Source organism: Impatiens glandulifera, chromosome 2 (assembly GCF_907164915.1).
Source record: "Impatiens glandulifera chromosome 2, dImpGla2.1, whole genome shotgun sequence".
Taxonomy (NCBI): Eukaryota; Viridiplantae; Streptophyta; class Magnoliopsida; order Ericales; family Balsaminaceae; genus Impatiens; species Impatiens glandulifera.
Window position 1 is genome coordinate 51,578,867 of NC_061863.1, and position 142,840 is coordinate 51,721,706.

Genomic DNA, 142,840 nt, shown 5'->3' on the forward strand with positions numbered 1-142,840 from the left:
AAGAATGGCTTAAAGCATTGGAATTGCCTCCAGCTTTGAAAACCCCATATTTCAATAAAATGTTTAGGGATGTAAAACAAATGACAAACATTCAGAAGATTTTTGTGGGTTTCATATTTGCTGGAGGACTTGATCCAAGGTAATGTTTCCTGCAAATGCTTAATTATTCCTAAAAAATATGATTTGTACACCATTTGGAACATGTTTTGCTATTTTCATGCAGTGAAATGTTATTTATTGCGGATAACCTATGTCTACACGTGACGCGCGGGGACATGCTTACAATGGCTGATCAAACCTGGGTAGACAGTATAATTATTGACGTTTGGTCATACATTTTGCACGACCTTTCTAGGAAAAATGTAAAACGTCGTTACAAGAAGATTTTCTACACAACCGTGCTCACCGTAAGTTGTACTAGCACTGTTATTTATCAATTATGTTATTCTTGTGAGACTAAAGTCTGCTGTAAACAGATTTTTCGTGAAGGTGGGATAACTACCCGAGACAAATTCAATGAAAGGTTCTGTCGAGAAGCTCGGGATTTCCAAATTTCGAAAAGGGACCTCTTCGAAGTGGACCTCGTAAGTACATCTCTGGCTGTGGTACCTTATAATAGCATGTACAACTCAGTTCAAATCTAATTTTTTTTAATTCTATCCACAGTTGTTTTTCCCAATCATTGATGACAGACATTTCTACTTGGTTTGCTATAACTTCATACAAAGGCAATTTCAAGTAATTGACAACCGACAGTCACCTATGCAATCGCCCTTCGAAAGAAGATATAAGAATGCACAAATCTTGGTATGACACTACAATTAAAATTTGAAATAGTTCAATTTTGGGATTCTAGTAGCACTAAAATACAGTACATCGTGTTGTTTTTAATGATGTATCAGGATGACTACATTCAACAATATATGAACGACGTAGACCCCGTTCTTGCTGAAAAGTATGGCGGTTTGGAAAAGATATGTTTGAAATTGCCATGGCAGGATTCCAAGAATTACACTAACTGCGGCATTTTTTGCATGGGACACATGGAGACGTATGAAGGTGAGGTGAAGAGTTGGAAAACTGACTTTGGCGTTAAAAGAAATGTAAGGAACCAAATAAAGACATTGAGGATGGAATATTGTTGGCGTGTCATTGGCTCGGAGCTCAACAATGCCAGGAGCAAGGTCTACAATTCCTGCCGTAAATGGATAAGTCCATGAATTAGGAACTGTATACATATTGTGTAATTAAATTTTACAAAGAATTTTAGTTGACATGAGTACAATAATGTAGATGCAGACAGATGGGGTAATTAAACTATTCCTATAATTTTAATGATTTATTGTTACAATAAAGAATATGTTGTGTAATTTCAATTCTCAAAAAATGTTACTTCACATCTTGACAATAATGAACATGTATACATGCAGATTGTTTTTTATGAAATTTGATTTTCAAATACTTATTCAATTATGTGTTAAATGAATAAATTAAGTGAAAGAAACATGAGGCGCATAAATATTCGCTTCAAAGACTTTTTCTTCATTTAATAAACCCTTATAAAATTTATATGTGAAGACTCGAATTTCATGAAAGAAATATGAAGAGAATAAATATTCGCCTCAAATACTTATTTTCTATGAAGCGAATACATATTCGCCTCAAATTATTGTTCATGTAAAACCCCCACCTCATCCATGAGAAGCGGGATGACTTGTCATGTCAGTACACTTACCCCGACATGTAAATACAAAATTTAACATAAATATCAATTTCAGCAAAGAAATATGAGGAGAATAAATATTCGCCCCAGATACTGGGTGAGGTTGAAGCGAACACATATTCGCCTCAGTTTCATGTTTCATATTCTCAATTTGTAACTAAAAGGATACTTAATATTAGTTGACTGGGGGAGAATAAACATTCGATTGATTTAAGTGTTTTTATTTTTTTAGAAATGAATTAGTGTGGTCATTCATTTGGTATTGCATAAAACTTCGCATGCATACATTCGACCTTATTCTTGGTTTCAAATCCAACATACATACAATACTATATACATATCAGATTTCACATGAAACTGGAATTCGATAGTTGAGATGACAAAAGAACAGTAAACGGAGTATTGGCGTCCATGCTGAAACTTTCGTCCCATTGTTGAGGAGTTGAGAACTGAGGAGTTGTCGTTGGCATTGCATTTGATGGCTGGAAAGGAATATCAAATTTATTTAAAAGTATGTTATTATATGAATATTAATAACCCAATTATTAGTAAAGAAGGTAAGTCAACAAATTCATACCGGAATTTGTGATTCTCTAGTTATTCTTGTTGATTTTCTTTTTCTTGAGTTCTTCTCCAGTCCACCTTTCCTTCTCTTACCAGACTTTGTTGGCTTCTTAGTTTTGATTCCTTTCGCTTGAACAGGGGCACCCGCGGCAGAACATGATACACCGGTTGGTGGAGTTTGCATATTTATACTCTCCTGTAATTTTTTATCCACAAATGTACACTGGCTAAGCATAATTTCCCTGACATGCTTATAAGTGTCATCTCTTTCGGCTGCCTTGGTAAATAAATGCATGGACAAGCCACACAAATATCTGTATCTTATGTTATGAAGTTCACTCGGATCAACATTACTACTGTCCACGATGGGATCAGTTCCAAATATTCCATCTTTGGCTGTTCTTGTCCACCTCTTCAATATCAACGCCGGAGGAATCTTCAACACGTCAATCGTTGTGAAAATCTTTAGGATGTGAGCACACAAAATCCCTCCAAATTCAAATTTACAGCAGCTACACTCGATATTCTTATCATCATTCTTATGAACTGTAACTGTATGAGAGCATCTCCTAGTGTGGGGTGTTACCTTGTATTTTCTGTGTGTGTCGTCATCCTCTAACATTTCTACACCACAATCATGCGACATAAACCATTGTTGTTCAAAGGACTTAAAGACCTCTAGGGTGTAAACTTTGCAGGCATCCTTTAAGATCAAAACTGGATAGTTAAGACTTGGTTGGCTGGTAATTGATTTGAAATCAGCCTTCAACACATCATATCTTCTTTCATCGAGTAGTCTTTCAAAGTGTTTGAAAAATTCTAAAAACTTGTGTTTGTAGGAGCAGTACCTTTTCAACATACTGTTCATACTCTCACTTCTCTGTGTTGTCGTCATATCAGCACAAAACATTTGTCGTCCATAGACTAATGCCCACTTTCTCCTGATGCTAAACATGCGTTTCAACTAGTCGTTGTTTTCAAGCCCGTAGTTTGTCAACATTTGATTCCAAGCTTCAACAAACTCTATCTCTTCTTTAAAATCATATATACACGAAGAAAAATCCTTAGAAAAATCTCTGAAATTATGGAACACCGAGCTAAGATGTATGGCTGCATTTTGAAATATGTGCCAAATACAGAGACGATGATTTGTTTCGGGCCATGTAGACGCCAAGGCCTTAGCCATGGCCGCGTCTTGATCTGTAAGAATGGTTTTTGGTTTTTTCCCACGCATAGCTTTGGTGAAAGTCTCAAACAACCAATCAAAAGTCATCGCAGTTTCATCGTATAATAGAGCTGCCCCAAAAATAATTGATTGTTTGTGATGATTGACACCTACAAAAAGCGCAACTGGACGACCTTCATTATTCTTCTTGTATGTGGTGTCAAAACTGACCACGTCTCCGAAGTATGAATAGTCGGACCGCATGTTGGAATCACACCAAAAAATATTCGTTATCAAGTCGTCCGCATCAAGTTGAAAAGCATTATAAAAACCAGGATCATTGGATTGTTTTTTCTGCAAATACTCTAATACACCCCCTGTTTCCCCAAAACTACACTCTCTGGTTCTTTTCGTGCGCAGGTAATTTTTGTAATCCTCAGGAAGAAAACCCAGATTCTCCCTTCCACCGATTTGTTTAGACATTAGAGCATGTGATGACTTAGGAGGAATTCCAACGTTAGTGGCCATCTCGATATGTAAGCCTGCAACTGTAGAAATATTCCTATGGCATCTATACAGGTGAGTTTTCTTTGGACTTGCAAGAAGATGACTATGATCACTAATAAAATTTACCACTTGGAACTTTCCATTGTCTGCCCTCTTTATCCTCAATTTCGCTTCACAACAGAACCTCGTCACAGAACGTCTACGTTTCACATAGACATCACGTTTGTCCTTTCCCCGTTCACCCTGTGCACTACAACAAAAAACTCTATCCAGTATTTTACCCTCGTTGTCTACATGTTTTGAACTGCGCCTTATACCAAATCCTATTAGTTTAGCGTATGCTAGGTAGAATATGTAGCCTTCTTCTTCACTCTCAAATTCCCTACCTAAAAGTGGAATTAAGTTGGCTTCGATGTCCTCCAAAGGTTGGCCGTTTCCATCGAAATTCAATTGACGACGACAAGTAGCAGATTCGCTGTTCAATTTGAACACGTGGAAAATAAAGGTTCAACTAACCAGAACTTGTAGATTATTGTAAAATGAAAACAATATAAGCGAATAGAGCTTCACTTCAACATTAATAACATTGTAATATTAGGCGAATATAGTTTCGCTTTAAAACTTATTATCAAAAAAGCTATTAGGGAGGAGATCTTCGCTTACATATGAACGAAAAAAATTAGAGAAGTTAAACCATGTTACCTTAAATCATTAATATCATTCTCGTTCATATCATTCTCGCTCAAATGTGTTCCTTCCTGATAATCAACCAGAACAGAACATTTCATGTCGAGTATTCGAAAAACATAAAAAAGGTTGGGATGAAAAGTAAAGAAGGTATAGATGACATTCAAAAACATACCATTTTCTAATTTAGGAAGATGGATTGATATTATAATGCAGTCTCCGGCGAAGGAGAGGTCGATGGTAGACAATGGAGTATCACTCCGGCGAAGAAATGGTCGTACAAGTGAGAGAGAGAACAGTACAAACTTTGTCTAGCTTAGCAGCATGGCTTGCTGCATGCAGCATTTAATGAAAAGGTGGTAGGTGTTAGGTGGCGGTGAGGTGACTTAATAAAAAATTATTTCATTTTAATAATTAAATGAATAAAATTATTATGAATTAATATTAATAAATCAATCAATCAGTAAGCGAAGATTTCTTCACATTATTATTTTGACAATTGTTTTAGAAAGATTATTTTGACAGTTCTTTTAAAACATATTAATTATTTATCACATTAGGGGCGATTAACTTACATAGATGGCTATGTATTAATAAATGAATTTAAATTTATACTTCAAGTTATACATTATTTCTTCATGTTTCAAGATTTAGTTTAATATAAGGCCAGTGTTTTAAAAAAAAATATTTCGAAGAACCAAAAAGAGAAATCTGAAATCAAATATGACATTAACAAATTGAAGAATGCAAAATATTCAAATATTCGGTAACAAATTCAACCAACACATGTCTATTACAACAACAAAGGCTGCAAATCACAAGCAGCAATGGATTCTAGCAAGCTTGTGTGAGGAACACCAAACACATCCAAATATGTCTTCAAAGGATTCTCTGCCTTAAATACCCAAACAAGTTCATTAACATCGTGCCGAGACTTGTCGAATACAACTATAGTTTTGTCGTCCTCGGGCTCGACAAACGGATTCTCCATTTCTTTAGTTGTACCTCCTCCAGCAATTACAAACCCCATAAGATCCAGTTTGTAAGCAGGGATGAATTCCCCTGCAAATATGAAGGTGTAACTGTCGAACAGTTTCGGCAGCTGAAAGAAAATACAAAACATTTTTAGTAATCATGGAGAATTGAATATCATATGGAGGAGTAGTAGGAATAAGACAAAACTTACATTGTTCAAATAACGCATTCTGCCAGCTCTTGGACCGCCCACAGTCCCATGATTATCTCGCTGCACCTCGTATGGTTCCTCGTCCACGTAACAGTTCAATCTGATTGATGATTTTATCCCTGTACAAAAGCAATAGGTGTTTTTAGTTTCATATATGTGAAAATGAATATTCAGTTAAGAGTAAAGGGTTAATAATAACAGAGTCTCACAATCAATGGTAATGACCCAACTACCGTTCAATATTGCCTTCAATACTTTGATAGTGCGACCGCATCCACCATTAGAATCGGTGGATGCTATGACGTGGGTCACATCGTCTCGCCACCTCATTGTCACCGTGGCACCACATGTGTTAGCATATTGTTGCATCAAGTGCTGTTTAAGAACAATCATAAATATTTCAGATAAACAGGATGAAAACTTAAACAATATGGAAAAAAGGGAGATATGTCAAGAATAGTACTATCTCTTCACTTGTTAATTGATTTGGGCATAAAATCCAGTCCTTGCCAAAGTTTTGGACGGATGCTGTGGCGGTTGCCTGCACGTGCATGAAAAAAACGGTCTTTGTTAGTATGTACTAGGGTTTCATTGAAATAATATCCCAAAACCTAATACTAGGTAAGTTTTCCTAAATACGATGGATTTACATTTAAGGTGACATTTGGAGAGTAGGGTTTCCTAAAGATTAACGAGACAACAACATCACATAACAGAATCTAGTTTAGTAGTTCCATAATCCTAAATATGAAAAGTTACTATTCAGGAATACGTACCATTGTGGAGTCGTGAAGATGTTGATTCTCGTTTGGTCGACGGGTAGCCGGTTGCGAATCGCCGTGAAAGGAGGCAGGAAGAGAGAGAGAGATGAATCGGGCGGAAATGATTATAAAATAATCATATTAAGGGGTATATATATTCATGTAACCGGGGCGAACATGTCTTCTTTCGAAAAGCGACTATTCATTCCATGTCAAATGACACACGAACCAGGGGCGAATAAGTGTTCTCTCGAGAAGCGACTATTCAATCCATTTTACATGGAACATGGTCTAGGCGAAAAAATATTATCTTCCAGCAAAAAAAATTAAAATAAAAAAAACAAAAAAATTGAATGAATTAATTGAAGCGAATATTATATCGCTGCATGTCATTTTAAATTAATTAAATTAACATTTATTAATAAACGGAAATAAAAAAAACAAGAAAAAAACTAGCCAGTAATTGAGGCGAAGATTTGTTCGGTTGCTGCATGTCATCTTCAATTAATTGAATTAATATTTAATAAACGGAAATATAAAATCCATGTCATTTTGGTCTTTACATAGACGGGTAAGTGTCTTTACATGGTAGGCAAGCGGTCTTCTCATGGGTGGGTATGGGGGTTTTACATGAGGTTTTTATTAAAATAAATTGAAGCAAATATATCTTCGCTCATGAGGGTCTCCAGCCAAAAAAAATGAAATAAAAAAAAAACACAAAAAATAGACAAGGAATTGAAGCGAAGATTTGTTCGGTTGCTTCATGTGATTTCCAATAAATTAAATTAATATTTAATAAACGGAAATATAAAATCCATGTCAATTTGGTCTTCACATAGACGCGTAAGTGTCTTTCCATGGCAGGCAGGCGGTCTTCTCATGGGTGGGTTGGGGGGTTTACATGAGGTTACTATAAAAATTAAATGAAGCAAATATATCTTCGCTCCTGAGGGCCTCCAGGAAAAAAAAATTAAATAACAAAATTAAATAAAATTAATAAAAAAAATATGAATTAATTGAATTAATATTTAATAAACGGAAATATAATTATTAAAATTAATTGAAGCAAATATATCTTCGCTCCTGAGTGTCTCCAAGCCCAAAAAATGAAATAAAAAATTAAATAAAATTCCTAGAAAAAGAATGAATGAATTAATTGAAGCGAATATTATATCGCTGCATGTGATTTGCAATAAATTAAATTAATATTAAATAAACGTAAATATAAAATCCCTGTCAATTTGGTCTTTACATAGACGGGTAATTGTATTTTCATGGAAGGCAAACGGTCTTCGCATGGGTGGGTACGGGGGGTTTACATGAGGGTCAGGGCAACGGGCGTGTAGATCTTCGCTCCCATCGCATCTCACCCTTCCCTCTGACACGGTACCCTGAGCGAAGATATCTCATCTGGGTATCATATGAATATTAAATAATTTTCTGGCGTTAACAGGCGCTGCCGTTAACGGCGTCTTGTGTGAACCCAGGCCGAAACCCGGATTCCGAATTCTCCCTCCCTCCGTCTCCTCCCCAGATTGATTTATTATTAAAATAATAATGCTGCAATCTGATTGGTCCGCCACAGGGGAACACAACAATCGGTAGTAGAAGATCTTATTTGAATATCAATCTTTATTCTTTGCAGGTATTTATATATCTTTAATATATAGTTAGATTTTACCATATACATTGCTAATAACGAACAAACGGGTAAACCCAACCCAAAATAAATTTATTCAATCCATAATTCAACCCATATTATTCACTAATATAAATTTGGTCAAAACGGGTAAACCTAACCTAAAATAAATTTATTCAATTCATAATTCAACTATTATTCAATTTTACAAAAATTTGTTTCCGAAACTATTTTGGGCTAGACCAAGGAGGTGAAAACGATAATACTGGATTGTGGTAGTGATAAGTCCTTCGAGAGCGACGGTCTTACTCTGTTTTTTTAAAAAAATGTTTGGTAGTTCCTTAAGGCTGATATTATGGCGACTATGAATCACTTCTACCGATTATCATATTTTGAGAAAAGTTGGAGGCAACCGGAACTATCGACGTGAAAAATTTCCAACTAATCAGTTTGGTTACATCATTTTATAAGATTATCTCGAAATATATGACACATAGAATGCATGGAATTTTAGGTACGACTATCTCTAACAATCAGATGACTTTCATCAAAGGTCGTCAAATTTTTGATGCAGCACTAATCACCCATGAGTGTATTCATTCAACTAAATCTAGAGGCGATAAATGTGTTTTTGACAAACTCGACATTGAGAAAGCATATGATCATGTTAATTGAGAGTTTTTTTTTGATATTATGGGTAAAATGGGTATGAGGGAGAAATGGATTGGATGTATTAAATTTTGTGTATCGACGACGGAATTCTCTATTATCGTGAATGAGAGCTCTAATGGTTTTTTGAAAGTTCAAGGGTTTAAGACAATGACCCTCTTTCCCTTTCTTATTTGTTATTGTCATGGAAGGCTTTTCTAGAATGATGCCGTTTGCTAAGAATGCGTGTTTATTTTGTGGGGTGGAGTGCGGTGCGAGACGATCTCCTTTCTCTATGTCCCATTTATTATTTGCAGACGACACTCTTTGCATGATTCTGACTATTTAGAGAAATGTCAATACCTTGGTGATATTTTTTGGTTATTTGGAGTGTGTTTAGGACTGCGTGTTAATTTGGGTAAGTCAGATATCTTCTTCTCTAATTTAGTTTCGTCTAGAAGAAAGATTATATTGACATGTATTCTGGGATTTAAATTTGAAATTTTTTTGTCTACGTATATTGGGCTCCCTCTAGGGGACCCGATCATCAGTAAGATGGAGATGAAGCTTTTCATATAGAAAAGTAAGATGATTTTCTAATTAGGAAGATTGTTTAGTTCTTATCAAGAGCGCTCTTTCTTCAATGCCAACTTATATGATGTCTCTATTTGTCATCCCAAACTCTGTGGCCGTGAAGATGGAGAGAATTATGTGTAAATTTTTATGGGGATCACCTGATTCCTCATTTTTTCATTTAGTGAGTTGGATAAGGTTAAATTAATAAAAGAGTAGGAGGATTGAGAATCTGCGATCTTGTTTCTTTTAATAAAGCCTTATTATCCAAATGGTGTAGTAGATTTGTATTTGAGAAATATAGTATTTGAGCTAAATTGATTAAATATAAATATTATTAGGATAAGTCTAGTTAGTTCACCAAAAATTCTTATAGACCCATGAGATGTAAGCATGTAACATATTGGGTGATATTTATATCACGTGGAAGGTTTATCAGGAACATTCGATTTTTATGGTGGGTGATTGAAGTTCAATTAGTTTTTGGGACGACACTTGGTGTGGTGGTAAATATTTTGTGAAAGTTTTCCCCGAGCTTACTTCCATTTCCATTTGCAGATTCATCGGTGAAAGATATGTTTGACATTCGGTCTAGTGGTTTTGCTGACTGTATTAGATATAAAAGAAGATTGAACATTAAGGAAAGCATGTCCAATGATAGACTTTTGTTCATGGTTAGAAATAAGAGTTTAAACCCGTCTTCTGGAGATTCTATGTGGTGGTGTGATCTGAATAACTTTCATGTGAGACATTGTTACACTTTGTTCAATAAAGTTATCCCGATTGATCTTTATGGGAAAATTTATGAGAATCTAAGATGCCTACCAAGATCTCCTTTTTTTTGGTTGAAGTGTTATTCACAACGGAATTCTTACTAACGATATATGTATGAAAAATGCGTGATTATTGTGAGTCATTGTCGTATGTGTTACAAAGAAGTTGAGACAAATTCTCATCTACTTTACATTGTCACGTTGTTGCAAATATATGAAGTCTTTTGTGAAATTTGACTGGAATACAATGGGTTATGCCAGAAACCCATTAGTGGCTATTGGGAGGCATAAATTGGGGCGACTAAAATTGCGAGACTTAGAAGATGAATCTTTATCCCTATAATTTTATGGTGGATTATCTGATTGTAAAGAAATCGAAGAACTTTTAACAACGAAAGTAGACCGTTAAAGATTATTCACAATGCCATTATCATGACGATGACGGAGATTAAATCTAGAAAATCTGTGGATTCGTGTGGAGATCTTATTGCTCTTTTTGAAGATATTCAAAGTTAATTAATATTTTTAATGTATTAAATTTGTTGAAAACGTTTTTCATGTCGTGATTTTATCGTTGTGCTTACACGATTTTTTTATTAAATATATTATTTAAAAAAAAGAGAGACTTTTTTAACAGATTTTGTGGTTGTTACTTTTGATTTGACAATGATTTTTTAACTCGGTTGTGTATTATGCTATAGATTTAGCATAAGAAAGTTTGATCTAACATTAAGAATCATATTTAATTGCATAATGTGGTATTATATATATATATATATATATATATATATATATATATATATATATATATATATATATATATATATATATATATATATATATATATATATGGTGTTTAGCCTAACGGGTAACAAGATGTGAATATTAACCCTAAGTTCCCGAGTTTGAGTCTGTCAGGCGACAAGTTCTGTGCATGGTTAAGTGTGTTTGCGTGTTACATACTTAATTCGTTGTCACATTTTTCTGTCCTATTTTTTTATATATATATATGGTGTTAGATTTCTTTATCTTATCTTTTAGTTTTCTTTGCCATTAACTATAATCTTAAATGCTATATTAGTGCCTATCTAGACAAAACAAGATCTTGATTCTCTATATCAATAAGTCGAGATGATTTACTAAGCGGAAACGTACCTGAATCTATTGACGAAGGTTCCGAGTTTATAGTAGGTTGACTCTTCCAATTCTATAGATCGTCTTTTTTGTTTCTCTCGATAGAAGTTATGAGAAATAGAACTGTCTATATATAAATCGAGGACCACAACCTTATTTATATTGTCTTTTATTTATTATTTAATTCATTATAAATAATAAATAAATATTCCATTTTCACCCATAATAAACAATATCATACTAATAACGAAATATAATCACTTAACCCAATAATAAAATACCAAATACCAAATATGATGACTATAATAAAATACTTTAGTAAATTATTCTTTTATTTGGATTATAAATAAACCATAGGACAAACACATTATTTACCTATACTAGTCCAATAAATTAACATACATATTGATGTTAGATGTTTTTATTTAAACAAATGTTACTATGTTTATTGAACATTAGGATGATCCAAATGTTTACAAAGTTTCTATTAAAACAAAGCGCCTAAAGGCTGCAGAAAATTATTGAACATTGGTTTGTTCTTGGAATTGCAATATGGTAATATCATTATTCTTTGTAGGCAATTAATTATATATCTTTAACAATTTTTTTTTTACCATATATATGTAAAGTGATGATTACAAAGTTATTACTTTTATTTTCTTAGTTGTTGCAAAAGTATTAAAAAGGCAGCTGAGGAGAAGGGGTTTGGAGATAGAGTAGAAAGGTATGATAACATTATGCTCATCTTGAAACTACATGTTTTTTTAATTCATTACCAACTGGCCTGTTCTCTGTTGGTATTGAGCAATGATAACCGGGTCTGTAACCCTAATCTAGCATATAAGAATGGTTAAAAGACGAGCTTTAATTTTTGGGAATGGGAAGTCATATTTAATTACAAAGTTGGTTAAATGTTTCATATTTGTCAAATTAACGAAAAAATAATTAGGATATTAATTTTTTTTCATGGGTATGATTAGAATATAAGATAAAATATATGTAAGATATTATCATAACATTATATAAATTGTAATAATATCATTAATATATTATATTATATCATTATTATACTATATGATATTAATTTCCTTATAAGTTTAATGTAATGTCTATATAAGACATAATCTATGTAATTCAATATATAATATTTTAATACAATTTCTCTATTCTCTTTATTTCTAATATGATATCAGAGCCAAAATTTTTTCCTTGAGCTACAAATTTAGTCTTTCGCTGCCCCCATCAATGGTTACCTTAACCATTAATGAATGACTCTAATAATGCTTTATTAATTATTATTATTATTATTATTATCTTGTAATAATATTTATTTTTTTTCAAATAATTATGTTGATGTTCTTTGGCAATCATATTCTTTGAGTTTATTTTTCAGTTGTTACCTTATCCGAGTAGTTAAATGCCATATTTTTGTTGGTGTTAATCCAATCATATGTGTGCTTCTTTACTGGTTATTTAGTCAACACATTGCCATTCTCTCGTTAGAATGAGTTTTACAGGTATTGTTTCACCCCAACATTCTATTTCTATGGGATTCTACCTATTCACTAGTTTTCTTTTATGCAACACACTGCCATCCCGTAGTTGCATGGAACTCGAGACTCACGAGTAATTTTGGAGTTCATTCAGTTGTTGTTTCACCCGAACATTCTATTCTCATAGGATTCTACCTCTTTGTTGGTTTATCTGTCAACACACTGACATCCTTTAATTGGATGGAGCTCACAAGTTTTTGAAACTTGAAGAATACATCAACATTTCATCATCTCATCTTCAATCTCAAGTTGTTTAAGCGTTTTCCATCTTGAGTTTGAGGAGGGATGTTAGAATATAAGATAAAATATATGTGAGATATTATAACAATGTTATGTAAATTGTGATAATATCATTAATATATTATATCATTATTATACTATATTATATTAATTTCCTTATAAGCTTAATGTAATGCCTATATAAGACACAATCTATGTATTCAATATATAACATTCTAATACAATTTCTCTATTCTCTATATACCTAACATGTATTTTGTGTAAGTCTTGCATGTTTGATGATCAAAACAATGTCATTGAGGTTTGACTTCATCATTTGATTACGTCGTCATGTGTTATTTAACTTATTTGCGATAGCTATACGATGATCGTGACTAGAGGTGTCCATCGATTCGGTTGTCGGGTTATTCGAATTTTCGGTTTGATTTCTTTGAATTTTTATTCTTTTTAAACAAATTCAAAAACCAAACCGATCTGAATAAATTTAAATTCGGTGAATTCAAATTCGATTAGATATTCGGTTCAGACCAAATATTAAACATTACCTACCCATAAGATGAAAGAAATTTCTTAAAAGAGTTAAAAAAATAAAAAAGTTGTTAAAGAGATCTTATCTTTAACAAATTTAATTAGACGGGCTCAAACCCAAGACCTCGGATAAGCTTGGGACCTGGGTATGCACCTCCTTTTGCCATTATGATATAAGAGAAGAGCTTAGAATGTATTTATCTTTATCGTTATGTTGTTTTAGCCCATCTTATTTTGGGTGTTTGTAAAATAAATTATGTCAATTTTTATTTCATTGTTTCTTTAATTTCTTTTTATTACAATATTGAAGTTTAATGCTTTTTGGAAAAGAAAAAAGAATCATTCTATAGAAATTATTATTTTATAAAGACTTAAGAGTTGTCTATACTCTATAACAAAGACTAATTTAACAAATAAAAAATAAAAAAAAGCTTTAATTTAAGAGATGAAGTGCGGGAGAAACAAATTAAAATAAGAGAAAATTAAAAAAGACCAAAGAATATAATAGCAAAACCTATCTATTTTTCAAGGAAATACACATAATTAGAATTATGTAACCAGAAAATGTAACTTTAAATATATTGAATTAACATTAATAAATTAAATTAAATGATAAGTCAAAATTTATAACTTAGAAGTATGATAATCTATAAGTATGGTTATAATAAAGGAAGAAGTCACAAAGAACTCATCAAGGAGAGGGAGGCCACTCAATTTGAACCAGCTAATATATAAATTAATAAAAGAACATAATCTTCTTCTTCTCCAAGTATATCTGATCTGATCTCTCTATTCATTCTATCTGTCTGCCGAAATGGACCTCCTTGAAGCAATTAGTAATCAGACGGACGTCTCGTTGTCACTGGCGAAGCAGGTGATGCTGAGACATGCCAAGCACTCCAACTCGGTGTTTTCTCCGTTTTCCATTAACGTCCTTCTCAGCCTCATAGCTTCCGGCGCCAAAGGCCCTACCCTCGATCAGCTCCTCTCCTACCTTAACTCTAACTCAAGTGAAGATCTCAACTCTCTTTCTTCCCAGGTAATCGCCCTCGTCTTCGCCGTTGACGATCACCTTGGTGGCCCTAAATTGTCATTTCCTAATGCTGCCTGGATCGATCAGTCTCTCTCTCTCAAGTCTTCTTTCAAACACGTCGTGGAAGATGTTTATAAGGCTTCTTGTAATCAAGTTGACTTTCAAACTAAGGTCAGTCAGTAGTAACCCCCACCTTCCTTTGATATTGTTTTCTGGGGACTTAATTATTATTGTATGATCGATCTTCTGTGAAGGCTGTTGAAATAACTGGGAAAGTAAATGCATGGGCTGCGAAGGAGACCAAAGGCCTTATCAAAGAACTTCTTCCCCCCGGTTCAGTCGACAGCTCGAGTAAGCTAATCCTCACAAATGCTCTGTATTTCAAAGGTTCCTGGACAGAGAAGTTTGATGCATCTGAAACAGAGGACCGTGACTTTTACCTTGTTAATGGGAACTCAGTTAAAGTGCCTTTCATGACCAGCTACGAGAATCAATTTGTTTCGGCCTTTGACGACTTTAAAGTTTTAGGCCTTCCATATGAACAGGATCAAGACAAGCGTAGCTTCTCCATGTACATTTTCCTTCCGAATTCAAAGGAGGAAGGGGGTTTGACAGCCTTGGTAGAAAAACTTAACTCCCAACCTCCTGGTTTCTTAGATCGACACTTGCCTTATAAGAGCGCAAGAGTGGGAGAGTTTCTGATACCAAGGTTTAAGATTTCTTTTGGGTTCGAAGCTTCAGAAGTTCTGAAGGAACTGGGATTGATTTCTCCTTTTACTGAGGGTGGTGGACTCACAGAAATGGTGGACGATGCATCAATTGGCCAGCAGTTGTATGTCTCAAAAATTTTCCACAAGTCTTTTGTTCAAGTCAATGAAGAAGGGACTGAGGCTGCAGCTGCTTCTGCTGTTTGTTTTGAGTATACAAGCCTCACAATTAGTGATGTTGAGGATGATCCCATAGATTTTGTGGCAGATCACCCATTTCTCTTTATCATAAGAGAAGATCAAACTACTGGAGTGATTCTCTTCATTGGGCAAGTGTTTAATCCACTTGAAGATTAATAATAATAACAGGTTTTAGAAGGGTAGACTATGCATATATTGCTTCTTCTGTTGGTAGAGAAAGCAAGCTAAGCTCTCTTCTTTCTTGTCAATATGTTTCTTGTTGTTGTATTTGAATCCTTGTCCACTGTCTGTCTTTCTTTGTGTGTGTTTGTATTTCCCTAATCTAACTTAATTAAAATGTTTTACATATTTTCATGTTCATGTTTCCATCATCAGATTTTGTTGCTGTTACTTTTGATTTGGACAATGATTTTTTACTTCTGTTATCTATTATGCTATAGATTTAGCATAAAAAGTTTGATGAATATTTAAGAATCATATTTACTTAAATAGAGTGGTATTAGATGGATGTTAAATGTTACTTATGTTTATTAAACATTAGGATAATCCAAAAATTTATTGTTTCTATTTAAACAAAGTGCATAAACTATGACAATGTGTTAATGTTTGAATTATAACTTAGTTTTATGAGTTCTTTATTTCAAGAATCGAGTTCTTGATTGCTGGGACCGAGTGGGGAAATTCTATAATCAAAGCGTAACGGAAGTAATATGATAAGAGAATTCAAGGTTAAAGGAAAGAAAAAATAAAAATGAGAAGAAAATACTGCTAGAATATACCTAACAGTCCAAGATAGAGGTTCAAGACAGAAAATATAATTAAGAGTAAGAACTTTCACAAAGATTTCATTCATACCTAAAAGGGAGGTGGACATCAGCATATATAGCTGCTGAATTACCCAAGAGTAGTCGATTATAATTCTGTTACAACATCTTTTATGGACTTAATCAACAATCAATTTTGTGGGAAATAGAAAAAAAGCAGAATTAAAATTTTGTTATGCTACGAAAACAGAATTCCCGACCGAGTCTTTAGCCCAAGTGTTCCCTAGGACCGTGGAGGGTGTTTTTTTTTATTCGTGGATCGTAACATCATCTCCCCCATCAGAAGTTCGTCGACCCCGACGAAGAGACTTTTGTCTTGTTTGCCTCCTTGTTGCCAGCATCTTCGGGCATTGAATGCTTATCACTTCAGCATCTTCCCAAGTTTGGTCTTCTGTTTGGGCCCCATCTCAATTGATCAACATCTATCTTTTCATTTTCAATGCACCATGATGTCTTGTTCACCCACAATTTTGTCGGTCCTGTTTGGTTGTGCACTAATTTGGGTAATATTTTCAATAGTAGCAGGGGTTCCTTGGAATGATTTTAATTGCGAGACATGGAAGACATTGTGTATCCTAGTGTCGGTCCCGAGTTCCATCTTGTAAGCAACTTCCCCAATCCTTTTCAGCACTTGAAATGACCCAAAATACTTTGGTGAGAGCTTGTGGAATAACTTCTGGACCGAGCGTTGTCTATATGGCTATAACTTCACCAATGCCCAACTACCCTCTTGCAACGTGACATTTTTTCTCTTTTTGTCATACTGCTGTTTCATACAATTCTGGACTCTTTTCAAACGAAATTTTATGAGTTAGAGTGTGGCTTCCTTGACTGTTAATGATACGTCCACCTCTTCCACCCTCGAGTCTCCTCTACATACGGTGTGTGGACTGGGGGGGGGGGGGAAGTATTCATATATTGCTTCGAAAGGTGTTGTTTGTATTGTTGTATGGAAATTAGTGTTATACCACCATTCAGACAAGGGCAACCAATGTACCCAATCTTTCGAAGTTTGGCAGGCCATGCAACGTAGATAAGTGACTAAGAATTTGTTGACTATCTCGGTCTGGCCATCCGTCTGGGGGTGTAGGCTGTGGATAAAGCTTGCTTTACTCCTTGTATCCTTAAGAATTCCCGCCAGAAGGTGCTTAAGAACACTTTGTCCAGATCGCTGATGATGGTTGTTGGCATTCCGTGGAGCTTGGAAACGTTGTTCACAAATAATTCAGCTACGGTCTAGACAGAAAAATGGTGTTGCAAACTCATAAAGTGGGCCATTTTCGATAGTCTGTCAACTACCACATGTATAAAACTTTTACCTTTTGACTTAGGCAAGTTTTGAATGAAATCCATGGAGACCGATTCCCAAAGTCGATTGAGAATTGCTAAGGGCTGAAGCAGACCCTTATACGCTGAGTTATCAGATTTATTCTTTTGGCAAACTTCACAGCTTCGAACAAATTCTCTAATATCTTTAACCATCCCTTGGTAGGAGTAAACTAGCTGCATTTTCTTCTGGGTGACCATCGTCTCCGAATGTCCCCCTTCTGCTCTCAAATGCATGACTGCAATTAAGGTATTTCTGAGATCGTTATTCTTTCCCACCACCAGCCGGTCCTTTTTTATTAACATCCCTTGATCATATGAGCATTCAGGGTGAGAATCATTATTAGCACGAATTTCACAAATGACTTTGGCTAAGTTGTGATCTTCTTTATAGTTTTCCTGAATTTATTTTTGGATGGCAGTGTGATAGACCGAAATTCCTACATATTGGACCCCTACTACCCGCCTAGACAAAGCATCTGCCACCAGGTTTTCTTTTCCCCTTTTATATTGAACAACAAAATCGTATCCCACCAATTTGTAGAGCCACTTTTCTTGTACCGGGGTTTGAACTTTTTGTTCATCAAGTATTTGAGAGCTTCATGATCAGTCTTCACAATGAATTGCTTGTATCTAAGGTAGGATCTCAAATTCTCCACCGCAAAGGTCAAGGCCATCAGCTCCTTTTCATACGTGGATGATGGTAACTTCTCTGGTTCAATTGCCTTGCTTATGAATGAAATGGGTCGTTCTTCTTGCATTAATACTGCCACTATACCAACTCCACTTCCATCAGTCTCTACTATAAAGGGAATATTGAAGTTTGGAAGCGCCAAGACCGGCCGAGAAATCATACGCTGTTTCAATAACAGAAATGCATCTTCAACTTCTTTATTCCATGAAAATTGACATTTTTTCAACAGGGCAGTGAGGGGTCGTGCTATAGAGCCATAGCGTTTTATAAATCTTCTATAGTATCCGGTCAGACCAAGGAACCCTTTCAATTGCTTAGTAGATTCTGGAACTGGCCATGTGCTCATTGCTTCTAATTTTGCTGGACGAGTGGCTACACCATTATCGTTAAGAATATGACTTAGATAGGAAATTTGCTTGCACCCTAAATTGCATTTTCCCTTGTTAAGGAATAACTTGTTATGTTGCAATATTGAAAGTACATTATGTAAGTGGTGGATATGTTCCTTCCAGCTCAGGCTGTATACTAGGATGTCATCAAAAAATATTAGCAGAAACTTCCTTAGGAATGGTTTCAAGGTTGCGTTCATTAAGCTTTGGAAGGAGGATGGAGCATTTGTTAGGCCGAAGGGCATCACCAAAAACTCATATAGGCCTTCGTGAGTTCAGAATGCTGTTTATGGTAGTCACCTGGGTGCATCCTTATCTGGTGCAACCCTGAACACAAATCCAGCTTGGAAAAGAACCTAGACCCATGCAATTCTTCCATTAATTCTTCAATGACCGGGATAAGAAACTTATCTTTGATGATTGGTGAGTTTAGCCGCCTTTAATCAATACACATTCTCCAGGATAAGTCTTTGTTTAGGACCAGTACCATAAGGGCGACAAAAGAGTTGTGGCTTCTCCTTATGACTCCTCTGTCTAGTATATCGTTGACCAAATGTTCAAATTTCTGTCTTCTGTAGGGCAGGATACCGGTAAGGACACAGGCATACAACTTCCGTGCCTTCCTTTAATGGGATGCGATGATCCTGTTCTCTGGCTGGTGGTAAGTCTTCAGGTTGCTGAAATATTGGGCTGAAGTCATCAAGCATTTGCTGAAGGTCTTTAGGAATATCTTCTAGAGCCATTGTAGTGAGTGAGAAAAATTGTGCTTCGTTTTGCACTTCTTATTTGGACCATAGAAACAACATTGTCTTTCTTTAATAACTTCTCTAGGTGGTCACCCTGCATTAGATTGATCTGTGTATGGGGTATGCCTTGTAAGAACGTGGTTATCCCTTCCTTTTAATAAGAAATGGTTAGTTTTTCAAAGTCCCACTTGGAAGGACCTAGAGTAATCAGTCACTCGATGCCTAACACAATATCGTACCATGTCATGGTTAGCACTTTCATGTTTGTTTGATAAAATTTACCTTCCATAGACCATTTCAGATCTTGGCAAAAGCTAGAGCATTGAATGTTAGAGCCGTCTTCCACTCGAACTGATAGCACCTGGGTGGGAAGGATGTTATGGATAATGTTCTTCATTATCCTGCTATTAATGAAGTTATGAGTGTTGCCTGTATCAATTAAAATCACAACTGGCAGGTTCCCGATCTTGCCAAGAATCTAGAGTCTTTGGAAATGTTTTGAACCGTTTAATGCATGTAGCGAAATGGCAGACTCTTCCCCTACTTCAAGCTGCAAAGGGGAGTCATCAAAGATTATCTCTGAAGTAGGTTCTTGGAAACTTGGGACGCTTTCTTGGTCATTGGCCGAGACCATGAATAACTTTGATTTACACTTGTGGTTGGGTTGCCATTTTTCATCGCAAGTGTAGCATAGGCCCTTCTTTCTCTTTTTCATCCATTGAGATGGGGTCTAATTGCTTAATATGGCCCTGGTTTGCACTTGAAGAGGATCCATAAGATGAGCTCGTCTTGATGTATGGAGTTATGTTCGTGCTTTGCCAACTTGGTTTAACATTGATTGGATTGAGAAATATATGCGGTTCAGCGCTGTATAAGTGTCCGCTGCTCATTAGGGATCTATATGTTGCTTCTTGGACCTTGGCCATGGACATGACTTCATTTAAAGATTCAGAAAAATGCAACCTGATGTAGTTTGCAATATCCTCCTTCAGACCAGACAAGTAGCAATCTATAACGTATTCCCTTAGCATGCTGTAGAGTTTTTGAGAGATCGACATGTATTGCAATATGTATTTGTGAACAAAACCAACCTATTTCAAATTCATTAATTGTCTCATTAGAGTATCATGTATAGAGGGCCCGAATTGCGTCATAAGGAATCTCTCTTGAACACGTCCCATAATATGGCTTTCATATGGTTGCAGCTTTGGAGATAAGACCCATACCACATTTTTGCTTCGCCAGAAAAGTGAATGGGAGCAATTTCTAGTTTAGTGGCATCCCTAGTCTTGTCCACCCTGAAGAATTGCTCGGCAGATATTAGTCAGTCCTCCACATCGGACCCATCAAATCGAGGAAAGTTGACCTTGGTTAGTTGGGTTGGAGGAACATAGTGTGTGTCGCGATTCTGGCCAGGTGTTGGGGTCTAAACGGGGAGGAACTGTGGCAAGAGGATCATCATAGGGTCTGTTGCGGGGATCTTGGCCATTTTCAGACGCCCATTTTCAAAGGCTATCATTCTTTCTTCAGCAACATCAAATCTTCGATCCATTACAACTTGCATATAAGCTATTTGTCGGGACAAACATTCAATTAGGATTTTAAGAGCATCCATTTCTGCATGCTGACGGGTTTCTACCATTTGGAGAATCGTCAAGCTTTGATACCAATATGTTAAGGCTTGAATTATAACTTAACTTTCTGAGTTTTTTATTTCAAGAATCGAGTTCTTGATCGCTGGGACCGAGTGGGGAAATTCTATAATCAAAGTGCAGCGGAAGTAATAGGAGAAGAGAATTCAAGGTTAAAGGAAAAAAGAAACAAAGATGAGAAGAGAATACTATTAGAATATACATAATAGTCCAAGATAGAGGCTCAAGACAGAGAATATAATTAAGTGTAAGAACTTTCACAAAGCTTTCATTCATACCCAAAAGGGAGGTGGGCATCAACATATATAGCGGCTGAATTACCCAAGAGTACTCGGTTATAATTCTGTCACAATAGTTTTTAGGGACTTAATCAACAATTAGTTTTGTGGGAAATAGAAAAACAGAATTAAAATATTGTTATGCTACGAAAACAGAATTCGCGACCGAGTGTCTAGCCCAAGTGTTCCCTAGGACCGTGGAGGGTGCTATTTTTTTATTCGTGGACCGTAACACAATGTTTCAATATTGAGCTCTAAAAAGGCGGTGCATAAAATGAATGAACAAGATTGGCTTGTTCTGGGAATGGATGATCATCTTATAGAGTTCTCAGTCTTCATAGAGTCCTTGGAAGGTATGGCAATATCTTTATTCTTTGTAGGCACTTATATATCTCTAACATAAATTAGTTTTTACCACATACATTGCTAAGGCCAGGTAAACCAATCCATACTTAACTTAAAATAAATTTATTCAACTTATAATTACACATATTATTCACTAATATGAGTTAGACATGAGATGAGTCAACTAAAATTTAAGTAACTCAAACTAATTTTTTTTATTTTTTGTTTTGTTTAACAAATTTTGTCTTAATTATCACGTTTTAACCCATTTAACAAGCATTCGACTCGTCATACACCGTTTAACACGTTTTCGCTTGTTTATCACATTTTGACTCATTTAATATATTTTTAGCCCGTTTAACCGTATTTCACTCGTTTTTGTTATATTTAACACTCTTTTGAGTTGTTTAACACATTTTTAACTCATTTAACATATTTAATAAATATTTGATCATTTAATATCGTTAATACATTTTAAATATTCACATTTTTTTATTCATTTAACTTGATCTTATTTGACTTTTTAATACAAAATTAATAATATATTTGTGAAAGAGAGAAAACCAATAAAATTAATACTAAAGTGGGCGGAAGAAGTTTGAGGGGGTGCTTGGTTAAAATAAATGAATGAGAATAGGATTGAAATTGATAGATGTATGGAATTAGAATGAGTATGATTGATAGAAGTGTAGTGTTTGGTTAAGAGTTTTAATCATTCTTATTCTCATTCTCATGGATAATGTTTGGATTTAGAAGAAAAAAATTATAAATATAATTTTGTTATTAAAACTATGATTAATATTTTAATTTTTTTTTGTATTAAATTAAAAATATTATTATTATTATAACAAAATTTTTTAAAATATATAAAATATTTAAGTGATATAATTTAATAAAATATAAACATCTAATATTTTATCATGTTAATTATATTTTTTTCAAAATATATAATATAAAATTCACATGCGAATATTTTAATTTTTTACTAATTATAAATAAATAATTATCTATTAAATATAAATAATATAAGACATAAAGTCTTTCAAATATTATATATTAGATAAATACATTTAAATTAAATATAATATAATATTTTATTTAATAATATATTATAACATGGTATAATTTTTTTAATAATAACTTTTGTTGAAATATTTAATATTTAATTTTTTTAATATTTTTTTTATATAAAATTGTTATTTTATTTTTAGTTTTATATTTTTATATTTTAATTAATTTATTTTAATTTTATTATTAATATACAATATTTAAAATTAATTATATAAAATTAATTATATTATTATTAGTTATTGTAATTATTATTAAAATTTTATTTTAAATGTTTCCTTAATATTATTTAAATAATTGAAATTTTTTATTTCATAAATAAATAAAAAATTATTATTATGTTAATTATAAAATAAGTATAATATAATTATAAAATATATATATAATATTATAATTATAATTATAATTATGAAAGAGAAAACAGGAGAGTGGAGATAATGAGAGAGAAAGTGTATATTCATTCCTTCAAATTTAGAGAGGATTGGATTGGATGATTTCTGAGTATCTGAGAATCAAATCAATATCCTATAATCAAAACCACCAACCAAACATCTCATGAAGGTTAGAAAGTTGAACGAATTCCCAAATACTTAGTTTCCATTAAATTTCCTAAATTAATTTATTTGAATCATTTATTTCTAAACTGATATATTTTATTATTTAAACTCATTATTATTTTATTTTTTATTATTTTATTTTTTTATTTTTTAATTAATTAATATATTTATATATTTAAACTCATTATTATATATATTTAAATTATTATTATTTTATAAATTTGATATATATTTAAATTATTATTTTTATAAATTAGATTATTTATATTTTGATATATATTTTAAATTATTGTTTATATAAATTTGATTATTTATATTTTAATATATATATATATATATATTTACATTTAAATTATTAGTTTATATAACTTTTTTTTTAAGTTTCATCCAATATTATATAAATGAAAATCGTTTAAACATAGTTATGAAAAACATTACAAAAATACAAAAATACGATAGTTCAAAATTTAATAAGTCTCAAAACAGAACGAAATTAACCATTAAAGAAAATAATAATAAAAATATAATTAAAAAATGTTCATCAACTAATAAGTCTAATATAAAATTTAGAGTTAACAATTTTAGAGATATTCAAGAAAATAATAAGTTCACTAATCACTGTTACCAACTTTCTAGAAATGACATTATCTGTAGCCCTACTAATATATTAAAATTGTAACTTTTCATAAATATTTACTCAATATAATTTTTATCTATTCTTAATAAATTTATTATGGTATTCTAGATAACTTTTTCAATGTATTGTATCTTCACAGTCAAACCGAAGTATATTATACGTTTCCAATAACACATGATTGAGAGAAATATGTTAATCTTGTTCTCAATTTTTAAGATGAAAATCAATTAGGTCAAAGGTAACTTAATTAAAATATAAATAATCAAATTTATAAAAATAATAACTAAAAATTATAAGCATGAAAATCTGACAACCTTAATTTACAAATAATATTATTATTTATAATAATATTAAGTTAATATTTTGAATTTTTAAATTTAAAATAACTTAAAAAAATATTAAAAGTAAAATTAGGGTTAATTATTGTGATAATTAAACCCTGATTAGAAAAATTAAATAGAAAATCCAAAAATAATTTGAGATTAAAATATTGTATTTATTTTACCCAAATTAAACCCAAAAGAGGTTGAAATTATTTAATTATGATTTTAACATAAACTATGTATAATTTATGGGTTAAAAAAATTAAATAAATACTCCAAACTTCCCAAAATATCCAAAAATAAAAATAATAAACATAATTTTTATTATGTTTTTAAAAATATTTTGTGGATTTTTGGTGAAGAAAATGCAAGAAATGGATTAAAATTCGATTTCAAATAACTCTTTTATTAAAATTATAAATTGATAATCCCGTGTGGCAGAATTTATATTTAAACTTTGCAGTAGAGTTCAGAGCCATCGGATCAGCGCTAGATTTTCATCCAGCGCCCAAGAGGACTCCACACATCCGGATGTAACAAAACACGCACGCGCCCGGGCCACACTTGATCAACTAATAGGACGTCAAGCTCGTTAGCCGAAATGCCCAAACGCGGACGGATCTCCAACGCACCTCCAATTGCGTGTTTTGTTTTTAAACAAAACGACGTCGTTTTGACCCTTCTTCTTTGCTACTATAGGGGAATGCCAGAAACACGATCGATGGCCGACGACTCTTCTTGAAGGGTTATCTCCTTCGTCAACCATCCTTATCCTTTCGTTTTTCTTCTTATGTGCTCGCCGTATCTTCTCCATCAATAGCCCTATACCTAGGATCACCACCTTAGCTTAGAACTAGGCTGCCAAAGATAAGATCAGTATTGGGGATAAGAACTCCGGTGATCAAATTAAACTTGAATTCGACCTCCTCAACCGACCTAGAGTAGTATAAATAGTCTATAGGCCCTTCTCTACTAAACCATCAAACAATTATCACATATTACATCATAAATCAAAGATTCAAAGATTCTGGCCAAACTGGTTTTTGTGAAAACCATCTTCGGCGATCAAAGCTTCTGGAAAGCTTCTAATACATCCATGGAGTGTTCTTCAATTGTTTGTAAGCATCTAGAACCTTTGTAATTCGATATGTGATTGAAAATTAGATTTTTCTAAGTTTACCAGTTTGATCTGTTCTATGATTTAATTATGGATTTTTTTAAATTCATGGTCTTGAGCTTTAAACTTGAATTATTGATTTAAATAGTTACTAAACATGTTTGTAAACATGTTAGGATGATTTCCAGACCATTAAAACAACATCCAGATCATGTTTGATACAAGTCTTTAATATATTAAATTAAACTTAATATATTTTTCAAATTTATAACTTTTTTGAAGTATGATAATAAGTATGGTTATAAATTATAATAAGGGAAAGAAGTCACAAATAACTCCTCAAGTAGAGGGAGGCCACTCAACTTGCACCAGCTAATATAAAATTTAATTAAAGAACATTTTAAAGTATATGTATATAAGCACGAATTTGATCAAATGTAGTTATTTTATTATTATTTTTAAGATTAGATAGGAGTAACTTATTATAATCTATTCTCAAGGAGAATTTGAATTTATAATCCTTAGACAATAATGAACAACTCCAGATCTCATTTTCTGTATTCTTCTTCTTCTTCTGATCTCTCTGTCTGCCGAAATGAACCTCCTTGAAGCAATTAGTAATCAGACGGACGTCTCGTTGTCACTGGCGAAGCAGGTGTTGCTGAGACATGCCAAGCACTCCAACTCGGTGTTTTCTCCCTTGTCAATTCACGTCGTTCTCAGCCTCATAGCTTCCGGCGCCAAAGGCTCTACCCTCGATGAGCTCCTCTCCTACCTTAACTCCAACTCAAGTGAAGATCTCAACTCTCTTTCTTCCCAGGTAATCGCCCTCGTCTTCGCCGTTGACGATCACCTTGGTGGCCCTAAATTGTCATTTGCTAATGCTGCCTGGATCGATCAGTCTCTATCTCTCAAGTCTTCTTTCAAACACGTCGTGGAAGATGTTTATAAGGCTTCATGTAATCAAGTTGACTTTCAAACTAAGGTCAGTCAGTAGTAACCCCCACCCTCCTTTGATATTGTTTTCTGGGGCCTTAATTATTATTGTATGATCGATCTTCTGTGAAGGCTGTTGAAATAACTGGGAAAGTAAATGCATGGGCTGAGAAGGAGACCAAAGGCCTTATCAAAGAACTTCTTCCCCCCGGTTCAGTCGACAGCTCGAGTAAGCTAATCCTCACAAATGCTCTGTATTTCAAAGGTTCCTGGACAGAGAAGTTTGATGCATCTGAAACAGAGGACCGTGACTTTTACCTTGTTAATGGGAACTCAGTTAAAGTGCCTTTCATGACCAGCTACGAGAATCAATTTGTTTCGGCCTTTGACGACTTTAAAGTTTTAGGACTTCCATATGAACAGGGTCATGACAAACGTAGCTTCTCCATGTACATTTTCCTTCCGAATTCAAAGGAGGAAGGGGGTTTGACAGCCTTGGTAGAAAAACTTAACTCCCAACCTCCCGGTTTCTTAGATCGACACTTGCCTTATAAGAGCGCAAGAATGGGAGAGTTTCTGATACCAAAGTTTAAGATTTCTTTTGGGTTCGAAGCTTCAGAAGTTCTGATGCAACTGGGATTGATTTCTCCTTTTACTGAGGGTGGTGGACTCACAGAAATGGTGGACGATTCATCAATTGGCCAGCAGTTGTATGTCTCAAAAATTTTCCACAAGTCTTTTGTTCAAGTCAATGAAGAAGGGACTGAGGCTGCAGCTGCTTCTGCTGTTTGTTTTGAGTATACAAGCCTCACAATTAGTGATGTTGAGGATGATCCCATAGATTTTGTGGCAGATCACCCATTTCTCTTTATCATAAGAGAAGATCAAACTACTGGAGTGATTCTCTTTATTGGGCAAGTGTTTAATCCACTTGAAGATTAATAATAATAGTAACAGGTTTTAGAAGGGTAGACTATGCATATATTGCTTCTTCTGTTGGTAGAGAAAGCAAGCTAAGCTCTCTTCTTTCTTGTCCATATGTTTCTTGTTCTTGTATTTGAATCCTTGTCGAGTGCCTTTCTTGTTGTTGTATTTGAATCCTTGTCCACTGTCTGTCTGTCTTTCTTGGTGTGTGTTTGTATTTCCCTAATCTAACTTAATTAAAATGTTTTACATATTTTCATGTTCTTGTTTCCATCATCAGATTTTGTTGCTGTTACTTTTGATTTGGACAGTGATTTTTTGACTTCTGTTGTGTATTATGGTATAGATTTAGCCTAAAAAGTTTGATGAACATTTAAGAATCATATTTACTTATATAGATTATCATATTTGTCCAATTAAAAAAAAAAACTGCGTAAACAAAAATAATATTTTGAATTTTTAAATTCAAAATAACTTAAAGGAAGAACTAAAAGCAAATTAAAGATTAATTAATGTGATAATTAAGTCTTAATTAAAAAATTTAAACAAAAATTTAAAAATAATTTGAAATTAAAATATTGTATTTATTTTACCCAAATTAAACCTAAAAAGGATTAAAATTATTTAATTAGAATTCAATCATGAATTATGTGTAGTTTATGACTTAAAAACATTTAAATAAATACCCTAAAATTCCCAAAAATTTCAAAAAAATAAAATATGAACACAATTTTTATTATGTTTCTAAATTTTTTGTGAATTTTTTGGTGATAAAAAACGTAATAAAAGGATTAAAATTCAATTTCAAACAACTACTTTATTAAAAATTAAACTGATAATATAGGGATAATATAGTGTAGCCGAAATTATGTTTAATAGGTTGTAGTATGATTCTTAGCCATCAGATCAGCCTAAATTTTCATCCAGCGCCAAAACTCGCCACACAACCCGCTGTAACGAAGCCAACACGCGCCTGTTCCACTAGATCAACTAACGGGATAGATTAACCATGTTAGCTGAAATCGCTAAACGCGGACAGAACGCCTAACGACGGCACGAAACGACGCCATTCTGGGTCGTCTTCTTCGCCGATGTAGGACGCTCGCCGACGCGATTCTTCTAGAAGGTCTAACGCCTTCATTTTTCATCTTTATCCCTCCATTTTTCTTCCACGTGCTCGCCTTATCTCCGCCAACAATAACCCTATACCTAGGATGACCACCTTTCCCTAGATCAAGACTTCCACGATCGAAGATAAGATTAGGGATTGAATTTCCGATCGTCAATTTGAAGTTGAATTCTTCTTTCTCGATTGACCTAGCTCGACTACAAATAGTGTTTAGGAATCTCTCTACCAAATCATCGAACAATCACAACCTGTTACATATTGAATCAAGGAATTCAAATTCTGGCCAAGAATAATTTTTTGTAAAAAAAATTTCCGGCCATTACAGTTCCGTTCTAGGCTTCTGGAAAGTTTACAACACATTCAAGGAGTGTTCTTCAGCTCTTGGTATGAATTCAGAACCTCTGTAATTTAGTTTGTGATTCAAGATTTGAATTTTTTTCAAAATTTTCAAGTTTGATCGCTATGATCTGTTTTAGGCTTAGTTTTGTGATTTCTTTGTTTAGAATAATTACATATATCATGTATGAATTTTCTCTTAAAAGAGAATTGATCAAATCAACCTGAATCAAAAATTTTGAAAAATTATTTTTAAAAATTGGATTTGTAAAAATTCATGTTCTTGAGTTTTAATCTTGATTTTTTGGTTCAAATAGCTGCTAAACATGTTTGTAAACATGTTGAGATGAATTCTCAATGACTGTAACATCATTTTGATTATGTTTGATCAAACCGTATTTTTGAAAATTTTGAATTTTGATTTCATCTTAAAAAAATTTTGTAATAATGTTCTTATTTTGGTTGTATTCATCTATATTCTTCATTTCAAAGCTAATGGAATAAAAATCAGACCTTGAAATGTCATAATTTGAAAGATCTCAAAATTCGACACAAAAATAGTTTTTAAAAATTAATTTTTGTAAAGATCCAATGATCGTGATTTAGGTTAGGGCTTTTGTTCTTCATAATCATATGAATCATCTACAACTTACATATCATGATTCCATGATATGTATCAAATGAAGAACACTTTGTCCTAGGACCTAGGACCGAGTCCTGTAGGACCGGGACCGAGGAACAAGATCGAGAATCTTTGGTCCGGACCGAGACCAAGGACCGATGTTATTGTGTCAAGACCGAGACTGGGGACCAATGTTCTTGAGCTAGGACTGAGACTCAAGAACGGTGTTCTTGAGCAAGGACCGATACATCCGACTGAGGTTTCTAACCTCGGACCAAGGAGTCTAGCCTGGGACTGATCCTCCTAGGTCCACGACTGAATAAAACCTAGACTTGGGATCGAGCCTCCCATACCTAGTTCCGAGCCCTCCAGTCCCTCGATGGAGCAATCCGAGTTCGGAACTAAGCCTCCCGAACCTAGGACCGAGCCTTCTAGTCCTTTGACCCATGCTCTCAAGCCCTAGTCCAGACTACATTGGTCCATACCGAGCCCATCCGAGCCCAGATCACCAAAACCGACCCAGACTCTAGGACTCGGGTCCTAAGGACTTGGTTCCACTTTTCAAAATCCAAAATTATTTTTGTAATTTTGGAACCTGAATCTATTTTCAAAAAATTCCGAAAGGTTAATAAATGATATTTGAATATTTTCGAGATATTTCCTAAACTAATATATTGGCTAAGGCTATGTTTTGAATTTATTTTTAAATTCTAACACTTTTCTAATATTTTTCAGAATTTTTTACTTAGTATTACGTCAACGCAATCGCGGGTACGCCCTTCTAATTAATTTTTGTACAATTATTTACGCAATCTAAACTTAGCATTGTTTAGGGCCCTTTGACAAATAATTAAAGAAAAATAAATGTTATAAATAAATTTTAATATCCAGCCTTTGCTTATTTTAAATTTTTTTAAAACTATCATTAATTTGACGGGCGCAAAAGACATTGTGCGAAAGCCCTTTTCCGAGCGTAATCAAAGTCCAAACCCCTTACAGTAATTCTGGTATAAATACGTTTATACACGTATCATTTTATTGATTTTCATAAAATTATTTGGCGATTCTGATTTCAAATAAATAATCTTTAAATTAATTATGTTTAATTAATTCAAATAGGATATTGGCCAAATTGTTATTTGCCCCAGATTATTAAAATTTGAAAAAATTAATTATTTTTAATTAATTTCAAAGCTCTTAGGTATTATTTTTAAAATTCTTTTAAATAATGTTTTCTTTTAAAAGAAGTCAATCATACAAACCAAAGTGGAAACACATCAAACCTCGAGTCATTCCGCGATATTCACATGTATTGCCACGTGTCCGAGACACGTGCTAAGCTACGGAGGAGAGCGATTCCTGAGGTTTACAATAACGATATTAATTTTTCCATGGGTGTTTTGGTAAACGAGACTCGAATCCAAAACTGACTTTAATTAAGTGATAGTGTAATTTAATAAAAGAACATAAAGAATGTATTTAAGTACTGAATTTGATCATGAGTTATTTTATTATTTTTATTAAAATTAATAGGTCACGTAACATTTTAATCATTCAAAAAAACAAAACAAAATTATTTTATTTTTAAATAAGAAATGATATTTTAAGAAACAATCTTAAATATATCTTTGACAATGTGATGGGAGTAACTTATTATAATCTATTCTTAAAAAATGGAGCATGGTTTTATAAAATACTCTAAAAAATATTATTTTCTATGATAACATTATTTTTATATATTATATAGATTAATATATTAAAATTTTATATTATTATTAAAAATAAATTTAAATATTTATAATATATAATTACACAAATATTGATTTTTTATGTCCCCGAATTGGAAGGATTTATAAATAAGAGAAATGATTTAGACAACGAAAGCATCAAATGCATCGAATCCATCGTGACATGACACGTTGATTTATTATGTCCCCGAAATTTTGTTTACAGAGATTGAATGAATCGAATCCGACGTGACATGACACATCGGATGGATAGAGAAAAATAAATAATAATAAAAAGGTTTCTTTTTCGTTCCCCTATAAAAAAAATAAGGTATCCCTTTCCAGTATGTTTCCCTTTTCAGTAAATCTTCAGAAAATCATCCCCGTCCTCAAATTCTTCTCTCTAAACGCAAGAAGGGTTCACTCATTATGACTCTTCTTAACTCTTTCGAACCAAAGCACTAATAAATCACTCTCATGTCTATACCTTCGAGCCCCGATCCAAATATCGCGAAGCAAACAAAGCTCTTGTTGTCGTCGGAAAAAGATATGTTATTAAGGACGAAAACCTAGTTTGTTCTTAGTATTGTAGTTTGTTTATTTCATATTATTTAAATCATTATATGAATAAAGAAATCGATAACAGGTATGAAATGAATGCTTTGTTTTTAATTTTAGTGGTTTTTAATATGAACATGTTTATAAAAATGGGAGATAATAGAGTCAACTACAGATTTTTAATATTGTAGTTAGTTTATATGAACACGTTGATTTGCTTTTAGGTTAAAAGTTGTTATAATCATTTAAAATGTTCAAATACGACATATAATGCTTAAAATTTGAAATATATACATAATATGCGACTTTTAAAGCTTAAAAATTAAAATGTATACACCAAATTGTCATGCAAAACGATTTAGATGAAGGTGTAAAACGATTTACACCTTCATGTAAACCATTTTACACACCATATTAATGCGATTTAATGAAGTGCCTTAAAAATAAAATATTATAACAAAACTTGTTAAAATCATTTAGAATGATTGGTCTAATGTTCAAATATGACTTATAATGCTTGAAAATTGAAATATATATTGAAAATTTTCAAGTTGCATGTAAGTCAACCGTGTAAATCCATACTTAAGTTGAAATCCTTATAAGATGTTTAATGTAAATCAACCATCAACATTCCTAGTCGAGGTCTAATTTCCCAATGTTGCTGATGTTCAACTACCAAATATTATGGAGGTCAAAATTCTGACAATTAGAATGATGTTTTCGTCTGAAACTGAATTGCATGAATATTATAATGCTTATTCCCAAACTACTGGTTTGGGAATTTACAAACTATGAGCCAAAATGAAAAAGACATGAAGCAAAATTACTTCACCATTGTATGTGTTAAAAGTGAGTTTAAAGCATTGAGAGCCAAAAATGTTTTACAACCTCGACCTTCCACTAAGACAAGATGTAAGGCCAAAATTAACGTTGTTGTTTAGAATAAAAGTGAATTTGTGATAACTAGTGTCTTTCTTGAACATAATCATCTATTGAGCCCGAGAAAGTCACAATATCTTAGATCTCACATTATTTTAGATTTAATGCCAAAAAGAAAATTGTAATTAAATGATGAACCTAGGATAACTTTGGTTAAGAGTTTACAATTATTTGTAGTGGAGGCTAGAGGTTATGAAAAATTGTCATTTAAGAGATCTTATAGAAATTTTATTTCAGAAGCTAAAAGGTTGAGGTTAGGGGATGAATATTTTGAAGCGTTAAATAATTATTTCTCGCAAATGCAAATTATGTGCTTACCTGTTTACTACATATTGGACTTGGATGAGAAATCTTGGAAAAAAAATGTGTTTTGAGTAGATGGAAGATGTCAGACAACTTATGAATAATTCTTTGATGTCATCACTTTTGATACAATATATTTGACCAACCGCTACGACATGCCTTTTACTCAATTTGTCGGGGTCAATCATCATGGCTTATTATCAAGTGAAGATTCAGAGTCGTTCACTTGGTTGTTAAGTCACTTTAGTCAACGCACAAGATGAGGCTTTACCACCAAAACATGGTTGACATGTATGCATAGACTTGCAACAAACGCCATAATAACTGACCAATGTTTATCAATGTCAATTGCAATTGAAAATATATTTCTGAACGTCCATCAACATTATTGTCTCTAGCATATTATGATGAAACTCCCTATAAAATTAGTTATTCATGTTGTATATAAAATGATAAAGAAAATAATGAAAGACATTTCTTATAACTCCATTACAATTGAGCAGTGTGAAGACATTTGGTTCAAAATGATAATAGAGTTTAAATTAGACTTGAATGATTAGTTGAATGTGTTGTATGTGAAACGAAGGAAATGAATTCATGTGTATGTTAAAATGAAAGTATGAATGGTTTTTTTTATGACTTTGTTCATTCAAAAACATCACTAAAACAATTTGTTGAGCACTATGATAGAGCTTTGAAGAATAACATTGAGAATGAAATAAAATTAGATTTTTAGTCTTGTAATTCGTTCATACCAATTGTTAGTGATTATTCATTGAAAAGGCAATTTCAGAGTGTCTATACTAATGACATATTTAAGTTGTTTCAGACTAAAATGAGAGGGTTAATGTTTAGTGATATCTCCTTATTCAAAAAAGAATGGACAACTTCCATATTTCAGAGTTCATTTGGGGGATTAATGGTGAATAAATGACATATTTTCATACAAAGTATATTATATACCGAATTAGACTATTATGTAAGGTGTCAATGTCGGATGTTTGAGTTCGGAGACATTTTATGTAGGCATATCGTTGTAGTGTTGAGAAGAATGAAGGTTAATGAAGTATCAATGTATTATATTATAGACCGGTGGCATAAATATATTAAATGTGGGTATAAAAGTATCACTAATATTTACGATTGAAATGTGTGTGATAGTGAAAGAAATCGGTATAATATTATCACTCCATTGGTGCAAGAGGTTTAATACCTTACTGCAAAATGTGAAGACAATTATTCTCTTTTGATTGAAGTCTAGAAAGACATGAATGAGAAATTTCAGATTGGAAGGACTAATAATCATGATAAATCTAAGGAAGCTTCTACATCAACTGAGAAATTAATACAATCTCCTTTGAAAGTAAGGGCTTGACGTCGACCACTAACTAAACAGAAACAATCAACCCTACAAAAAATGAGAACAAATCGACCTAGAACGCTTGCTTTAATGTTTCAAATACGACTTATAATGCTTTAAAAATGAAATATATTTAGGAAAATACGATCAATAATGTTTGGAAACTGAAATATATATAGTAAAATGTCATGTAAATTAGTAAAATGATTAACACCTTCATGCTCCATGTAAATCATTTTACACACTTGTAATGTAATTCACTAAAATGTTTGCTTAAAATAAAAGATGATAATAATAGGTTGTTATGATTATTTAGAAGACTTGCTTTTAATGTTCAAACATGACTTATAATGATTGAAAATTGAAATATATATCTATAAAATACGATTTATAATGCTCAAAAACTAAAATATATACAGAAAATTGTTATGTAAAACGATTTACATGAAGGTGTAAAATGATCCTCAATTGAGTGCTAATTTCCTAACCATACTTCATGTAAAACGAATTGCATATTCATGTAAACCGTTTATACACCTGTAATGCGATTAACTTGAAGTGTTTGCTTAAAAAATAAAAGATGATAAAAAAATGTTGTTATAATTATTTAGAATGTTTGTTTTAATGTTCATACGACTTATAATGATTGAAATTTAAAAATATATACAAAAAATACGATTTATAATGTTTGAAAACTGAAATATATACAATAAATTATCATATACATCTAAAATTGTATTATACATTTTGAGAAGTGTTAAGTTTTTAATATTTTCTAAAAACTCTCTTTCATCTTTTTCCTCAACTTGTTTATGTCTGAGTAATTTAATATAAGCGTCTTTATTTTTTTCCTGATTTTTAAGTGTGATATCAGAGCTTCACTTCTTGTTGTCTCATATATATGTCGTCATATGCCTAATGTAGTACATACCACAATCATTAACATTTTTATTATCATGTCATTGCATTTTCAAGACATTTATTTTGAATTTGAAGACCCTATCAACAGAAGAGGAGAATATGCTTTTCAAAAATGTGAGAAACTTAGCATTTTGCTTACAATGATAAAAAAAAAAATGATGTCAAATATAGTGTTTCATTAGGATATGATAAAAAAGAAGATTAGAGTATTATCAATTCTATTACCAACATATATTTATTCTCATATATATTTATTCTCATATGGTACTTCTAATTTTCTAATGTCAATTACTTGTATTTCCTATTCTGGCGTGTTGTAGTATATTATGTAGAAATGATTAATGTAATATACAACGAAAAAATCTGCAGAAAACAAAATAGTGAATAGAGCTTTACATGTTGTTAATTTTTTTATATGAAGTAATGAATCATTTACATGGCATTTTCAAATAATTTATATGATTATTTGAATGAGAGATTTACTTACTAGGTCTGTATTATCAATGTTCTGATTGGAAATTTCGAGTTGCCTCATTTCTTCAATGAGCGTTGACTCAAATTGACCATCAACACTGATTGATGTCTATATATTTACATTAGAAAGTGTATTATACACTAATACAAAATGTATAAATAATATAGTGTTAGTAGAGCTTACACGAGACCAAGTGGTGAAGTAAATCTTATATTTTTCAGGTCTTGTATGTTGTCTAAAATTCACATTCAACAAAACTACCCAAGCATCAATTATAACACTGTCGACCCATTTATCGTTCTCTAGACTAAGGAAGTCTTCGCGCGTCAACTTCGCGTATGCAGTCTCAAATAATATTTCCCTACAAAACACAATAACATAATATATTGGTAAACTTTTCATTTTTTTTATAAGAAAGTGTTAATAGAAAACATTACTTTGGGATATGTCCTTCTAGAAAGATCAACCCCGACATAAGCTTATGCTTCGTAGTGAATCTTTCTACATCCGTAAAAAGACGGAGAAGAAGGGGGTTTCAATGTCATAGAAAATCTTATCACCCTCTTTTTGGACTATGAGGGTGGAGGAGTCGCCATTACTTCTTTTGGAATTCCCAAGACTTGAATCGATGAAGGAGGAACTTCTACTAGTACAATTTAGAGGCAATGTGTGGATGTTACTTCAATCATTTCAGTATTTATGTCTGGTTGAAGAGGATTGTTGATGTCTTCGTGATGAGGAACTTTCATTGGTATAATTAAGAGGCATTTTGTGGGTCACTTCAGTATTTACGTCTTTTTGAGGAGGATTGTTATGGTTTTTAACTCCTTGGTAATTTGTGTCTTCATTAAGGTATTTAGGAAGACTTTTCTAATCAATGGAGTATGGTTTATGAGTTTAGTAAGAGGGGTAATACTTGGTTCTATAATATTAAGTGCATTGATATTGACACCCTAGTCAAAAATATGTATTGCAGCTTTAATGAACCTTCTTTTAATAGTTATGTAGCCTCTAAAATTGTTTTGAATGTATCGACAAAAGTTGATGACAATCCTCTATCAATAGGGATGGAAATGGAGAGGTTTAGGGAGGTAAATACATTACCATCCTTGCACCGTTTTTATTTCGGGAAATTTTTTAATATCATCCACATCCCGTTTAGTTTCAGAGAATCTCCGCGGGGCACCCATTTATAAAATATTAAAAAAAATTATACAATAAAATTATATGAACGGATTTTTTAATATAGTATATATTGTAATATATTGAAATTTTATATTATTATAAAGAAATAAACTTACCACTCTTATCAAATATAATGAATAAATTAATATATTGGTGATTTTATATATTTAAAAGTGTTTATACTGTTTGGGGAAAATCGGGGTGAGATTGGTGCGGGTCGGGGAACACAAATACCATCTCTACCCATCCACATTCGGTTTTGTGGAAAAAACTATCTCAAATGGGGCAATTTAGTTCGGTTACTGCTGAACGGTTTCAAATTATCATCATTATCTATAAGGCATCATAGTCTCACACTACTCTTTCTCGGAAATGTGCTTCTTAGGTATGTCATTCCACTAGTAAAAATTGATTTTTAAGGAGAGTAAAAACCCTCGGAGAAAGATAAAATGCCTTCGGTGATAGTGCTCACCGAGGGCGATAAATGCTCTCGTAGCGTCTCGATGATATAGCTGTCGGTGAAAGTAAAAACAATATTCGCGAGGGCATATGTAGCTCTCTCTCGGAGATATTTAATTTCTTTTACCGAGGGCTATTGGCTCTCGATGATAATAAACATTTCTAAAAATATATATATAATCTGAAATCTGAATAATCCAACAAATTACAGATATGAGGTATTATTGATAAATTTGTCGGATACACACTTTTAAAAAATGCTTAGTAGAACATGTTCGCTCGCGGCGGAAGATCTGAAGGTATTATTGATAAATTCGCCAGATCTAGGTGACGCCTAAAGCATCATATGTAAAAGTAATTGAGAACAAACAAAACACAAAATCCACATAGATAGACGAATCCAAGTCAATATATTACAGGCAACGATTAACTTTTTTAATAAATGGAGAAAAAGATACGAGTATTCAGAATATCAGACATTGTGAGAACACAACATGCAATATAGTGGAGAGAAAAAAGAGGGGTTTTGTTTTGTTAAAACTTTTGCAGAATGCGCCTCTAATAAGAAGAGGAAGAAAATAGAAAAGGAATCTTTAGATGTAAAAGTAGATAACGATGAATCGTACAAGTGGGTTTTTTACTTGGAGGAAATCTGGTGCGATCTCATCTTGATATATCTGTCTTAGAATAGTATTAGAATAGCAGTAACAAGTGGGTTTGTAGATTTGAGGTAACTGGTTTTTCTTTTTGCAGATCTAAGGTGAAGCCTCGACAACTTTCCTTGACGACGAACATTACGGACTATGTGATTCTTTGATGTTGCCGCTAATCTCGTTGGAACAGACTGGATTCTTCTAATCTATTCAAATTAGAGATATAAAAATATAATACATAAATTAAGAAGAGAGGAAAAAGAAAGAATAAGAGATGACAAAATGTAAAGGAAAAAGATTTTCAGATGAAAGAAGAGAGAATAAGAGATAACAGAATGTAGAGCAAGAAGATTTGCAGATGAAGAGGAAGAAGAGAGAGAATAAGAGACGAAGAAAGATTGTTTTGGGCGACTATAGTTAATTAGGGGGAAAAAATACCTTTACCGAGAGCAACTCTCTACTCGGTTATATTCATAATTTTTATCAACAATTTTTTCTCGGTGATATTAATATTACCGAGAGCATTCTTTCTCTCTCGACGATCATTCTCAATAATTGTATATTTTTTACTAGTGTTCTCAAGCAGGTCATTCTCAGACACGTCCTTCACATGTAGATCATTCTTAAGCATGTCCTTCACATGCAGATCATTCAATGGTTGATCATCTTCTTGAATTATTGGAATGCGTGCAATGGCTCTACTTTGTCTAAACTCCATGTGTTAAAGTTGTTGTCTCCAACTTTGTTTTCTAGAATTTTGGGGGCATTAATTGTGTTAGAGGACCTCCCTTGTTCTCATTCCTTCTCCATCTCCTTCTCCATGCCCTCTACTTGTCTTTGTACTTCAGTTCGTCAGAGTCGACTTTAGTGGACTCTTCAATTTTTAATTCCTCTCTCTAGATGTTCAATACACATTAAACATTATCTTCTTCAATTTGTATCTTCACTCCACTATTCAGGATGATGACCCTGCTTCTAAAGTTGAAGAGGCTCACAATGCTTCGGGGAAATTGAACTAGGAATTTAGATATGTCTAGTGAAAGAAGGGAACCAAATCCAATGTCTTCATTGTATTTTTTTTTGAATAATTGTTGAACAAGGTTGTGAAGGCCCATTGGAGAGGTTCGGGTCTTAAATATTGGATCTTTCTCTGTAGAAAGCTTTCTTTTTTAAGAGGTTGCACAATATAATTTTCGTGAGTTATTGTTGTCAGTATTTCCAAGGGTGTGGAGTGTTTACTTGATGTGAGGGTTTACTTAATTTATTTCTTCTCATGTATTGTTTTAGTTGACCTCTACAAATGAAATCAAACAAATAAAATAAAGTGTTAAAAATTTTACAAACTTTAAATGAAGGTGTATAAAACGATTTATATGAATGTGTAAATCGTTTTATATGAAGAAGTATATTTCAGTTTTCAAACATTAAATGTCATAGTTCTTGTATATATTCCAGTTTTCATGCATTATAAGTTGTATTAAACATTAAACCAATCATTCTAAATGATTTTAACAAGTTTGTTATCATATTTTATTTTTAAAGCACTTCAGCATATCGCATTACATGTGTGTAAATCGTTTTACACTTTCATGTAAATCATTTTACATGACAATTTGTTATATATATTTCTATTTTCAAACATTAAAAGTCGTATTTCCTGTATATATCTCGATTATCAAGCATTAAATATTGTATTTGAACATTCTAAATGATTTTCATGAAAACCTTCTGCAAATTATTCACTTACAAGCTAATCAGTGTTACGATTTATATGAAAAGATTGACATATATATGTTTCAAAAAGTCTAGTCAAATCTGTACATTATCTACTTTTTAAATGATTTGCATGAAAACCTTATGCAAATCATTCACTTAAAAGCAAATTAGTGTTGTAATTTACATGAAAACCTTGATATATGATTCAAAAAAATCTAGTCAAATTTGTACATTATCTACTTTTTAAAAGATTTACATGAAAACCTTATGCAAATCATTCACTTTAAATGAATACTACATAAATACAATTTTAAATGAGTTACCTCCTAGTTTTATCTTTCGATTTTTCATCGATTCAATAATGAAACGATTTGTTTTTATGATTTCCGATTATCAAATGAGAGATAAACATAAATCTTTTAAAAAATAAGAAATAAAATTTAGAGTTTGAAAAACTAAAATGAGAAACAAAACTGAAAAATTACCATTTTATCTTCACAATACCAGAGTTTCAGAACTATTTGATATCAAAGTTCTCCAAAAAGAAAAGAGACTCGACCAAATGAGAGAGAAGAAGACGAATGAGTCGCAGGCAAATGAAGGTCGAGAGAAACCATTTTTTCTTTCATTGAACAGAAAAACATTTTTCATATTGTTATTTTTCATTGTTATTTTTTTATTTTTATTTTTTTCTCGGACGTGTGCTGCACGTCTATCTTCGCTCCCTGCATTAGTTGATCCTTCCTTTATAAATAAACCCACATACAATCATGAACAACTCCTCTCATTTTCTTTCTTCTTCTCGAAGTATATCTCATCTGATCTGTTCTCTCAATATTCAACTCCTAATTCTCTTCTCATTCTCTCTGTCTGCCGAAATGGACCTCCTTGAGGCAATTAGTATTCAGACGGAGGTCTCGTTGTCACTGGCGAAGCAGGTGATGCTGAGACATGCCAAGCACTCCAACTCGGTGTTTTCTCCGTTTTCCATTCACATCCTTCTCAACCTCATAACTTCCGGCGCCAAAGGCCCTACCCTCGATGAGCTCCTCTCATACCTTAAGTCCAACTCAAATGAAGATCTCAACTCTCTTTCTTCCCAGGTAATCGCTCTCGTCTTCGACGCCGTTGGCGATCCCCGTTTTGGACCTAATTTGTCATTGGCTAATGCTGCCTGGATCGATCAGTCTCTCTCTCTCAAGTCTTCTTTCAAACACGTCGTGGAAGATGTTTATAAGGCTTCTTGTAATCAAGTTGACTTTCAAACCAAGGTCAGTCAGTCAGTAACCCACCCTCCTTTCATGTTTTCTAGGGACTTAATTATTTATTGTATGATCGATCTTCTGTGAAGGCTGTGGAAATAACTGGGCAAGTAAATGCATGGGCTGAGAAAGAGACCAAAGGCCTTATCAAAGAAATTCTCCCCCCCGGTTCAGTCGACAGCTCGAGTGATCAGCTAATCCTGACAAATGCTCTGTATTTCAAGGGTACCTGGACTGAGAAGTTTCGTGCATCTCAAACAAAGGACCGTGACTTTTACCTTGTTAATGGAAACTCAGTTAAAGTGCCTTTCATGACCAACTGCGAGAATCAATACCTTTCGGCCTTTGACGACTTTAAAGTTTTAGGCCTTCCATATGAACAGGGTCAAGACGAACGTAGCTTCTCCATGTACATTTTCCTTCCAAATTCAAAGGAGGAAGGGGGTTTGACAGCCTTGGTAGAAAAACTTAACTCCCAACCTCCCGGTTTCTTAGATCGACACTTGCCTTATAGGAAAACAAGAGTGGGAGAGTTTCTGATACCAAGATTTAAGATTTCTTTTGGGTTCGAAGCTTCAGAAGTTCTGAAGGAACTGGGATTGATTTCTCCTTTTACTGAGGGTGGTGGACTCACAGAAATGGTGGACGATTCATCAATTGGCAAAGAGTTGTATATCTCAAAAATTTTCCACAAGTCTTTTGTTCAAGTCAATGAAAAAGGGACTGTGGCTGCAGCTGCTTCTGCTTTTTGTCCGGTTAAAGTAAGCCTCACAGTTATTGATGATGATCCCATAGATTTTGTGGCAGATCACCCATTTCTCTTTATCATAAGAGAAGATCAAACTACTGGAGTGATTCTCTTCATTGGGCAAGTGTTTAATCCACTTGAAGATTAATAATAATAATAACAGGTTTTTGAAGGGTAGACTATGCATATATTGCTTCTTCTGTTGGTAGAGAAAGCAGGCTAAGCTCTCATCTTTCTTGTTGTGTGTTTGTATTTCACTAACCTAACTTCATTAAAATGTCTTACATATTTTCATGTTCTTGTTGGCATCATCAGATTTTATAGCTGTTACTTTTGATTTGGACAGTGATTTTTTACTTCTGTTGTGTATTATGGTATATATTTAATATAAGAAAGTTTGATGAACATTTAAGGATCATATTTACTTACATAGAGTATCATATTTGTCTCTATGTCCAATTAACGAAAAATAATAACAATATTAATTTTTTTCATGGGTGTTTCGGTAGGCGAGACTCGAAGCCAAGACTGACTTTAGTTGAGCGATAGTCTAATTTTGTTGGTTGCACATCTAAAATCTTATGGATTTTGCTTGTTTGTTTGATTTATTGTGCGTCTCTCGCTTGTTTCATGATCAAAACAATGTCTTTCGTTTGATCGCGCTTGTTTGATAATCAAAACAATGTTATTGACATTTGACTTCATCGTATCAAATTTCGTCAATGTGTTATTTGCAAATAGCTCTAGGATGATCGTGACTGAGCGTTTGATGGTGAGTCCTAGACTTGTAGAAGGTATTTATCTTTTTTGTAATGTTGTTTTAGCCCTTCATGATTTGAGTGTTTGTAAATTATATTATGTCAGTTTTTACTTCATTGTTTCTGTAATTTTTTATTACAATAATGAATTTAATGCTTTTTGGAAAAGAAAAAATAAATTTATTAATTTATAAGGACTTATGAGTTGAGTCTGTAACAAAGACTTGAGAGTTAAGTCTATTTACCAAATAATACAAAGGAAAAAAAAAGAGAAAACTTTACTTTAAAGATGGGGTGGGTAAAACAAATTAAAGTAAGAGAGAAAAAAGACTATAGAATATAATAGTAAAACCACATAATTAGAATTATGTTGTGCGGAATGCAAGAAATTGATGAACAATGAAAAAATAGATGAATAGAGATTTATTATTGTCAAAGATGAAGATGAAAAGATTACAGCAAAAGAAATAAACTATGACTATAAAAATGCTGAAAACAAGAAAACATAAATACTAACTTAATTAAACATAACTGTATAATTGAATGTGATATTAATTCCTATACTAAAGGCAGATCATTACAAATCTCCACATTGCCTTAGTATCACCCAACAAAAAGAGCCTGATCAAACTACTTCCAACTGTCAACATTTAGCAGGTCCAAACAATGGGTGAATTTGTTAAGTGGAACTGGCTTCGTGAACATGTGAGCAGGATTATGATGTGTGCTGATCTTCTTCACTTTGATTCTCTTCTCAGTACGAAGAAAATGATAACGAACATCAATATGTTTGGTTCTATCATGATGCACTTGATCTTTGGCCAAACAAATAGAAGTTAAGCTATCACAAAAAACAATTGTCTGATCATGATGGATACCAAGGTCATTGATTAATCCTTTCAACCATATACTCTCCTTGGTTGCTTCAGTTAGCACCATATACTCAGCCTCGGTAGTGGACAACGTCACAGTCGACTGTAATGTTGCCTTCCAACTAACCACAGAGTCACCAAGGGTGTAAACATAACCAGTCATTGATCTTCTACCATCGATATCTGCAGCATAATCTGAGTCTGAATAACCAGTTACGAGACACTGGTTATTACTCCCATAAATGAGACCAACATCGGATGTGCCTCTCAGATAGTAAAATATTCGCTTTACCGCTTGCCAGTGTTCCTTACTAGGTCGAGACATAAACCTGCTAACAACACTAACTGAATACGCAATATCAGGTCTAGTGCATACCATGACATACATTAAACTACCCACCGCACTAGCATACAATACTGTAGAAAAAATAAAGTGAAGAGAGAAATTTTATTGCTTGTGTTTTCGTTGTGATTCTTACATAAGACTGTCTAGTGCTTAAATAGTAAGATTATATTAGCAGAAAATGAAATAATTAAATAGTAAAATCATGTAATTGATAATCAACGGTCAATTAGCAAATCAATTAGTCTAATTGATTGATTTGCTGTTGACTTTCTCAACATTCCATTCTTGGAATTATTTTCCTTCCAAGATAATTCTACACTCTCCCTCAAGTTGGGTAGTAGATGTTGAGACTTCCCAACTTGCCACATACTTCCTCGAGTCAGCTTGGTGAGTATGTCAGCCATCTGATTGCGGGATGTAACATAGAGGGGTGTAATAGAACCTTGACAGAGATTGAAGAGGGTGTTGCCGATGAAATGTTGATGACATTCTTTCAATTTGACTGATTCAAAAATCATAATTCACTTAGTTAGAGGAGTGGCTCTTGGCTCTCTTGGCTATTGGCTCTTGTCTCTTGGCTCTTGTCACTTGACTTTTGGCACTTGGCTCTTAAAACTTGGCTCTTGGCTCTTGGCTCTTGACTCAGCTCTTGAAGTGAAAAATGATAATTTTTTAACAGATGAAATGTTGGAAGAAATCTCTAGACATTAGGACGATACTTGCCAAAAAAAAGAGACAAATTAAATCTGTCGAGACACAAAGACGATGTTCGATACAGATTCGACTATAAAAAAATTCACTGAGATTTGTGATAATAATTTTAGAGAAATATGAGATTATAGAATCATTTGAGTTCTCCTCCAATGGCTATTTCCACCATTGGAGGAGGCAGCGGAAAATTGTGAGTCGGTTTCTTCAAGATGAAAAAACCCGCTCTGATACCATGTAGAAAAAATAAAGTGAAGAGAGAAATTTTATTGCTTGTGTTTTCGTTGTGATTCTTACATAAGACTATCTAGTGCTTAAATAGTAAGATTACTTTAGCAGAAAATGAAATAATTAAATAGTAAAATCATGTAATTGATAATCAACGGTCAATTAGCAGATCAATTAGTCTAATTGATTGATTTACAAATCAATTAGTCTAATTGATTGATTTGCTGCTGACTTTCTCAACATTCCATTCTTGGAATTATTTTCATTCCAAGATAATTCTACAAATACATTAGACATGTATAACTTCTCAGCTTCAGACTGGGGTGCAAATGCAGACAAATGATCAGTAACAGCTGCAGAAGTATTGAGAGTCTTTGTTGTACTCATCCCAAAACGAGACAATATTTTCAAAATATAACTCTTCTGTGAAAGAAATAGCTTCTTTTGAACTCGATCTCTTACTATTTCCATGCCCAGAATTTTTCGTGCTCCACTAGATCTTTCATATCAAACTCGGAACTGAGAAGGTCTTTCAGTTTTTAAATCTCCGACATCTTCTTGGTTGCGATTAACATGTCGTCTACATACAGGAGTAAATAAATCAAAGAACCATCACCGATTTTGTTGTGATAGACACAACAATCATATGCACTCCTATTGTAACCATGGTCAATCATGAAATTGTCAAACCGCTTATACCACTGTCGAGGAGACTGTTTAAGTCCATACAAAGACTTCTTCAAACTACAAACATGTGTTTCCTTACCAGGAACAAGAAATCCTTCAGGCTGACTCACCAGTATATCCTCCCCAATATCACCATGTAAGAAAGTCGTCTTCACGTCTAATTGCTCGAGTTCCAGATCCTGATGTGCTACTATAGCTAGTAGTACCCTGATAGAAGTGTGTCAGACTACATGTGAGAATATCTCATTGTAGTCTACGCCTTCTTTTTGACTGAATCCCTTTGCAACTAATCGTGCTTTATATATGGTCCCTTCAGCACTAGAGGTTCCATCTTTCATTTTGAAAATCCATTTGCACCCAATGACTTTTCTTCCCTTAGGTAAATTAACCAGCTCCCATGTATTATTCTTGTGAAGTGATTCCATTTCCTCACACATGGCAGCAATCTATTGTGCAGAATCACCACCATTAACAGCTTCATTGTAAGAAGTTGGCTCGTTATGTATGACATCTTTAGCTACCTGAAGTGCATAACTTACCATTTCTTCATTATCATTCATATAGGGAATGATTGTCCTACTTCCAGGACCAGTTGAAATATTTTTTCCCTCGATTGAATGAATTAACCTGTCAGGAGCTTTAATTTGCCTTCTAGGTCGTGTTGTAATGTCAGATTGACTTTCAGGTGCTCCAAATTGATGAACTTCCTTAGATGGCTTATCAGTATCGTGTGTCATGCCAATTGTCCCTTGAACTAGAGCCACCTCAAGCTTCATATGTTTCTCGATATTATTATTTTCTCCAGAAAGTGATGGGCTGATAAAGGAGTTAAGTATAAACTTCTCATTAAATGTGACATCCCTGCTGAGGATTACTCTACCTTCAGAAGATGATCAGATTCTATATCCCTTGACTCTTCCATAGCCCATGAAAATACCCTGTTTTGCCCTTGGTTCCAACTTCCCTTCATTAACATGATCGTAAAATGTGCACCCAAAGATTTTCAAATGAGAATAATCAACGACATTATCAGACCATACCATACCTCGTAAGGGATTCTGCAATCAATCCCAGTGTGTGGTGCATGATTTATCAGATAGCAAGTCGTTAAGACAGCCTCGCTCTAGTACTTTCTAGCCAATCCCGCATTAGAGAGCATGCTTCTAACTCTTTCTAACAGTGTTTGATTGACTTTTTCTGCTACACCATTCTATTGTGGTGTACCTCGGACAGTGTGATGTCTTGCAATCCTCATATCCCTACAGAACTCATTAAACTCAGATGAACAGAATTCAAGTCCATTATCTGTTCGTAGCCTCTTAACCTTCTTTCCAGTTTGATTCCCCACCAGTGCCTTCCAATGTTTGAAGGCCTTAAATACCTCGCTCTTATGTCTCAGAAGATACAACCAGGTCATCCTTGAGTAATCATCTATGAATGTTACAAAATAGTTATAACCTCATATACCTTCAACTTGAGCAGGACCCCAACAATCAGAGTGGATATAATCTAGTGTGCTCTTAGTTTTGTGAACCCCCTTACTGAACTTACGGCGATGTTTTTTCCCGAAAATGCAGTGTTCACACAACTCAAGGTTGGTAACCTTGTGGCCAGATAGAAGATCTCATTTGGACAGAATTTGCATCCCCCTCTCCCTCATATGTCCAAGTCGCATATGCCACAACTTGGTTACATCAGGGTGCCAATTCACAGATTTGGATGCGACCGCAACGGAACCTGTCAGCGTCTTACCTTGTAGTATATACAAGGTATTATGTTTGATACCTTTCAGTATTATTTTTGAACCTTTACTGATGCACAATGTTCCTTCTTCACCGCTAAACTTGAAACTTTTAGCATCTAAAATGCCTAAAGATATTAGGTTCTTCTTTAGTTGAGAAACATGTCGAACGCCAGTTAGGGTCCGTATCTTACCATCATCAGTCAGAATCTTGATAGTCTCAATACCCACCGTTCTATATATGGCTTCATTTCCCATGACAACGTTTCCACCATCATAATCTTCATATGTATCGAACAATTCTTTGTTCGGACTCATATGATATGAACACCCTGAATCCAACACCCACGTATCAATAGGGTGTAGAGAAGCGTTAGCTATAAGGGCAATGTCCTCCTCCGAGTCGGTGTCTCTATCTTTATGTGCTATAGCAGCCGTAGAATATTTGCCCCTTTTCTTAGGACAATTATTCTTCCAATGACCGGGTTCTTTACAGTAATTGCAGATGTCTTTAGCACTAGGGCCCTTAGCTTTGTATTTTTGATCATTCTTCTTTCCAGGCCCTTTGTAGTTGACTGTGATGACAATCAACCCAGATGCTTAATTGTCTACAATTTCACCGCTCGCCTTATGGCGCAGTTCTCTAGTATGAAGTGCTGACCAAACTTCCTCTAGAGTTACGGAGTCTTTACCCACAACGAACGATTGAACAAAATTTTCAAACGAGTTGGGTAAAGATACCAACAAAATTAATGCAGCATCTTTATCTTCGATTTTAACATATATATTTCTCAATTCAAGTAATATAGTGTTTAACTTATCAAGATGTTCACGAAGAGACTTACTTTCAAGCATACGAAGACTGAACAGACGTTGCTTCAATAACAACTTGTTAGTCAGTGACTTTGTCATGTACAAAGCCTCTAACTTCGACCACAGACTAATTGCGGTATCTTCATCTGATACCTCAGTAATCACTTCATCAGCCAGACAGAGTAAAATCGTTGAGTGTGTATTCTCTTCCAAGACCTCAAGCTCAACAGTGATTTTACCAGAGGAAGACTCCTTTGCAAGACCTGCAACTATCTTCGCCTTTTCCTTCGACAATGGTGCCCAGACGCCTTGTTAGTTAAGCAAGGCTCGCATTTTGATTTGTCATAGACCAAAACTGTTTCGCACTGTGAATTTTTCGATTTTCAGATTCATTGAAGACATCTTCTCGCCAGAAAACAAATAGTGATAATCTGATCGGATTTAACCCGCTCTGATACCAATTGTTATGCGGAATGCAAGAAATTGATGAACAATGAATTGTGGAAAAAACAGATGAAGAGAGATTTATTATTGTCAAAGATGAAGATGAAAAGATTACAGCAAAAGAAATAAACTACTACTATAAAAATGCTGAAAACAAGAAAACGTAAATACTAACTTAATTAAGCATAATTGTAGAATTGAATGTGATATTAATTCCTATACTAAAGGCAGATCTTTACCAATTCCGTAATCAGACAATATAATTCCAGTTACTATCAAAAATTAATCTAATAAAATATTTTTAAAAATTCTGGAAGATAAGAGAAAAGAAAACTTATTTGAAACTGTAAAGTAATTGATTATATAATAAATAATTTTATTAAAATTATAAGTTTTTTTGTTATTAGAGTTCCTTGTTTAATGTTTTTATATTTTAATTAATGTTTTTATTTTTAATATATTTTTACTTAAATTTATAAGAATAAATTATTATGAATATATATTAATAAATATTTATATTATATAAAGTCCTTAATATATTAATTAGTATTAATATATATCAATTGATCAGTCAAAATTTATAACTTTTTAGTAGGAAAGAAATTATACTTCATCTAACAAGACTTGACGTTATTATAAGGGAAAGAAGTCACAAAGAACTCCTTCAAGGAGAGGGAGGCCACTCAATTTGCACCAGCTAATATAAAAATAAATAAAAGAACATTCAGAAAATGTATTTAAGCACTGAATTTGATTATCTAATATAAAAATAAATAAAAGAACATTCAAAAAATGTATTTAAGCACTGAATTTGATCATGAGTTATTTTATTATTTTTAAGAAAATTATTAGGTCACCTAACATTTTAATCATTCAAATAAGCTAAATAATATTATTTTTTAATATGAAATGATATTTTAAATTAAACAATCCTAAATATAATGTATAAACAATATAATGTTAGTAAAACTTACACAAGGCCAAATGGTGAAGTAAATCTTATGTTTTTTTAGGTCTTGTCTGTTGTCTACAATTCACGAGTTCAACAAAACTGCCCAAACATCAATTACAACGCTATCGACCCATTTATCGTTCTCTAGACTAAGGAAGTTCTCACGCGTCAACTTCACGTATGTAGTCTCGAATAACATTTTCCTACAAAACACAATAAAATAACATATTCGTAGACTTTTTATTTTTTCATAAAGAAGTGTTACCAGAAACATTACTTGGGATTATGTCCTTCTAGAAAGATCAACTCTAACATAAGTTTATACTACGTAGTGAATCATTCTACATCCTTAAAAAGATTAGAGAATAATGGGGATTTCAATGCCGTAGGCAATTTTATCACCCTCTTTTTGGACTATGAGACAACATAAACAACGAAGTCTATCTTAAAGATGTCGTCTTCAACTCTGTTCTTTAGAATTTTTTGGAGCATTTAATACATTGGAGGACCTCCTATGTTCTCTTTCATTCTTCATCTCCTTCTCCACGCCCCTCAACATGTCCTTGTACTTCAGATCGTCAAAGTCGACTCTAATGGACTCTTCAATTTCTAATTCCCCTCTCGGAATATTCAATACACATTGAACATCTTCTTCTTCAATCTGTAGCTTCACTCCACTATTCAGGATGATGACTCTGCTTCTAGAATTGAAAAGGTTCACAATGCTTTGAGGGAATTGAACTGGACATTTAGATATGTTTAGTGAAAGAAGTGAACAAAATCCAATACCTCATTACATTTTTTTTCCGAATAATTGTTGAACGAAATTGTGAAGGCTCATGTGAGAGATTTGGGTCTTAAATATTGGAGTTTTCTATTTATAAAGCTTTCTTTTTAAGAGGATGCACAATAGAATTTTCATGATAGGTTGTTTCTAGTATTTTCAAGAGTGTGGAGTGTTTGCTTGATGTGAGGGTATGCTTAATTTACTTCTCATAATGTATTGTTTTAGTTGAACTATTCAAATGAAATCAAACAAATAAAAGAAAGTGTTAAAAGGCTTAAAAACTTTAAATGAAGGTGTATAAAATGGTTTATATGAAGGTGTAAACATTTTACATAAAAATGTAAATTATTTATACTTTCATTTAATCGTTTTACATACTATTTGTTGTATATATTTCCGTTTTCAAGCATTAAATGTCGTATATCTTGTATATATTTTAGTTTTCAAGCATTATAAGTCATATTTAAACATTAAACTAAGCATTCTAAATGATTTTAACAAGTTTTGTTATCATATTTTATTTTTAAATCACTTTAGTAAATCGCATTACAGGTGTGTAAATTGTTTTACACCTTCATTATGTAAATCATTTTACATTATAATTTGTTGTATATATAATTCAGTTTTCAAACATTAAAAATCGGACTTCCTATATATATTTCAATTTTCAAGCATTTTATGTTTATTTTAACATTCTAAATGATTTACATGAAAACCTTCTGCAAATCATTCACTTAAAATCAAATTAGTGTTGCGATCTACATGAAAACATATACATTATTTACTTTAAATTAATACTATATCAATATAGTTTTAAATGAGTTGACTCCTAGTTTTATTTTTCAATTTTTCGATTTGTTTCTATGATTCCTGATTATCAAATGATAGATAAATGTAAAGGTTGAAAAACTGAAATGAGAAATAAAACTAAAAATTTATCAATTTCGCTTCACAAGACAAGAGCTTCAGAATTATTTGATATCGAGGTGCTCCAACAAGAAAAGAGACGCGAACAAACAGGAGAGACGAATGAGACGGGAGCAAAAGGAAGAGAAATAAGAAAGAAAACGTAAAGCTTTATCTTCCGATTTTTCATCGATTCAGTAAACAAAACAATTTATTTCTATGATTCCTGATTATCAAATGAGAGATAAATGTAAAACTTCAAAAGAAATAAGAAATAAAATGTAAAGCTTGAAAAACTAAAATGATAAATAAAACTAAAAATTTACCATTTTCGCTTCACAAAACAAGAGCTTCAAAACTATTTGATATCGAGGTGCTCTAAAAAGAAAAAAGTACGTCTCGAGCAAACGAAAGAGAAGAAGAAGATGAATGTGACGCGAGGTAACAAAAGAGAAACAAGAAATATAGCGTAAAGTTTTATCTTCCGATTTTTCATCGATTCAGTAAACGAAACGATTTGTTTCTGTAATTGTTTATTATGAAATGAGAAATAAACGTAAAACTTGAAAAACTAAAATGAGAAATAAATTAAAGATTATTATTTTTGCTTCACAAGACAAGAGTTTCAGAACCGTTTGATATCGAGGTGCTCCAGAAAGAAAGAGATGCAAGCAATGGAAGAGAAGAATAAGGCGAATGAGGCGCGAACAAACAAAAGAGATTAATAGACTAAGAGAACACGAGCAAATAGAAGAATAAAAGAATAGAAGCGACCACATATAGAAACCATTTTTCATTGGAAAAAACCTTTTTCATTGTTTATTTTTTATTTTCTCGGACGTGTGCTGCACGTCTATCTTCTGTCCCTGTGTTAATTGATCCTTCCATGATAAATAAACCCACATACAATTATGAACAGCTCCTCTCATTTTCTTTCTTCTTCTCCAAGTATATCTGATCTGATCTCTCTATTCATTCTCTCTGTCTGTCGAAATGGACCTCCTTGAAGCAATTAGTATTCAGACGGACGTCTCATTGTCACTGGCGAAGCAGGTGATGCTGAAACATGCCAAGCACTCCAACTCGGTGTTTTCTCCGTTTTCCATTCACATCCTTCTCAACCTCATAGCTTCCGGCGCCAAAGGCTCTACCCTCGATCAGCTCCTCTCCTACCTTAACTCCAACTCAAGTGAAGATCTCAACTCTCTTTCTTCCCAGGTAATCGCTCTCGTCTTCGACGCCGTTGGCGATCCCCATTTTGGACCTAAATTGTCATTGGCTAATGCTGCCTGGATCGATCAGTCTCTATCTCTCAAGTCTTCTTTCAAACACGTCGTGGAAGATGTTTATAAGGCTTCTTGTAATCAAGTTGACTTTCAAACCAAGGTCAGTCAGTCAGTAACCAACCCTCCTTTCATGTTTTCTAGGGACTTAATTATTTATTGTATGATCGATCTTCTGTGAAGGCTGTGGAAGTAACTGGGCAAGTAAATGCATGGGCTGAGAAAGAGACCAAAGGCCTTATCAAAGAAATTCTCCCCCCCGGTTCAGTCGACAGCTCGAGTGATCAGCTAATCCTGACAAATGCTCTGTATTTCAAGGGTACCTGGACTGAGAAGTTTCGTGCATCTCAAACAAAGGACCGTGACTTTTACCTTGTTAATGGAAACTCAGTTAAAGTGCCTTTCATGACCAACTGCGAGAATCAATACCTTTCGGCCTTTGACGACTTTAAAGTTTTAGGCCTTCCATATGAACAGGGTCAAGACGAACGTAGCTTCTCCATGTACATTTTCCTTCCGAATTCAAAGGAGGAAGGAGGTTTGACAGCCTTGGTAGAAAAACTTAACTCCCAACCTCCCGGTTTCTTAGATCTACACTTGCCTTTTCACGAAGCAAGAATGGGAGAGTTTCTGATACCAAGGTTTAAGATTTCTTTTGGATTCGAAGCTTCAGGAGTTCTGAAGGAACTGGGATTGATTTCTCCTTTTACTGAGGGTGGTGGACTCACAGAAATGGTGGACGATTCATCAATTGGCAAAGAGTTGTATGTCTCAAAAATTTTCCACAAGTCTTTTGTTCAAGTCAATGAAGAAGGGACTGTGGCTGCAGCTGCTTCTGCTGCTTGTGCGATTCCTGTATGCCTCAGAGTTATTGAAGATGATCCCATAGATTTTGTGGCAGATCACCCATTTCTCTTTATCATAAGAGAAGATGAAACTGGAGTGATTCTCTTCATTGGGCAAGTGTTTAATCCACTTGAAGATTAATAATAATAATAACAGGTTTTAGAAGGGTAGACTATGCATATATTGCTTCTTCTGTTGGTAGAGAAAGCAAGCTAAGCTCTCTTCTTTCTTGTCCATATGTTTCTTGTTCTTGTATTTGAATCTTTGTCGACTGTCTGTCTTTCTTGTTGTGTGTTTGTATTTCACTAACCTAACTTCATTAAAATATCTTACATATTTTCATGTTCTTGTTGGCATCATCAGATTTTGTAGCTGTTACTTTTGATTTGGACAGTGATTTTTTTCTTCTATTATGGTATAGATTTAACATAAGAAAGTTTGATAAACATTTAAGAATCATATTTACTTACATAGAGTATCATATTTGTCTCTATGTCCAATTAACGAAAAATAATAAATATTAATTTTTTTCATGGGCGTTTCGGTAGGCGAGACTCGAAGCCAATATTGACTTTAGTTGAGCGATAGTCTAATTTTGTTGGTTGCACATCTAAAATCTTATGGATTTTGCTTGTTTGTTTGATTTATTGTGCGTCTCTAGCTTGTTTGATGATCAAAATAATGTCTTTCGTGTGAGTCTCGCTTGTTTGATGATCAAAACAATGTTATTAACATTTGACTTCATCATTTGATTACGCTGTCAATGTGTTATTTGCAATAGCTATACGATTATTGTGATTGAACGTTTGATGGTGAGTCCTAGTCTTGTAGAAGGTATTTATCTTTTTTGTAATGTTGTTTTATCCCTTCATGATTTAAGTGTTTGTAAAAATATTATGTTACTTTTTACTTCATTGTTTCTGTAATTTTTCATTACAATAATGAGGTTTAATGCTTTTTGGAAAAGAAAAAATAATAGTTTTATAGAATTTATTAATAGTCCTTATAAATTGAGTCTATAACAAAGACTTGAGAGTTAAGACTTAAGTCTATTTACCGAATAAAACAAAAGAAAAAAAAAAGGAGAAAGCTTTACTTTAAGAAATGGAGGGTGGGAAAAACAAATTAAAGTAAGAGAGAAAAAACACCAAAGAATATAATAGCAAAACCACATAATTAGAATTTTGTACCCAGAAAATATAACTTCATTACTATCAAAATTAATCTAATAAAATATTTTTTTAAAATCTGGAAGATTAGAGAAAATAAACTTATTTGAAACTATAAACTTATTGATTATATAAGAAATAATTTTATTAAAATTATAAGTTTTTTTTGTTATTAGAGTTCCTTGTTTAATATTTTTTATATTTTAATTAATGTTTTTAGTTTTAATATATCTTTACTTAAATTTATTAGAATAAATTATTATGAATATATATTATTAAATATTTATATTATATAAATTTCTTAATATATTAAATTAGCATTAATATATATTAATTGATCAGTCAAAATTTATAACTTTTAATAGGAAATAAATTATACTTCATCTAATAAGTCTTGTTATTATAAGGGAAAGAAGTCACAAAGAACTCCTTCAAGGAGAGGGAGGCCACTCAACTTGCACCAGCTAATATAAAATTTAATAAAAGAACATAAAGAAAATGTATTTAAGCACTGAATTTGATCATGAGTTATTTTATTATTTTTAAGAAAATTATTAGGTCACCTAACATATTAATCATTCAAATAAGCTAAATAATTTTATTTTTAAATAGGAAATGATATTTTAAGTTAAACAATCTTAAATGTATCTTTGACAATGAGATGGGAGTAACTTATATCAAAAAGTTAGTGTGGAGCATGATTTTATTAAACACTCTCAAAAAAATTATATTTTTCTATGATAAAAAAAATTTTATATATTATATAGATTAATATATTAAAATTAAATATTATTATAAAAATTAAATTTAAATATTTATAAAATATAATTACACAAATATTAATATTTTAAGTCCCCCAATTTGAAGGGTTATAAATAAGAGAAATGGTTTAGAAAGCGACCGACACAAGAGCGAATGCATCGAATCCAACGTGTGACATGAGACGTTGGATGGAGAGAGAAAAATAAAAAATAAAATAAAATAAAGGTTTTCTTTTCGAAAAGTTTCCCTTAAAAAAAAGGTTTCCCTTTCCATTAAATTTTCAGAAAATCATCCTCATCCCCGTATTCATCTCTCAAATGCAAAAAGGGTTCTCTCAATGTGATTCTTCTTCTTAACTCTTTCGAACCAAAACGCTATTAAATCACTATCATGTTTGTACCTTCGAGCCCCGATCCAACTTTCACAAAGCAAAACAAAGCTCTCGTTGTCGTCGGAAAAGATATGTTATTAAGGACGAAAACCTAGTTTGTTCTTAGTATTGTAGTTTGTTTCTTTCATAGTATTTAAATCATTATATGAACAAAGAAATCGATAACAGGTATGAAATCAATGCATTGTTTTTAATTATAGTTGTTTTTAATATGAACATGTTTATAAAAGTGGGAGATAATATGGTCAACTACAAATTTTTAATATTGTAGTTGGTTTATATGAACACGTTGATTTGCTTTTAGGTTAAAAGTTGTTATAATCATTTAGAATGTTCAAATGCGACATATAATGCTTGAAAATTGAAATATATACAGAAAATGCAACTTTTAATGCTTAAAAACTGAAATATATATACCAAATTGTCATGTAAAACGATTTACATGAATGTGTAAAACGATTTACACCTTCATGTAAACTATTTTACACACCTTTAATTCGATTTAATGAAGTGCCTTAAAAATAAAATATGATAACAAAACTTGTTAAAATTATTTAGAATGATTGGTTTAATGTTCCAATATAACTTATAATGCTTGAAAATTAAAATATATATTGGAAATTTTCAAGTTGTATGTGAGTCAGTCATGTAAATCCATACATGATGTTTCATGTAAATCCCTACTTAAGTTGAAATCTTTATAATGTAAATCCCTACATAAGTTGAAATCCTTATAATGTAAATCAACCATCCACATCCCTACCTGAGGTCCCAATTCCTCAACCATCCACATCCCTACCTGAGGTCCCAATTCCTAATGTTGTCGATGTTCAACTACCAAATATTGTTAAGATCAAAATTCTGGCAGTTGAAATGATGTTTTCGTTTGAAATTGAACTGCATTAATATTATAATGTTTATGCCCAAACCAGTTGTTTTAGAATTTGCAAATTATGAGCCAAAAATGAAGAAGACATGAAGCAAAAATACTTCACCATTGTATGTGTTAAAAGTGATAAGCTTAAAGCATTAAGAGCCAAAAATGTTTTACAACCTCAACCTTCCACTTAAACAAAATGTGAGGCCAAAATTAACGTTGTTGTTCAAAATAAAAATGAATTTGTGATAACTAGTGTCTTTCTTGAATATAATCATCTGTTGAGCTCGAAAAAGTCACGATATCTTAGATCTCACATTATTTTAGATTCAATATCAAAGAGAAGATTGTAATTAAATGATGAACCTAGGATAACTTTGGTTAAGAGTTTTCAATCAATTTTAGTGGAGGCTGGAGGTTATGATAAATTGTCATTTGACAAGAGATCTTATAGAAGCGTTAAATAAATTTTATTTCAGAAGTTATAAGGTTGAGGTTAGAGGATGAATATTTTGAAGCGTTAAATAATTATTTCTCGCAAATACAAAATATGTGCTTAAATGTTTATTACGTATTTGACTTGAATGAGAAATCTCGAATAAAAAATGTGTTTTGGGTAGATGGAAGATGTCGGACAACTTATGAATACTTCTATGATGTCATCACTTTTGATACAATAAATTTGACCAACCACTACAACATGCCTTTTACTCAATTTGTCGAGGTCAATCATCATGACCGGTCAATTTTGTTTAGATGCGACTTATTATCAAGTGAAGATTCAGAGTCATTCACTTGGTTGTTTAAGTCACTTCAGCCAACACAAAAGATGAGACTTTACCACTGAAACTTGGTTGACTTGTATGCATGGACTTGCTCCAAACGCCATAATAACTTACCAATATCGATCAATGTCGATTGCAATTGAAAATATATTTCTAAACGTTATTGTCTCTAGCATATTATGAAGAAACTTTCTATAAAATTAGTTGTTCGTGCTGAATATAAAATGATAAGTAAATAATGAATGACATTGTTTATAACTCCATTACAATTGAGTAGTGTGAGGACAGTTGGTTCAAAATGATAATAGAATTTAAATTGAATTGGAATGATTGGTTGAATACGTTGTATGTGAAACGAAGTAAATGGATTTATATGTATGTTAAAAAGCCACTTTTGGGCAAGTATGTCAACATCTCAAATAAGTGAAAGTATGAATGCGTTTTTTGATTACTCTGTTCATTCAAAAATATCACTAAAAATATTTGTTGAGCTTACCCTCGATGATGTAATGAGTGTTGAGATCGAAAAACCAAAAGAAGAAGAATGAAGAGAGCAATGTGAATGGAGATGGACTCTTGGTTCGAGTGAGAACAGAGAAAAGAGACAATAAAAAGAGAAGAAAATGCGTTCGAAGTCTCTCGGGAAAAAATATAATAAGTGCTACAATTGTGACAAGGAGGGCACTTTAAGCAAGATTGTCCAGATTTGAGTAACGATGGGAAGAAGAGCGGAGAAGCGGCGGTTGTTCAAGTGGTCGAGAATGGGTACGAAAGTACGGATGTTCTCGTTATCTCCACTATTCAGTCCAACAAGCGTTGGATTATGAATTACGGGTGTTCGTTCCATATGACACCTAACTAGAGTTGGTTTGAGAACTATGAAAAGACTTTTGTGGGCAAAATTTATTTTTAATTTTCTTTGACGTGTGCTGCACGTCTATCTTTGCTTCCTGTGTTAATTGATCCTTCCATTATAAATAAACCCACATACAATTATGAACAGCTCCTCTCTTTTTCTTTCTTCTTCTCGAAATGGACCTCCTTGAAGCAATTAGTATTCAGACGGACGTCTCGTTGTCCTTGGCGAAGCAGGTGATGCTGAGACATGCCAAGCACTCCAACTCGGTGTTTTCTCCGTTTTCCATTCACATCCTTCTCAACCTCATAGCTTCCGGCGCCAAAGGCTCTACCCTCGATGAGCTCCTCTCCTACCTTAAGTCCAACTCAAATGAAGATCTCAACTCTCTTTCTTCCCAGGTAATCGCCCTCGTCTTCACCGTCGTTGGCGATCCCCTTGGTGGCCCTAAATTTTCATTTGCTAATGCTGCCTGGATCGATCAGTCTCTCTCTCTCAAGTCTTCTTTCAAACACGTCGTGGAAGATGTTTATAAGGCTTCTTGTAATCAAGTTGACTTTCAAACTAAGGTCAGTCATGAGTCAGTAACCCACCCTCCTTTGATGTTTTCTTCTGGGGACTTAATTATTTATTGTATGATCGATCTTCTGTGAAGGCTGTGGAAATAACTGGGCAAGTAAATGCATGGGCTGAGAAGGAGACCAAAGGCCTTATCAAAGAAATTCTTCCCCCCGGTTCAGTCGACAGCTTGAGTAAGCTAATCCTGACAAATGCTCTGTATTTCAAAGGTTCCTGGACAGATAAGTTTGATGCATCTGAAACAGAGGACCGTGACTTTTACCTTGTTAATGGAAACTCAGTTAAAGCGCCTTTCATGACCAGCAGCAAGAAAAAACAATTTGTTTCTACCTTTGACGACTTTAAAGTTTTAGGCCTTCGTTATGAACAGGGTCAAGACAAGCGTAGCTTCTCCATGTACATTTTCCTTCCGAATTCAAAGGAGGAAGGGGGTTTGACAGCCTTGGTAGAAAAACTGAACTCCCAACCTCCCGGTTTCTTAGATCGACACTTGCCTTATAAGAAAGTGGAAGTGGGAGAGTTTCTGATTCCGAGGTTTAAGATTTCTTTTGGGTTCGAAGCTTCAGAAGTTCTGAAGCAAATGGGATTGATTTCTCCTTTTACTGCGGGTGGTGAACTCACAGAAATGGTGGACGATTCATCAGTTGGCCAACAGTTGTATGTCTCAAGCATTTTCCACAAGTCTTTTGTTCAAGTCAATGAAGAAGGGACAGAGGCTGCAGCTGCTTCTGCTTGTGTGAGTACTATCATGTCCTCCTTAATTATTGATGATGATCCCATAGATTTTGTGGCAGATCACCCGTTTCTCTTTATCATAAGAGAAGATGAAACTGGAGTGATTCTCTTCATTGGGCAAGTGTTTAATCCACTTGAAGATTAATAATAATAATAATAGTAACAGGTTTTAGAAGGGTAGACTATGCATATATTGCTTCTTCTGTTGGTAGAGAAAGCAAGCTAAGCTCTCTTCTTTCTTGTCCATATGTTTCTTGTTCTTGTATTTGAATCTTTGTCGACTGTCTGTTTTTCTTGTTGTGTGTTTGTATTTCACTAACCTAACTTCATTAAAATATCTTACATATTTTCATGTTCTTGTTGGCATCATCAAATTTTGTAGCTGTTTTACTTTTGATTTGGACTGCTATATTTTTTTACCTCTGTCGTGCATTATGTATTAGATTTAACATAAGAAAATTTGATGAACATTTAAGAATCATATCTACTTACATAGTGTGGTATTAGATGGATGTTAAACGTTACTTATGTTTATTGAACAGAGGACAATCCAAATGTTTATTGTTTCTATTTAAACAAAGCGAAGAAACTATGACAATGTTTCAATTTGCAAAAACACCTTCTAGTCTCTTCTGCTTTGTTTCATTAAGGTTTTATTGGTGATTAAGAATGATATTGTATTTTTCCCTATATAATTTCCAACCAATACATTTTCCCATTCTTTAACACATTTTTCCTCTATTTCAGTTGACAGTTTAAATTTAAAATGAGAAGTGAGTAACTTCATTTTTGTTTTAACATCTCCCAAATAGATTTTTTCTTTATAAGTATGATCATCTGCCTTAAAGAGTTAAGTCTATATAATTAGTTAGTATAGGGATCTTTAGTCTTTTAGTTTGAAAGAAATTTACTTGGAATCTTATAAATTGTTCTTAATAACTTTAACTAAGGGTGGTACACTAAGAACTCCTTAACAAGGGATGGCATTCTAAAATTTCAGAAACAAAAAAAAAAAAAAAAACTGAAAAAGAATTGTTCCAACTACATATTTAATACATATATGAAATTAAAATCAACTTGCATCAGCTAATGTAAAATTAAAATAATAAAAAAAGTGTTTAAGCATTGAACTTCATCATGGGTTATTTTATTATTTAAAAAAATTATTACTTCACTTAGCATTTTAATCATTCGAATAAACAAAAGTAGTCCTTTTATTTTTAAATAAGAAATGATATTTTAAGTTAAACAAACTTAAATATATCTTTTCATTTATGTTTAGTGGCAGAGATGATAAATTGGGATCATAGAGGATGAACTTATTATTTTCAGTTTTTCTGAAATTTTTACCAGGCACCTTTGTATAAAAAAAAATTAATTATATATATATATATTTGAATAAAGTAGAACAAAATTTATTTTTTTTCATCTTAAAACATTAAACTACTTTGTAAAGTAAGAAATATAAATAATCATAGAAAAAGTGAACTATTTGATAGATTTCATAAAATGTAAGATAAATTCAAATGTGCTTCGAAATGAAGGCCCAAACCAATCAAAATACTTATTTTCATACTATACTTTTTTATTTTTCATTCTACTAATTCACGCAAGTAAGATTATCACTTGATTGATATTGTAATTAAATAAGTAATTGATGAAATGGGTAATCGCTCAAACTTTGGAGTCGCAGTATTTGACATAACAAGGTTTATTCGCGAGCTTTTATAAGTGTTGGAAGCCGAATTGAACAATAGATAGAGTTTCAGTTATCGTGAGAGTCTTACTCCTATGAAATAAAGTGGAAGGTAAAGTTAAAGTACTAAAGTCAAAAAGAAGTTTCTTATTTTTGTGACACAATCTACAATTATAGTAAGTACTTTAAAAGCTCAATAAGGATTTTCCTCCAAGTCATGAAAAAAAAATTAAATATTTGCGTGAGTCATAGCATAGGGATTCTTCATACCGGAGACAAGAGATTGAGACAGGGATGATTGCTCACCAAGTCGATAATCTGGTGCATTAATCCATAACATTCTCTACCCAACAAATTTTTGTTCTAGCAGTGTGGACGCTAATCATAAATTTAAATTTTATAAAAAGTAAATAAATATACTAACGATGTTCACAGAAATGGTGGATGATTCATCAGTTGGCAAACAGTTGTATGTCTCAAGCATTTTCCACAAGTCTTTTGTTCAAGTCAATGAAGAAGGGACAGAGGCTGCAGCTGCTTCTGCTTGTGTGAGTACTATCATGTCCTTAATTATTGATGATGATCCCATAGATTTTGTGGCAGATCACCCATTTCTCTTTATCATAAGAGAAGATGAAACTGGAGTGATTCTCTTCATTGGGCAAGTGTTTAATCCACTTGAAGATTAATAATAATAATAACATGTCCATAATTATTGATGACGATCCCATAGATTTTGTGGCAGATCACCCATTTCTCTTTATCATAAGAGAAGATCAAACTGGATTGATTCTCTTCATTGGGCAAATGTTTAATCCACATGAAGATTAATATCTTTGTCATTTTAGAATAGGGATGCCTATGCATATTGCTTCTTTTGTTCATAGAATCCATGCGGTCTATCTGTCTTTCTGGTTGTATATTTGTATTAAAGAAGAAGACTGTTTGTTGTTGTTACTTTCTTATTTATGGGGGCTATAAAAGTACATTTTCTCCCTTCCCTAATCTAACCTAACCTATTTAACAGCAAATCTTATTTTCATGCTCTTGTTGGCATCATCAACCCAGTAAAGACATCTAGCTGTCTGGTACAGAACATATCTTTGTTGGTTTCTTGCTTCAAACAACACCTAGCTCCATCTTTCATGTTTATAACATTGGAACTTTTTTGTTCAATGAATGAATGATTACAACAAAATGTTATCTGAGCTGTGGGAGAGAAACTAATTATTCATTCAAGAAGTTTGGGCAGCAGCCAGAGTTTGTATGATGGTTCTATGCCAAGGATCGGAAAGATGATAAACAAGATTGTCTATTGGGCCAACATGGGTTAGAGAGGCTTGCACGAAAATGCCCAGCATGGCCACCATTGCCAACCGTCCTAGACAGTAAGTATAAAGCAAGCAATTTATTATATATCTTTGGCAAGAGAAAGAGAGGGAGGGAGACAACAAACCATTTTTAATCTCCTTGAGTTTCCAGCCATGAGCATTCTTGATGTCTTTGGCGATGCCAAGAGGATTCAGCAAAGGACCCCCTGGGTAACTGTTAACAAACAAACAAAAAGGTTTGTTATTATAAACCTAGGTGCTATTATAATGAAATCTGTATAGAAGAAGAAAAACTATTAGTTACTAAAACTGACCCTGGTTCTAGACCTTCCAGTGCAGCTTCCAAACCAAAGAAGAAAGAAGTATCTTTGCCTTGAGATCCAGGACTGGTGAAATCCATGTACCTCTTAGTTTCAACAAATCTGGGAGACAGTCAACAACAACACACGCAATATATTCTCAGTTGAAGAATAAATCAAACAAATGTATGTCTTTCTGTATCTGTCTTGTAACTTGCAAGTTGTACCTACCCCATCAAGATTAGCTGGACAATGAAGAGAGCTGTTGTGCTGGCAAAATCGAACTTTGTGGCACCAGCCTCATACCATACCGGCAAATTGCTTATTCCGGATACACGAATCAACTAAGAAAAAGAGCCAACGAACAAACACAAGACTGACTTAGCAAGAAGAAAGAAAGAAAATTTAAGCACTGAGATACTCCTACTACTACTACTACTTACATCTGTGAAAAGGATACCAGCAACTCCAGCCATAGCAAAACGAGCATGGACCAATTCAGCCTGCACATACCACTTCAAGCTTGCAGGATCCTCCCCCAGTCCAAGTGGGTCAAACCCAAAATCTCCTGCAAGACTAAGAAGAAGAAGAAATAGAGAAAAAAGTCAATCAGACTGGACTAGTAAGTAGTTAGTGGTCAATAACCAGAAATGACTTCACCTTCCATCAAGATATGGAGGTGGGTCAAGGCCAGGGAGCCATGTGGGCCTTGGCTGCTGCTGGGCATGAACCACAACCCTAGAGGAGTAGTGCTGCTTCCAGTGCCGCCGACCACGATTAAAACACAATGGATGATGATTGTTCAAACCTAAAGAGGAAGATGATTTGCCAGTGACCAGGAATGACAACGAAGAAGGCCGAACCAATAATAATCCCCTGCCAACAGCTGCATAGGCCATCGCAGCAGAAGAAACTTTTATAGATAATAATAATGTGTTAGAAGAACGACAGAGCATATAAAATATGCACCATACCACACTAATTTGGATGTATGGATGGATGGCTATGGATAGTATAGATGATAGGTGGGCCCCTTCTCCAAGATTTGGTGGAACAGAATAGATTAGACAAAATAAACCGTATAAAAGTCAAAACGAATACATGATACACTGATACATCATCACTCACATTATTAATAATGGTATAAAATGCAGAAATAGATAGATTATCCATCTCTAAAACAATTCAATTAAACTTCATTTTGACACATTAAGCGCATACATCCAAAGTAATGGCTACAAATACTTGATTCCAACCATCATCACAAGAGAAATGGTAAAGGATCACAACAGAGTAAGTAGTACTCTAATAAGGTTCACAAAGTAGTAAACAACAAAAGGAGGAAAAGGAGACTTCTGATTAAGTGCATATATTATTTATCTATCGCCTGCTAGACATGCTGAAAGAGCTGACTTTCATAGGAGTAGCTACCACCAGTGGCGCTTCAGGGGAATCACTGACTGCAAACTTATCGTGCATGAAGCGACTGTCGACAATTGAGTCATTTTTCAACACTATCTTGTAGCAATAGCAGCTCTTTAGTCCCACCTGGTTTTTGTAGCATTCATGAGAACCATCTTTTACTTGTAGGAAATTCCATATTACACTAAACTTGCCAACTGTTGCAACAAGATGCCTCTCTTGCTTTCCTTGCTCTGTCACCTAATCATCATCCAAAAATAAATATATATGTTAGTTAGCCACTCACTCAGTTCTATCACCTAACTGCTAGAGTAGTTTCTTTAAACAGTGGAACATTAACAACAGCACAGCAACCAGAACATTTATGGGGAAATAAAGAGATAAATTAACATACCCATGAGAACTGGGCGCCTCGGAATTTGTTGTTAGCACCAGCCATATGAGAATCAAGAGGAGTTAGCTTCAACAATCTTGGAGCTGAAATTCGGTTGCCCATTCTGCCGGAAAATCCAGTCTTTGTCTTTCCATCCTTTCCGGTGAATAGAGTGCATATAAGGATTAAGTAGCTATCCGTCGTGCCCAAAATCCACTTCCCATCATAGGTTACATCGACATGAGTGATAGGAGAACCAAGGCCAGGAAATGCTGTTTTCGCCATTCTCATAGAATTGTTGGAGTACAAACGGATCTTACCGTCAACTGATCCAACAACTATAGAGCCATCACCAGTAGATGCAAAGCACTGGAAATTAGTTCCTCTGGAAAACTGATGCCCTTGGGTCCAATTCAAAACAGGAGCACTAGCACTAGCAAGGTCCTGAACCATCCCACCCTTATCACGCATATCCCACCTGCAAAGACGGTTGTCATCCAATCCCAGAAATGTGGATCCAGAAGGATCCATTTGGGCTCCCTTATTGTCATTAGCAATATCTTTCATGGTAATATCAGTTCCATCTTTTCCAAACTTCCACTCAGTAACAATCTTACCTGTTTCAAGGTCAAGCTGATGCAGCCCCCTTGTGTGTGGCCTCCCATCAGTTATTGGACTCATCAACAGCATATTAGTTTCAGCTCTCATCAAAAGAGCCTTTTTGGGCGTACAAGACTGAGAGTCCATAGTCGATCGTCCACCACCGTAGGAGCTTCCTCCTCCGCCAAACTTAACATAACCCCCTTTTCCATGAATCCCGTGACTAAAATTCTTCACTACTTGAACACCGGAAGCACTCACCAAGAAACTGTTTTCAAGAGCACCCAACGCCAAGCTCTGTATTGCCCCACCATCCTCTGAAGCTTCTTCAAACTCCTCCCGTAGATCCTGATTCGTCCTCACGGGTGTCACCGCACCAGGGCTCCTGAGCAAACTGTCATCAGCATCTTCCCACATAGAATCGTCCGCAGCTTCCGGCTTTATCCATCCAATAAAATCCTTCCCGTAAACCTTGATCTTGTTATCATCATTCGATTCCATCCCATACGCGTTCTCAAATAAACACTCCTCGTACTTGACGATGAAGCTCTTGTAGTCCACATCGGTGAAGAATTTCATAGCCCATACACCCTTTGAAACGAAATCCACTCGTCTTTGATCAGCAAAACATTTTAATTGCATATCAGGGCCAACTTTGACACGAATCTTAGACCCGATCTTAAAGAACCACGAGGTTTCCTCGCGGTCTTCGTCTTCTTCCTCGTCGTCGTCCGAGGTGTCGGTTTGGGAGGCTTTTACAAATGAATATGGGGTGAGTTTGTCTGAGACAATCCATTTTGACTTTGGGGTGTTTCCGCCGACGTGTAGATAGAGCTTGACGGCGTCTTTGAGAGTGGGTTTGTTAGAAGGGTACTTGAGCTTTAGTGCCCTGAGCTTAGCATCCAATTCATCAACAGAAGAGGGTGTTTTGGAATCGCTCCGTTCAGAAGATCTCTGATCTCCTTCTGTGGCGTCTTCATATGTTTCATTGTCTTGTACATCTTTCTGTGGGGTTCGTTCCTCTTCGCTTTCTTGATCGGAGTCTGAAAGGTCCAGATCTTCGCGGCTGTGACCGGCACCCATTGCAGTGAAAATGTGGTTGATGAACCGTGAACGAGAGAGGCTAGGATTTTCTAGAGAGAAAGGAGAGGGTTTGTTTTGAGTAATGAAGATCTGAATGAATGATGAATGAAGAGCGCCAACTCTGGAAATTCAAAATTTGAAGCCTTCTTCTCAAGTAAAATAGGGTTTACCTTCTCAGCCGTCCGTTTTCCGCTGACCTGTTCTCTATTATTAGATTAGGTCTTGTTTCTCGTTGACAGCTTTGTTTGATTTTTGGGATTTTTTATTAGTTTTTAAATAAAATATATATTATTCAAGTTTTTTATTTTTTTAAAATAAATTTAAAATATTTTAATATATGAATTTAGTTATTAAATGATGAAAAATAAATAAAATATCATTCAAATTTATTTATTTTTTATTTTTGTAAAAACATATTAATCTATTTTAATTTAAGCCCAATACACAAACCCAAATATAACTTAAATAGTCAGGCCTTTATTTCCACTAATATCAATGACTACCCACCCACACTCCAAAGTTCCAAACTAATTTAATTGGGGTTAGTCATTAGTGATATCTTTAAGTGAGTTCAATTTGTTTTTGCATAAGTTTCTCCCTCTAAAAAATTCTTGAAAAAAATTAAAAAATCATTTCTTTCCAACTCTTTTGATGATTTTTAGGATACTAAATGGATACTTTCTAAAGTTATCTTTTTCAATAAAATCATCGATTACTAAATAAAAAATCCTAAATCAACAAAGTCCAAAGTGATGTATCCCGATTACATTCTTTCATTATCGGTTGACAAGGTCGTCGAAGTTATTCTATTGAGTTTTTTTATAAATAGTTTTTATTAATAAAACAAAAAAAAAAATCTTTTTTTAAGAGAAAAAAAAAGTTATAATATTAATAGTAAAAAAAAGAATTTCCATTTTTATACAAATTGTTGATAGTTCACACATCACATGTGGATCGGTGGATTTCTCATAGCTGGCACCGATGCATGCAACCATTTTTATGGTAAAAGACTATGATCCGATTTTGCAATTTTTTCTTCTGCAGTACCTCGACGTGACATTAGCGTGAAAGGGGGTGTCTCATTTTTTCTTTTTAATACTCATATTTGAGTTGATATTTTTTCGTTCGATTCAGCATCTTGTTTATTTGAGTCAGATTTTTTGTTTCAAATTTTTATAATCTGAATAATATTTTTAGCAATTTGTGGGTCGTTTGTTGTTTATACCCCTCTAATTGTCTTGGTGGTCATTTCTCGAGTTTGTGTATGTCATCATCTTTTAGCATAAAGTTACTAAATATGTAGTTTTTTATTTTTCCAGTAAAAAATTAGTGAAACAAATATTTCAGTTAGAAGCTCTCTAATCAGTATCATCTCATTATTTATATGAGTTTCTCAATTTTTAACCATTTATGTTTGACATAAATATTTTTTGGCGTTGCTTACCAACCCCACAATAAATTATAATTTTCATTACAACTCGAAATATTTGATAAAAAAAATCAGCATTGTTTGATTGATTTGTTCAGATTACTTTACTTAATCACTAATAGTCATATATTTTTGGAGTCACCCTACAAATTTTACAAGATTGTTTAATTCTTTTCCATCTTTGATATATGATAATCAGACATAAAATCTCGAATCATGATATCGTCCTTGATCATAGGCTTTGGATTTGCCATGTTTAGCCTATCTCTTTGAGTCATGGTGTTGAAACGGAGGTCGTTTGACAAATGAGGGATCATCTTAAGTTTGTCACCCAGCCAAATATAGAGGATCAATGGGGCACACTTTCTTGATATGGCATTGGACTGATTCGACTCGCTTAGGCCCAAAAGTGTCTCGGCTAGTCACATCTACAAAACAAACACAAAAACAAGGAAATCGTGAACTTTTTTTTAAAATCCGAACGTACTCATAAATGTCCACCTCGACTATAATGAATACATGTATCTATATATATATTAGTCACATAAAAAAAACTTATGACGTGGTGATCGATGAATAGTAATGATACGGTTTTTCTATTTAATTAAATCATAAAAGAATGTTAGACTCTTTTGGTGTTTTATGACTCTTCCACCTACAAGGGCACATATCATCAGCCGGTCAAATTATGGGTCTTCTTTTAATTCGAAAAATTAAGGCATTTTTCCTTCCACCTTGGGAGCCTCACGTTGTATATATGATTCTCTTTATTTAATTAAATGTTAAGCACATTTTTTTTAGGGCAAATCAGGTTATTCCATCTAATCAACGAGGCAGGGGCCATTGTAACTCAATTCCTTGTAGATTCCTGAAGATGTGGCATCAAACGACATCTCCAATTGTGGTCCCAATCGCATTTGAGCGTCGGGCAATCATCGGGTCGCAAGGCAGCGGTGAAGATCTTCCCTCGGACGTAGGCAAGCGCGCAGACTCGTTTGGTGTTTTATGACTCCCCACACTCAAGGGCACGTACCATCAACATGTCAAGTTATGGACATTCATTTAATATTGGAAAAAAGTAAGGCATTTTTCCTTCCTATATGTGATTTTCTTTCTTTAATTAAATGTTAAGCTCATCTATGTCTTCACTGTATTTGTTATTAAATCCTTTGACTTCTCTTTAGGCTTAGTTTTATTCATCTTTCATTTATTTGTTGAACAAGTATTGACTCCACATTTATTTTATTTTTATTCCTGCAAAATAAATAATATAATATTAATACCAATAATATATATTTTATTTTATTTATTTGGTCTGATTTATTTAATTTGTTAATTTATTTAAATCTTTTTTACATTTCATTTAAATAGTTTTTTTAATTAATTATTTATTTCAATCTCGTGTAATGGGAAATTTAATAATATGACCCTAAAAATAAGAGTATTTTGATTTTTAACCTCACTAATAAAGTTTTTGTTTTTTAACTTTTTTTTATAAAATTTTCCAATTTTACCCTCAATAACCTTTTTATTTTTTTTATTTTTTTTCTTTTCTTTTTTTTCTTTTCTTTTTCTTTTCTTTTCTTCTTTTCCCCCCGCTTTCCTCTTTCCCCCGACCGTTGCACTCCCCTCCCTCCCCAGGTCTTCTTCCCTTCCGTTCTTCTTCCCCGTTAGCTTCCGTTTCTCCGACGCCAAGCTCCGTCGACGTTCGCCAAGAAGCCCAACCCTTCTAGCCAGCCTCTTCGTCGATCGCCAAGCCGAACTTTCAGCCAACGACGATCGCCAAACCTCGGACGATTCTAGCCCAACGATTTGAGGTTAGTTTAGGTTTATTATTTAGGTTTATTGTTTAGGTAATCTTAGTTTAGTTTAGGTTTATTGTTTGAAATGCTGAGAATGCTGAGATTGATATAGTTTGAAATGCTGAGAATGTTTGTGAATGGTTTGTGAATATTTGCTTTGCATGTTTTGCTTATTATGAATGCTAAGAATGGTATAGGGTTTTAGGGTGAACATTAGGATTTTAGGGTTTTAGTTTAGGTTTAGGGCTTGGCGTGGGGGTTGGGCGTGGGGCGTAGGGATTAGGCATGGGGGTTGGGCGTTGGGCGTTGAAGGTGGGCGTGAGGCGTGGGGGTTGGGCGTGGGGGTTGGGGTCTGGGCGTGGGGGTTGGGGTCTGGGCGTGGGGGTTGGGCGTTGGGCGTGGGTCTTGGGCGTGGGGCGTAGGGCTTGGGCGTGGGGCGTGGGGCGTGGGGCGTGGGTCTTGGGCGTGGGGGTTGGGCGTGGGGCGTGGGTCGTGGGGCTTGGGCGTGGGGCTTGGGCGTGGGGCGTGGGGCTTGGGCGTGGGAGTTGGGCGTTGGGCGTGGGAGTTGGGCGTGGGGCGTGAGGCTTGAGCGTGGGGCGTGGGGCTTAGGCGTGGTGCGTGGGGCTTCAATTATTAATATGATTTTATTGGTTTTGATCAACCAAACATTGTGTATATGATTTTAATGATTGTTTTTGCAGATGGCACCAAAGGAAACCATTCTCAATGATTTTAATGGTCGTGTTTCATGGAAATCCACCGGTCCCAGCTTGGCAAAGATAAAGGAGAGGTTTACTCACCATGATCTTTTGGATAGAGCTTTCTGACCCAATTCAAGTCTATATTCCAAGCCCCGACATTATTATTTTCAGGAACCATACTCCATCAGATGCTTATCAGAAAAGTCAGTTCAAATTCGAAGGAGATAAGGTTCTTGGTCAAAGGTAAGGAGGTCTGTTGGGGCACGAAGGATTATGCATTGGTGACAGGCCTCAACTTTGGCAGATTTCCGTTGGTGGAGGAGGTTGAAGAATGTCCACCCCTTGTCCTCAAATATTTTAAGGGTAAAAAGGATGTTAGACTGAAAGAGCTTGAAGACATTTTCGTCGGATGCTCTGATAAGGAGGATTCATGGAAGATGGGGCTCATATTTCTCATTTACCAGTATCTGTTCGCATCTGATAACAGGAGGAAGATAAGTTTGAGAATCTTTCACATGGTGGAAGACATGGAGATGTTCCTCCAATTTCCATGGGGAAAGGTGTCCTTCAGAGCTACCCTGTAGGGTATTGACAAAGATATCAAATACCTCCGTGGATTATATCTCTCAAAGAAGAAAAACTGGAACAAGAAAGGCATATGTGATGTCACTTATACTATACATGGGTTCGCACTAGCATTCCAAGTGTGGACCTATGAGCTTATCGATACATTCGTCCCCAATTTTGCTGAAAAGACACTGGAAGATGATCTTACAAGCCCAAGGATAGTGCTCTATAAATCTTTTAGGAGTTATACCGGACCTGAGGTATCCACAGTCATCCAGGAGTGCACTGTTCGAAGAAAAATTCATGAGTCTGCGGAGGAGAAGCGGATGTACTCTGGGGACGACTTTGAAGATATGACAAACAACATTTATGATGAATTCTTTGGATGTGATACGAGGAAGAGAAAGATTGAGGTTTTGAAGAAGAAGAAAAACATGAAAGGACTCCCAAACCGCCGACCAAGAAGAGTAGACATATTAGTCCCAAGGTCCCTGAAGTTAGTGGTGAAACTAGCCAAGAAAGCTCCTCTCATTCAATCCCTTCTGCGACGACTCCTATTCCAACTGTGTCTACATCTTGTGCACCAAATTGAGTGTCTCAAGACTTAACTGTCAAACTTGATGTGCTGACAAATGTTGTGAATGAGATTAAAAAGGATGTGAATGAGATTAAAAGTGAAATCAAGCTCATGAAGGACAATCAACAACTTATAATCACATTATTGGGGCAAAGAAATGAACAAAAGAATGGTGGAGGAGAAGAAAAAGAAGAGGCAGGTACTGCTGCAATTGATACTGAGAAGAGGACGACAAAGAGGAAGAATAATAATCTTACACTTGTTGAGAATAGAACGAAGAGGAAGAATGATGATGTTGATAATGAGAATAGGACGAAGAGGAAGAATGATGAGTTAATGAACTCTAAGAGGAAGAATGACGATAAGATGAAGAAGACTGAGGATGATGATGAGATTACAAGAAAGAGGAATGAGAGGAAGGAGAGGCGAGAGAGGGTGGCGATTTTATCAAAGAAGAAGATTGATGATGAGTTGGACAAGAAGAGGAATGTTGAGAAGTTGGCCAAGAAGAGGAAGGCTGAGAAGAGGAAATCGAAAAAGGTAAACACCCACACGCCTAAGTCTCACGCCCCACCCCCCACGCCTAATCCCTACGCCCCACGCCCAAGCCCCACGCCCAACGCCCAAGCCCCCACGCCCAACCCCCACGCCCCAAGCCCAACCCCCACTCCCAACGCCCAACCCCCACGCCCAACGCCCAACCCCCACGCCCAACCCCCACGCCCAACCCCCACGCCCAACCCCCACGCCCAACCCCCACGCCCAACGCCTAACCCCCACGCCCAAGCCCCACGCCCCACGCACCACGCCCAACGCCCAACCCCCACGCCCAACGCCTAACCCCCACGCCCAATCCCTACGCCCCACGCCCAACCCCCACGCCCCACGCCCAACCCCCACTCCCAACGCCCAACCCCCACGCCCAAGACCCATGCCCCACGCCCAAGACCTCAAAATGTATTTTAATCTCATTTCATTTTTGATTTTGCAGAACGATGAGGAGGAGGAGGACGAGTACGAGGACGAGGAGACTGAGGAGGAGGACGAGGAGACTGAGGAGGAGGACGAGGAGACTGAGGAGAATGACGAGAATGACGAGAAGACTGAGGAGAATGACAAGGTATGGTATAGAACGTGCAAATCCCCGCGTTCCACAATGTATATATATTAATCTGATTTTTTCATTGTGCAGAATGATGATTCGCGCCCCACGCCAAAAACCTCTCGCAAATTGGTTTTTGATGGCCCAGAGGAGAAGAATGATGATGTGCATGAGAACAAGGAGGTGGTGGAGAACAAGGAGAAGGAGGAGAATAAGGAGGTGGAGGAGAACAAGGAGAAGGAGGAGAATAAGGATGTGGGGGAGAACAAGGAGAATGAGGTGGAGGTAGAGGTAGAGGAGAATAAGGTGGTGGAGGAGAACAATGACAAGGAAAAGGAGGTGGAGGTGGAGGAGAACAAGGTCAGGAGAAGGAGAAGGAGGTGGAGGATGTGCATGAGGATATGAATAAGAAGAAGGAGGTGCTGGAGGAAGAGAATGACAAGGTATTGCACCAAGTCCCATGCCCTACATTCCCCAATGTATATTAATCAAATTTTTTGATTGTGCAGGAAGAAGATTTGCCCCATGTTACAAATGAGAAGAAAGAGGAGGTTGAAAAAGAGATTGTGAAAGAGGTGATTGTGGATACTGAGGAGGAGGAGAAGAAGAAGAATGAGAAGAATAAGCAGAAGGAGAAGGAGAAGGAGAAGGAGATGAAACAATTGACTCCATCACAATTTGTTGGTAAAAGTTTTCGGAGAAAGAAGAAGTCGAAACAATTGGGGGAATACACCGACCCTGGTGGGAAAGGGTTTAAACTAAATGATCCGGTTAAGGTTAATCCTTTGTTACGAATTGACGAGGAAAAGATGAAAGAGTTGAAGAAATGGTTAAAGAGTGATGCAAATGATTTCAAGGAGTTGACGGGTTGCTCTGCAGGTCGTTCTTTATTCAACAGATTGCTCAAGCCTCAACAATGGTTACACGATACGGTAAGTATTTTTGTTCTCTATTTTTGTAAACCTCACGCCCACGCCCCACGCCCAACCCCCACGTCCCACGATCAACCCCCACGCCCCACGCCCTACGCCCACTCCCCACGCCCAACCCCCACGCCCCACGCCCAAGCCCCATGCCCCACGCCCGAGACCCACGTCCAAGCCCCACGCCCAAGCCCCACCTTTTGTTCTACGCCTAATAATTTTGCTTAATCAATAATTTTTTTCGCAGGAGATAGATGAAATCTGTCATCTACTGAAACGAAGGGTTGAGGAGTTTCTTAAGACATATCCAAGAAATTTCTCAATTGCTGACTCCAAATTCTCTCAGAAGATGAATAATCGTTATGATATGTTTACCCCGAATCCTGCAGGCTACGAATTCGACGATCTCATGGAATACGTAGTTGGTGAAGAAGTAATCCTTGGAATATTGTTGATATGATATATGTACCCTTGAACCTAAAGCAGAAGCACTGGGTCCTGTGCAAGATTCATCTACAAGATTGGTGCATATATGTATATGACTACGAACAGAATATGTTCCCAAATGATGAATATGACAAATTCTTGAAACCAATGTGTGTAATGGTGCCGTACTTGCTTGAACAGGGGTTCACCACGGGCGATAAACAAAGGTTTCCACAGATCAAATTGGATACGATGCCATATTCCATAATACCACACCCAATAGTCCTAAAGACAACCAAAAGTGGGGACTGTAGGGTTTTTACTATTATGCATTTGGAATACCTTACTGCCTCATTGGATATATCAAATGTGGTCACTGAAAATATGAATTTTTGGAGAAACAAATGGGCAGTAAGGTTATTCCATCAAATTGTAAACCCTTGATCTAAATTCAATATAAATAGTTAATTTGTTTGCTTCAAATTTCATTCTAAAATTAGTTAATTATTGTTGTCTTTGTTAGATTCAAATGAATGAGATTTTCCAGTAAATAATATGTATAACAAAACCTTAAATTAATTCAAGTAAATAATATGTAAAGCTCCAACGCCCAACCCCCACGCCCACTCCCCACGCCCCACGCCCACTACCCACGCCCCACGCCCCACGCCCTACGCCCTACCCCCACGCCCCACGCCCAAGACCCACGCCCAAGACCCACGCCCAACCCCCACGCCCACGCCCAAAGGCCCACGCCCCAGGCCCAACCACCACGCCCACTCCCCACGCCCAACCACCACGCCCCACGCCCAAGGCCCACGCCCCACTTATTGCCTTTGGGCACCTGCACATCAGATCTGTTACAACAGAAAAAAAGGCACCTGCACATATACCACCTGGACAAAACTACCACCTACATATATATATATATAAAACATCATATGGAATAGTCACTAATTCAGTTGGTGCAAAAACATATAATTTAACAAAAAGATACAATTTAACCAAAAGAAATATTGTCTAGAGAATGTGGCAAAGATGAAGATTGTGAAGGTTGGGTCAACTGTGACGGTTGTGAAGGTTGTGACACTTGTTGTCTTGAAGTAGATGGTGCAGGCATCACTGCTTTGCATGTTGCCCTGTTATGGTCTCGACCGCCACATGAGTTGCACCGTCTCTGTTCTTTACGAGGCTCATCTTGTGATGGTCTACGCTTTGTTATTGGCCTACCTTTCTTAACCTTGATGGGGGGTTTTAGACAAACTCGTTCCTTGATATTTTCTGGAATATCCCAAGAACCTTCATCGCAAACTGGATAACATGTATCTACATATGCCATGCACCACGCTTCAGTTATGAAAAACCTGAAAAAAAAAACATTTAAGTTATATAAATTCAATCTTAGAATTAAACAATGCAATAATTCTTTAACCTTGAGCAGTACTCATATGGAATAGTTTTCCGAGAACGGGCAGCAGCAAGGGCATGTTTACAAGGAAGACCAGATAGATCAAATACCCTACAAGTACAAGTTCGAGTTTGGAGATCAACTTGAAAATCATGTTGACCGTCATTCACATGAAACTCGAATCTGTTAAGCGGATTAACGGTGTAGAATTTGGCCTTCTCGGCTTGTTCACGTAAGTACTTTTCATAATATTGAGATAAATATTCTGTGTGGTTAGAAGCTTTTTCTCTTCTATCATGAAACCATTCTTGTAGTGTGATTCGTAAATACTCAGCCAATGTTGATATGGGATATTTCCTAGCATTTCTGCACTAACTATTAAAGCTCTCAGCGTAATTGTTTGTCATTTGATTGTATCGAAAACCAGGAAAAAATGCACAACTCCATCTCTCCACTCCTATCTCTTCCAGATAGGCAGCAATACGAGGGTCCTTGGTCTTGATCTTGTCAAAATGGAGTTGAAACTTTGGCACTGTATATGCGCGTGAAGCCATATCAAACTCATCGTGGCAGTTATCGGTTTTGAATTTGGCCATAATATTCATTTTGATGTGGTATGTGCATGCCGCGTGATGTGCTTCTGGAAAAACAGCGGACAAAGCATTGGCAATACTTGGATGTCTATTAGATACGAAGACGAGATCCGGGACTAATCCAATTGCCACTCTTAATTGTTGCATGAAATATGTCCAAGAGTTATTATTCTCCGAATCAACAACGCTAAAAGCAAGGGGAAATAGTTGTTCATTCGCATCCAATGCAATCGCAATCAATAATTGACCTCCAATCTTGTGTTTAAGAAAACTGGCATCGACGGACAATACTGGACGACAATACCTGAAACCTCTGATTGAGCAGCCTAGAGACATGAACATATATCTGAAATGGCCATGCTCATCCGTCTGAATGTCGGTTATGATACCTGGGTTATTCTTCGCCAACATGAACAGGTATGATGGCAATTTTCCATGTGATTCTCCATTGTTCCTCGCACTGCCATTAATGCTTGTTCCCTAGACCTCCAAGCCTTATTATATTTCAGCTTAAACCCATAATTTTTCTGCATGTCTTCCATTATTTTTTTAGGCATGTGGTCATGGTGATGGTCCATATACTTACGTTTGATGCACTCCGCAATTACCCATGATGGTGCTTGCCTCGTCAAAATTGAGCATGTGTGTACATTTAGTAATTTTCGAATCTCAAACATCTCTTGAAATTTCCCTTTCACGGCACGCAACCTCCACTTGCAATTCTCATTCACACATTTCACAAACCAAAGAACTTTTGTTGACTTTTCGATTTTGAATTCAAAATGATTAGCCATCGCATATCTATGCACCCTCAATTGAAGTTCTTTTTTGTTCTCATAAAACGTACCCACTTCCAATCCGTTTTCAAGGGTTAATTGAGCATGTGTTTCAACCGGGATTGGTTCCTCAACATTGATGGATGTTTTCCTCATAGGGGAAGTGGCTGGCCTGGGTTCAAAAGGGGGGTACTAGCAACCAATTCACTCGGATGAAGAAATGGGACTTGTTGTTCTTCATTTACTGCATTGTGTATGTCATTTTGGGGGAGTGGATCTTCATGCTCAAATTCAGGAACCTCCTCTCTTTGGATTTCATCCGTTGGGTGTGAAGGTTGTGACTTCTCTAGTAAAGATACACAAAGAGGAGTGTTTTGCTCTTGGTGTGAAGTCGAAATATGTTGCACATAGAACATCACATCTTTATCACATCGGATAACAGCAGGAGGAGCTCTTTTAAAAAGACAATTATATTTCACTTTCAACACTAAATCATATCTCACTTTGTCCACACGAATAGCATCATAGACGATTTCAGTTAATTCTTCATATGTAGTATTTCGGGATAGATGCACACCTACTAAAGAATTTGCTTCAAAAGAACTAACACATTCATCATCTTTCATCCACTCACCATCATATAGGACAAAACAGCTAACATATAAATTGGAATCTGCAATTGATAGAAATTTAAATGTTAGTGTAGAAAAGAAAACCTACCATAAATGGATCGTTGGGCTTGGGCGTGGGTCGTGGGGGGCGTGGGGCTTGGGCGTGGGGCGTGAGACTTGGGCGTTGGGGGTGGGGCGTGGGGCGTGGGGTTGGGCGTGGGGCGTGGGGAGTGGGCATGGGGAGTGGGCGTGGGGCGTGGGTAGTGGGCGTGGGGCGTGGGGGTAGGGCGTTGGGCGTGGGGGTTGGGCGTGGGCGTAGGGCGTGGGGGTTGGGGGGTTGGGCGTGGGGCGTGGGGGTTGGGCGTGGGGCGTGGGGCGTGGGGGTTGGGCGTGGGGCGTGGGGGTAGGGCGTGGGGCGTGGGCGTGGGGTGTGGAGGTGGGAGATTATGCGTGGGGCGTGGGGGTTGGGCGTGGGGCGTGGACCGATTTTGACAGCATTTCGTTTACGTAGTATTTCCCAGTATTTCAACCATAACATTGACAGCCATTCAACATAACGTGAATGAAATGAGATTGATAGAAATGAACGTACCCATTTAGATGTTGGTCGGTTGGTCTCGTCGCGGAGTCTTAGTTGGGTCTCAGGCGTCGCGGAGCTGTGTCGTTGGCGGTGGCGGCAGTTGGTCTCCCTCGGACTTCGGTGGCTAGCAGTTGGGGGAAGGGAGGGTGGTGGGGTCGCGGTGGAAAGGAAGAAGAAAGGTGATTGGGGGATGTTTGGGAAATGGGGGACATGTGGGGATGGGTGGTTGGGGGACCAACGGGGGAGTGAATGAGAGGAGAGAGGGAAAGGAAGGAAAAAAAAAGAAAAGAAAAAAAAAAAGATAAAAAGAAAAAAAAAAGTAAAAAAAGTAAAAAAATAAAAAAGTTATTAAAAGGGTAAAATTGGAAAAATTTATAAAAAAAGGTTAAGAAACAAAAACTTTATTAGTAAGGTTAAAAATCAAAATACTCTTATTTTTATGGTCATATTATCAAATTTCCCTGTGTAATGAGTTCGTATCATAATATTGAAAATTAATTTCGTTGGTTCGGAATTATTTAAAATTATAAATTGGGGTTAAAAAATGAGTATTTACATAAATATAACATAATCATAATCATTTCATTATTTCAATTTTATTTGTAACTTAACGTCACAAAATAGGTGTCTAAGAAATCAAATGTCACGTTTTAGGAACGAATTTGTATGGTTATATTAAGGTTCTAAATTACAAATAAATAAATAAATCATTTATAATATTATAATTCAAAAAATTAAAAATCTTGAACCAATCTAGTATAGAAACTTGAGATAAAACTTTTAGCATTTAGTTCCTCTTATAGGCCCAGGCCCAATAGTCAATATTAAATCTTCCCCTTCCACAAACTGGTGGTATCATCAAAATCGGAAAAACCATGCTTATGCTGCGAAAATAAAAGAGAGATCTTGTTGAATGTTGAGTTTTCCAGATGAAGAAGAAGAATTCAACTTTAAACTGAACCCCTTTACTACCCACACATGATGTCTTTACTACCTTCTTCAATATCACTATCAAACTCGCCACACCCTCAATTCAATCGACGACATCCTCCCTACCTCTATTACTCATTATCTATTGGATCTTTTCCTACCCTTTTCTTTAAACTTTCCAATTTCATCATCAAGACTCCATCTTCGAGTTCTACAACTGGAATTAGATGCACCAACGAGAAAGATTCTACCTACAGAGGCTCGTCCAATTTTCTGCGGAAACCGGCCTTATCTGAGTCCGTGAAGCAGGTACGTCCAGGCAAGGATGTGGAAGAATATGGTGACAAAGGTGAAGAGGAGGAAGAAGGGTGGGTTGACTGGGAGGACCAGATTCTTGAGGACACTGTCCCCCTTGTTGGTTTTGCTCGAATGGTCCTTCATTCTGGGAAGTAAGTGAATTTTCCTTTCTTCCTCTTTGGTTGACTGATTTTGTTGCTTTAGATGAATAGACCTACCTGGCCTAGTTTTCATTTGGTAGTGGGGATTAATAATACTTTATCATGAGTAAGTTCTGAAGAACCCTACTTTTTATTTGACTTCTTCCTTCCATTAGATGTGTTGTTACCATGAAAAGATACTGGCATTACCCAGTTAGTAGCTAGAGATGTATAATGAAAATCTCAGGAAAATCAGTCGGCATGTTATCAGTATTTGGATTATTTTGGAAATCTTTGTTTTGTTGTTGGTTCTTCTTCATTGATCATATTGGTTGCTGATCATAATATGTAATATTTGTTTGGAAGGAAGATATGAAAGTGGCGATAGATTAAGTCCGGAGCATGAGAAAACTATCGTAGAGAGGTTTCTTCCTTATCATCCAGAGTGTGACAAGAAGATTGGATGTGGAATTGACTACATTACGGTTTGTCTATCTTCCTCCCTATGCATTTAAATTCATATTATACTTGTTGTTGTTGTTCATGGTAGGCTGGTAGCAGCTCAGCTGGTGCATGGTTGGTTCAGTCACTAAATTTACTGGAAGATTTGTCACTTTGATTGATTTCTCAACATTTTGAGATCAATTATGTAATGGTGATCTGATGTAAGGTTTTGTCCTTTTGTTTTTGTTTGACAGATTGGATATCATCCAAATTTTGAGAGTTCCAGATGTATATTCATAGTAAGAAAGGATGGAGAGATGGTTGATTTTTCGTATTGGAAGTGTATAAAGGGTTTAATCAGGAAAAACTATCCATTGTATGCAGACAGCTTTATCCTCCGACATTTCAGAAACCGTCGAAATGCCTAAAGTAGTTGTAAATTAAGGATCTCTGTTCTAGCCTAGCCTAAATATGAAGATTTCTTTCTGAGTTTATGTTGGCTTGTAATTTGAGGTAAACTATAAGGTTATGATGAGATTCTCTTTGAGTAAGAGAATGGTAAGAATGGTTCTTCTTGAGTGCTGAATGTATGTAATGGTGCAAATGATTATTTGTTGTAGGGGATTGTTTTGATTCTTTTTGCTTATGTTATAATGGATCATTGCTAGATACTAGCTGAAACATTTTTTATCCAGCAGCCTTAATATTGTTGTAGAAGAAGATAAGATTTAGGTCAATTCTAAGCCAATATTGACCTCAAATGAGTGAGTAATTAGAGATGTTCAATTCCACAACTAATAAGCTAAGATCATTAAAGAATCTTTTTTTTTTCAGTTTTATTATAAAGTTACATATATAAATTTTATACAGGAATATTTTTCTCACAATAAGTAACTATCTTTATAGATCAATAAATGACTTGTTGATTGAACCTGATACTATGAATAATTTCATGTGGGATATTGTTATTCTCTTTTTGGTTTTGACTATGTTTTGTTGAAAGAAATTATGGGAGTTTAAGATTTCTACAAATTATCTTTTTATGGGTGGAGTGGAATTTATGGTAGAATTTTAACGGACGACAGATGCATGCGCAAATGATTTATCTTTTTAGTGTTTGAGTGTCGCTAGTATTTGGAGTTTTCTTTAAAGCATTATTGGTGTCTCGTGTGTAAATTTATGGGTCTAAGATAATGTAGTTATATTCATATTATTTTCATGGATAATTTGGTTTGAAATGAATTGTAAAATTTGCACCATCTCAATCTATCGTTATGGAACATTCACTCTTAATATTATATGAGATTCTATTTTAAAAAGCGACAAATCTATCAAATATCTGCCATTTTGTAGGATGTTTGCATGCATTCTTTATTTATTTAGTTAAATTTATCTCCACAGTTGTTATGTTTTTGTAATTGAACTTGTAAGATTATCTTTTTCATAATATTATTATATGGTATAAATTAACAATCAATTTCTCATGAAGGCTAATTTAAGTTTTTGAGTGCTCTTACAAAATAAAAATAAAAATCATTCAAGCAGTATCTAAAGAGTCTTTATTAGATATTTTACGAGGCACTGAAAGTTATTAAAGGGCTTATAGTTATTAATGGGCATATAAACAAAGTCAACAAAATAATAAGTGATACTAATCATTTAAGTAAGAGAAGTTACAAGTAGAAAAGGTATTAAGAAGAAATATTAAATCCATTTACTATAAAATTAAAATATAACTATCATTTATTTCTTGCTAAAAATGAGACAAAATATCGTTGCCGAATTGTTTCTAGTATTTAGTGTCATTTCCCATCATTCTTTGAGTATCATAAATATCATTTTTCTGTTTTAATTTGAAAATATGGGCTCTCCTACTTTTTTTTTCGAGTTTTTTTTTTTTTTTACATCAGGAACATAGATAATTACAATGGACTAGATACCTACGCAGGCCAAACGAGAGTTTTTGAAACTAACATATTAAAAGATGATATGGCAGGTACAGAATAAAAACTTTATTTTTTCGTTTCTACAAAATTTTTACATAGTATTCAACCTATTAGTAACCTGAGATTATTCAACCACTTAGTAACCTGAGATTCCAAACTCTTATTAAACAGGGAGATCAAATTTGAATTCCTATTAGCAATGGATACTTTGGAATACATTTGTTCTCTTAATTAAGTTGTAATTAAACTCGGCACACTCTTATAATGGATTGAGCCGAATACAAAAATTCTATTGTATCTTTAGGGCTAAAGAAAGAGCAAAAATGATCTTTTATGTATAATCATGCATAATATTATCAATATCGGTATCTAGAACATAGGTCATCATTCAGCATTAGATGAGAAATGAATGAAATTCCCGTTTTTCTAATAAATGTTTCAAATTCTCATTTTTTTTTATTATTAATGAAGGATTAGTTCTCTAGCCACCTTCACAAATACTCCAACTTAAAAAAATATAAACAATTGAGATGTATAAGAAATAAATAACCCACCAACAACTAAAATATTATTAAAATAACAAAAATTCAAACAAACTATTAGTTAAAGAAAAATTAATGTTTGGAGGAACCCAAAAACAAATGATTTTTAACCTTCTTCTAAGTTTATGTAAAGAGAAAAAATATATTTAATTATTATAATTATAGTTTTTATTCTTTTTTTTTTAAAATAACATGTTATAGATAGTATATGTATATTTATATTTTAACTCTTGAAATTTGTTAACAAAACCAACTAAAAACTAGCTCAAACCGGAACTATCGTTAATAAAGAGATCAAATGTAAGTAGATTCTCATTTTAAATGTCAAGTTAGGATGGAGGTTATATATCTGAGGATTATGTTATATCATTCAAATATATATATATATTAAGGATTCTAGTTTTGAATTTAATGAAATGAATTTGATTTATTTAAAAAATATTGTGTAGATATATTTTGAAAAAATAAATATTTTTAATAACAATATTGAAATTGTATTAATATATAATAAAAAAAAATAAAACTTATATTTTTAATTATATGAATTGAATCATGTTATTTAAATACAATAAAAAGTCAACAATAAACTCTAATTCATTTAAAAGGAACTTTATATCTTAAGAGATTTTTCCAATTCCAATTCCACCCCATCAAACACATCCTAAAAGAGATTTTTAAGTAATTTAGATTGCAATAATTTTGAATAAGAATATAAAATATTAATAAATTTAAACTTTATAAATATATTAAACTAATTCAATTAATATTAAGATCTTAGGCTTAAATATCATTTTAATCTCTTTTTCATTTATAATATAATTCAATTTATTAATTAAAATATTAAATTATTTTATATTTTATTTTATTTTATTTATATATATAACATCTTTATTTTGATGAATGTGGTGGTCCGTTATCCGATGAGATCAAAATGTGGTAAAAGAAGGGAGAGGAAGCGGTTACCAGAATGCCACATATGTTTTTTTCTCTTTTTATATTTTAAAATAAAACATTTATATCGATTAGATCAAATCTCTCACACATCCCTAAATTATACAACAACCTTTATAATAATTACTCCAAATAAAATTGTCTAATTTTAACCAAAGGAAATATATTGATATTAGCAAAATTTGAGATTCTCCATTCATATAATGTTTTATTATCCAAATCAATATATATATATAATAATAAAGTTATAATTTTTCTTTCTTTGTATTGTCGTCATCAATGATAATCTAATTTAACATTTTTATTATTTATTTTTTTATTTTTACTTTGAATATTATCATAAACGCTCCTTCTTTGTCATTTCTCTCTCCTCTCTCCTCTCTCCTCTCTCCTCTCTCTTTATTCAAACTTTGCTTCTACGTTTTCTTCTAAAGGCAAAAGCTTTCATCTTTCATTCCATTCGTCTTCTTCAACCTCAAGAGTTCATTCATCATCATCATTATCATCTTCATCTCACCGTCTTTTCTTTCGTTAACCCTAATAAGTTCTAGAACAAGAAATGGCTGCTTCTAACGAGAATTCCGAATTCTTTTCTGAGAAACCTAAAACGAATTCATCTTTTCTCAATAGATCACTAACCCTTCACACATCATCATCAACGAAGACGACCCACCTTCCCAATTTCCTCGATCGTAATGGGTCTGTCAAGAAACTGCACAATACGTCGCTTGAATCCATGGGAAATTCAATCAAAGGAAAAGTTAAAAAGCTATGTAGCTTCTTCGAATCATCCACATCAAAACCCAAATCGGATACTTCAATTTCACACACAGACTCATCATCATCCAAGTCCTCCTCCTTACTCGAATCGAAGACTTCGATTCGCTTACCTGGCACTGAAGAACGAGTGGTCATCTACTTCACCAGTTTGCGAGGAATTCGAAGGACATGGGAGGATTGTTGGGCTGTGAGGATGATAATTAAAGGTTTCAGGGTCATGGTTGATGAACGTGACATCTCAATGGATATGGAGTATAAGAAAGAGTTACAAAACTTATTAGGTTTGAAGACAGTTATAACTCTGCCTCAGGTTTTCGTAAAGGGGAAATACATTGGAGGTGTTGATGTGATCAAGCAGCTACATGAAGTTGGAGAATTGGCCAAGATGCTTAAAGGAATTCCTCTTCGAACACCGGGGTATGTTTGTGACACTTGTGGGGATGTTAGGTTTATTCCGTGCTCTGTTTGTAATGGAAGTAGGAAGATCTTTGATGAAGATGAGGATCAGTTGAAGAGATGCTTGGACTGTAATGAGAATGGGTTGATTCGATGTCCAATTTGCTGTTCTTCTTGAAAAAATGTAATAAGAGTTCCAATAGTAGGAAAGTTGGTAAATGAGAGCCTTTTGTTTGGTTTTTGAGTGGAATCTTTCAGTTTGTGTTGTATGTATTATAATGAAGTTGATTTTCAGTAAATTATGTAGAGATATGTGACCATCAAAATTCAAAATCATATATAATGATTATTCACCTGTTTCTTATTTGGAGTTTCTTATTTGGTTGATTGAACTGTCCTGTTCCTTAGAAATACTTTCTGAATGGGTCCATATCAGGATGAGAAATCAGATATGAATGGTGTTTTCAAATTAATGTAGGGACTTTGATAAAGACGAAACCTGTGTAGATATTAGACAAGCGACTGTTTTCTTACTAGAGTCTTGAGGTTCATCCGCTACTACGTAACAAGCCTGCAAACATTTTTCCCCGAAAAAAAGGAAATAATAGAAGATTTAGGCATTTTTATTTTTTGAAAAGGTCCTCAAACTCAAACCCATGACCTTGTAAACATAAGTAGTTTCGCCCTACAACTGAGTTAAGAGTCTCCACACCACGTAACCGATGACTTAGAAAACAGTTTCAACAAGTATATTTTAACTGAGAGGATTCAAAAAATTGCAGCAATTGCCTCACTATTCAGAAACTATGAAATTAAACACTAACAAGTAATAGTTTCAGTGCACTTTTAACATGTAGAAGAATTCAGTCTTGAATACAATTCAAGATTTTTTTTTTAATGAATTAATGTTTCATAGGAAAATATATACCTTTGTTCTTACCTTCTGAGAATAAGGAGAATACCATTTTGTTTAACCTCACTTTTCCTTGCCTACTAATGAATCCAAACCGATAAGAAATCATATAACCAACATGTTAGATCGTTCTATTAGCTAAAAAAAGGCAGTTAGATGCTCAACAGATAGAACATAAGAAGTTTTGAATAATCTCCATCAATTGATGAAGATACAACAATCTGGAAACAGGCTTTAATTTAGTTCTCCAATGATAATGTCAGTTAGTTTAGGTTTTTAGCTCTTCAGTTAAACAATCGACTTGAATGTCGAGTGATTAACAGTTATATGGACATTGTTTCTATTATTAGAAGTTGTTCTCGCCGACAAATCTATACAAATTTGACATATTCACTAACAAGAATATCACAAGCTTCATCAAAACTGTAAGAACAAGAATCAAGAAGTTCAACAACAGTTTTTTCCTAATAAATGAAATAAATAAACCATTATTAAACAATTAAGCTGTTTTTCAATTAGAAACGTCCATGACTCCATGTCTTAGTATAAATATATTATTAATAGTTGTATTTATCATAATTATGTTATGTCCAAAATCCACATTAGAAATAGAATTACGGATGAAAATAAACACGTTCAAGGCGATTGACTCAATAATTCAGTATTATATAATGTTGTCTCAGTCCTACTCTTGTTAATAGTTGAATTTCTAAATATAATATTTGTTAATAAAAAGTTGTCAATTTTTAGAATATTTGTTTTGGTCTTTCCTAACAAAAACACGTTGGGTGATTGATGATTTGATTATTAGTGTTTTTTACAAATTTAAATTATACTTTATGACAATTTTTTTATTTTGACTCAGTTTGACATTTTGTAAACTGATTTTAGAAGAAGAAAAAAATGAAACAAATTAAATACAAAAACATTAATCTTATAATAATTTCAAATCAACTTGCTGTTAAACAAAAGACAAGTATATCCCAACATTGGTTGATATATTTCCCGAATCATAATAAATCGAATTTTATTATATGAAAACTCTATATTGTTTTTTTTATTCAATCGAGTTGGTATATCAGTTTGAATACCAGACCTAATAAGATTATGAAAGCAGATATAAAAAACAGAAAACAAGTGAGATAAATCCAATTAAAGTTAAAATGGTAAAATGAAAGTGCAGATTCTCCAGCCAAATCAGATTTTACAACAGAAAATTTGTTCAATAAAACTAATTGTCGTCTCCCAATGCTTTTACGTGCTGCTTTAATTAATCGAGAAAGAAGCCGACTAAAAGGCTACAATCCACCAGTCGAACAAACAGAACAAAACGGTGGTATCATTTCTACACATTTCGAATTCAAAACAATTCTCTGCAGGTTCTAATTCTCATATACTAGCCTCGGTTCTTCTCAGCTTTCCCATGAAGGCATATTACACACCATTTGAGATTTAGTCCATCGTAACTATTGCTCCATCGCAGTTTCCTCATTTGAATTCGTTCCAATATTAGCAGTTTCATCATTTGAATTTGGATTAGCAGTTTCATCATTTGAATTTGGATTAGAAGTTTCATCATTTGAATTTGGCTCCTCTTCTGCAGTAACTTCCCCAGTTCCTATTGTCACAAGGCCTTCTTCGCTCGAAACTTTTTCATTTTTATCTGAGTTATCTTCTGTTTCCATGGCTGTATCTAAGTTGTTGTCATCAGTTGCACTGTTTGAAGCCATTGTACTTCCATCTTCTAATTCTTGCACGGATGTATTTTCTATGGGAGTTGAAAACTGATGACTTGCTGTCTGTGCCTGAACATTCGAACAATTACAAGAAAATTATAAGTTTGGAGTGGGTTAAAGCTCTTAATTTACTTGATCAAAGGAGTTTGTTTGATTATTTCAAGAAAATATGTATCATATCACCTATACTTTTAAGTTTCAACCATCAAAATCATCAATTCATTAACTAAAATACCCTTACTTTATACTTTATAAAAAATAAATTTTAAATACAAAAAGAAATTATAGTAATTTTGGGTTCATAACCAAGATTTTTTCAAATAACCCAAGATAATGTGGGGATTAATTTCAAATAACCCAAAATCTCATAAACAACAATCTACTCAATAATCAAAATATCAAAATACTCTATATTTTAAAAATACACACCCTTAATGTCTTTCTTATCCAAATAATCTGATTTTCAATAACTACCCTAGATCAAAAGATTCATAAAAGTAAACAATACCTGATATATTTTGAAGTTGATTATGTTTTCCATCTCTTCAGGCCCACTAACAAAATGTATTGGTCCTGTGTCGTCAACATGACGGTCTGTAAACAAAGTTGGTTCATTTAAATTCAAGGCTAGATGCTCAGGTCTCTGAAGAAGAAGTTGAAATGTGGGTTGAAGTTCGTAGCACTGCTCAAATAGGGAACGGCGACAGAAAACATAAAGTCCAAGCCGAGCACGAGACATGGCAACAACCAATCTTCTAACATCACGAAGATGACCCACGAATCGTGTTCTTACAAGAGAGAGCAAGATTATATCATTCTGCTGCCCCTGGAACTTATCAACAGTTGCAACCTGAAAGATGGAGAGCAATTAAAGATGATGTGTTGTTCCAAATCTCACAATCCCTCCTGTAAAATCTTGTTCTTTTGGGACCAAAAAACTCATTCAATTATAACCTACCTATACAAATGTGACCATAAGTATTTATATATCTCACTCAACAATTTATTGCAAGTTTGCCACTCTCTCTTATTTACAATTCTTGTCACTAACCCATCCTCTTCTATGTAATCTCTATCAAAATCCAGATAACATTAGCAAGAAATTAACTCTAAAATTGGCCTCAACCTAAAAAAGGGTCAATAATTATGCTTGCAAGCAAATGGTGAAAAGTTTGCATGAGATTGAGAGGCATGTAGATGGTAACTTGCATAAGCTATCGTGTGACAACAGAATGAGTGAAATTCTGCAAAAACATGCTTTATCTGAAAAATATTCCCAATTCCTTGCATTCTAGATTTTGCCTGGTGTTTCACACATATAAACAATGCAAATGCTTACCCTTTTAATAAACATAATATGAACAGGGTTCACAAAAACAAATAGTCAATTTTCACATATTTACCTTGTGTGGCGGGCCAATGAAGCTGTAAGGAACACATCTTCTGGAAATTACATCACGTATGAGAAGCTTCTGACCATTATAAGTTGTTAAGATGGATATCTTGTTTGCAGGGTAGCCTAACAAGCGCATGTATATGTAGACGCTGACTATGTACTCAGCCTCTCCAACATTTTGATAGAACCATGGAGAAGGGGCAGTCTCGCCCCTGCCATTGTAATCAGGAACATCCACTAACTGATATTCATATGAGAATCCACCATTTGCTTTATGAAAAACAATATCCTCTTTTACAGATGCAAGATCCCCTAGATCTCTATATCTCCAGTTATAAAGTCTAGCTATACTGGGCCTGGCTCTTCCCTGGGCATTTAGCTCAATATATGGGATTCCTAGACGAACAAACCTAGTGAATAGACTTTGATCCATATGGCTATACTTCTGAAAAGCCATATTCTTTACCACAGGAGGTAACTGGTGATGATCACCAATCAATATGCAGCGTTTAAGCCTGGCATGACCATCTTCCTGCCTCTGCAATAACATCGGGATGAAAGTTTCAATCTCCAAGATTTGTGCACTTTCTTCCATCAATAAGTTGTCATACTTGAACCCTAAATTAAGGAAATCCTTCCTCTTCAGAGCAGCATGGGTGCAAGTCATTGCTACAATCTTTGCCTGTTTGGTCATCAGATAGTTGGACCGATCAACAGTTGACTTCAATAATTCAAATGCCCTACATTCTTCAAGCTCCTGAAACATGGTCTTGAGATGGCGAAAACAACCCTTAGCAGTTCGCATGTCTTTCTCAAAGGATTTTCCAGTAAAGACAGGTTGAGGGGCATTTGAAAAGAATTCCTTAAACGGAAAACGATCCTGAATGAAAGTGGGCTTCTCATGATTCCCCGCACAAGCAGCAAGGAATTGCTCCCAGCGTGAGTACACATGAAGCAGCCAAAAGTACCCAGCTGTTTCACAGGTGTAACCCAAGTCCGCAGGCAATTGAAGAGACCTTGCCAGCCTTTCAACTTCAGCAAGTAGTTCCAGCCTCCGAACAAGCATTGCATTTACTCGGCCTTGCCTACTGAAATCAAGGTCAGTTGCTAATTCTTGTTCACCTTGACCAAGGCGAAGAAGGTACCTAGCAGGAACATCCCTCTTTACAGATCACAAAGAAACATTTATTAGTATTCTGAAGATCATTTATCCTTTTTCAATATGAATACATTTGTGTAGAATACTTCAAGAAGGATACTGAGGATGTGCTTGAAATATTGTAATAAAATAAAAGTAAAAAGCATACCTCCATAATCTTCTCAAATAGATCATTTAAAGCCTGATTTGAATGAGTAATTATCAATGTCCTCTGCGATGGGCAATTATGGTAGAGGACATTAAGGATTTGCACGGCTGTATCAGTTTTACCAGTTCCAGGTGGACCAACCACCATTGTCAGACCTGGTTGGATCCCCGATATGATTGCGCCAACCTGCAGTTTCACCTCAATTATGAAATATGCATTCATGAAAATAAAAACAATGTATACACATGGGAGGGGGGGAGGGAGAAGAGATCATGACTGAATGCAGGGAAGCCCATCAGAGAACAATATGACAGTGATTTCCTTTTTATCCTCCCTAGTTTTGGTTTGTTTGTGTTTTTATTTTTATTTGTTGTTTGCATCTGTTAAAAATTTTTTATAATGGGAGATTTGGTGGAGAATGGGGATGGTAAATGGTAAACATTGAAGTACCTGTGTGGCTGTAAATTTAACAGAATTCTGTTTTGGCTGATCTTGTGGATACGGACCGGGATCAGGTGGAACATATGCCTCAACAATAAGTTCTTCTTTCTCAGAATTGGCATCTACCGTACCATTAGCTAGAGGTAGTGCAGACTTCTCATTTCCAGGAAGAGCAAGAACATCTTTTAAACTTCTTGGAAGCTGAATCCGGAAAGGAGGCTTGGGTGATGAGTTCTCTGTTCCATCAGGATGAGTAAAGGAAACCTGAGAGAGAAAAGAAATATAACTTAGTAGTTATTTTATATGCAATATTTTGTGTAAAAGGAACTTATGAGAAATAGAAAAAGGTCTGCTCTATGAAAACTACACCCAAGTAAAAAACGAAGTTGCCTACCTTAGAATGTGGAAAACTCTCTCTAACATGATCAGCATCAAGAAAGGTATCTTTAAAATCGACTGTCTCAAGAAGATCGGGCATATTAGTCCACTGTGCAGCAGAAGGATTGCCATATCCCAAAAATATATCATGCAGCCAATCAGGCACAATACATGACTCATTCATTAGATCCCTTATAGATTCCAGAATCGCTTTAAAATTGTTCTCTTTGGGTTTTCTCCTCATAAGTATATTAAACGAATGGTAGATATCATCTGAACCATTCTCTGCTATGTCAGTAACATCAATATGATACTGAGCTGTATCTAAAGCAACAGTTACCGTTCTCAGATCACCTTTTGGGGGCTTCCATTCATCCCGTTTGATTCTACCAGTGAAATCATTCATTAGAGTTCCATCTTCATCGCGTATCTCAACAACTTCACAGCCACGAACACATTGAAGACCAAGCTTCTGTGGGACAGTTGCATTAGAAGCTTCCTCCGTGCTCAGAGGCTCAAATGAAGGACGTATACATAGAAGAAAAAGAACATCGTGTTCTTTAAGAGAATTCCATTCAGATCTTAAATGTGATTTGTAACTAGAAATACTGAAAGTGACTTCAGCTGTCGCAGATGATGGCTTAACTTCTCCAATATTTGGCTGCTTTACCTCTTTAATTCTAAACTGTTTGATTGGTACAGCCATTCTTGACCAACCACGGAAGGCAGTTTCACCCTCATTATTAATGTGAGCAAGAAGATGAGGCAAAGCTTCTTGAATGTCCTCCCGTATCTCATAAGTTGATTCAAGGCGGAAGAGGTTAAAATTCCTGAGCAGATAATCATGAAGAGTCAAAAATTGCAAATTAAGCTTAGGCAATGCCAGACATCCTTCACCAGTGTAGTTGATACTAGGAACAAGACTTTCATCCCACATTATCTGTTCATTCGGATAAAGAGGAAGGGCATTTATCGCCTCTTTTTGAGATTGTTGTTTCTCAAAAAACGAAACCATTACTTCAATGAGAAAATCAACTCTCTCTGACCAAGGATCATCCTTTGATACCAATTTGAGCTGAAGTAAGAAAAATATTTCAATTAGTAAAAATAATATCTGGAATAAATTCAACACCTTATACATCCAATGAAGGCCTAAAAAGAGGGAAGTGACAAGCAAGATGTGGTTCTTTGTAATGCAGTTTATATCTAAGAGGAGAATAAGCCATATGGTTCTTCTCATTCAGGATTTTCCTCTCCATTACTATATGGACACAAAAACATGCCATATCTCATGTTAGCTAGTCTTGTATGAGCAATTGTTCATTTCCTAAAGATGAGGCTTCAAGTCATCAGCTTTTTGGTTTAAGATGAGGTTCTTTTTTCTTTTATTCAGTTACATAAAAAACTTGATATGCTAACTTTATCTAAGGATATTAGATTTGTGACATAAAAGAATATGATCCACCAGATTAAAGGTGCTGAGAGGGAATCCTATGTTTTTGTTATAATCTTTTTGGTTCCAAGCCAAGTCATGTTCTAGTGTCAATTATTGTTCTCAATTTCCTAATGACCGTCCTTAAAAAAACTAAATCAGCAACTTAACACCTGTATTGACATTTGTACTTAAAATAAATACTGCCATGAATCCAAATTGGCTCACAATTCACAACTTTCCTCCAGAATCTAAAGGAATCTTAAAAAGAATTTGAATGAAGTACATGAAATACATGAACGACAGATCTAGGATATTATCAGCGGGAAAGGGACACGAAAGGTACTTTATAATAAATAAGAATACCGAGTTTAATAACTCCTATATGACAAATTTTGCTCCTATGAAGCCTAGGTGACAAGGGTCTCAGTCAATAAAATTTCAGGAGTAGAAAACATTAATATGTACGCTACCGACATTTAAGACTTCGCATGACAGGAAAAGAAAAAAAGCCATCAAATTAGGAGAAGACCTCAAATATCCCAGAAAAAAAAATATCAAGATATTTCCTAACACGTGATATGGTTCTTTGATGGCAAAGTGTACAGTCTATGTTGCACGGATACGGATACGGGTATCGTATCGAATACGATATGGATACGGCAAATTTTGAAAATATAGAATACGATACGTTTAGGATACGCAAATTATATATATAATATTTATATAAATTTAATATTGAATTAAATAAAAATAGAAACTCATTCATTTTCATAATATCCATTACAATGGATGTTTCCGAAAGGGAGAAAGTAAGAAAATGGATTACGGTCTAACTTACGGCGGTAGAGAAGGGTAAAAGGTTTTAATTAGGTTAAATATTGAAGTCTTTCAAATTCTATTTTTTATTCATTTTGATACTCTTAACTCTTTTTTTTTACTAAAAACGTATCCAAAAAGGTACCAACCCGTATCGGATTGGTCAACCCTACGAAAAGTCAACAATACGTGTTTTTCCATATCTGATACACGTATTTCCGTATCGTATCCGTATCCGATACTCCAAAAAAAAATTTGAAGTATCCGTGCAACACAGTGTACAGTCAATTAATATATTCACTGACCTTACAGCAGACTAGATCCCTGAGTTCTTCAGGAGAAAGAACTGAGAGTTTCTTTGACAGATCTTTCCGCTTGTGTATCGAGCCAATATTAGCCAATGCAAGTTCGCGCAACTACAAAAACAAAACCAGAAAAAAAAAATTTCAAGAATAACTTATTATATAATAAAGTAATAATTGTATAAATTCAAAACAATAGAACCATCACACTGGAAAGCATACCTTGGGGATCTTCTTAAATGCAAGAAGCTGAAAAGATTGAAACTGGTCGTAATGCGATTGGACAACCTCGTCATCAGTTCTTTGTCTCCCTAACCGATCATCAATTTCAAAGCCTTCATAGAATTGTAGTAAGTCAACCAACTGGGCAAATAACTTCCCCTTCTCATGTCTATAAAGGGTGCTTAAATGACATTTAGAAACAACAGCTACATCTGCAATAAGTGGCTTTAGGAATCTGCAGCAAAATGTCCAAATGAATAAACAGCATATTTAGTCATGAGCTATAGCAAGGATTTCGGTTTAAAATAAAACAGTAGTTGCAAAGAGATTTTACAGTAAGACAAACCAACATAAAGTTCAGATAATACATAAAAGCAAATGCAGAAGAAAGATTAAAGGTTTTCTTCTTCAAACATTCGCATCAATCAAGAAGAAGGGGATGTGCACCGGATGGGACTATCTCGGGCTTATCGGAATCTAACTTTATTGTATTTTTGGTTTTTTCTTTCTTCACCCTCTTTTTTTATGCAAACTGTTTAGGAACGTTTCTTGCGTTTTACTCTCGATTTCAATAAAAAGTTGACATTTTTTCAAAAAAATAAAAGCAAATGCAGACTGAAAAATGAAAATTCTCAAGAATCCTTACATAATTACAACAGATAAAAATGGAAAGTTTGGTATCCTTACATAATTCGAACTAGTAAAAATGTAAAGGAAACTTCAAATAAGAAAAACATATATTTGGAAATGAGGAATATTAACCAGGAGAGGGTGTGGCACCACAAACCCCAATTGCAAATAAGGTATCCCTGCTCATGCTTCTCTGCTTACAAGGTATATCACATAGAATAATAGAAATATTCTAGAAGTCTAATAACAAAAAACACAATCCCATTAAATGCAGGTATGCCAACTTTTTAGATACAGAGACCTCATTTGTTAGTCACATTACAAACCCAGTGGCAGAATCCAAGATTAACCAGCTCAGCATTTATGTAACAAGACCTCATTTGTAATAAGATATAACTGCAGGAAAATTTTATTACCTCCTTGTTGGAAGTTGACTTAATAGATCAATAAGAAACTCCATAAACCTCTCGCAGTATAATATACAGGCATCACCAGCTTCTAAAAATTCACTTGCATCTAGCATATCATTCTCGTTCCCATTCTCTCTGTTGGGAAAAACCTTGGAGTCAAGTACCTACACAGAGGATGAGACCAATAGAAAATATTGAGAAAACAATCACATGTAGAGAAATGATAATGTAACTGATAAAGATCATATGTGCACCTCTAGGAACTCGTGGATAAGATTTCTCACAAACGTAGCTTCAACCATAGTTGAGGGATCAAATACTTCTCCACGTTTCATTGCTTCTTTAGCCTTCTTTGTTGTTCTTTTCCATCTTTTCATTAAATCTCGATTAAGACAGAGCTCCATCTGCAATTAGGGAAGCTAATAAGCAGACTATTTCAAAAACAAACAATTATCCCCTCTAAAAAGCTCACCTGAAAACGACCATAGGATAAGCTGTGCCAACATTGTAGACTTGCTAGTCTTAAGATATTTTGGCTCACTATTTCATCTTCTAAACTCTAAAAGAATTATGACAAAACAAACACAAGAAGTCAGATGTCAGTATAAATTCAAAAAGAAGTATTGATCTGAAACTATATACAACTTTTGTATTCATTCATAATACTAAAAAACAATCTGCATAGTTTTAAAATGTTCACATAACTTAAAGGAAGTGACTACTATCATAAAAGCGGTTTGCATTTTGAAGCTCACAAATCACAAGACATCAAACTACGCCTATTAATCATATTCATAGCATTTGTACTGTTCAGCATGCTCACATGGGAACACAGAAAAAACCAATATTAACACATCAGTACCCAAAAACATATCGTTCCAGATTAAAATGGAGAACACAATTCTTAACACTTGGTAACAGGACAACCTTATAAAAAAATCCAAACTACTCCAGATTTTATATTCTTCCCCAATGTTTGAAAGAATATGTTTAATATTATTTAAAACTACAAATAAAAAATAATCCAGTAACAAATATGAGAGCTTTGAGTACTTGTACAGGATTTAAGTACCTGAAAGGCATTAATCATGAAAAGCAGGTAATTTGTCTTCTCTGCAATACTCAAGCTTCTTCCCTGTAATTTCATGCAAATAAATAATGAAGCTTTAATAAAGTGATAGAGGAAATACCGAAATAGTGATGTCTTTGAATTGGGAACGGACAGTTTCTATTCCTAAGAGAAAACTATACCAAGATAATAAGAAAACCAAATCCAAAGAACATGTGTTTCAACCAACACTTAGACCACTAAACTAATGGTTTACATCAAATAAAGAGAAAAATCAATACAAAGTGTTTCTTTTGTAGCCATTAGGGCCTTGTTTGATGTGGAGTTATTTGGATTAAAAATCAGCTTATTTGAAAACAATCTAGTTTGATGAAAACAATCTAGTTTGATGAAAACATGGATTATTCTGATCCAATGACCAATAATACCCTTAGTATTTGATTTATTTTGCAAAAAAACCTCACAGTGGTATTGCATGTCATAGATTACAATCTCTTTACTTTGAGCTGAACTGTAATGTAAATTCTACATGGTTATATAGCTAGTAGTCATATTAAGAATGAAATATATATATATATGTATATCATATTGCACCAAATCATATTGAAGCAATCAAAGAGTAGAAGCATGTACCTCTTTCAATCGAAGAACACATTCAAGAAACTCTTTGAACATGTCTTTTCTGCTGTAGAAACAACTCCATGCAGCAATATTCTCCCGAAACTGCAGATATGAATAAGCAATTATAATCTCACAACTATTATATTGAGAATTAAAGTCAACGATGTTACCAATAAACCACACATCCACTATCACTAGCTATGAACAACCAATCACAATCATTGTTAAATTCCATACAAGTTGCAAAAGGAAAACAAAAATAGGAATCAATATTCACTGCGAGGGAGACACCATTTGGACACTCCCTTTCCTTAGCTAGAAACCTAAGGTGAGAAAACTACACAATTTAGATATTGTAAAGTACATACTTTGTATCAAATAGATAAGTAACTGATAATGAATTTCCATTGTTCTTCATAAGTTAAGCAGCTTTAACCATTAAAAATCGAAAGAGACGCCTTATTTTTATCTTTTCCAACAATGGGATACTAGAATATTGTTCTATCGAGATTTGATGAACTGTTGGTTACCTCCAAAGGAAAATATATATATATGGTGATCAACAGTCATATAAAAGTATTACAATGCTATTGCATCGCAGTTTATTAAAGTCAGTGACCACGAAATTAAGACATTTTTGCTATTTTCTACAGTTCTCTCATTTCTTCAAAAACATCCACTTAGCAGGAATAGTATGATTACCTGTACCAAAAATATGAGCAAAAAAAACAAGGGAAGCAATGAAATACCACACACCTTCTCATTGATCATGAGAATCATCGACATGACATGCTCGAAACTAGCTGTCTTCGGATCGAAGTTTGGCCACAGGTAATTTTCAAGATACTGGCTAACCTCCAAAATCATCACCCTTTGCAGCGGCACAGGATTTCTCCCGCTCTTCACCACCAGCTCTGTCTCGTAGATCTCATTCACGAGTTCTGGGCTAAAAGGCTTATTAGAACCACCCTCGCCACCGTCTGCCTTTGACCAATTCTCCATGGCTATCTTAGTGAGGCGGTCTCGCTGGATCTCGCTCAGAGTTATGGAACTGGGCACATTTGAACCGGTTTGCGAATCCGAAGTCTTCTCTGGTATCTGTTGTTGCTGCAATTGTTCAACTGGATATTCAGCCACTCGATGGCGTCTGAAGTCGAACACTCCAGTTCCGTATACTTTCGTCATTGTTTCTCTCCCCAGTAATGAACTTTTGGTCTTTCTTTATCACTTGGAATTGGAACTTGCTGCTTCAGACATGAATAATTTATTTAGGGTTTTGAATTTGAAAGAGAAGCATCATACTGAGAAGGGTTTTAGGTTGAAGATAATTAAGCCCTCTCCGTTTGTGATGCCCTTTCGCTCCCTATACTGTTTTCCCATTTTTTTTTATATACTAAATTTTAAATTTCCAATAAAATAATTTAAAATATGCTTCCAAATTTTTTAAATTTCTTTAATTTGTTTTTTCCAATCAAATAATTAATTTTATATTACAAAAAATATTATTATTTATAACACACTAAATAAACTACTTTGAATTTTATTTTACTTTTGAGTTACAAAGAATAATCAACTAAACATTTTTTCTTTAATCTATATTATCAAATTGGACTAAATTCTTATTTTTTTTAAATTTATTTTGAATAATTACCATATTATTATATATATATATATGGTTGACACAAGTTATTGATGCAAATTGTTTTCGCTGTAAAAAAATAAACTCTAGAGAAGTTGATAAGAAGTTGATAGATCAAATTTTCTTAGCCTTGAATGGTTTTTTAGCATCGGAAATGTTCTTCCGCATTGTTTTTTGTTCATCACTCAGATTTTAGTAGATATTGCATTTTGTTCGGTTTGACATCTTGTTTAGCGGATCAATATTTTCGTCTCGGATTTTTATAGTTCAAATAATACTCACAATTGTCGGTGGGTCATTTGTTGCTCATACCCTCCGATTGTGTTGATGATCATTTCTCGAGTCTGTGTCCGTTCCCTTCTTAACAGCAAATGAGACAAAATAATCGGATCTGGAGTTATTTTTCATTTTTCAATGAAAAATTATTTGATTTGATCTTTAATATAGAATACCTCTTATATGTATCCTTCCAAGATTTGTATGGACTTCTCATTATTTCGGTCATATATATAGATTGTTCATTTTAATTTGGCATGACCTTTTTTGGCGTTGGTTACTAACCTTCGGCTAAGGATAATTTTGATTGCCGTTCAGAATTTTTGGTAAAGATTCTTCCCATATCGTTTTATTGGTTCGTTCAGTTTACTCTATTACAATCGTCATCGTTCAAAAATTGAAATGAATTCGACTTTTGAGGAATTTTTAACGAATCTGGTAATCATTGGATCATTTCTAATGAGACTTTTATTTTTATAAATTATTTATGCAATTTAATATCTAGATTATTAATTATTGATTTTGTAGTATTTATTTTTATTATTTACTAAATAATTTTAAATACGTAACTTCTATTTCAAATCAACGATAATTAATTTTTATAAAAAAATACATTGAAAATAAACAAGCTATATCATTTATTAAGAATAAAAAAAATCATTTTATTGTTTTTTATTACATTAATCTCTTTGTTGTGTTTTTTCTTACAAGAGTTTAATGGAAGATTAATGCAATCTCTCTCATGATCGCAACTTAAATTTAGTACTTGCCGTAACAATCGAACTTGAATTATTAAATCTTGTCATATAAACTACTCTAGTGAATTATCTTGTAAACATATTTTAACTAATTTGTATATATGTTTTGTTGTAACAACTAATACGAGCGAGTCTAAGATCGTATGAGGCACAAGACAGTGACATACAGGGACGGTTCTATGTAAGGGAGTCGTCCCGAAAAAAAAAATATAAATATATTATTTATTTTTAATTTTTTACGGTTAAAATTTTCGTTCACCCCTATTTTTTAAAAAATATTCCATAGAATTCATTATTTTGTTTATTTAATTATTAAAAAAATAGTAAAACTTACCTTTTTCTTATTTGTTTTATCCAAAATTTTCTTGTTATTTATTTAAGCTCATCCTAAAAAAAAATTTTAAGTCCACCACCGAATCTTGGGTCCGTCCTTATGACATAAACAAATCAATAACTTTTAATTATGAAAAAAAAACAATGATTCATGAAATTTTAAAATTCAGATAATATGTTGCGAATGAAAATGAAGGAATGCATCAATAGGGGTGGGAAAAAATACCCATATTAAAAGTATATCAAAAATACCGTAACGCAATATATCGAAAATATCGATTTTTAAGGTATACCGAAAAAAATGTAAGATATGATACCGATACCGAAATTATTGTTACAGTAAAGGTATGAGATTTTTAAAGTTTTGGTATATCGAGATATACCGAAATAGTATTTATAAGTTAAAATATATATATAATACTTGTAAGGAAATAATTAAATAAATTTGACATTAATTTAATTATAGAAATAAAATTTATGAATAATATCAAAATATAATTATACTGAAACATTATTCATTATATGCAATCTCTACCTTACCAATGAGATTGTTTTTTAAGTTAATATGTTTTTTAGGTATCAAGGGTATAATGTCAATACCGTACCGAAATTAAGGTAAGGTAAATGTATGAATTTTTTTTATACCGAAATTAAGCTGTATCGAAATCAAAGTATACCGAAATCAAGGTAAGGTAAATGTATGTATTTTTTGTATACCGAAATTTTAGGTAAGGTATAAGGTATAGATAAAACATTAAGGTATACCGTACCGACCCACCCCTATGCATCAATGATGAAAATGTCCCTTCATTAGGACTAAAACACACTTAAAAAAATAAAACAATACATATATATTTGACATCATTTAATATTTATAAAAACGAAGATTTATATAAGGTAACTATTTGTTAATATATTTCAAAATTGGTGTTCCATATCATATTTGATAAATGACATTGTTAGAATAAAGAAAGGAAATTTATTAGAAGGTTATATCTGAAGGTACCTGAGTTATATTTATTATATAGATATTATATTAAATTTATAAAAAAAAAAATTAATAATATTATTACAATTTATAATAACTTAATATATTATCTTATATTCTAACTGACGTAAAAATATTGTTTTGGCTTGCAAAATCATATTCAAATTGTGATACTATCACAATTTATAATATCTTATATATATTATCTTATATTATAATCGATGTAAAAAGTATTATTAGGGCTTGTTTCAAAGACGAGATTCAAATTGTCATTAGAATTATAAAAACTAGAATGATTCCCGTGCGATGTAAACGAATAAAAATAAAAATAAAATAAATTTTATAAAAAAAATAATAATAATATGTATTCAATGTTTAAAATTAAACACAGCTCTCGACCCGGTAATCCGAACACTTTAAAAATTAAGCATCACATTATATATATATATATATATATTAGTTAGTTAAAAAACTGAACTTACATGTTAAAATGTCCAGCGTTCATCAAAATCGATGTTAAATTTAAAATATAAAGTGTTACTAGTTGGTTAAATGGTTATACTTATTTTTGTTAGTTTGCAAGTTCAAAACATACGTATAACATTTTTAACCGTTTTAAGTTTATGGGCGGGTCAACCCACAATCCGACTCAAGTATCCATTTACTCTCACATATATATTCAAATTAATCACAGCTTTCGACCCGACAATTCAGACACTTTAAAAATTAAGCATCATTATATATATATATATATATATATATTATAGTTAGTTAAAAAGTTGAACTTATATGTTAAAATGTCTCGCGTTCATCAAATTTGGTGTTGATTTTAAAATAAAAAAGTGTTATTAACCTAGTTGGTTAAAGGGTTGGATTTGTTTTGTTAGGATGCATATAACATTTTTAATTTTATTTTTAACCGTTTTAAGTTTATGGACGGGTCAACTCACAATCCGACCCAAGTATCTGTTTACTCTCACATATATATTCAAATTAATCACAACTCTCGACCCGGCAATCCGAACACTTTAAAAATTAAACATCATCGTATATATAGATTTCAATTCAATTTAATTCTTAAGTTTGAAAAAATTATAATATAATTACAATTCTTAAATTCGAAATAATTATAATAAATATTAGTAATGATATTAAGCTATAACACACCCACTAAAGTAGTTTAAATGACAAAAGAGTAGTTTAAGATTCAATTTTTATTAATATAATAATCTGTTTGAATTGTAAATAATAAATTAAGATGTTTTGTTTGAAAAAATTTAAAATTTGTTGGGATTATAATTATTTGATTTCAACTATAGATACAATTTGAATTTTAAATATTATAACAAATATAAGAATTGTAATTAAAAACTGTATTAAAAAATACTTACCAAGGTTAAGCGACAAAAATAAAACTGAATCTTATTTTGGAGCGGATATATATATACGGGCTCGGATAGGCTGAAGCACACCTCGAGAAACTTAATAAATTTATTTTTACGATGAAATTTTACATTATTCTCTAATTTATTATCATTTTTCAATTTAATTCACTATTTATGTATTTAAATTGAAATTTTAGTAAAACTTACATTTATATTCTCATTTTATCCATAATTTTATCGTTATTTTTATAAGCACACTCTATATTTTTTTCAAGTCCAACCAACTCAAATTCTTGGATCTGATCATATAATAATTGGCAAGACGTTATCTATTAAGATTTTTTTATAAAAATAAATGTTATTAGCTTTCAATTTCAAAAATGTTCAATATGAGTCAATGTTGCTAAAATAAATTAAAGTTTAAGAGTATTGGGATTATCATGTTGATGATGTTACACACTTACATGTCTTAATTTTTATTTTTATTAGGTAAAAGTTAGTTGTCCCACTTTATTTTATGTCATTTTATGAAAAAAAATTGAGGTTTTTGATTTATTAGGTAAAACTCATTTTGATAAATAAAAAAGATGTTTATGATAAAACTACATATAAACTTGGTACTTCCATATATACAAAATTAGAATGAGAGGAGTTATGTTTATGTTGTAAATAATGGATAAAAATAATTTTAGTAACCCTGATAAAAATAAAACAAGTTCATTCAGAAAAGTGATTATCAATTAGATAGAAAAATAAAAATATTATTATTATTAAGTCTACACCTGTAAAATGAAAAATATAACACATGATCGACACATATGAAAAATATATTTAAGAAAAATATGCAAATCGAACACTTATAATGATTCTCAAAATAACAAAGTATACTTTGTGGAAATTTTGAAATTTTATAATTAAATAGTGTGAATAACAATAATAAAGAATAAAATATTGTAATGGACCACTTAAAAAGCATAATTTCTTAGAAATAATAAATGCTAATCTATTGGGGGGGGTTATAGGAAGGGCAAGTCTTGAAAATGGAGTCACAAAGACATAAACTATAAAGAAAGTCCAACAGGCAAGAAATTACTAATGAGACAAAAATAAAATAAAAATTAAAGTCTAAATTTTAATTCAAATAAAGATATATATATATATATAATAATTCGTAAATAATATAAATTGATATTTTAAAAAATCAAAATAATTGAGAATATATATATATTAAATTATATATCCAATTTATAAACATGAAATATTTCAATAGAGTATTGAATCATACATTTGCATAGTCATCCCTCTAAAAAGATAATGTAAAAAAAGATAAAAAAAAAAGTATATCCTCTATTGAACTTTATATATTGTATTTTTTTTTTTAAAAAAAAAAGTTAATTTTAAAATGTTAAAAGAACTTAAAAAAGAAGTAAAAGTTATCAACAATAAATGACTAATGTAATAAAAATAAAAGTCAAACAAAGCAATGGAAATGTGAGAATAATCCTTACAAAATATTAAGAATAAAATTGAAAATAATAATTATTCAAAAGTTAATAAGTAACTCAACAAATGTCATATTAACTTGTATCTATAATATATTACTAAAATAAAGAGAACACATAGTGAGATCATATAAAATAAGCGTGCCTTCATTTTGATTCTCTTTATTTATTTATTTATTACTGTAACTATTCAAAACATTACTACAATATTTTACTCTTTTTATTTTTTGACCGTAACATGCTCTTTTGGATTCTAACTTTTTCTTTCTTTCCCTTTTTAATTAATAAAACTCTAACTTAAATCATTTAATTACTTAAGACTTAAGAAATTAAATGAGTTTATTTATTAATAAATACATTTCATATTTTAAAGCGTACCAAATTCATTAAATAAGAATGTTGATGTAAGTGAAGGGATTAGGACAGGTTAATCGTCATTAAAAACTAATTTATTACTAATTGAATTAATTAAATTTTAGTAGTTTAATTAATTTAGCTTTCCCCATTGGTAAAAAATAAAAATCTCATAAGGAAGAAGCAAATTCTATCTTTCTCGCTCCTCTGTTTCTCTTCATCCTGCTTTCTATGGCGGGTCTGCACTCATCTACGCGTTCTTCATCTTCTTCGCAGAACTCATTTGCTTCTAAGCTTCTTCTTCTCTTAACACTCCTTCCCCTGACTCTTGCATTCTTCGCTTTCCTTCTTCAATGGCGTGGTGGCGGTGTCCACGATCCCGTTGCTCGTTGGTCGCCGGAGGAATCTCACAACTTTCCCGGAATGGATACATCACCTTTGGCTACTGTAGGACACTCTTCGTCTGCTGACTGTGTTAATCTTGGCAGAAGTTCTTTACCGTCATTTCCTTATTATCATGATTGGAAGTTTAATTTCGGATCCGATCTCAAACCCAAGGTTCGTTTTTTTGGATTGTATTTCTGTTTATATCCGTCATGTTTGTTTTTTATGCTGGACTGATCTACGCATTCGGTTCAATTCATTCTCCTGCATCGCTTCATGCTTGCTTGATAAAAAAATTTGTGGGAGGAAGAAGAAGAAGATTGGAAATGTGAATTTAGATCTATGAATCAACAAACGCATAATTTGAGATTTTAATTTATAGATGAAACATTGTATGAAGGAGCTTGTCCGTTTTTGTTTATGTTTTTACTTATATTCTAGATTAATATTAGGAACGGGTGCAATTACTTAATAATTTGATTACTATATGCTCAGATATGCATAACCACAAGTACATCCGCGGGTTTGAACCAGATTCTGCCATGGATGTTCTATCATAAGGTTATTGGTGTGAGTACATTCTTCCTATTTGTGGAAGGAAAAGCTGCATCTCCTAGTGTTTCCAAAGTTCTAGAATCTATTCCTGTAAGTATAATTTGATTGATAGCCATTGTCCAGCATACTTTTGTTTGATTTTTTTTATTCATGATTTCTTATTCTTCCTTTTCAGGGAGTAAAAGTTATATATAGGACTAAAGAGCTAGAAGAACAACAGGCCAAGAGGTTGGTTATTTGTGCAACCTGACCTATGAAGCCCTATAGGATATTTTGAAGTATATACTTTTCTTGATTCAGTTGAATACTTGACGACATGCATTTATGTATATTTTTTTCTAACGGGTTGCTTTGTAGTAGTCAGGACAATCTCATTTGATAGTTTATTTGTTTTTCTGTGGATTTTAGCCGCATCTGGAATGAGACATGGCTATCTAGCTTCTTTTATAAACCGTGCAACTACGAACTTTTTGTGAAGCAATCTCTAAACATGGAGATGGCAATAGTAATGGCAAGGGTAAGAATGGTTCCTTATTTTCAATATCAGCTTGTCTTCCATCTTTCTCCTTGTTTTATATAGTGTTTTTTATTCATTAATTTTGCATCTTTGCTAGGAAGCTGGTGTGGATTGGATAATGCACCTTGACACTGATGAGCTATTACACCCAGCAGGTGCTAAAGAGTATTCTCTGAGACAGTTACTACTTGAAGTGCCCTCAAACGTGGATATGGTTGTTTTCCCCAATTATGTGAGTTGAGAAACATTTTCGGTTAGCTTTGCTTGCTGAAAATATTGAAACACATTTATTTGCTTCATCAATTCTTCTCACTCTGTTGCCATAATTTGGATCTTCATGTCACTGAACATTGGAGGTACTGGTACTAAAGGTGATGTATTTTTATTCAGGAGAGCAGTGTTGAACGAGATGATATCAAAGAACCTTTCACAGAGGTAATTCTATATTAGATATCATCTAGGCTATGCTTGTATGTTTATAATTGAACTTCCAATTTTATAAGAATTGAAATTGAATTACAATTCAATTCTTTAGAGAAATCATAGAATTGCAAAGCTGAAGTGGGAATGATGGAATTGAAACTTAAAAAATCATATACATTAAATTCCATTGGAACTAATATTCCAATTTCAGTGTGTTATTTTAAGTCATCAAACAAGAATTTGGAATTGGACCCCCAATTCCAATTCAGCCCGAACCAAACATAGCTTGATTTTACAAATTATGCAACTACCACCTTTTCATCATATTGATATAGTATTGATGGGTTTTTTGAGAGATATGCATCCTTTGAGTAACTATCTTCCATGACAGGTATCAATGTTCAAGAAGAATTATGATCATCTTCCAAAAGATACATATTTTGGAATGTATAAGGAATCAACACGTTCTAATCCAAACTACTTTTTGACATATGGAAATGGTAAATCAGCTGCTCGAGTTAAGAATCACCTTCGTCCTAATGGTGCTCATAGATGGCATAATTACATGAGAACCCCAAAGTATGTGACTTCCATCCTATCATTTATTAACATACAAATGCAACTAAAGTGATGTGTATGAACCATTTCGATTTTTGTCCCCTACTCTTAGAGATATGCTGACATGTTAGAGAACTTGCATAGAAATCAGATGGGGTTTCTCTCATGTTGCTATCTCGGAGAGTAATACCAAGACACAGTGTTAAGATGATTCACAAGCAGCATAATCCAACTTTTGAGCATCTTGTAGATTCTTGCTTCTGCTTATCATCTACAGTTTATTAAAAAATTAATGTATATGGGTATGCCGAAGGAGTTACGTCTCCGAAAAACAAATGTTCGAATAAACAAAATCAAAATATATAAATTTTAAGTACATGATATGTTAAGTTGATTTGATAAAATTTGGAACTAATATTGCATTTTAAAGACTATTTTACCCTTATAATGATGTAATTTGATTAATTTTCAGGGGTTATCATATGCTATTTACTAATGAATTAACTTTGTAATCACAAGACTTTGTTATGGTGATTATCTCATAATTTAAAATACAGAAACTTTTACAAACAACTGTTTCGTCATCTTTCAGTGAAATAAAACTTGAAGAGGCTGCCGTTCTACATTACACATATGCTAAGTTCTCAGACTTGACTTCAAGACGTGATCGATGTGGCTGCAAGCCTACAAAAGATGATGTCAAACGATGCTTTATGTTGGAATTTGACAGATCTGTGAGTTTTGTCCACCCATTCTCCAGTTTATCTTTTAGCTTTTTAGATATTTTGTTTCTCTATCGTTTTCTTGCACATTCACAACCCATACTTTTCCTTTGCACATACAACTTCTTTTGATATCAATTAGTTAAAAACATTCACTAGTTTTTTAATTCTTTGTTTGTAACATTAGCTGACAACGATTTAGGCTTAATATCTGGGATGTCAACTTGTACCATGATATGCTATTTCTTGCTGAAAATTTCTAGAGACAGGTTAGGTTAATATTTCATATTAGATGTGCTGGGGTCACTTGTTGATGTATAGTGCTACTAGTTAGATGTATTGGGTTACTCCTAATTTCTTGGGCTTGAGATATATTTTTTTATTTCCCTACAGACTTCTGAAAATTTGATATGATGAAATAGGATGAATTTAATGGAAAAAGTTGTATTTTCTCATATAGAGCCTATTTGGAACTTGTATGTTGACATGTTGTCACTATCTATATCACAATCCCATTGGAAAATTTCAAAAGTTAAATTGGCAGAGAATTCGTCTGGCATAAGTTTTTTTTTTCTTTCTGTTTTTTGTTTTCATTTGGTATCAAATTATTTTCTAAATTATCATCCAAATTGTAATGTAGTTTGTTTTTGTTTCAGAGATTTTTTCCCAATCATCCTTAAGATAATTAAACATATTATTTTATAGATGATTGTGATTTTCGACAAACATTACAAATGTCTATTTTTCCATATCATGATCAACATATGAAAATATGGTAATACCAAAACAGCCCTATAATTTCCCAACAGTATCATGAAAAATGGTTTATCGGAGAATGCTTATTCTGAAATCGGACTAACTGTATCATGGAAGTAATTTGGACTTGCCACTTATAAGTTTATATCACATGATTAACTCAAACATAGTATTGCTGTTGTCCATTTATTGGCTATTCACTTGTACTCTTTTGTGCTGCATTTTTCTCATGATAACAATTTGATTACAGGCCTTCATAATTGCTTCAACTGCTACCGAAAAGGAAATGCTAACCTGGTAATTAATTAATTTCTTTTGGTATCTCTGTTTTTCTATTTTCTTCTAGGCTTACATATAGCTTCTTTTAGAAACACTTGTTATTTATCGTTTAGATGTGGATCCAGATGAGATAACATTTTAAAACTCAAGTTAATCACAATTTCTTGTCTGGATTCAGAATACATAAACATGAACTGTTTTCAAATATAGGGCCTTGCTTGGTGAAGGGTTATAACCTCTTAACCCACCATCATTCAAATCATTAACTAAAATACATTTACTTTACTTTTTATAGCATTTTAAAATATTAAATACGAAGAATATTTCAGTCAATTAACCCAAATGATCAATTTTTCTTCAAGGAAGGTTTTTTCCCAAAAGATTGAATTATTTAAAAGTTAATCTTTCAATAAACAAGCTCATGCTTAAAAATTCTCTTACATTTAGGTACCGAGAACATGTTGTATGGACAGACAAAGCACTGAACAACAAATTAATGAAGAAAGGAATTTTAACAAGAATATACGCTCCCATGGTAAGCAGTTTATTCTTCAGACAATCCACTTATGCCAAATAGGATAAAAAAGTCAGACAAAACTCGATTTTCATGTTGGACTTTTATTTCAGGCTATAATCCAAGGTTTAAAGGAGTCAGGTGTTTTCGGTTCAATTATTGCTTCAGCACCATCAAGCCTGACAAAAGACAAGTTCTTGGCTTCTGTCGATAGTTCAAACTCAACTAGATCTTCTATTTCGGTTTCACTTCCTTCAAGAAAGATGGGTAAAGACACTGTGTCTTCATCGTCGTCTCATGCTGCTGTCAGGAAGACATTAGGAACTACTGCTATTACTGAGTTGAATGATCAAGAAACAGCTATCCCGCCTTTATCTCCACCGGGAATGGACGAGACGATCTCATGATCGGAATGTCTGGGAATTTTGATTTACTAATTTGTTGAGTTTTTATGATTGATTAAAAAAAAAATCATTGGAAGAGAAAATGAGTCTGATTTACTGCAAATTAATGTTAGTGTGTATACACAGAGAAAGGAGAGTCTCATTAAAACTCGTTATTGAATCACAATTATGTATATTAGTAATAGTAATATTAGTAATTTGCAAGCCATTGCATTTGCATTATTCCTTATACATCCTATCTTCTATATTTTTATAATTTTTTGTTCTTGTTTTTGAAGATATTAAGTTGAATATAGGGGAAATTTGAGAAAATGACCCCAAAAAGGGGGCTAATTATGTTTGGTGCGGGCCACTAATTTTTATAGCGCTGATGACCCCCAAATATTTTAATGACCATTATACCCATGCGTCACGCACCCTCCAGATGCGTGACGCACCCTGAACCCTATAAAGACTTAATTTTTTTTCATTTTCGTTTCATTTTCTCTCTCATCCGGCCCCTTTCTTCCCCGTCTTCTCCGCTCCGCCGTGAAACCCTAATGGTGGCGGAGAAGATTTCCTCTTCTTTTTCAGCGATGAAAAACGAATCGAAGAGGCACCGTCGACCATTCCACTATATTCAATGGTCTAGAGCTGCGAAGAACTTCCAACGGCGAACTGCGGCTCCAACGGCGAACAAAGCAAATTTTTTCACTATATTCGTTTATATTTTGTATTTATTTTGTTTACATATGATTGTTTGTGTTAATTTCCTTTACAAAACGTCATTGATTCGCCCTGATTTGTTGAATGCAGGTTGGTTGGTTGGATGCGTCAAGTAGGATGCGTCACGTAGGATGCGTCACGCAGGTGCGTCACGCAGGTGCGTCACGTAGGATGCGTCAAGTAGGATGTGTCTCATCTGGTTAGCACATTCTCTGCCTAACGCTTCTTCTGGTTTCCTTTTGATGTCTCACATTACTGCTGAACATTGTTGTTAGGTTGGAAAATCATGGATTGGACCCAAATGCTGAAATTGTTCCCAAGTGAGTATGATATCAATTTCTTTATACATTCATACATATAAATCTTCAAATCCTTCATAAAACAACTAGACAAACAGGCACTTAAAAAGATTGCACATGCTACATTGTAATGTACTTTATTTGCTTATCCTATCTTGAATTTAAGAGAAGTTAAGGTATTTGAACCCATCTGTCCTTCTTGTCCCGATCAATATATGAAGAATGCAAACTCTTACCTCTGTACAGAAGATAGATGTTATGCATCTTTACCTTTTTGCTCCTCTTATTTAAATGTCATTCCTTCCCCTCTTGTATATAGTTTCATAGTGTTACTTTTGCAGGATTATATTTCATCTCTCTTGATGTTCTTTTTGCAGTCACTTCGCAGATTGAATCATCCTAACATCATAAAGCTGAAGGAGATTGTCAGAGAGAACAATGAACTTTTCTTCGTATTTGAGTACATGGTAACATTGAAGATCTATACTAACTTCAAGTTCTTTGAGAAAATTGATTTTTTTTTCTTGTGTGATGTCTAGAATGTCATTTTAACCAAGATATCTCTAAATTCAGACCTTGATATAAATTGACCTTTTACTTATTATTTTGAATGCTGACTATGTTACAGGAGTATAATCTATATCAGATTATGCGAGACAGGCAAAATCCTTTTTCAGAGAAAGAAATTAGAGATCTCATGTATCAGGTTCTTGAAGGACTAGCTCATATGCATAAAAATGGGTATTTTCACCGTGATTTGAAACCAGGTATGGTATAAAGTGCACTCTTGCAATTCTTTTATCACTACGTCAACAAGTTGCTAGTAATTTTTCCAACTTATGAGATAATTATAACTGTTTTTTCTTATCTGATTCTCCAGAGAACCTGTTGGTTACCAATCAGATTATAAAAATGGCTGACTTTGGACTGGCTCGGGAAGTATCATCAGTGCCACCCTTTACTGAGTATGTCTCCACACGCTGGTAAGTTTAAGCAATTCTATCTCAGGAGCCTTCTCTTCCTCCTTTTATGTGTAGTTCGTCTTAAGCATCTTTACGTTTTTTGCATTCACTCATACTTTAAGGTACCGAGCGCCCGAAGTCTTGCTGCAATCCCCATTATATACTCCATCCGTTGGTATGTTATATACAATTCTTCCTTGTTCTTCTCATTAATGGATGAATTTTTTGTATGCTTACTATTCCTGAATTTCTAAATCTTCAGCTTAGCGATTTTAATGCAGTTACAATTACGCTGTCCTTGTTGTGCTTTGAAATCTAATTGTAACTTGTTATCAGACATGTGGGCTGTTGGCGCAATACTAGCTGAACTATTCACTTTGTGTCCCATTTTCCCGGGAGAAAGGTAATCACGCGAATTTAATACTGATACATAAAGAAACATATTAAAATAGCTTCATTGTGATTGTTAGTCTTCTTAAATTTCCCCATCAAGGATTGAATTGAATATTGAAACAGCAGTTCTAAGATGCAATTTTCTGAAATTACACAAATCTATGTAAACATTTCCAAAAGTACTGAGTATGGCTTGCCAATTTTCTATTGCTTATCAATCTTTAATTTATTTAATTGCAGTGAGGCAGATCAATTGTACAAGATTTGCTGTGTTCTGGGTAAGCCAGATTGGACTACATTTCCTGAAGCAAGGAACGTTTTTCTATTAGCTAATCTTTGTTATTCTGAGGTAATATTTTTTCCTTTTAATTTCCTCTAGCTGCTGATATCCTAAATGTTCCAGAATGTTTCCACATTATGAGCCTTCTCATAGTTAATCAGGTAGAGTGCAACTAATTATAGTTTGTATAGTAATTATTTTGTTGTCCTTTCATTTCATCAATTGACAAATTCTGATCATAATGCAGTAATGGACAGTCATGCAATCTCCCGAAGATGTCGAGAATAGATTCACTTGGTGAGCTGCTGGCTAATCTCCCGAAAATTGCTTCTCTCCCACAGTTCTTGTTCAACATTCTAGAGGATTCCAAGATGAACCAAACTAGATAACCTTAAATCTGTTGTTGGGAAATCTTGTTCTAGTAAATGAATGATTGTTAAGAGGATTCTGAAATCGACATTAATAAGTTGTGTATAGATAATAGGTCTACTGTTTCTGCTTTAGTCTTTCCTTTAAATGTACAATGAATATGTATAGTTTCAATTGTAAAAATATTAAGGGTGACAATTTAAGTTGGCAGGGTTAACGATTCTAACCTGACTCGATTTTACCTATTTCGAACCAAACTCGACTTTATTTTTTCATGCTTCCGTCCGCGAAAACTTCGAAAATTCAGTATAAATCATCAAATTTCAAATATTTATAAAGTTCTCAAACATAGGGTGACCATTATTGAGTAATGTCTGATTTACAAACCAATGTAATTACATATTTACTTACTCATCTATGTGATAATATCATGAATTCTCTACAAAGAAAAAACAATTTATAAAAGACAGTATAAAGACACATATCATCTGATCTTTGTTGATCATAAAAGAGATTGATCAGATCTAGAAACTAGGGTTCTTCGTCGTCATTTTCCTGCACCAAACTAATTAACATGTTGATCTGGCTCTGCAATCTCACGTTCTCTCTTTCTACATGAGACATTTTATTTCTCTTCTCCAACAGATGAACTTGCAGGTGTTCAACACATTTTGCATCTTCTTCCAATTGCTCATTTAACTCATCAATCTCTCTATCCTGAGTTTTCAACAGACAATGGAGAAATATGTGACAAACTATGTCATCAAATTAAAAATAGAAACTAATCAATCTACTACAATCCTAAACTACAAAATTTGGCTTTTATGGGCCACACAGCTTGGATTGACACCAGATAACTATATAGATCCAATTTGAGGAAGATTTCATAATCAAGAATAAACTAACATGCTTCAAGCCTTCAACACTCTAAAATCAGTTGTCAGTTACCCTCATTTCTTCAAAGAATAAATTGGGTATTTCAACAGGGCATTTCATCAACCCAATATATTTGAACTGTTAACACAAAAAAGAAATAACATATTCAGATGGTTTCTACTATCAATCGAGAGACACCGTAACAATGAAATGCAAATACTAACTATAAATGATTTGGGGTGCGTCACTCAGGTGCGTCACGCACTTACGTTACGCACCTGCGTGACGCACCTGCGTGACGCACCTGCGTTACGCACCTGCGTGACGCACCTGCGTTACGCACCTGCGTGACGCACCTGCGTTACGCACCTGCGTGACGCACCTGCGTGACGCACCTGCGTGACGCACCCGGATTTCGCCGCCGGTGACATTTACCTAATCAATCTCTAATCCCTAAACCCATACAAACAACGCGTTCAAAGAAAGAAATAAAGGAAGAAGTAAGCATACCAGTAGCAGAAAGAGACATCTCCTTCGTTGGGATTCCGCCGTCTTCGTTGGGATTCCTTTCGTCGGTGGTTGTCCTTTTTAGAGAGAAGGAGGAGAAAAGGAAGTGAAGAAAGAGAAGAAGAAAGAAAGAAATGAAAAGAAAGAGAAAAACTGTAATTTTTTTTATTATATAGTAAGGGCATTGTGGACTTTTCACAATGCCCTCGGATGCGTCACGCAACTGGAGGGTGCGTGACGCAATAGGGGTATTTTCGGCAGAAAATATTTTTGGGGTCATCAGCGCTATAAAAAACATGGGCCCGCACCAAACATAATTTGACCCCTCTTTAGGGTCATTTCCTCAAATTCCCTATATTCGGGTATTGATTGATTATAATCTATCACTCAATTCAATAAATGATTATCCATTATCTTAAAAAAATTGTTGAGTAGGTGAGTTTTTTTTTATAAAAATATTAATATATAATGGTAGAATTGTCTGAAATTTTGGACATACTTTTTTATCATTAAGAATCGGTGGTCAAGAGTATAATTTAAAAAAATAAGAAATCCCAAATTGACCTAATAAAGAAGGTTTGAAGGAGATATCTAAAATTCTAATGGATCAAATAAAGAATCATATTTTTGACTAACATAATTGCTTATTAAAATAGTAAATATTTTAATTAATAAATTAAATAATATTATTAATTAGAGACTATAAAATAGTATTTGATTATGATTAATTAAAAAAAATGTAATAATCCTTCATTTATCAATTATCATACATCACATTTTAATCTAATTATTAAATATTAATTTGAAAATTTTATTTATTATAATATATAAAAATATGTTGATAATCTATCTCAATAATAATATGTTTTACATTAACAATATTTTCTATAAAATAATCCAAATTTATCAACAATTTAAGAAAAAAAGATAGATAACATATAAAATATATATATATATATATATTTTCTCTAGTATCGCTGTAACGTAAATCTTGGTGAGAAACTAAGAACGAACATTTTCTTCTTTCTTCTTCTTCATCTTACCAGCCCTTTGGCGTGAAATTTTGCAGTCGGCGACTACCAGTCTTCTACTATGGCGTTTCCTTACATGGAAGCTGTTGTCGGTAATGTTTCCTTCAACCTTTCCATTTCTCTAGCTACATACGAACGATTGTTTACTTCCGCATCTATACATCGCCAATATTTTCTCCCTTTTCTTCTTTCTCTTTATCTCTTTTTTTCTCGTCCAAGCTAAGATTTTGTTGTTTTCATCTTCCAAATTTCCAGTTTCTTTGTTTTTTAATATCTGAAATAGTTTTTCTCTGATGAATTTTGTGATTAGGCTTAGAGAAGTGTGTATTTTCCTAGTTTAATTATTATTGTTTCTGTGAGATGTGCGATGATGATGATGAATGTTTTGTTTTACCGTGATGAGCTTTCTTCCTTCTTTAGTCGATAATTTGTCATGGATCTTGACTTATGACTTCTGGATTGTCACTCTTGTGAGAAACTGCAAATGGTGTTTGCTGGTTTCAACAAAAGTTTCCTATTGAATTACAATTGTAGGTCATCCTGACTTAGGTTTAATATAGGCTCTCTTATTTTTTATTGTCATGTTTATGGTTTTCTGGTCTAAATTATATTTAGCTGTAATTTGCACCTTTTCTTGAACTTAAATTGTTTTAAGATCAATGGTTTTGTTCATTTTCCAGGTTTTATGATACTAATGTACATCTTCGAGAGTTATCTGGATATACGACAACACCGTGCTCTTAAGCTTCCAACACTTCCCAAAACGTTGGAAGGAGTCATTAGCATGGAGAAGTTTGAAAAATCTAGAGCCTATAGTCTAGATAAGAGGTTTTTGCCCTCTATGCCTGTGATATTCCTTCTAATTCTCCAGATCCCTCTCATCTAATCCAGTTAATTATTGCTTCAATTTTTCAGCTGCTTCCACTTTGTTCATGAACTTTTTACCATACTCATGGACTCTGCAATTTTGCTTTGTGCGGTATTGCCTTGGCTTTGGAAGGTAATTGATCTCATGTTGTAATTATGTTCCTTTTTCTCCACTGGACTTTCCTTGCATCTAATTGTTCTTTGGGCTGCCTGCAGATATCTGCAGATTATCTTGTATATTTTGGCCTCAGTGCTGAGAATGAGATAACACACACCCTTGCCTTCTTAGCCTGTGTTACGATTTGGTCTCAGGTATATTAATAGAGCTACAATTAACACACATATTTTCTTGTCTCAGAAAATGATGAATTTTAAGTCTTCATTATTATTTTCATTGCATCTGACCGCACGATAAAAAATATTGATGGATTAGGATGAGAAAAACTTTCTGAAAGTGCAGAGAGCTGAATTTTACAGTAAAGGAATTTTGGGTACCTAGTGTGTTTAGAGATGCATGTTAGCATTGTATGTTTATATTGTAAGAAGTGTTAGGGTTAGGGATAATAAAGGGCTAGGATGGAAGGAGATTTAATTTTTAGGGCTCAAATAGTTCTTGAAGACGCAATACAAACTAGTCCTTGAAGTACTAATTGAGATATATAGCAATTGGTATTCTTGATTATTGATGTGTATAAATAGATAATAGTAGACTCATATAAATATGCATGAACTGATATGTTTTAATATTGAATAGAAGTTAGTCTACATCATACTCTCATCCCCAATTCTCCCAAATACGATTTTGAATGGTAACACATATCTAGGGACTGAATGCATTTCATTAAATGTTTACAATTGTTTTTTTTCACAAAAAAAAAATGTTTACAAATACATTCTAACCACACATACTTCTTTGTATATATTTTTTCCTTTGCAGATCACAGACTTGCCATTTGCCTTGTATTCCACCTTCGTCATTGAATCTCGCCATGGCTTCAACAAAGTTTGTTCTCAATCTTATCTATATTATCATGTTATGGGTTGTGTGTAAGTTCTTCTAAATAATTGCTCATTCCTGTTCTGCAGCAAACCATTTGGTTATTCCTCAGAGATATGATCAAGGGCATTATTCTATCAGTTATAATTGGTCCTCCAATCGTGGCTGCGATTATTGTTATAGTACAGGTATTATGTTTCACAATTTGTGCCCATCCTCTTGCATTGGTTTAGCGTTATCAAATAACAATAAGTTATTACTTCAAATATACATTTATTTTTCTACTTATGTTATGTACTTCTGTTATTGACATTGAAGCAAATCTGATTTTTGGATTGCAGAAAGGAGGTCCCTACTTGGCCATATATCTATGGGCATTTATGTTTGTTCTTTCTCTTGTAATGATGACTCTCTATCCCGTTTTAATAGCACCACTTTTTAACAAGTTCACTCCTGTAAGTGATTTGTTTATAACTTCTATTTTTTTTCCGTTTAACTTAAAAGGTATCCAGATTAACTGTTTATTTGCCCTTGTTCTGTAAATTAGCTGCCGGAAGGAGAACTTAGAACTAAGATTGAAAATCTTGCTGCCTCCCTCAAGTTTCCTTTAAAGAAGTTGTTTGTTGTTGATGGATCAACAAGGTCAAGCCACAGCAATGTGAGAATTCTTCTCTTATAAATGCTATTACTTGACTTCATTGCACATAACTGTGTCATCAATTTCTTGTGCATCTTTGTTTTGTGATAAAAAGTTTTTTGAGAATTACAAAGAAAGTTGTGACCTTTTCTCATCTTTTTCTATTGAAAAGTATGTTGCCAGGGTAGTTACAAAGACATACTTTTTCTTCCTACAATGTGAATTTGCAGTTGAAACTGGAACTAACATGGGGATATACCTTCGTTGTCCTACATATTCTGTCGTAAGAGATGAATGTACTAGGAAACATGTTTCATGATTGGAATAAAATAATGTGCCGTTGTTAAAATAAAATAATGGATCCTAGTGGAACTTACAAAAGAAAAGCACCCAACATCAAAATAGGTGCAACAGAGATTAACAAAAGCGAAGTAAAGACCCTATACACTGTACTAATCAAAAGGAAATCAAGATTACCCTGTGATACTATTTCACCTTTCAAATGTAACCACAATCCCCAATTGTTTCAAAAGACACTGTTTCTAATCACAACCAATCAAAAGTGAAACCAATCCAAAAGATATAGAACCCTGAACCAATCATGGATCATAACACCAAGAAAATGAGAAAACTCTGAGTTCTATTTTTCTCTATACTTATTGATACTATTGTCAACTAGATTCTCTAGAAAGGGATCTATCATTTATCAATTTTACTTGAAGTTCAAGTGAAGATATGCATTTAGGAACTGAACTTTCTTCTCAATAATGTGCAGGCATACATGTATGGATTCTTTAAGAACAAGCGCATTGTCTTGTATGACACCTTGATTCAACAAGTACGGTACAACTTAAATTATGATCTTCATTTTGTCATGTAATTGCGTATTTCAAATAAATTGTTTGCCCTCTTATTAAAAAATTATTATAATATCTCGTCCTTGTTTCCATGAGTTGGCCTTATTGGTTACTATATCTGCTCTACTTTATGGATCAATTTTCTTGCCAAAATGGGCAGAAGTTCTACATTGAGCCTTGTTTGTGTTCAAATTTACTAGTAGCGCACTCTTTTGGTTTCTTTGCAATTATCTATTGATATTGCTTCCATGAGCTTATTGGTAGTGTATATCTCTAAATATATATAATTGTTGTGAGATTTACTGTAAATTTCCTACAATTCATTTTGTTTACTGTGTGTTTAGAGTGTTTAACACAATGATCTCATGCAGTGCAAAGACGAGGAAGAAGTTGTTGCTGTTATTGCACATGAATTGGGTCACTGGAAACTTAATCATACATTGTACTCTTTTGTAGCTGTTCAGGTATGCCAAAAATTTCTTGCAGAATCCTGTTCATTGCTCTAAATTTGTATTGTATGGTTTGTTTTTATTCTACTGTTGGTAGTAGATGAATGGGTGGGTGGAGATTAAACTACGTTTTATTGAGCATGTGCTTAAGAAAATCTGAGACTGCAAGAGTTTTTGCTTTGATGTTAGAGAAACTAAGGTCAGGGCTTCTTTCTTCATATGGGCCTACCGCCTACATGGAATCCGGATCCAGATGATAAACTCCATTAATTTTCTTAATCTGTGTCGACTTAAGTTATGTTTCCAAGCGTGATCTCATCAAGATCCACATTCAGATGAGATATTTGTTAGTAAAAAAGGTTTCCAAATGATGAACTGGATTTTATGTGACTATAGTTGTATAAAGAGCATAGAACAGTCCAGTAAACTTAATTCATTTACCAAAAGAAATTTACTTGCATTTTTAGGACTTTTCAAGAAATGTTAGCCAAAGTGGCAAACTCACCCGGAATAATTCTGATGCAAACTCTAGGTATAGAAACTACCTATTGCCCAATACAACCTGATAGCATTATATGGTAATGAAAGCTAGTTGGATTCTGTAAAGGGCATATGTGTTAAAATCCTCTGCTGATGTCTGTTTTATGATCAAGGCAGAACTGTGTAAGGAAGAAGAGACTGATAGGAGTAGGATCGATATTCATATAAGAGAGTAAACATAAATAGGGATGAGAACATAGAATGCTTTCATAATTCTGATCATATTCTTTACGTGATAACAATCTTATGTATAAATAATAGTAGTTATTGCATTTCTAATAAATTTCAACTATACATTTTTTCTAATTCAAATTTAGTAATCATCCTATTTAACTATTTATTATCTAATCAAAATAAACATAATCATCTTCTATTTGATCTATTTTTTCCGCAACTGAATTACCTTTCCATAATTCATGTTTGACCACGCTTGCTTAGCAATTACACGATAACGAGCAAATTCTAGCTTAAACTAGTTGAAGATGTGACAAAAATGTTTGATGTTCCCTTATTCCCCGAACACATTTAGTTTACCTCGAAAGTATGTATTCAAGTTATTTAGGGTTAGACTCAAGATTCGGGATTGGTGCTCTTTTTGTATAAGCCTGAAGTATCAAATATCAGGGTAGTGATTTGTCTCTCTTCTTGTATCATACCATCTACTTGGTCATTTGTATAGAACATCCATTTGTAGAACATTTCCACATTCTTATTTCCTCCGTCTGCGTTCTGTAATCATGTTCTAATTATGTTAATTATTGCAGATTCTCACTGTTCTACAATTTGGAGGATATACCCTTGTCAGGAACTCAAAAGACTTGTTTCAAAGTTTCGGGTTTGATACACAGCCGGTCCTCATTGGTCTCATAATATTTCAGGTGTACATATTGGCCTTCTACTTCTAGTAAATTTGGCAACTGCATTTTTTATAGTAAATTTGATTTTGTTTTTTTCAATCATTAGAAATTGATATTCTTTTGGCTTGGTGAAAACTGTGACTGGATTATGATCCCAGTATATCTTTGTTTGGTTAAAAAGTTTAGTTTGATTGATGACTAACAGTACAGTATCATGTAAAAATATTGCAGCACACTGTTATACCACTCCAGCATCTTGTGAGCTTTGGGCTTAATCTTGTTAGTCGCGCCTTTGAGTTTCAGGTAATTTATTTCATTCGATAGCAGTTGTGGGTCGTAATTTAGATGAATACTCAATCATCTGGCTAACCAATTATTTGTTTTACGAATTCTAGGCTGACGCTTTTGCTAAGAAGCTTGGTTATGCTTCGGCACTTCGAGCAGGCCTCGTAAAACTGCAGGTGATTTTTATTTATTTATTATGGAAATTTAATTACTTCCAAGTGGTAAACACTAGTGCTTGAGCAATGCAAGTGGTAAACATTTTTATTTTTTTAACAGGAAGAAAACTTATCGGCTATGAATACGGATCCTTGGTACTCTGCTTATCACTATTCTCATCCTCCCCTCGTGGAAAGGTTGGCTGCCATTGACAAATCAGATAAGAAGGAAGACTGATGTGGAAAACTTGATAAGCTCACTCACTCTGGTTATTCATTATCTTCTTTTACGAGCCAAAAACTCTCGAGCATCCTATGTTGTATTTTTTTTAATATATCATCAAAAGAAAAGAAATGCACTGGGTATTGCTCTTTTATGAACAGGGTTTAATGCAATCTAAGCGAGATGAGATTTTGAGAAAATGAACAGAATCATAGAAAGTGTTAAGTGTTAGTTTGACACAATGCAATGGTTGGTGATGATATTTTAACGAGTGAGTTCATTCTTCCATATCAGATAATATCGTCCGTAGAGTTTGTAAACAATGCATTAATTCGATTTTCCTTGGAATTGTTTGCATTATCTGAAAGTTGTTCTTGTATTATTATTATTATTATTATTATTATTGTTGTTGTTGTTGTTGTTTTCATTGCCTTTTCTACTGACTTGGACTGGTTCATAATTTCACAGCATTTGTGTGGTCTAGTGAGAGTTGTGACCATACCATAATAATAATACAAGGACAACTAACTTTCTTATATCCACATATTGTGTTCTTAGGTTGAATTAATATTTTGTTATTTGGGGCCCAACTTTCAATGCTTCATTTAAAGTTGGGAGTTTTACATTTGTAGCCTATAGGGTTTTGGCCAAACCTAACAAGGTAAACGTCATTTTACATTTTTTTCTTTTCTGAATACTTTGTCATGTTAGTAGACGAAAATTAATTCGGCCCTTGTCCCTATCCCTATCCAAAAAGACACAATTCCAATTTGAACTCCACTAAATATTTCCCATTCTCGTGGTTCTTTAAGAATCTGAGAATGCGATAAATTCTTCTTCTAACCGTCTAATCTATTCTTGTGATTCTTTAAGAATCCGAGTGAATACGATAAATTCTTTTTCTAACCATCTAATCTAGTCTTGTTATTCTTTAGGAATCCGAATGAATGCTATAAATTCTTAAACTAACCATCTAATCTAGTCTTGTTGTTCTTTAGGAATCGATGTGCTCTTAATTGTTATGTAGAGAGTAGCATTTGAGTGGAAGGAAACAATAATTGTCTATCCTTCTATATTTTCATAATTAATTAGATGGGTTTGCGGATATGTGTTTAACTCATAAGGATTAATCGTACTCCGAAGGAGATGCGCAACTTACCGTTTTAAAAAGAAAAATAAAATAAAATATTGTTATCCCAAGTTTTGTCGACACAAAGATGACTACCATTATGACCCTTCTAAATTAGATTTTTAAGATTTGAGCTAGGTCTTTAATACTTGATCTACTTAATAACTTAATTCAATCAATATTATTAAGAATATAAATAAACTATTATATATTGACTACCAATAATACAACATATGTCTAAAACAAAGTATTGAACATGTAAATTAAACAAGTAATTGTCAAAAACAAATTAAATTAGGAGTGGTCTTACAAGATAAAAATAATGAATTTTATTCCTATTTAGAATACTTTAAGACGAAAGTGTAATCCGTATAGATCATGGCTGCCTGTGATACATATATTATATTATGGTTATTACATAATTAAAAAATAATTGTTTTATCATGTAAAAAGCAAACATTACATTAATAATTAATTTAATATTACGCATTAAATATTAATATAACCTTAAATAATTCACCGCCACTATTAGGAACCAAGGATTCATTTGATAGTAAAGTAAGTCAAAACATGTTCTCTTCTTCTTCCAAGACTAATTGTATTTTGCTTATGTGTTTTATTTTTTTGTTAAAAGAAGAGAGACCCTATTATTTTTATTATAACAATGGACCCAATCCAATCAATAATTTTGTTTATAAAGCTTGGTTTCACTTTCGAGTTTCGAGTTGTGACTAATTCTCACCGTTAAATACATAATCCATAAATTTACTCAACCAATTTAACCTGACGAGTGAAATTTATCGTTTGATTGGCTCGAACCCAATTTAACACTCGATCCGACCAATATTTTGTTATGATCGGATTAAAAGGTTAAATGTGGCCAAACTTCGTATCGGTGGGTTTATCAAATTTGGGCTTAATGAAATCATTATATATAATTTTTATTATAAAAAATTAATTCTCATTAAATATAATAAGAAGTTAAAATATAGAACATTAATTTATAAATAATAGAAAATAACATCTAAAGAATCAAACAATCTAATTAAAGATTTAAAACGTTACATAATATAAAATTGTAAAGATTGAAATTCTAATGTAACTATTTCACCCATCACGACTCATTTGAAATGAGTGATGAAAGTTAACTCTAGAGACATGAATTTTTTTAAAGTTGGTCATTGTTAGTTGTTACACTTTTGTTGAGATTGCTCCATATGACTTCATATGAGAGAAGTTATGGGATTTTAATTTTTATTTTTTCAAAAATCTCGTTTTTTAAATTAAGTGTTATGCATGGAGTGATCTTCACGGATGATATATGCTTGAAAAAATGGTGTAATATAGTTAACTGTTGTAAAATGTGTTATGAAGAGGTAGAAATGACACCTCACTTGCTTTTGCATTGTAAATGAGTGACTGTAATTTGGAGTATCTATTGGAATATGATTGGTATTGAATAGGTGATGCTTAAGTCAATCATCGATTGTTGGGATGTATGGATAAAAACCGCGAGCTCGATTAGATGGAGTCGACATGTTCTCATCTCGATTATTTTCTAGTGGACTATTTGGCTTAAAAAGAAACCGTAGGACGTTCAATGATCGCAGTCAATTGATGCATTTACTTCACAACGTTATTATTATGATGATTGAGGAGATCTCTTCTAGAAAACCGGTGGAGTTAGTCGATAAACTCATTGATCTTCTTGAAGATCTCCGAACTCGTTAAAAATTGAATTTATGTTTATATTTGTTCGTGGGTGAACATTTTTTTGCTTATGCTTTTATTGTTGACCCTCAATTGTTAATCTCGTTGTGTTTTATAATAAGGTAACACTCATATTTTGTATTAATTTTGTCGTTATGTGTAAACGACTATCATTTATATCATATTGCATGGGCCTTTTAAAAAAATGATGAATGAAAGGAAGTCGAATGAGAGAATGCCGAGCAAACCAATTAAGCGGTGTCGAAAGAATTTCTACTCATGATTCTAAATGGTAGTAAAATTTATTTTTACACGAGAACAATGCCGAAAAAGTTTTATAAAATAATAACTGGCAATCTACAAATATAGTCAAAATAACGAGAAATTCATAAAAATTATTAGAAGATACATGTAAAATGGTCTCCAGATGAAAAAGATAAATTCTAAAGACTCATTCAAAAAAAAACTCTAGATTGGACAACACAGTCTCTTTTGCAGCAAAGAAATAGATTAATACAGATTCAAGAAATGATCACCAACACGATTGAATGGTATGAGCAGTAAAAGACTCACCAAAGATTGAGAATATTATTTGAATTACAAAAATTTGAGATGACAAATACGATTTGACAAATTAAATTGTCACAACGAACAAAACACAACACGAACTCAAATATGAGTGGTGAAAAGAGAAACAAAATATCGGAGCTCCGATGCTAGAAAAACCACCAGAAGAGCCATGATTATTAAGATAAATTTTCAACTTCTTTAGTGTTTTTTTTTTTTTTATACGAGGAGAAAATTGTAACTATAAATTGCAAATGAATAAAAACAGTATTAACCCACCATAAATTAAAAATGACTCAATTGCTATTGTAGTTCTAATTTAGATCTCTTTTTTTATCAAATACTTTGAATTTTGAATTGTGTCGTACAAGACTTTAGATATCATAATTTTAAGTTTTATTACAAACTAATGAAGATACATATTCTTACTTTTAACATACTAATTTTCTTTTATAAATTAGTTTAGCAAATATGTAAAAATAAAATAATAATTTTTTTAAAGATTTTATCAATTATTTTCACATATTACACATTTTTTAAAATATTCAAACTGTGTTCAACCATTTGAACGCGTATATTTATATAAAAAGATTCAATTTAAAATATAAATACGTACAAATTGGTAGATCGTACACAAAATTATGTCGTTACGAAATCTTTTGAAAAATAAATAAAAAATCTATCACTATACAATTTTTTTATTAGATTATGCATTTTTAGTCACCCAAACCAACTTCGACAAAATAGAATGCGTAAATCCCAAAAATAATACTCAAAACGTTTCTAATATCATTCTAATTTGTCGAACATGCCTTAGTCATGCTAAGGAAACTTTTGATCAAACTGCCCTTAATTGTAGATGATTTCGAAAAAGAAGAGAGGCCTTATCATTTTGTTCATATTATTGGCCAGCACAAACTTGTATTATTGCTAATTTTCTTAGTCTTATTTTGTTAAAAGAAGAGAGGCCCTATCATTTTGTTCATGCTTCATTTCAAACTCTACATGAAATGTAACAATGGGACCCGATCCGACCAATACTTATTTGTTATGGGATTTTAGGGTTAAAATGTTCAAGTTAGGGTAAAACTTCTTGGTTTATCAAATTGTGCAAAAATGAAAGAAAAAAAAAACTATTTCGTCAACAGCAGGGTTCGAACCTGCGCGGGCGAAGCCCAACAGATTTCAAGTCTGTCTCCTTAACCACTCGGACATATTGACTTATGTTCTACTATGAAGACTTTCTTTATTTAACTAATTAATTAATGTACATATAAACTAAACTTAATACCAGGTTATCCCAAAAGTAGAAAAAACAATTACAATCTATACATTAAACCCCCAATACTATCAAATATTGTATAGTCATTTACATATATATTAGCATTTTTATCCTGCCTTTAAACAAAACCATATCATATGGCTCCTCCTCTACATGTCTCTTTGTAATATTGATTGGGTTCATTTATTTTTTCAAATAATCTAAATTTGTAATAGTCTTATTAAGTTCAATTAACACTAATAATACTTATTAATAGCCCAATTGATTAAAAACTTTGAAGTCCAATTGAACATCCCAATTTGGTCTCATCGATGTTCTGAATTCGAGTTTGTTAGGAACAACCTCTCCTAAAAAAACAAATAAGTTTTTACCCATTACCAATCAATTATATTATTTAAAGTCTTATTTGTTCGTGTTGACTTAAAATAATTATTAATTTGGTCGTTTTTGAATTGGTTCAGACAACTCACTACGGTCCCCACACGCTATTTCATCAACTCCTTTCTTTCTTCTTCTTCTTCAATTAGCCTTTTACAATTCTTCTACCGCGTAACAATTCCGCCATGGAAACGTTCTTCATCTCTCCATCTTTCCTCCTCCTTTCGCTTCTCGCCGTCGCAGCCTCCGCCGCCTTCTCCCCCGCCGATCACTACCTCATCGATTGCGGCTCTCCCCGGCCCACAACACTCGACGTCGACCACCGTCGCTTCGCCGGAGATTCCTCCGGCTACGGATCCCGATTCCTCACCTCATCCGGATCCTTCTCCATAAACCATGAATCAAACCCTTCCCCAGTTTATAATACATCTCCAATCTACCAAACAGCTAGGGTTTTCACCGCACCTTCCAACTACATATTCAAAATCAAAGATCAAGGAACTCACATGGTACGCCTCCATTTTCATCGCATCCCTCAATCAAAACTAAACGATTGCCATGTCCAATTTCACGTTTCAGCCAACGGTTTCGTCTTATTATACAATTTCACCTCTTCTTCTTCTTCTCCACAAATTAAGGATTTCCTTATTTGGATTGACGTCGATGAGCTTGTAATTACGTTTACACCCTCAAAATATTCCAAACTCGCGTTTATAAACGCGATTGAGGTTATATCTACTCCTAAGGATTTAATCGCAGACGTTGCTTACTCAGTTGGTTCAGCAAATCCCGGTAGAGACGAAGTTAATGGTTTACAGAAGAAAGCTCTAGAAACTTCTTACCGCGTTACCGTTGGAGGAGTCAAAGTTACTCCTTTTAACGACTCTCTCTGGAGAACCTGGAATCCAGACGATCAATTCTTGAAATACGACGTTGGATCTGATCGGATTTACTTCGGTAGCCGGATTTACTACCGTCCGGGAGGTGCCAGCCGGGAAGTTTGTCCTGACAACGTTTACAACACGGCCAGAGTAATCCGCAGCTCCGGCGATTCCTTACCGGAGACGAACATGACCTGGGTTTTTCCAGTGGACGGAGATTACGAATATCTCATCCGTCTCCATTTCTGCGACATCGCCAGTGTTTCCATCGGGACTATTCATTTCAACGTTTACATAAATGGGAAATTATCTTACTACGATTTAGACCTATCGGAGAGAACAAACTGGCGGTTAGCCTCTCCTCTTTATGCTGATTTCATCAGTTCACCGTCGGAACAGAGTTTGATATCCATTAGCGTTGGACCTTCAAATGCGAGCATGCCAAACGGGATAGATGGTATTCTGAATGGTGTCGAGATCATGAAGATGAGTAACAGAATGGGTAGTCTAGATGGAAATGTTTGTGCAGGTTCTATTTTAAAGAGATGGAGCCATGAAAGTTATTATAAATGGAATGTAATACCTGTAATTGCTGCAGCTTGTTTGCTTGTAACCGTTTCCATGGCGGTTGTGCATAAGAGAAGAGCTTGGTTCGGCGGGGATGGTTCTATTGCATGGTCGCCTTTACCCACTACCAGTACCCTATCTGAACTTAATCTCAAGTCTTCTTCCACATAATTAGTAGTGTTTTTTCTAAGTATGTATTCTTATATATATATGTATCTATACTTGTTGTAAGCAATACAATCTCATATATATATATATATATATATATGTTTGTGAACTGGAATGCCAATGACATATAAATAACCCTGCCCTTGTATACATACTACTTTTTTACCAAAAAACAATATAATTTATGTTTTCTGTACTCTTGATCCTGATCCTGATCCCAACTAGAAACAACAATAAATTTCTGAATTTGTATCAGTATCTGAACATAACCTCGTCCAGGTGTTTTCAAATGGGTTTTTTCCTTCTCTAAGACTACTTGGAATCGCTTTTTGGTGGATAAGGTGCCTGGGGAGGATGATCAGCACTAGGCCCAGGATAGCCGGGAGAAAGTTGGGGATAACCTGGAGGCTGTGGGGCGTAACCGGGTGAATGTGGAGGAGGCTGTGGGGCGTAACCGGGAGAATGAGGGGGAGGCTGTGGGGCATAACCAGAAGAATGTGGGGAAGAATGTGCGGAATAACCGGGAGAATGTGGGGGAGGCTGTGGGGCGTAACCTGGTGGAGACTGTGAGGGATAACCTGGTGGAGACTGTGTGGGATAACCTGGTGGAGACTGTGTGGGATAGCCAGGGGAGTGTGCGGGATAACCAGGTGCTGGTGCTGGAGGATAACCGCTGGGTGCTGGCGGAGGATAGGCATATGGATGAGGTTGAGATGGATAGCCGTACATTTGTTGATGAGGTGGTGGTGGAGGAGGATAGGCAGAAGAAGGTGGTGGAGGATAACCGGAAGAAGGTGGTGAAGGATAACCAGAAGGTGGTTGAGGATAACCAGAAGGTGGTGGTGGATAAGGTTGTTGATCGATTCGAGACATATGTTGTGGGCTAGGAGGTGCCATTATTGGTCGAGGTCCAAATTTTCCATCTCTTTTGTCCAACTCCACTTTGTGTTGTGTCTGCATACAAATTAATAAGAGACCACAAAGAGGAAATAATCAACCAACTAACTTTACAAATACCTGCATACAAGAGCAAACCCTGCAAAAACGAGTAAAGATCAAAAATAGTATGAGCATACACAATCATGAATAGCACCCATTTAGAAACATTTTCTATTGTTTCTGAATCTGAAAAATGTGTAGTTTCTAATCCAGATTTAGAAAGTGTTTCAAAATGGGCTCGTCACATGAAAACTGTAAAAGACATTAAAAGAAAGAAAGAAAGTCTTTACGAGCAATAGACCAAATCCGATAAACATGACAACAATTGGGAAGCCTCTTCAAGTTCATCAATGCCAGTTAAACATGCAGCCAGAGAGAATATGCAAGCCAATTGTTGAAGGCAGAACATGAATCCCTATTGGGAAAAAACAATCAGGGGAGTTTATAATGAGATTGAGTGTATATATAGATAACAATAATAAATTGGTAAAGCTTTAGATTACAATAATGCAGTTGTCACACTGCGTCGTCTGGATGTTGAACTCATCTTGCATCATAAATCGAGTAGTCGCTACTGAATTTGGAAAGCATAGAAAAACCTAGCATCATTCAGAAAGAAGAAGAAGAAGATGACTAACAATCTGAATGCTAATTAAGATGAATTTGCCCTCATTTATATCATTACCTCAGTACAGAGGCAAAACTCTGGGCATTTCCTTTCACCACATTTACCACTACAAGGCATATAACCGCCACAACAAGTGTACCTAAAGCACACCAGAAATACTTGGATCATCATCATCAAGACATCAATCATCAATTTCATGAATAATGTTTGATAAAACTGTAATAATAACCTTGACATGTCATCATAAAGAGCTCTTTTGCGCAGAAGATAAGATACACAGTGAGGACTGCATTGCATTGAACAGATAAACATCATCACATTTGGAAGAAGATGTGTTTATATATGGAGATGATGGATTGAAAATTGTTCGCAACCGTCACGATTCAACAAATCATCTCAAATTTCCAAATTCTAACCTAGCATGAGTGCATGACTAAATTAATGTAACAGAAAGCACGGAATTCTTACCAGAGTGTGGAGAAACAACAATCTGCATGTAGAAGAAAACAATAAAACGAAACCGATGAGAATGAATATTGTACGTGTTTTTAGCAATAAATCACCGTGGATTGATGAAAATAAAGAGAAGGAAGGAAGGATATATATGCTTACAAGCGGGATCGGCGCCAATAGCACTCATGAGATCTGTATGCCATAGGTTCGAATAGCCTTGACGGATCGCCATTTTATCAAGTGTTTCTTGCGACGCCATTTTCGTACTTTTGAAATTCCTTGACGGATCGCCTTGACGTTTGATTGAGAGAGAAAGAGATGGTATTTTGAACGCTATTTTGCAAATGAGGACATGCAAAATGCCTGATTCAAAGCGCCTTTCAGTTGGAGGTGATTATTAGCGACGATTACCATTAACCATCCAAATTAACAACTTCCGAATCTATTTATTTTATATTAATTTCTCACAAAATAATTAATTCATGCTATTGCTTTTACCCTCCAAAATTTTAATTTCAATAAAAAAATAAACATTAATTTTAAATATATGTATATATTTTTTTAAATTAAAATTTAATTAACCTGACACATTACGGTTATATCCTGTTTGAACTCAAAAATCTAAATTAACGTATGAAATCAAACTCGTGACATTTTTTTGTCACTTCAATCTACTTAAGTTTTGAATGTGCTTTATCAAATTTTCATATAATGCTAGGAATTATTCAAACTTATTTTGTGGATTAAAGATTTTCTCAAGCATGATTACATGCTCCATTTTGAATGGATCCTCATCCTCCAATTAATATTAAAAAACTCAACAATGTGATTAAACTATAATCTATTTAAAGTTTGATATTCTTATAATTTCTTGAATAATCATGACCTTACTATTGTAAATATTGATAAATTTAAAAGAATTCTTAATATTAATTATAATATTTTATTTTAGAAAACATCACATAATAAGTAAATTGAAGATAATATAATTTTATATTATTTATTTGAAAAATAAAATTATTGTACTTTTTTTTTTATAAGAAGTTATTCTCAAATAAATAGTTATATATATAAGAAATTATTTTATAAATAATATAAAATAATTAATGAGAATCTATGTGATAAATAATATGATAAATTTATAAATTAAAATTAATAAAAAATTATAATCATCTAAAAATAGACCAACTCTTTGAGTTGCATAATGATAATTAATGAAAAAAATCAAGTTAATTAAACCAATAAGCTTAATCATAAGAATTCTACACAATATTAAGAACACATTGAAATTGATCATCTATTTAAATGACAAATTAAACACTGAAAATTTTTAGATAAAAATAATTTAATAACATTTTATTAAAAAATAATAATTTCACACATGACAATATCATATGTTTTACTATTAAGAAAGATAGAGACAATTCTAGAAAAAAATAATTAACACATTCTTGAAATATATAAGAAAAAACGATTAATAAGAATATTATTTAAATTATAAAAAAATAAATATTTGTTTCGTCTAAATAAAAGATCACACTGACAAAAACACGAAACACTAAATCAAATACTAATGATTAAAAAAAACAATGCTCTCATATATTTTTTTTTATATAGAGAATAATTAAATTATTGTTAATAATTACAATTTAGCATGTTTAAATTTAGGTCTTTTTCGGTTTGGGTTATTGAAATAAACTAGAGGAATAAAAATGACGGATGATTTTGACGAGATGGTGATATTTTTATCGTAAAAAAATTGAAAGGATATTGATATATATAATTATATATAAATAAAATATAATATAATAATTTAAAATATAAAGTATTTTAGTTATTAAATTAATTAATTTGATAGATAAAAAAATGAATGAAGTGATATTTAATTTTTTTATGTTATTTGAATAATCCCAAACCAAATAAGTAATATTAGAAAACAAAAATATTTGTTATTAAACAAGTTTTAAAATGGTGAACAAACAAGCCTTAAAAACAAGTACATTCATGGTAAAAAAAAAAAAGTTGACATGAAATATTTGAGATTATATTCAAATAATTAATACATGAACCATCACTTCTTTGTTAACTTATTTAAACTATTAAAAATATTATAACCATTTATTTAAATATAATATTAAAGAATAAGATTATTTTAACTAATCCACAACCTATAACTTAAATAAACTAAATCTAAAAATTAAAAAACAACTAAAATTTCACTAAAAATACATTAAATAAGATATAACCCTAAATTTTAGTTTAAAATAATGTAATCAAAAATCAAACAAGACCTTATTCAGTAGTAGGAGTAATGTGACAACCCACACATTACTTATGGGGTTCCGTGAGTGGGTCTGCTAAAACGCAGTAAAAGAAAAAGAAAAATCAAAATAAAAAAAGAATTTTCCCTAAAATAAAAAGTTATATATAAATATATGAATATATATATATATATTATACACACCATATTAGAGAGAAAGGCGATCGATCCAGAACCAGAACCGCGCTAGCTTCTTCTTTCTTCTTCGTCTTCTTCATCAGCAAGCAGCTTTCGATACTACTGTAAATGAGGATCAGGAAGCTTGCGAAACTCCATGGATTCACTTTCTGCAACAACAACAATGCTGTTTCCAAAACTGACTCTATCTCTCCGCCTGCTTCTTCTCCTTCTCCGGTTCCATTTCTTCAATCACACATATGTCACCTCAATCAATCTCCATGGGACGTAGCCACCTTCTCTCCTCCCGAATCTCCTTCTTCTCCTTTCCAGGTATTTCTTCCTTTTCTCACTCCACCTTACAATCTCCATATTATGTTTTCTTTTCCATTTCAACACATGATTAGGGTTTCTTATTCAAACGCCCCCAAAATCCACGCATTATCTCGTGATTTACCAATTCCGGTTCGAGATTAACGCGGACAATTAGTTACTTTACACGATTACAGTTACAGTTCCATTATCGTTTATATATATATATAGGTCGACGGCGATGAGAGTAACACTGTTGATTCAACCGGAGCTATTGAAAGGTAACCGTCTCTCCCCCCGATTTGACTCTTCCTGAATATTTAGGGTTTCCGTACGATTTTTATATAAATCTAAAAGCCTAGCGTCCGTCCGTCTGTCTAAAGTCTAGATTACTTACTACTAACATGATTTGTTTTAACCTAACTGCAGTGTATCTGTATCGTCTATGAACAATATTGAGATAAATAATGATTATAATAGAGACTTGCAACTGCAACCGGAACCGGAACCACCGGGAAAGGGAAACCGGCGACATGAGACGGCGGCGATGAATCCAGCTGCTGCGGAGAGCTCAACCGCTGGGAGACGAACGAAGAATTCATACGATTTCTATTATTACTCGGGATTCGGACCTCGGTGGGGTAAGAGGAGAGGATTGAGAAATGAAAATGGAAAATCGATTGGAATTATGGAGGCGGCGGCGGTGGTTGAAGATGATGTAATCGCGGCCGCTGGAGAGCAATTGGATTACGTGGAGTTGGATGAAGACGATGATGATTATAATGGAGTGAAGATGAAGATGAAGAAGAAGAAGAGAGGAAGAAAGCCAATCAAAGCTAGGTCACTCAAATCCTTGATGTGATCAAAGGAAGAAGACAACAATGGAGTTCCTCCTGTAAGGTTAATCTCTCTATCTCTCTCTCTTCTGGTTTGAGTCTTTCTTCTATCCATGTTATCGGAGTTGTAGAGAGAGAGTAACGGAATTAGTTGTTTTTTTTTTTTTTTTTTTTTGAAGGGGTGGATTTGTTTTTTTTTATATGATTAAACTTTGAAGTTAATCTTAAGGGAAAAAAAAGGGGTTTGGATTTTGAAGGCAGTAATTATCCTTGCAAGGGATTTTGTCAATCTTTAAATGGAAAGGGTCTTTCTGTCAATTCAGGTTATTTAAAGTGGTAGGATCCTCATTTTATCTGACGTGGCAAGTGGAATTTTCCCTTTTAGTCAAAAACAAATAATATTCTCCTAAAAATAATAAAATAAAATAATTATTACTGCTGATGTTAACTTGTCTACTTTGGAAAGGGGGAGATTGAGTAAGCTTGACCTAATTTTTTGATTTATTTTATCATTCGTGAATATTATTTTTCTATAACTTTTAAATAAAATTAATTATGATTATATTTTTTAAACTCTATGAACAATGATTTAGAACCCCCGCATGTTCTACTATTTTATTATTATTTTTAAACAATAAGACTAAGTCAGATTTTTCGAGTACAACTAATTCATAGAGTTAATATATCATTTGTAAACTCACTTATCCAGTTAATTAGACTACGGTACTTGGGTACTTGTTATCCGACGAGTTCGAACTCAGAACCTCTTTAAGATTACTTAAAGAGATGAAACCTTCGGATTGAAAGTAAGATATTAAAGATATTCACCTCTTATTGCCGCTAATATATAAAATAAGGGATTACTATTACTTTATATACATCCCTACAAGTAAACAATAAATGTATGTTTGAACATGTAGATTTGAAATTAGAATTAGAATTAGAATTAGAATTTATTGGCATTGAAATTTTAATTTTAATTATATGAGAATTAAAATTAAATTATAATTCAATTCATATATTTGATAAATTATAAAATTATAATTGAATCTCAATTCTTATATTTTAAGAAAAAAAAAATAAAATGAAAATAATTTCAATATATATTATTTATTTTATTAAAATATTGGTTTCACACCACCAATTATAATATTTAAAGTGTTGAGAAATTTTTAAAGTTTCAATTTTTATTAAAAATTATTGACTCAACATGTTAACTTCATAAATTTAAAAAATTATTGATTTAAATGTTAATTTTATAAATTAAATATATATGGTTCGATATTTGAACGTCCTAAATTTAAAAAATAATTATCGATTAAAAATTTTAATCGTATTTTAAATAATAATATAATAAGTTATCTTTTTAAAAAAAAAAAAAGAATTATAATTACAATTACAACTTAAAATGAGTGAATTAAAACTATAAAATTAAACTATATTAAATTCTATTAAAATTTTAATTCCAATTTTAATTCTTAATATTAAACAGTTGGTCCCAATTTCATTATCAATACTAATTCAAGAGTTACGAAAACATACATTAAGATATTAAGTTTTGTAAGTATTTATTACTGTAAGGCTAACTAGTATTATATATTTTGTTATTTTAATATATATATATATATTATGATTAATAAGGAGATTGTATTGAGTAATTTTTTTATAAATTTTAATTGAGGCCTATTACATCGTATATATCAGTAAGTGTATGAATGGGTTGGTTTGATATATATGATTATGTTTGTAAACTAATTTTAATCAATTTTGATATTAATCGACTAAAATTAACTAAAAAATGTAACATGATAATAATTTAAATAAATTTTCTTATCAAACAAAGGCAAAATATAACATTATTATATAAATAAAATTTATATGTACATCATAATTTAAATTAGTTAAGTTATTTGAATAAATAATATATTTAATTGATTTTTTTTTTATTTGTATTGATTGAGTATATAACAGTTGTATGGTCAACTAAGTTCTTAGTACCTTAAAAGAGGTAAACAATAAAAATTGGAACAAATAGTTATTTTTATTAAATTGAAATGCATATTATAAAAATAATTAAACTAAGCATACCAACACCCCAATAATAAACCCCGTCTCCCAAAAAGATATGACACAATACATAGTCCCAAAATATGAAAAAGAATAAAATAAATGTAAAAGTATACTTCTCAATAGATAATGTATTCACAACACGATGATCACTTAGGAAGATACTATCGAAAATATGTCACCTACCCGTGAAAAAGAAGAAGATCTTCGATGGAACTCTATGAGAACGTACATATATGTTTCTAATTGTTTAAGTTTTATGATACAGTTTCAATTTTTATAAACATGTTTAAACAATTATGATAAATAAATAATTAATAATTTGTAAACATATAAGCGGGGATAGCTCAGTTGGGAGAGCGTCAGACTGAAGATCTGAAGGTCAGGTGTTCGATCCACCTTCACCGCATGCATATTTTTGCAATTTAGAAATATTTTTTTTTGCTAGGCATAATATGCCATATTTTATTAAGTTTAAGAACTTATTTAAATTCATGTTAGTAAGAATTCATTTGGATTCAAATTTCAAATCAATGAACATGTGTTTTTTTATATATAGTTGAATATAAAATTATCATTTCAAACATAATAAATGTCAAAATGTTTATTGTCTTTTTGATTTATGTATAATTGTAGGTTAACAATGATGCAATCGTGCACACTATGTAACTATGTTACCTATCTAAATTATCTCGGTTAATGTAGTTAGATGAGAATTTTACTTAAAAGAATTTTAAATGAGTACCTTTGTTATATAAAATTCACATTTCTATTAAATCAAGTAATCTTATCTAATAATTGGAATGAAAATCCACTATATTTGTTTTATAAAGCCTAATGTACTTATTATGGTCCCCCCCCCCCCCCCCCCCCCCCCCCCCCCCCCGATTCGTTCAGATGCAATTGATCTAAGTTAAGTTAGTCAAACTATAGAAAGTATTAATTAAAAAAGTATATATTAGATTAACTGTCTTAATTTGATCCAATTCTTTAGTTTAAAGTACCAATTTCCTCATTAATCAATGAATTTTATGATAAAAAAAATATCATAAAGGTAGACAGTAGTTTTGACTTATTTGAAATTAATCCTTTTTAAGGAAATTATGCTAAAATCTTTACCATAGAATAATAGATGGACTAGATTAATTTTTAAAGAAAGAGATATATAATTGTTAAAAGTAATTATTGATAATAAAGAGATTTAATATCCAACAAAATTTTCATAAAATTTATAATAAATAATCATTTAAATTTTAGTAAAAAAGTATAAAAATTAAATTCAAAAGTTTATGTAATTATAATTAACTAAAACGTTTATTTACACTATACAACACTGAATTTGCACAAATAGATTTCGAATTGTAGTTAACTTATAGATTATCATATTATTTAAAAATTGATATAACTAACTTTAATATTAAACTTAAATAATATTACATCTTTCAAATTTAGACATCATATTTTTTTTTCCATAATAAATAATGTACTTACAAATTATTACAATCAAGCAAATTAAAATTAAGATATTCAAATAAATAATAAGATGAAAATAACGAAAAAATATTAATAATATCATATTCAAACAAAAACTATGTTATTAATATTAGGTTAGTTCAAAAATCATGTCAAACATGTTAATACTGTTTAACTACAATCACAGTCATATATTATACCATATAATTAAGTTCAAACAATAAAATAAACAAATATTATTTTTAAATAATTAAACATAAAATATGTCAATATTATTATTATATTAACTCAAGAATTATTCACATATATATATATATATATTATATATATATATACTAACATAAATATCCAAATCAATATAAATGATCAATAAAATGAAGGAGAAACTATTTTTATTTTCAAATCTGATAATTCATTAATAAAATATAATGTGGGTCGTGGTTGTGTCTCCTTTTTATTAGAGGATTATGAAGAATGCGACAATTATTTGGTTGTTTGTGTAATTTTGTATTTTTATTTTTGAAAGAGAGGCCGTAAAGAATCCCGTAAAAGATAATTTCAGCATTCGAAAAAGACAAACAAATTCAAACAAAAATCAAATAATAATATATATACCTAACAAATATCAGGAGTAGACCAGGAACATCCAAATTGTCTCAAATAATTAAATATGTAATATTGTTTTTATTAATCTCTATATACAGTACTAATTTCACGTCCATCTAATTTTGTTTCAAAATTTTATTTTGTTTCGATATGGTTTGTATGGATTTCGATATAAGAAAGTCCTTATATATATAAACTTCTTTTAATATATATATATATATATATGAAATATATCATCTAATTAAATATAAATAAAATAAATTTTGTAGATAAAAATTGAGCATAAAACTTTTGCAATATTTTAAAGTCTTTTTTTTTAAATTAATATAAAATAAGCATTTAATTTGAAAAGAAAAAAAAAATATATATAATTAGTTGAATATATAGTTTTAATATAATAAAAATCAATTTATTAATTCCTCGTTTGATTTGGCGTTAATAAACCGTATGCGTAATAAGTTAACGCAAGAATTATAATCAAACACACTATTTGCGTTTAAACTCAATTTTCTTTCTACCTCCCTCCTTAGCGTTTAAGATTATAATCTCAACATTTTTCTTTATCATCATTTTTAAATATTTTTTTATTCATTCTCTTATCTATTTCATTATTTTTTAATTATTTTATTTATTCTCTCATTTATTTAATCTTTTTCTAATTATTTTATTTATTCTCTTTCATCTATTCTATATATTTATAATATTTTTTTATATATTTATATAAAATTATTATAATAAAAAAACATACATTTTTATTTATAATATATGTATATTAATATATAAAATAATTAAACAAAATATAAAATATAAATATACTGTCATTTTTTAATTTATAATTATAGTTTCAAAAATCAACCATTTTTTTATTTATAATTATAGTTTCAGAAATCAACCATTTTTTTATTTATAATTATAGTTTCAGAAATCAACCAAGTCTTAATTAATTATCAAAAAAGTATTTATTATAAAGGGTAATAAATACTCCAAAATAAATTGACAATTAAAAGATTAAATTTACCCTAATAATAATAAATTACTTTCTTTATTCATATTATTTATTTTAAAATATATTAATTTTTAATTTAAATTATTTATTAATATTTAAAATTATATATTAATAAAAGTTTATAAATATTAATATATTAGTATAATTTATTTTCAAATATATACTATTTTTTTAATTTAAATAATTTATTAATATTTAAAATTAAATTAATAAATATATATAACATTATATATATATATAATATTAATTATTAAATAATTTTATAAATATAAAAAAATAAATAAATTTAATAATTAAATAAGTTGAGATTATATCAAACATATATAAATGTACCTGAATCAAACTAGTCCTAAATTTGAATATAAAGTTTGTCCAAAACATATATAAATGTACCTGAATCAAACTAGTCCTAAATTTGAATATAAAGTTTGTCCAAATAATTAAACATTCAATCTCATTCAAATTCTAAATATATTATTGAATGATGTAGTCAAAATTAGTTTATTTTAAGAAAACTGAGATATATAATGTTTTGATAAATAATTAAAAAAAAAAAAAAGAGTTTAAGCCTAATAGAACCTCTGCATAAAACAGTCACTCGGTTATAAAGTTATAATTGTTTTATAATTGAATTGATTTTATTCTATTCAAACTCCAAAGAGTACCTTTATTTTTAGTTATAGTTTAATAAGACTTTTTAAATCAAAGTTTATTGGATAGAGAACATAATTATCTAGGCATTAATGTCATATTCTTATATCTCTTTACTAAAAACACAATGATTTTAAAGCGTAAATTAGCTGACCCTCAAATTATTTTCATCGTTTACTTTTAGTATTTAAATAATTTTTTAAAATAAATTATCCCTTAAACTTTCTGAAAGGTCACCAATGGCCTTTAAACTATCAGAAAAAGGCCACTAAAGACCTTTCTGTCAATTTTTCCGTTACAGCATAACATCTCTAATTAAAACCCTCATTTTTAATTATCCTAACGACTTTCATTTTCAACCATCATTCTTGACTCTACATTTTCTCTACGACAACCTACTTACCTAATATCTTCTTTCTTCTTTTCCATAGATTTTTAGAGAGAAGGATCTGCTAGAGAAGTAGAGAAGCCCTAAATTGCGATCGGTGCGAGAGAAGGGTCTTCTAGAGGGATAAAGAGAGACAGAAGATAAAGTTCATTGTAACAGAGCAATGGCTTGGATGATTAGACCTAGAAATTACGATTTTAGTTCCAATCGAGTATACGGTAAGTATTTGTTGTTGTATAGCTAGTTCTTAGTTTTCTTCCTTAAGATATATTATTTTTAAATATATTGCTCCATGTATTAGCCATAGTTATCTCATTTGTACCTAATTTTTGTTATATATTTATCTTTATTAAGGAAAAGAGACTAGAGGAAAAAAAATAATACATTTCTTATGTATTAAACCGATCATTTCTTTAATGGAAGGTATTAGAGAATTTTTAATGGAAAGAATATATAGAAGAAAAGATAGCATGTCTAGGTCAATTTATAATGGAGTGGACGGCTACCACGTTAGGGGGCCTAATGGACATCAGTTTGTTGTTGATGTTAGGAAAAAAAATATGCAGTTGTGGATTGTGGGAACTATCCGGATTACCATGCTGTCATTCTATAGTTGCTTTAAAGCAACATGGACTAAAAGTGCATGAATGTGTTGACAAGTGTTACAGAAATGAATTATTCATCACTATTTACCAACACGTCTTATACCCAATCAACGATAAAGATATATGGTCAACTTCACCATTAGGATTGCAGTTGGATCCTCCCGTTTGTGTGGTTCATCCAGGTAGACCCAAGAAAGAAAGAAAGAAAGAAGAAAAGAACCAGACGAGAGAAAAGACTATGGAAAAAAGTTGAGGAGGTATGTGGTCATCCACTGTAAGAAGTGTGGAAACTCAGGCCACAATGCTAAAACTTGTAAGATGTAAAAGGAGGAATTATGAGCATTAAAAAGGCAGAGACCCAATATGTAAGTAGATTTGTTTGATTATTGGATGTATTTACATTATATGGTAGATCTTTTGTCTTTTTAACTATAGTCTTTTTTTTTTTAACTGTAATGACTAGCCAAAAGCAGAGGATAAAGCAGATGATGATGGGAAAATCAATATTTTAGGGCTTAGTATATGAATATTATAAACTAATAGAGCAGAGTTTTTGTCTTTTTAACTGCAATGTTTTGTCTTCTTAATTGTAATGTTATTATTTTTTATGCTTTTAACTGTAATTTTTTGTATTTTTAACTACAGTATGTAAAAGATGATTATAAATGTTTTTAGTACTTTTTAATGAATATTATTTATCTGATATTGATGTTGCAATTGTTTAATCACATTCACAATTTTTATCTTATTGTATAAAACAAAAATAAAATAAAATAAGAATTTGCAATTGTTTAAAACTCTATTATAATTGTCAAAATAAAATATTGATAGATTACAATAGAACAAATTATTTTCAGGTCATAAAACAAAATAAAAAATAGTCAAAATTGAATATATTGATAATTTTGGGGGAAAATAATTCAAGGGTTAAAAATCAACTATGAAAATAGTTAGAAGGGCCAAAAATAAACTATCATAATTGTTGGAGGGCTTTTAGTCAAAACCGTTATGTGTAACGGAAAAAATTTACAGGAGAACTATTAGTGACCCTTTCAGAAAATTTAAGGACGATTTGTTTAACAAAAAAAAAAATTATTTGAAATTGTTATTATATTAGTTTGTATTTATTTTATTAATTATCTTTAAAATAATTTAATTTAAAAATATGTCTATGATAAATACTGGGTCCCTAAATACATAATCTGATTTTGAGTCTTCATAAATAATAACATTAACAATAGTAGTACAAATTAGGGCCCACAATTTCTGAGAACACCAAAAAATTGATCCAAACCCACAATTGTATTAATGCCATTGTATTATTGCTCACTTTTTAATTTTCTTATATTAAATATTTTGTAACCCAATATTATGAACAAATACTATTTATGTATCATTTGAATATCTCTTAATATTTTAAATCTTATTTTGACATTCTATATTATATTTATCGTATTGAAAATGACACAATTAAATTAATGTTTAAATAAAATTTTAATTTTTTCAAACCCAAATAATTTGTAATTGTGACTTCAATGTCAAATTTTGACTTGAAAAGTTAATTCAAGAAAATTATGACTTTGAAGTTTGAAGTCGCTGATATCTACGTCACCCATTACCATTACCTTCTGACAATAAATCTCCATTCTTATTTACCATTTTAAAAATGTGTCCAAATTTATTTCATTTTCATTTATGAATATTAAACATAGAATTGGTTTATTTTATAATAAAAATTATTTTATTTTTTAATTTTTAAGTCACGTTTATTTCATTCATTCATTAAAATATTAAAATATATTTTATTTTATTTAAAAAATATTTTTTTTTATTATTATTATATATTAATATCTTTTAATTTTCTTACATAAAAAATAATCTCCTTAAAATCATTACCTATAAACAATTTTTAAATAATTCAAAGATTATTTTTAAAAATTCTATTTAACTCATATAAGTTATGAGTAATGATATATACAACACCCTTATCCTTATCTAGCACACTTACCTCATTTGGAAAGAAAGAGAAAATATTTTTCTCTCTCTTATATTTTTTTTAAGATATATTTTCTCTTTCTTTCCAAATGAGGTAGATGTTTCCAAATGAGGTAGATGTTTATATGTATAAGGGTGTTGTATATATTATTACTCATAAATTATTATTAGAGTAAATATAATAAAATTCTTAATAATTGTTTTATACAATAAATAAGTTTTGAAAGGTTTTATTTCTAATTAGATTAAGATTTAATTCTTATTTAGATTCATGTTACAAATATTTCTTATATATATTAGAGGCATAAGTCATGATCGCAATTTAATTCAATCAAATACAATTAACTAACTAATTAAGTTAAAAAATGGTTTATTAATGTAATCATTGATGAATGAGATAGAAAGTGCATATCATGTAAGAAAAATACTACAAAATGTGATTTGAGTATTTTTTTTAATTCTAAGTCCAGTATTTATAAAGATAAAAGACTACAAAATGATTTTCTCTATTAAGAAAATATATATATTTAATAAATCTGTGCTTACTAGTCTATTAGGTTAATAAAACATTTAATTATCTCTTTATCATATTCTTATTTAATAAACTATAAACTATATTGTATGAATAATAAATATTAAAAGTGTATAGTAAACAATGTAAATTAATGTATACAGTTTTGCATAAGAATGCTAATAAGAAAACTAAGGGTAAAAAAACTTACAAAATGAGCAATTTTACAAAGTCTAGAATAAGAAATGTAATAAAAAATAATTAAGGGTAAATATTGTACAATAATGAAAAGTTAATGGGTATGGCTGCTGATTTCGAAAGAAAAGAAAACAGCTTTCTTTCTTAATCATCCATCCCATCTAAGTCTACCCCGATCCTTCACCCCATCCCACTCCTCGCCGCCGCTCCGCCGTCGCCGTCGCCGTTGCCGTTACCGTTTCCGCCGTCGTCGTCGTGTTAACCTTCGCTTAGCACTCAATCATATTTATTCTCTCGTGAAATTCAGATCATTAGAGACAGGTTTCAATTGCTTCTACAGGAGGGATTTTACTGATTTCTTTCCGGATCCATTGATTTGGTTATTACCCAATCTTTGCTTTTGGTTCTTGTATCTGTTGTATAATTTTCTTGTCTGGTAGATGCTTATAGATGATTTGTAGAAAATAAACATATGATATTGAAAATTTCCCCTTTTCCCTTCAGATCGTTTTTTAAATGATATGGTAGATCTTAATCTCTCCTTCGGCTGCTGCAGTTTTAGCTAAATCTTATGCTGACTTTTATGGCCAAAAGCAGAGTCTTGATTGTGATATCGTTTATTCAATTCATATGTCAGTTGAAACCTGAGGATGGTCCTCCAGATTATGAAATAAATGTCGTTCCTTTAATACCTTACCAGTGTTGTTTCTTATGCTTTAGATGATGGCTTGCTTTCCTCTTTAGCTGATACCTTTTTGACTTAGCCCCCTTCTTACCTTGGTCAGCTGGACGAAAGAATCTTGAATTTAAACACCAGATTGTGGAAAAGAGAGATGGAAAGCTTCAAGTGGTATGTTTTATAGGGAAATCTTGTGCTTTCTTGCATGACTGAATTGTATCTTTTCTCAGATTGTTATATGTACTAAACCATTTTGAGATCTTAAATGGCACTCTCTTTGTTTTCTATGGGGTCTTATATATAGAGCGCTCTTCAAGCCTCGATAAATGGCAAATAATGAGGTGGAATCGAACGCACTCCGTGGAGTAGAATGGGAAGTTGTTTCACCTACAACATCGGCTGCTGCTGCTCCTAGTATAGAACAAGTTGAATGTGATACAGATGAAGATCAAGCTGATAATACGTTGCGAGCTCTTTTTATGTCTGGTCATTTTGTTTTCCCACCAAGTCAGCACGAGAATTTACCCATAGAACCAGAGACTATACAAATGGATACATTATCTGATATGATGGAAGGAGATGTCATAGATGAATCAACTAATCAGGAACATTTGAAGGATGATAAGCAAAATGATGCTCCTGAACTTCCCTGTAATGCTTGGTGGAAGAGACGAGCTGTTTCAATATATACACATGCTAAAGACACAAATGCATTTTGGTCCATTTTTGTTGCGGCAGCTGTTATGGGTATTGTCATTATTGGACAGCAATGGCAGAAGGAAAGGTGGCAGGTTTTGCAACATAAGTGGCGGTTCCTTTTAGATGAGGTACGTCCGAAACTGTGTAAACTATTTAACCAAACTATAATGCAAACCCATCATTTCCTTAGATTTGGCTCATTTTCTACTGCATGACAGAAAATGGGAAGGATGCTGGTCCGCCCTATGTCTCGATTGAAATATGTAATCGCGGGTGGAAATC

At 33.1% G+C, this 142,840-nt stretch overlaps 18 protein-coding genes and 2 non-coding genes across 21 annotated transcripts in view; 15 read left to right on the top strand and 5 right to left on the bottom strand.

The window, feature by feature from the left end:
• The first annotated feature begins 14,438 nt into the window (after positions 1-14,438).
• On the top strand, positions 14,439-15,914 carry LOC124924000 (serpin-ZX-like). The gene is made up of 2 exons (XM_047464025.1): positions 14,439-14,885; positions 14,969-15,914. The coding sequence occupies exons 1-2, from the start codon at positions 14,496-14,498 to the stop codon at positions 15,776-15,778; spliced, it is 1,200 nt and encodes a 399-aa protein (XP_047319981.1). The 5' UTR covers positions 14,439-14,495; the 3' UTR covers positions 15,779-15,914.
• A 10,221-nt stretch (positions 15,915-26,135) lies between these two features.
• Positions 26,136-27,576, top strand: LOC124924001 (serpin-ZX-like). The gene is made up of 2 exons (XM_047464026.1): positions 26,136-26,563; positions 26,647-27,576. Exons 1-2 carry the CDS (start codon positions 26,174-26,176, stop codon positions 27,454-27,456), a joined length of 1,200 nt encoding a protein of 399 aa, XP_047319982.1. The 5' UTR covers positions 26,136-26,173; the 3' UTR covers positions 27,457-27,576.
• A 13,076-nt stretch (positions 27,577-40,652) lies between these two features.
• Positions 40,653-41,988, top strand: LOC124924002 (serpin-ZX-like). Its single transcript, XM_047464027.1, has 2 exons — positions 40,653-41,092; positions 41,173-41,988. Exons 1-2 carry the CDS (start codon positions 40,700-40,702, stop codon positions 41,977-41,979), a joined length of 1,200 nt encoding a protein of 399 aa, XP_047319983.1. The 5' UTR covers positions 40,653-40,699; the 3' UTR covers positions 41,980-41,988.
• Positions 41,989-52,036: 10,048 nt separating this feature from the next.
• Positions 52,037-53,463, top strand: LOC124924003 (serpin-ZX-like). The gene is made up of 2 exons (XM_047464028.1): positions 52,037-52,459; positions 52,540-53,463. Exons 1-2 carry the CDS (start codon positions 52,067-52,069, stop codon positions 53,341-53,343), a joined length of 1,197 nt encoding a protein of 398 aa, XP_047319984.1. The 5' UTR covers positions 52,037-52,066; the 3' UTR covers positions 53,344-53,463.
• A 4,755-nt stretch (positions 53,464-58,218) lies between these two features.
• On the top strand, positions 58,219-59,627 carry LOC124926981 (serpin-ZX-like). The gene is made up of 2 exons (XM_047467316.1): positions 58,219-58,611; positions 58,698-59,627. Exons 1-2 carry the CDS (start codon positions 58,219-58,221, stop codon positions 59,499-59,501), a joined length of 1,197 nt encoding a protein of 398 aa, XP_047323272.1. The 3' UTR covers positions 59,502-59,627.
• A 2,507-nt stretch (positions 59,628-62,134) lies between these two features.
• On the bottom strand, positions 62,135-63,632 carry LOC124928083 (photosystem I chlorophyll a/b-binding protein 5, chloroplastic). The gene is made up of 6 exons (XM_047468615.1): positions 63,343-63,632; positions 63,126-63,258; positions 62,914-63,026; positions 62,698-62,805; positions 62,509-62,597; positions 62,135-62,433 (listed from the first exon to the last, which is right to left on the bottom strand). The coding sequence occupies exons 1-6, from the start codon at positions 63,579-63,581 to the stop codon at positions 62,288-62,290; spliced, it is 828 nt and encodes a 275-aa protein (XP_047324571.1). The 5' UTR covers positions 63,582-63,632; the 3' UTR covers positions 62,135-62,287.
• Positions 63,633-63,828: 196 nt separating this feature from the next.
• Positions 63,829-66,342, bottom strand: LOC124927635 (protein CYPRO4-like). Its single transcript, XM_047468091.1, has 2 exons — positions 64,499-66,342; positions 63,829-64,344 (listed from the first exon to the last, which is right to left on the bottom strand). Exons 1-2 carry the CDS (start codon positions 66,158-66,160, stop codon positions 64,063-64,065), a joined length of 1,944 nt encoding a protein of 647 aa, XP_047324047.1. The 5' UTR covers positions 66,161-66,342; the 3' UTR covers positions 63,829-64,062.
• A 3,334-nt stretch (positions 66,343-69,676) lies between these two features.
• On the top strand, positions 69,677-74,131 carry LOC124924871. The gene is made up of 11 exons (XM_047464857.1): positions 69,677-69,703; positions 70,093-70,181; positions 70,264-70,335; positions 70,397-70,652; positions 70,725-71,237; positions 71,315-71,776; positions 72,429-72,557; positions 72,848-72,913; positions 73,043-73,270; positions 73,509-73,694; positions 73,748-74,131. The coding sequence occupies exons 1-11, from the start codon at positions 69,677-69,679 to the stop codon at positions 74,129-74,131; spliced, it is 2,412 nt and encodes an 803-aa protein (XP_047320813.1).
• A 4,375-nt stretch (positions 74,132-78,506) lies between these two features.
• Positions 78,507-80,137, top strand: LOC124927147 (protein DCL, chloroplastic-like). Its single transcript, XM_047467506.1, has 3 exons — positions 78,507-79,034; positions 79,393-79,507; positions 79,721-80,137. The coding sequence occupies exons 1-3, from the start codon at positions 78,634-78,636 to the stop codon at positions 79,892-79,894; spliced, it is 690 nt and encodes a 229-aa protein (XP_047323462.1). The 5' UTR covers positions 78,507-78,633; the 3' UTR covers positions 79,895-80,137.
• A 3,076-nt stretch (positions 80,138-83,213) lies between these two features.
• LOC124926524 (uncharacterized protein At5g39865-like) lies at positions 83,214-84,445 on the top strand. Its single transcript, XM_047466768.1, has one exon. The coding sequence runs from the start codon at positions 83,465-83,467 to the stop codon at positions 84,257-84,259; it is 795 nt and encodes a 264-aa protein (XP_047322724.1). The 5' UTR covers positions 83,214-83,464; the 3' UTR covers positions 84,260-84,445.
• Positions 84,446-86,134: 1,689 nt separating this feature from the next.
• Positions 86,135-97,115, bottom strand: LOC124926721 (RNA helicase aquarius). The gene is made up of 14 exons (XM_047467003.1): positions 96,514-97,115; positions 95,770-95,859; positions 95,140-95,202; positions 94,540-94,626; positions 94,322-94,471; positions 94,074-94,231; positions 93,028-93,262; positions 92,809-92,919; positions 90,269-91,327; positions 89,884-90,138; positions 89,434-89,619; positions 88,134-89,288; positions 87,239-87,580; positions 86,135-86,799 (listed from the first exon to the last, which is right to left on the bottom strand). Exons 1-14 carry the CDS (start codon positions 96,940-96,942, stop codon positions 86,461-86,463), a joined length of 4,659 nt encoding a protein of 1,552 aa, XP_047322959.1. The 5' UTR covers positions 96,943-97,115; the 3' UTR covers positions 86,135-86,460.
• Positions 97,116-103,175: 6,060 nt separating this feature from the next.
• Positions 103,176-108,337, top strand: LOC124927085 (glycosyltransferase-like KOBITO 1). Its single transcript, XM_047467430.1, has 11 exons — positions 103,176-103,550; positions 103,872-104,021; positions 104,107-104,159; positions 104,340-104,448; positions 104,546-104,680; positions 104,839-104,883; positions 105,263-105,450; positions 106,022-106,163; positions 107,158-107,204; positions 107,634-107,721; positions 107,814-108,337. The coding sequence occupies exons 1-11, from the start codon at positions 103,224-103,226 to the stop codon at positions 108,105-108,107; spliced, it is 1,578 nt and encodes a 525-aa protein (XP_047323386.1). The 5' UTR covers positions 103,176-103,223; the 3' UTR covers positions 108,108-108,337.
• Positions 108,338-109,248: 911 nt separating this feature from the next.
• Positions 109,249-110,857, top strand: LOC124924872 (serine/threonine-protein kinase MHK-like; the record flags this gene model as incomplete). Its single annotated transcript, XM_047464858.1, has 7 exons — positions 109,249-109,284; positions 109,486-109,575; positions 109,737-109,875; positions 109,989-110,091; positions 110,193-110,245; positions 110,407-110,473; positions 110,704-110,857. Coding segments are annotated over 7 exons (627 nt in total), but the record flags the coding sequence as incomplete, so codon positions are not given.
• Positions 110,858-113,478: 2,621 nt separating this feature from the next.
• On the top strand, positions 113,479-119,681 carry LOC124927299 (CAAX prenyl protease 1 homolog). Its single transcript, XM_047467692.1, has 14 exons — positions 113,479-113,618; positions 114,207-114,354; positions 114,442-114,526; positions 114,610-114,705; positions 115,331-115,396; positions 115,480-115,578; positions 115,732-115,845; positions 115,938-116,048; positions 116,803-116,865; positions 117,256-117,348; positions 118,638-118,751; positions 118,962-119,033; positions 119,126-119,191; positions 119,292-119,681. The coding sequence occupies exons 1-14, from the start codon at positions 113,588-113,590 to the stop codon at positions 119,406-119,408; spliced, it is 1,275 nt and encodes a 424-aa protein (XP_047323648.1). The 5' UTR covers positions 113,479-113,587; the 3' UTR covers positions 119,409-119,681.
• A 4,257-nt stretch (positions 119,682-123,938) lies between these two features.
• TRNAS-UGA lies at positions 123,939-124,020 on the bottom strand. The gene has a single exon. It is a non-coding gene; the product is annotated as a tRNA-Ser (tRNA).
• A 624-nt stretch (positions 124,021-124,644) lies between these two features.
• Positions 124,645-126,078, top strand: LOC124924873 (probable receptor-like protein kinase At5g24010). Its single transcript, XM_047464859.1, has one exon. The coding sequence runs from the start codon at positions 124,645-124,647 to the stop codon at positions 126,076-126,078; it is 1,434 nt and encodes a 477-aa protein (XP_047320815.1).
• A 309-nt stretch (positions 126,079-126,387) lies between these two features.
• LOC124924874 (pollen-specific leucine-rich repeat extensin-like protein 3) lies at positions 126,388-128,000 on the bottom strand. Its single transcript, XM_047464860.1, has 5 exons — positions 127,700-128,000; positions 127,518-127,613; positions 127,305-127,429; positions 127,093-127,111; positions 126,388-127,029 (listed from the first exon to the last, which is right to left on the bottom strand). The coding sequence occupies exons 1-5, from the start codon at positions 127,955-127,957 to the stop codon at positions 126,388-126,390; spliced, it is 1,140 nt and encodes a 379-aa protein (XP_047320816.1). The 5' UTR covers positions 127,958-128,000.
• A 2,565-nt stretch (positions 128,001-130,565) lies between these two features.
• LOC124927503 lies at positions 130,566-132,038 on the top strand. Its single transcript, XM_047467922.1, has 3 exons — positions 130,566-130,865; positions 131,076-131,125; positions 131,274-132,038. The coding sequence occupies exons 1-3, from the start codon at positions 130,662-130,664 to the stop codon at positions 131,704-131,706; spliced, it is 687 nt and encodes a 228-aa protein (XP_047323878.1). The 5' UTR covers positions 130,566-130,661; the 3' UTR covers positions 131,707-132,038.
• A 2,045-nt stretch (positions 132,039-134,083) lies between these two features.
• Positions 134,084-134,156, top strand: TRNAF-GAA. Its single transcript has one exon. It is a non-coding gene; the product is annotated as a tRNA-Phe (tRNA).
• A 7,190-nt stretch (positions 134,157-141,346) lies between these two features.
• LOC124924031 (ATG8-interacting protein 1) overlaps positions 141,347-142,840 on the top strand; it is a 1,662-nt gene continuing 168 nt past the window's right edge. The window contains exons 1-4 of one of the 2 annotated variants that reach the window (XM_047464065.1): positions 141,347-141,559; positions 141,966-142,030; positions 142,164-142,686; positions 142,777-142,840. The exon at positions 142,777-142,840 is cut by the window's right edge and continues 168 nt beyond it. In XM_047464065.1, coding sequence (XP_047320021.1) covers positions 142,186-142,686; positions 142,777-142,840 — 565 coding nt within the window. In that variant the 5' untranslated portion in view covers positions 141,347-141,559; positions 141,966-142,030; positions 142,164-142,185. Of the gene's footprint in view, positions 141,560-141,943; positions 142,031-142,163; positions 142,687-142,776 lie in introns of those variants that run through there. The other variant, XM_047464066.1, reaches the window with a different exon arrangement.

Coding starts and splice junctions, on each gene's coding strand:
- LOC124924002 (XM_047464027.1), top strand. CDS start 40,700: ATGGACCTCCTTGAGGCAATTAGTATTCAGACGGAGGTCTCGTTGTCA. Junction 41,093..41,172: donor AAGTTGACTTTCAAACCAAG/GTCAGTCAGTCA, acceptor TCTTCTGTGAAG/GCTGTGGAAATAACTGGGCA.
- LOC124927635 (XM_047468091.1), bottom strand. CDS start 66,160: ATGGGTGCCGGTCACAGCCGCGAAGATCTGGACCTTTCAGACTCCGAT. Junction 64,345..64,498: donor GAGGCGCCCAGTTCTCATGG/GTATGTTAATTT, acceptor GATGATGATTAG/GTGACAGAGCAAGGAAAGCA.
- LOC124926981 (XM_047467316.1), top strand. CDS start 58,219: ATGGACCTCCTTGAAGCAATTAGTATTCAGACGGACGTCTCGTTGTCC. Junction 58,612..58,697: donor AAGTTGACTTTCAAACTAAG/GTCAGTCATGAG, acceptor TCTTCTGTGAAG/GCTGTGGAAATAACTGGGCA.
- LOC124924000 (XM_047464025.1), top strand. CDS start 14,496: ATGGACCTCCTTGAAGCAATTAGTAATCAGACGGACGTCTCGTTGTCA. Junction 14,886..14,968: donor AAGTTGACTTTCAAACTAAG/GTCAGTCAGTAG, acceptor TCTTCTGTGAAG/GCTGTTGAAATAACTGGGAA.
- LOC124927299 (XM_047467692.1), top strand. CDS start 113,588: ATGGCGTTTCCTTACATGGAAGCTGTTGTCG. Junction 116,049..116,802: donor CAAGGTCAAGCCACAGCAAT/GTGAGAATTCTT, acceptor AATAATGTGCAG/GCATACATGTATGGATTCTT. Junction 119,034..119,125: donor GTCGCGCCTTTGAGTTTCAG/GTAATTTATTTC, acceptor TACGAATTCTAG/GCTGACGCTTTTGCTAAGAA.
- LOC124924001 (XM_047464026.1), top strand. CDS start 26,174: ATGAACCTCCTTGAAGCAATTAGTAATCAGACGGACGTCTCGTTGTCA. Junction 26,564..26,646: donor AAGTTGACTTTCAAACTAAG/GTCAGTCAGTAG, acceptor TCTTCTGTGAAG/GCTGTTGAAATAACTGGGAA.
- LOC124926524 (XM_047466768.1), top strand. CDS start 83,465: ATGGCTGCTTCTAACGAGAATTCCGAATTCTTTTCTGAGAAACCTAAA.
- LOC124924874 (XM_047464860.1), bottom strand. CDS start 127,957: ATGATGTTTATCTGTTCAATGCAATGCAGTCCTCACTGTGTATCTTAT. Junction 127,614..127,699: donor AGTTTTGCCTCTGTACTGAG/GTAATGATATAA, acceptor GAATGATGCTAG/GTTTTTCTATGCTTTCCAAA. Junction 127,430..127,517: donor AGTGTGACAACTGCATTATT/GTAATCTAAAGC, acceptor TTTTCCCAATAG/GGATTCATGTTCTGCCTTCA.
- LOC124924873 (XM_047464859.1), top strand. CDS start 124,645: ATGGAAACGTTCTTCATCTCTCCATCTTTCCTCCTCCTTTCGCTTCTC.
- LOC124924871 (XM_047464857.1), top strand. CDS start 69,677: ATGGGGGTTGGGCGTTGGGCGTTGAAG. Junction 69,704..70,092: donor TTGGGCGTTGGGCGTTGAAG/GTGGGCGTGAGG, acceptor TTGTTTTTGCAG/ATGGCACCAAAGGAAACCAT. Junction 70,653..70,724: donor TCCAATTTCCATGGGGAAAG/GTGTCCTTCAGA, acceptor TATCTCTCAAAG/AAGAAAAACTGGAACAAGAA.
- LOC124927503 (XM_047467922.1), top strand. CDS start 130,662: ATGAGGATCAGGAAGCTTGCGAAACTCCATGGATTCACTTTCTGCAAC. Junction 130,866..131,075: donor CTCCTTCTTCTCCTTTCCAG/GTATTTCTTCCT, acceptor ATATATATATAG/GTCGACGGCGATGAGAGTAA. Junction 131,126..131,273: donor TCAACCGGAGCTATTGAAAG/GTAACCGTCTCT, acceptor ACCTAACTGCAG/TGTATCTGTATCGTCTATGA.
- LOC124924003 (XM_047464028.1), top strand. CDS start 52,067: ATGGACCTCCTTGAAGCAATTAGTATTCAGACGGACGTCTCATTGTCA. Junction 52,460..52,539: donor AAGTTGACTTTCAAACCAAG/GTCAGTCAGTCA, acceptor TCTTCTGTGAAG/GCTGTGGAAGTAACTGGGCA.
- LOC124928083 (XM_047468615.1), bottom strand. CDS start 63,581: ATGGCCTATGCAGCTGTTGGCAGGGGATTATTATTGGTTCGGCCTTCT. Junction 63,027..63,125: donor CTGGTATCCTTTTCACAGAT/GTAAGTAGTAGT, acceptor TCTTTTTCTTAG/TTGATTCGTGTATCCGGAAT. Junction 62,806..62,913: donor GTCCAGCTAATCTTGATGGG/GTAGGTACAACT, acceptor ACTGTCTCCCAG/ATTTGTTGAAACTAAGAGGT.
- LOC124927147 (XM_047467506.1), top strand. CDS start 78,634: ATGATGTCTTTACTACCTTCTTCAATATCACTATCAAACTCGCCACAC. Junction 79,035..79,392: donor ATGGTCCTTCATTCTGGGAA/GTAAGTGAATTT, acceptor TTTGGAAGGAAG/ATATGAAAGTGGCGATAGAT. Junction 79,508..79,720: donor GTGGAATTGACTACATTACG/GTTTGTCTATCT, acceptor TTTGTTTGACAG/ATTGGATATCATCCAAATTT.
- LOC124927085 (XM_047467430.1), top strand. CDS start 103,224: ATGGCGGGTCTGCACTCATCTACGCGTTCTTCATCTTCTTCGCAGAAC. Junction 104,022..104,106: donor AAGTTCTAGAATCTATTCCT/GTAAGTATAATT, acceptor CTTCCTTTTCAG/GGAGTAAAAGTTATATATAG. Junction 107,205..107,633: donor GAAAAGGAAATGCTAACCTG/GTAATTAATTAA, acceptor TCTTACATTTAG/GTACCGAGAACATGTTGTAT.
- LOC124926721 (XM_047467003.1), bottom strand. CDS start 96,942: ATGACGAAAGTATACGGAACTGGAGTGTTCGACTTCAGACGCCATCGA. Junction 95,860..96,513: donor TTCTCATGATCAATGAGAAG/GTGTGTGGTATT, acceptor TCATATCTGCAG/TTTCGGGAGAATATTGCTGC. Junction 92,920..93,027: donor CATTTAAGAAGATCCCCAAG/GTATGCTTTCCA, acceptor TTGTTTTTGTAG/TTGCGCGAACTTGCATTGGC.